The sequence below is a fragment of the Balaenoptera acutorostrata genome, chromosome 1 (genome assembly GCF_949987535.1).
Source record: "Balaenoptera acutorostrata chromosome 1, mBalAcu1.1, whole genome shotgun sequence".
NCBI lineage: Eukaryota > Metazoa > Chordata > Mammalia > Artiodactyla > Balaenopteridae > Balaenoptera > Balaenoptera acutorostrata.
The window spans coordinates 20648411-20766684 of NC_080064.1; the positions used below are offsets into that span (position 1 = coordinate 20648411).

Consider the following 118274-nt stretch of genomic DNA (forward strand, 5'->3'; position numbering starts at 1 on the left):
GCTACTCTTCGTTGCAGTGCGTGGGCTTCTCATTGCAGTGTCTTTTTGCGGAGCACGGGCTCTAGGCTCACAGGCTTCAGCAGTTGTGGTACGTGGGCTCAGTAGTTGTGGCTCGCAGTCTCTAGAGAGCAGGCTCAATAGTTGTGGCACACGGGCTTAGTTGCTCCGCGGCATTTGGGATCTTCCCGGACGAGGGCTCAAACCTGTGTCCCCTGCACTGGCAGGCGGATTCTTAACCACTGCGCCACCAGGGAAGCCCTCAAGTATCTTTTTAGTTAGTTTGTCAAATCAGATCCAAATAAGGTCTTACACGTAGCATTTTGTTGGTTTTTTTCTCATTAATCTCTTTTAATCTATAACAATCGCCTTCCCTACCATTCTTTGTGCCACTGACTTGTCCGAGAATGATCATGGCTATTATGATTCTCTTTTTAACATATCAGGAACTGAAGTTCAGAGAGGTTAAGTGATTTATGGAGGGTCACCCAGCTAAGAGACAGACTTCTCATTTGGGACTGCCCCCAAAGTCTGTTACTAGTAGGAGGAGATTTAGTGCCAGAGGGGGTCCCAGCTGAGTAGCCATCAGGCAAAGCAGCAGGGAGAATGGTTTGGGCCTGACAAGGAAAAGGTAAAGATGGAAGGTGATAGCAATACTAACACTATTTTTGACTGATTCAGTTCTCGCAAGGGGCTGGGCATCTACTCATAGCTCCATGACACTATTTCTTTTCTTTTTTTTTTTAACTTTTGGGTTTATTTATTTTATTTATTTATGGCTGTGTTGGGTCCTCGTTTCTGCGTGAGGGCCCTCCCCAGTTGTGGCAAATGGGTGCCACTCTTCATCGCGGTGCACGGGCCTCTCATTATCGTGGCCTCGCTTGTTGCGGAGCACAGGCTCCAGACGCGCAGGCTCAGTAATTGTGGCTCACGGGCCTAGTTGCTCCACGGCATGTGGGATCTTCCCAGACCAGGGCTCGAACCTATGTCCCCTGCATTGGCAGGCAGATTCCCAACCACTGCGCCACCAGGGAAGCCCCCACGGCACTATTTCATTTAGTCCTAGCCACAACCACGAGTAGGTCATACTTATCCCCATTTTACAGATGAGGAAACTGAGGCACAGCTTGGCATATGGAGTTGCCCCAAGTCCCACAGCTAGTGTAGGCAGATCTGGAATAGGCCAATTTAACCCCAAAGTCTGTGCTCTTTTTGATTGTCACTAGAGAGGGGACTTTTCAGAAACCTGAGATTTTGAGGCCTCTTGGTTGGGGGAGAAAACCCTGGCCTGGGGCCCAGACACCTGGGCTCCATGTCCAGCTTTGCCAGAGACAAGCAATGTGATGCCCAGTAAGCCACACCCACCTCCAGTGTCTTCATCTGCCAAATGGGGCGAGCACAACAGATGATACCTGCAGGTCTTTGCCCCTCCCCAGTGGCAGGGTTCTCAGAGGAACTCTTCCCAGGATGGATGATGCGGGCCTGGGGGCAGTGATGCTGGGGAGGAACCACCCTCCATCTCCCCTTTCATTTCCACATAGCTTGGGCTTGCTTAGATGTTTTCTTGGTACATCATAGAGCAGATCCTTTCCATGGGTGTGGTGTGTGCCGTTCTCCCTGCAGCCCCCATGACCTTCCCCGGAGGGCTGGGCCTGCCCCGCCTCTTCCTCTGGATTTCCCCTTGAGCTTCCTTCGTTCCTGGAGTACCCTCAGAAAGGGTGTGGGATGGGCACTGTTTTTCTTATGGTTTGAGATCCCTGTCACATGCTTTGATGTCATCCTCATTGAAGAATCATCCAAAATCACAGGATCAAACAGATAGGTCACTGGATCCAGAGGCTAAAGCCAGAGCAGTTGCCAGAGGCAGGCCCATGGGATCTAGGTCATGATGCAGTGCCCCAGGTGCCAGGGCAAAGCCCACTGGGCCTGGAAGGGCAGCAGAGCATCTCAGGATCTCACCACTCAGGGCTGGAAGCCCTATGGGCCTCTTCCCCCTATCCCCAGATCCAGATGACCATTGTGGGCAGCTACAAGGGCTCTGGGGAATGGATGGCGTTTAGAGAAAGGGACTGCCCCAGCGACAGGGAACATGGGTTGCGAATAAGGTCTGGAGGGGGCTCTACATAAATGATCCTGAACTAAAGTATCAAAAGTGCTTTATAAACAATGAGATGCAATAAACCCTTACTATAAGGCCCTGAGAGTGCAGAGCAACAAGGAAGAGGCTGCCAGGCACTAATGGATCTGGGTTCAAGTTTAGGCTCCTCTACATTTCAGTTCTGTTACTTTGAACAGATTATTTAACCTCTGTGCCTCAGTTTTCTCATCTGTAAAATGAGAGTTAGGTAGAGTAAAGGTATCTCTGGGTCTTTCCAGCCTGGGAAGTCTAGGGTTCTGGGTGACTGTTGCCAACACTCTACCCCTTGCTGAAAATTCATGGTGCAGAGGAGGGACTCAATTTGCCCAGGCACACGGCACATATCTGGCAAGTGACAGACACTCAGCAAACGTTGTTGCTAATATTCTCTGTCAGGGGACTGATACTGGCTGACATTTATTGAACAGTTACTACGGATGACCCCATGCATGGTCTGTGTGTTATCTGTTGCACAACTTATTTTCACAAAACTTAGCAACTTAAAACAATAATAAACATTTATTATCTCACACAGTTCCTGTGGGTCAGGAATTCAAGAGCAGCTCTTTATTAACTTATGAGGCCAATACTATTGTCATGTGGTTCCAGCTCAGTGTCTCTAGTGAGGTTGTAGTGAAGATGTTGGCTGGGAGTACAGTTCAGTTTATCTTAAGGCTTGACTGGAGCTGGAGGATCCACTTCCAAGATGGCTCATTCACATGGCTGGCAAGTTTGTGGGAGGTGTCAGTTCCCCAGCAATTGTATCTCTCCACAGGGCTGCTTGAGCATCCTCGTAGCATGGTGTCTGGCTTCCCCCGCAGAGAGATTGACCTAAAAGAGCAAGACAGAAGTTGCCACCAGCAAAGTCCATTAACAATTCCCAGGAAATACAAATAGAATCTGGGTAATAAAATAGTGTCTAACCTTTTTCTTCCCCCTTTGTGTTTAGTCTAGTTTCACTTGCTCATAGGGTACCGCATGCAGAGGCCTTGTACCTGCCACTTCACACCAAAGCTCCTAGTGTAAAACGGCTGCGCCCAACACTTCAGCTCGATGGGCCGTGTGCAGAAGCGCTGCACACGACACTGCAATTCAAGATGGTAGTGGTGGGCCCTGTGCAGGGATGCTGAGCCCAGCACTGCGATCTGGACCTGTGAGCAGCACAGCTGCACCTCTTCCACAAGAGCTCTGCCCCTACTCCCTGCGGGCAAGAACCCTGTAAAGCAGCCCAGCTGATGGCCTTTTGAGGAGAGCGTGTGCTCTAGAACATGAGCTCACACCTCTCCATTCCTCGATTAAAGAGTAAAGCTTTCATTTGCTTCTGAACCAAACTCAGTCTCAGAACTCGGTCTCGTTCTATTGGCTTGAACTACATTGGGGCTGAACGACCCTTGCTGGGGGCCAACTTGGGAGGGTCAGTAACAAAATTTTGGCATCCCGGATGGGACACACCATGCCCTTTTAACCTGCACCTATCCACAAGGCTCTGAACTTGCCCTGGCTCCAGCAAGAGGATGGCGGAGGCTTTGGGAGGTTCACCTGAGAATGATTGACTCTGATCTTTGAGTTCACTCTGACAGGGTAGAACTGCAGCAGGCTTCAGTCAAATTTGGTGTAACTCTGCCCAGCACACTGATACTGGGTGTGGTGCACACACAGCACGGCACTGAGTCATCTGGACTGTGCCCCCTTGAGGGGATCACACTGTGGCATCACTGGGGATTGGAGACTGAAACTCGTGCATGTCTGCCCACTGCCTCTGACTGTTTTTTTCTCTGTACCAGACACCCGGGGAATATTGGGGACCTGTGAACGAGGGGGAGCTACAGCAGTCTTCCCACTGTCTCGCCAGTAGTGCACCTCTTGGCCCCTGTACAAGGCAGGGCTTTTTGTTCTCCTCGTCGACCTCCAGGGGTCAACAATAGCATTCTCTATAGTCATTTCAGTTTGATAAAGGAAAGTGGCCAGCCCGGTGAGCCAAGAGGTGAGACTGGGAAAAGGCCCATGTAATGAGGATGCTTGACAAAACGGAACAAGGACACTCAATCCAAGTTCAGGAAAAGGCTCCAGGGACACCTGAGTGCAAAAGGATCCCAAAGTAGGTACGTGAGCAGTAACTTGACCTCTTCTGGTCAGTGCTAGTTTCTCTGAAGTGGGCTGGGGAGCCCTATGAACTACTCCCCAAAGATAACAGAGCTATAGAGGAAGGAAAGTCAGAGGATAAAAAGGCCCAGAGTCAAACCCACCTACTGGCTATTACCCTCCAATGTCAACTGGTCAGTACAGGAATCTGGACTAACTGCCCAGAGAGACTCTCAACTCCAGTAAGTGACCCCTGGCCCCTACCAAGGGGGCTATCTCAAGCCAAGGAAACTAGGACCCAATCAGTGCGCCATATGTAAAAAAGAGGGACCCTGGAAGAGAGAATCTCCTTGCCACCCCTGAAGAGGGGCAGAAATGGCAGATTCTGGCCACTATCCTCGAAGGCAGATGGTCCAAATAGATGAAGAAAGACAGGCCAGGGGGCTCCTAAGCTGGCATTCCAATTGACCCCCGAGGAGCCCCGCTGACACTGCACATAGAGGGGAAAGCCTATTGAAGTCTTAGTTGACACTTACTCGGTTCTGAACCCCAGATCAGGGAAAACTGGTCACAAGACTTGTAAAATGATGGGGGTAAAATGTAAAATGGTTCAGGGAAGGCCCAAGAATGGGCATTCATAAAGCCATTAGAATGTAAATTGGATGCACACATGCTCACCCACCATTCTTTCCTGTATGTCCCCAAATGCCCTATACCCTTGCTAGGAAGAGATATTTTACACAAATCGGGGGCTACTATCCACCTAATGGGAGACAAATTGGAGACTGGTATTCCCTTAGATAAAGGGCACAAGATGATAATGTTAATGGCTGAGGACAAACCTCCCTGGACAAAACAATAATGGTCCAGCATTTGTGTCTCAAGTGATAAAGGGGATAACGGGTGCCTTGGGCATAAAATGGACCTTGCACTCAGCCTGGAGGCCCTAATCACCAGGGAAAGTAGAGAGATCCAATCAAACCTTGAAATGGGCCTTAGTCAAGCTATGTCAGGAAACCTAAGAAAATTGGGTTAAGTTGCTATTGATTGCCCTGCTCTGCATTCAGTTAGCCCCAAGAGATAAGTTTAAAGTTAAGTGCATTTGAACTCATGTCTTGTAGACCCATTCCCAAGCCCAAGAGAAGGGACACCTTAGCCCCCATGAAATGGAACAACTCAAGTATGCCCTCCAGGTAGGAGAAACCATGAAAGCTGTCAACAAATAAGGTAACCAGGTGCTTCCCACACCCTCTGACCTGGCCCTACACTCCTTCCAGCCAGGAGACTGGGTGAACCTAAAAACCTGGAAAACTGGCAGCACACAAGATACCCTGGTAATTGCTGCCATCGTGCTGAGTCTTCTTTGCCCCCCCTCCACAGACACATTTACCCCAGTGCTTGCAAAATGAGGGCCCTATACTTCCAATTTATACTTCCCATTTGGGGAATTAAAACGTCCTCCCCACTGTCGCCCCATGGCAAAAAACTTTCTTCTATAACATGATCAGAGATATTCAGGAAGGATGGAACTTCACTGATTGTTGGATCTGTCACGCCCAACCTGAAACAGGAAAGGACCATCAGACATATTTAAGAGGAACCCCAATAACCAAGGAGGAAGCATTAAATAGCACCCTCTTCCCAGCAGGCGGTAAACTGTTAACAAGTTGAAGTCGCAGCTGGTCCCAGCTGTGACACTTAGGGGTCAATAGCACCAACAATTATGTGACTCAGGCAGTCCAACGAGGGAAAACAGTCGAGTTTGGTACCTGGGTACCCTAATAGGACCCTGGATATACTTACATGGATGAAAAACCAGAGCACTGCCCCTTCAAAGATTCAAACCAATGACACAGGGCTGGTGCACTTACGAAGAGGATACATGTTCTTGGGTAAGCCCCCCAACGCAACGTGGGGCTGGGCATCTCAGTGCTTAGAGGGGATATGTCACCATAAGAACTGTGGGACCAGATCCAGACTTTAATTAAGTTTACAGTCGGGGGACTTCCCTGGCGGTCCGGTGGTTAAGACTTCACATTCCAACGCAGTGGGGTGTGCGTTCAATCCCTGGTCGGGGAGCTAAGATCCCACATGCCTAGTGGCCAAAAAACCAAAACATAAAAAAAACAGAAGCAATATTGTAACAAATTCAATAGAGACTTTAAAAATGGTCCCCATCAAAAAAAAAAAAAAAAGAAAAGTTTACAATCAGACCATTACCCATAGGAAGAAGCCACGACATTCCAGAAGAGTCACAGGACTACTAATTGCAGGAGTCATTGCACTCATAAGGGTGCTAGTGATCCTGGCCAGGGGAACCACATATAACGCTGTCAATGTAAGAAACATAAGAGCCACAGTACAACAGTGGCCAACGAGACTGGACTCGACTTCAACTTATTAGAAAAAATTTGACATGTGAAGCAGGACAAACCCTTAAACCCTATACAAAAATCTGTTGGCTCACTGGCTGCTATGGTCCTAGATAACCAAATTGCCCTAGATTATCAGTTAGCTGACCAGGGAGGGGTCTGTGCGCTGGCCAGTAGGTCAAGTTGCTTTCATGTTAATGCAAGTGGCCTGATTGAAGAAAGTGCACACAGGCTACTAGGAAAAGCAACTTGGCAGACAGGCCAGGCAGCCTCATCTGGCCCAACAAATATGCAGCAGGTGAAACAGGCCCTCCCCAGTGTCACTTGGTTTCTACCTTTCCTGGGCCCCTTAATAATAACCTTTGTCCTCTTGCTGATATTTGAGCCATGTATCTTAAATTGTCTGGTGTTCTTTGTCTCCAAAAGGTTAGAATCTATAAAACTTCCAATGGTGGTCGCTCAGGGACATGAACAGTCAGGGCTAAGGCCTGGTGACAATCTAAAGGCAGCTGAGGAGAAATTCTGCTTCTCTCCTGAGGTTATGATGACGCCCAAACTCAGCAGGAAGCAGTTGCAGAAGATGGACCTCTTTGCCCCTCAGCGCCCCTCAAGAAAGAGGAGCAGGACAGAAGACAGAGGAGGGATTTGTCACCAGCAAAGCCCATGAACAATCCCTGGAGAATAAAAATAGAATCTGGGTAATAAAATAAAGTCTGTTTTTTTCCTTTGTGCTTAGTGTAGTTTCTCTTGCTCACAGGGTGCCACGTGCAGAGGCCTTGCACTCGACATTTCAGACCAGAGTTCCTAGTGGGAAATGGCTGTGCTGACACATCAGCTCTGCAGGGCCATGTGCAGAAGTGCTGCTCACGACGCTACAATTCAGGATGGTGGCAGCAGGCTGTGTGCAGAGACACTGCGCCCGGCACTGCGAGCTGGAGCCTGAGCAGCACAGCTGCCCCGACCCACAAGAACTCCACCCCCACCCCTGCTGACAAGAACCCTATAGAGCAGCCCACCCCACAGCCTTTGCGGGAGCTCGCACCTCTCCATTCTTTGATCAAAGAGTAAAGCTTGGGCTTCCCTGGTGGCGCAGTGGTTGAGAATCCGCCTGCCAATGCAGGGGACACGGGTTCGAGCCCTGGTCTGGGAAGATCCCCCATGCCGCGGAGCAACTAAGCCTGTGCATCACAACTACTGAGCCTGCACTCTAGAGCCCACGTGCCACAACTACTGAAGCCCGCACGCCTAGAGCCCCTGCTCGGCAACAAGAGAAGCCACCGCAATGACAAGCTTGCACACCACAACGAAGAGTAGCCCCCGCTCACTGCAACTAGAGAAAGCCCGCGTGCAGCAATGAAGACCCAATGCAGCCAAAAATAAATAAATAAAATGAATAAATTTATTAAAAAAAAAAAGAGTAAAGCTTTCCTTTGCTTCCAAACCTAACTCGGTCTCATTCTATTGGCTTGAACAACACCAGGTAGAAGGACCCATGTTGGGGACCGACTTGGGAGGGTCCGTAAAAAGTAGCAATGTTGGGGCTTCCCTGGTGGCGCAGCGGTTGAGAGTCTGCCTGCTAATGCAGGGGACACGGGTTCGCGCCCTGGTCTGGGAAGATCCCACATGCCGCGGAGCAACTAGGCCCGTGAGCCACAACTACTGAGCCTGCGCGTCTGGAGCCTGTGCTCCGCAACAAGAGAGGCCTCAATAGTGAGAGGCCCGCGCACCGCGATGAAGAGTAGCCCCCGCTTGCCGCAACTACAGGAAGCCCTAGCACAGAAACGAAGACCCAACATAGTAATGAATCAATCAATAAATAAATCTTTTAAAAAAAAAAAAAAAAGTAGCAATGTCTTTGATGACCTAGATTCAGACATCTCACACTATCATTTCCGCTGTATTCTATTGGTCACACAGGTCAACCCAGTACAGTGGTGGGGGGACCACACACGGATATGAGTACCAGGAGGCAAGAATTATTGAGGACCATCTTGGAGGCTGCTTATCACAGTCTTTTCTAAGTGTTTTATCGCTATTAATTAATCTATTAATTCATGAGGTCGATACTGTTATCATCCCCATTTTACAGATAAGGAAATTGAGTCACAGAGAGATTAGGTAAGTTGCCTAAGGTTACACGTCTAGGAAATAGTCTGGGGCAATTGCTATGAACTTAATGTTTGTGTCTCCCTGAAATTCATATGTTGAAGCTCTAACCTCCAATGTGATGGTATTTGGAGATGAAGCCTTTGGAAGGTAATTAGGGTCAGATAAGGTCATGAGTTGGGGTCCTAGTCCAATGGGACTAGTGCCCTTAGAGACAGGAGAGCCTGCTTCCCCTCTCTCTTCATGCACACACATGAGGAAAGGCCGAGTGAGCACACAGCAAGGTGGCAGCCATCTACAAGCCAAGAAAAGAGGCTTCGGAATGAAACCTACCTTGCCAGCACCTTGATCTTGGACTTCCCAGCCTCCAGAACTATGAGATATAAATTTCTGTTGTTTAAGCCACCCAGCCTGTGGTATTTTGTTATGGCACCTCGAGCAGACTAAGATAGGCCTTGAACTCACAGAGTTCAGGATTTGAACTCAGAGGGTTGGCGCTGCTTAGCCCTTGCTCTTAAAATTTCTCTCCCTCTACTGCCCCATTAACCCTGGCCCTGACTCACTCTGACCCTCGCCTGGCCCCTGGGCTATGCGAGAGACTCTCTTCACTGATAGAGAGGCCAGGGCGTCGCTGGGAAGACCCGGAAAGGGGCTGGAGGAAGCTCACGGCAAACTCAAGACCCAGGGCTCAGTGTTGACCCTGATGTTCCAGTGCTTGTACCCCAGAGGATCTTGGGGGCCAGCTCCCCACCCCACCCGGCCTGCTGCTCTCCACCCCCACCAGCTTGAACCTGGGGTTTGCCACACACACGCTCAGATGATCCAGGTCATAAACAGTAAGCAGGCGGAAAACAAACTATATTTAAACCTGCAGTTGCTCCATAAACAAAGATTAAGAGACAAGTGACCGTTGGGAGAAAACAGAAGAAACCCACGTGTCAATAGCCATAATATATTAACGTCCTAAAAACAAGCAAAGGCTATAAAAAAGCAACTTACAGAAGAATAAATGCCAATGCCCCTTCCCCAAAACCAAAACCAAACAAAACAAGGCACTGGTCCTCACTAATTTTAAAAATCTCATTAAAACCACAATAAAACCCGATTTTTCCTCTATCAGGTTGACAAAAATTAAAGATTAATAGTATCCAAGGTTGGTGAAGGTGTAGGGCAATGGACCCTGCCACTACTCTTGACCTTGGGGGAGGGGGTGCAATTTGACAAAATCAAAATGTAATATATTTATACATGTGACTCAGCAGTTGTATTCTGAGGAATCTACTTTATCAAAAAACTAGAAAGATGATGACAGAAAGATATACATAGTTAGCTAGATAAGTATAGATAGATATTCAGATCTATAAATCTATTTACATACAAGGATGTTTTCTGCAATATTGTTTGTAGTAGCAAAACCTTGGAAACAACCCCAATGTCCATCAACAGAACAAGTAAAGAAATTGTTGTGTGGTCGCATAGTGAATAGTATACAGCAGTGAGAACGAACAAATACTACCACATGTAAAGACATAGATGAATCTCACAAAGAATGGTGAACAAAAGAGTACATACTGTCTGATTCTATCTTCACAAGGTTCAAAACAGCCCAAACTAATCTAAGCTTTTAAAAGTCAGGATAGGGGCTTCCCTGGTGTCACAGTGGTTAAGAATCCTCCTGCCAATGCAGGGGACACGGGTTTGAGACCTGGTCTGGGAAGATCCCACATGCCGCAGAGCAACTAAGCCCTTGCTCTAGAGCCCATGAGCCACAAGACCTAGATTTTGAGTCTGGCCCTGCTACTTACTGGCTGTGTGGTCTTAGGCAAGTTACTTTACCTCTCTGAGCCTCAGTTCCCTCATCTATAAAGATGATACTAAATTAATATCCAACTTATTAAATTATTTGAGGATATAAAAGGTAACATTAAAACTCTTAGCTTAATATCTGGTACAGAGAAGGTCCTCAGTCAATGTTATTATGACAATGTTATGCATAATTCAATTATCTGACCAATGAGAAGTTTCACTCCCTAGGAGCAGTGGGGCTAGGGAAGGTTTTTAAACTTCCCAGATCAATCCAAGAGGTCTTCCTGAGAGAAGCAGCATTCCTGTCCCATTTTTAATTCGAGACCATGAGTTCACTGTGTGTGTGCGCATGCGCGTGCACGTGCATATGTGTGTGTGTGGTTGTGCTGGGGCGGGCGCAGGGGTTATTTGGGAGAAGGTGACACAGCTTGGGTAGGGAGCGTTGCCTCAGTCTGCTGTGAAGGGGTCAGGTCAAGTCTAAACATGGGCAGGACTCCAGGCCTTGTTCTTGAAGGATGTCTCAACAGCCTGCTATGGCACCTTGGATAACAAACAGGTTGTCACCCTTCGAACCCCAAGTGAACTTGATAAATCCTGGCAAAGCTGAGAGGAGGCCCATCTATAAATACTCCATGACTCAGGCCCAGTGTCCTGTTGAAAGGGCCACTTGTGTTTATGGTTCTGTTGCTCTGTGGAGGCATTCCAGTTCAAGGAGGAAGGTCTAGGCCACCCTGAGGTCTCAGAGCACCGAGTTCGCTCTGCTGGGGCAAGTTTGCGGTCTGGGGTCAGGCCCACCAATGCCTGGCTTAGTATCCAGTCCATTATGAGACTCTGGGAAAATCTCTCATCTCACCGGGTCTCCTGTTATCCAGGAAATGAACCATGTTGGCTCCCCCTGCTTTTGCAGATAGGCTATGAGGCAGGATGGCCTAATGGTTGGGCACACAGGATTGTTTTCTTTTGGGTTTTTTGGTGCTTGAAAAACATGGGCTCAAGGTCCAATTTCACGCCTTAACTAGCGATGTGATTTTAAACCAGTCACTTCACTTTTCTGAACCTCAGTTTCCTGAACTATAAAATGGGGATAATAATGGAAATTCTTTTGCAGGATTGTCATGAGGATGAGAAGAGAGTGTATAAGGCACTTAGCACAGTAACCAGCATGTAGTAAACCTCCAGTTAATGATAGGTATTAAGATTACAAATTAAGCAGTTTAAAATATTTTGATAAAGGAGTACTTCGGGATTTGGTTCTTCCAGAGAGAGACTTAGGGAGTCAATGGTTGCCCCAGATCTTTACCATCTCTCTGCTTTGCAGTTATGAAGAGCCAAGGTATGAAGAAAACAAGACTGTTGCCAAGATTGGTAGGGAAAGGGCAAGGTACTGTCATTCATCAAACACCTACTGTGTGTCAGCTGCTGCCACAAGCATCATCATTTCGTCTGACTCCCCAAACACCAGCAAGGTATAACTCCCGGAAAGCCAAGGCCTGGTGAAGTTCACTGAATGGCAGAGCTGGCAGTTGAACCCTGGTCTGTGTGCTGCCAAAGTGCTTGTTGTGTGTGACCCACTGCACCACAGTACCTCGTTGCCTCCCTGGTCTAGAAAGGAGGCCAAAGAAGGGATAGAAGTGAGAGAATGAGGAAGGAAGAATCAAGAGCTTGGCAACAGTCTGGGAGAGTATAGAGAACTGGAAGCACAGTTGGAGAGAGGGAGCTGGTTGGGGAAGACACATGACTTTGGAGTGACTGCTCTGTGAGGTCAACCAGTGGACAGAAGGAAAAATACAGCTGAACTCAGAAGAAAGATCAGCCTGGGATGGAGGGAAATGTCCTTTGCTCAAGACTGTCTGAAATGACTTCTGAACTTACAACCCCCACAAGACCTTCTTCTACCTGGCTTTGAATGCCCTCTCTGAAGCACCCACCTCAGGGCCTTTGCACATATGGTGTGCTCTGCCTAAAATAGTCTTTTCCCTTTCTCAACTGAGATGTTACCTGTCCAAAGAGGCCTTCATTAGCCACTCTATTTAAATAGGTCCCCATCCCATTACTCCTGGATTTAGCACCTGTTCTTTCCTTAAATTTATCACAATCTGTAATTGTTTTACTCAATTTCCTTGTCAATTTATGTCACCACCTCCATCCAATGAAGTATCTGTTCCATGAGTACAGGGATTGGATGGGCTTGTTCACTGATATATTCACAATCCCTGGCATATAGTAGGAGCCTAGCAAACATTTGTGGAATGAGTGAAAGATCCAGCCCTACCTATCTCTTAATATACCCCTTTTTCTGATTCTCCACTCCTTTGAGACTGCTTTCCCATATTTCACTGTCATATCTTCTTCATTCTCCCCTCCTATGTGCCTTCACTTGGAGTGCCCTCACTCCTCTGCCCATTCAAACCCTGCCCAAGGCTTGGCTCCTACTGGACCTCCTCTCGGAAGTCCACTCACCCCTGGATCCAGTGCCCCTGTGAGGTAAACAACACATACACCTGTGCCTGATGACCCTACTCCAAGCACCACTACTTGTGTGTGATCTTGAGCAAGTCACTTTCGGGTGACTCTGGGCCCCATTTGCCCCACTTAAGTCTATCCTTGGGATTGTATCTAAGGGAAATAATTTAAAAGCAGAGAAAAGCCATAAATGCCCAAAGGTATACTTTGAAGCATTATTTAAAATAGAAGAAAAATTTTAAACAACAATAATGTTAAATGTTATAGTAATAAAAGGCACTGTTTAATGAGTGTTTGAACAGGCCAGGCATTGAGAAGGGCATTAAAAGCTGCAGTTGAGAGCACAGATTCCAGAGCCTCAGCCTCACCACTTACTCTCTGTGATCTTGAACTAGTGACTTTACCTCTTGGAGCCTCAGTTTCCTCATCTGTAAAATGGAGGTGATAAAGATTCCTACTCCTAGGGCTTTCGTTGTTATTGTTGTTAAGCAAAATTTTATTGACTGTAATCCAAATACAGAAAAATATACAAATAAATGTGCAGCTCAGTGAATTTTCACAAAATAAGCAGGGGTGTGCAACCAGCTAATAGGGTGGCTTTGAGGATTACATGAGCCAACACCTGGAAAACACTTAGAGCACTGGTAATGGTTGGCTAACGTTACTTGCTCTGTATTTCATGGGCATAGTGCTAAGTACTTTATGTACATTATTTTATTCAGTCCTCACAGTAACTCTATGAGGTAGGCACTAATATTATCCTCATTTCAAATAAAGAAACCTAGATTCAGAGAAGTTAAGTAAACTGGCCAATGTCACGAAGTTAGTAAATGACAGAGGTAAGAGAGGAACCCAAGTCTTTTGCCAAAACCTTCCTCCCAAACTCCTTGATACACTGATTCCCCAAGACATCTATTACAGCATCAACTAATAAGTTAAAAAAAAAAAAGGGAAATCAATGACCGACTAGAAAAACTGTGGTTTTCTGAATTCTTGAGTCAATTAAATAAATATTTATTGAATAGCTACTATGTGCCAGGCACTGTTGTAGGCACTGGAGATACAGAGCAAGCAAGATAGAAAAGTTCCCTGTCCTCGTGGAATTTATATTCGGGTGAGAGAAGACAGACACAGAAATAAATAAAGAATTTCTGATAGTAATAAATGCTATCGAGCTTCCCTGGTGGTGCAGTGGTTAAGAATCCTCCTGCCAATTCAGAGGACATGGGTTTGAGCCCTGGTCCGGGAAGATCCCACATGCCGCGGAGCAACTAAGCCCGTGCGCCACAACTACTGAAGCCCATGCACCTAAAGCCAGTGCTCCGCAACAAGAGAAGCAGCACAGTGAGAGAAGCCTGCGCACCGCGACGAAGAGTAGCCCCCACTCGCCGCAACTAGAGAAAGCCGGTGCGCAGCAATGAAGACCCAACGCAGCCAAAAATTAATTAATTAATTAATTAAATTTATAAAAAGAAAACAATAAAAATAAATGCTATCAAGAAAATAAAACAAGATAATGGGATGGAGAGAGACTTGCAATCGGGGGGGACTGCTTTAGATAAGATGTTCAAGCAAGGCCCCCCAAGGAGGGGACCTGAACGGTATGGAGGAGCCAGCCTCACGGCAACCTGCGGGAAGCCCACTCCAGAGTAGCCATGAACTTGGCATGCTTGAGGAACAGATAGAATATGATGCAACCGTTCTAAAATATCATTTTGAAAACTAAAACCTGGAAACAAGTACAATAAAAAAGTACAAGGTACCCTAAGATGCTATCTTGTCCCAACATTTGCTAGATAGACAAAGTTCTCAGAAAAGTGAAATGGTGTGATGAATTGGATGGTTTTTAAATTTTTCCTTTTCAGAAAATATCTGCTGTTGTCATATTATGGTTTCTACAATTTTGTTAAAGTCAAGAAAAAAGGAGAATTCCAGGAATCTCATACAGACCAAATAAGATAGTTCTCTGGTTACCTGTGAAGGTTATGCAAGTGAGTTGGACGTATCATCTTCGAGAACAAGCTGTGCAATCTCCACCAGTCACACTCCCTCTCTGGGCCACAATACAGAACATGCAGGATGCCACATTGCCTGGTGCACCCGCCAAAAGTGAGGTCCCTCATAGATGAAGGCACTAGCAAAGTCAAGCCTTTCTGCTATTCATGTGACACATAATTAAAAGAATACATTTTTTAATAACAGGAAAAAAACACATTGAATCATTAATAAAAATCGGTCAGAAGAATGAGACAACAAGCCACAGACTGGGAGAAAATATCTGCAAAAGACATTTGACAAAGAACTGTTATGCAGGGGACTTGCCTGGTAGGCCAGCGGTTAAGAATCTACCTTCCAATGCAGGGCACACAGGTTCGATCCCTGGTCAGGAAACTAAGATCCCACATGCCGCGGAGCAACTAAACCTGTGCACCACAACTAGAGAGCCCGCGCACCACGACTACTGATTCCCCATGCCGCAACTAAGACCCGACACAGCCACATAAATAAATAAATACATACATAAATAAATATTAAAAGAAAAAAAGAAGTTAACATATACAAAGAATTCTTAAAACTCAACAATAAGAAAATTAACAACCCTATTAAAACATGGGCAAAAGATCCGAACAGCTCACTAAAGAAGATATATAGATGGCCAATAAGCATATGAAAAGACATACAACATAATATGTCATTAAGGAATTGCCAATTAAAACAACAAGATACCATTACACACCCATTAGAATGGCCAGATCCAAAACACTGACCACACCAAATGCTCGTCAGGATGTGAAGCAACAGGAGCTCTCATTCATTGCTATTTGGACTGCAAAATGGTACAGCCACTTTGGAAGACAGTTTGACAACTTCTTACAAAACTAAACATACTCTTACCATATGATCTAGTAATCATACTCTTTGACATTTACCTAAATGAGTTGAAAATTTATATCCACACAAAAACCTGCATGTGAATGTTTATAGCAGTTTTATTCACAATTGCCAAAACTTGGAAGCAACCGAGATGTCCTTCAGTAAGTGAATGGATAAATAAACTGTGAGACAAGCCATTACACAATAGAATATTATTCAGCACACACACCAAAAAAGAGTTATCGAGCCACAAAAAAACATGGAGGAAATTTAAAGGCATATTACTAAGTGACACAAGTCAACCTGAAAAGGCTACATATTGTATGATTCCAACAATATGACATTCTGAAAAAGGCAAAAGTATGGAGAGAGTTAAAAAGTTCAGTGGTTGGGCTTCCCTGGTGGCGCAGTGGTTGAGAATCTGCCTGCTAATGCAGGGGACACGGGTTCGAGCCCTGGTCTGGGAAGATCCCACATGCCGCGGAGCGGCTGGGCCCGTGAGCCACAACTACTGAGCCTGCGCGTCTGGAGCCTGTGCTCCGCAACGGGAGGGGCCGCGACAGTGAGAGGCCCGCGCACGGCGATGAAGAGTGGCCCCCACTTGCCGCAACTAGAGAAAGCCCTCGCACAGAAACGAAGACCCAACACAGCCAAAAATAAAAAAATAAATAAGTAAATAAATAAAAGGAATTATTCTCATGGCCTGTCCAAATTATTTAAAAAAAAAAAAAAAACTGAAAAAAAAAAAAGTTCAGTGGTTGCCAGGGGTTTGGGGAGAGGGAGTGATTAATAGGTGAAGCGCAGGGAATTTTCAGGGCAATAAAAATTTTCTGTATGGTACTATAATGGTAGATACACGTCATTAAATGTTTGTCAAAACCCATACACACAAAGAGTGATGTCAATTATGGACTTTGGGTGACAATAATATGTCGATGCCGGTTTATTGACTGTAACAAATGTACTGCTGCGGTGCACAACGGTGATGGTGGGGGAGGCAGGGTGTGGGAAGAACAGGGGTATATGGGGACTCTGTACGTTCTGCTCACTTTTACTGTGACCCTCAAAACACTCTAAAAAATTAAAGTTTTAATTTTTTTAAGTCATTTAAGAAAACAAAGAAGCACTGTCTGGTAAAATTTTTAGCTCAGGTGGGGGAATGGGAAATTCCTGGAAGAGCTTTGTTCCTTGAGGTCTGCCACTCACACAGGAAGGAGCAAGAAGGAAGTAACGTGTGAAAGAAGAGGTTATACTACCAACACCTACTCTTTACCAGACACACTGCACACTAAGCCCTGTGCTTATATGAGTTATTTCATTTGTTCCTTCAACAGCCAAATGAAAAGTTTATATTACATGAAAGACTTGAAAATATTGTTCCCAGTTAACAGTGGAGGAAACGAAGAGATATCGATTTTTCCTAGTCACCCCAGTCTGTCTTAGCCCAGAGGCTGAGTTCTAAGCCACTAGGGTGGGTTGGGGGCTCTCTGAGCCCCCTTCCACCTTCAACATTCCACCATTCCATGAGTTGATTTGTCTCTTCTGGGGGCACCACTGGGGGGCCTTGCTCACTTGGGCATTGGATCCCTGGAAGGACAGTGCTGTGTCCTTAGGGGACTGAGAATTTGACTGCCTGGAGCTTGACTTCGTGCAGGAATTTCGCACCTTCCCAGACCCTAGGCTGCAGGTGGAGGGTGTCTGGCGGGAGAAGGGGCTAGGTGCTGCCTGCGAGGCCTGGAAGGGCCGCTCCCACAGAGAGTGCGGGCTCCTTCTCCAGCGCTCGGCCACCTGTTCCCCAGCCCCGCCTTCCCACCCTCCACCTCGTCATTGGAATGCTAAATCCAAGAGCTGATGGGGCTGGCTGGGTATTAATAACTGGACGCTGACGTTTGTGCTGATTAGAAAGGCATTCCCTCTTGGCAGCCGAGACATTTGATTGCCTTTTCAGCGTATCTCTCCAGGCCTTCCGCGGCCCTGAAGAGAATGAGGGTGGCAGGATAATAATAGTAACAATAGCTACCCTGTCTGGGTGCTCTAGTTTGCCAGACGGCAGTGCCAAATGAGTCATCCACACAGTTGCCTTCAATCCCTTCAGGTGCTTTTAGTATCTCTGTTATGTACATGGGGAAACTGAGGCTCGTGAGAGGTCAAGGAACACGCCGCAGGCCACACAGCAGGTGAGCAGCTGGGCAAGAGCTCAAATCCTATCTGCCAGCAGCACCGAGCCCTCCCGTGGGTGGTGAGAGCCAAAGACAGGCATCTGCTCTGGCCACATAAACATGCAGCCCAGTTCCTTTAACTTCCAGGAACAGAGTGACTGGGAGGGTGTAGGGCGTGGGGGAGGGGCGGCTTCCAGGAAGTGGATGGCAGGACCTGGCCCGTGGCCCCAGGCCCGTGACAGTCCAGGGTGAGGAGAGGGGGGATTACGGTTCTGCTTAGGGCAGGCCTCGACCCTCCTGCTCCCCTGTTTTCTCCTGGTGCTGGTTCTCCACGCCTCACTCCCCTCTTCACTCCTTTGAGGTGCTCAGCTATTTGGGGCCTCCCAGAAGACAGGGTCAATCCCAGGGAGAGGAGAGCAAAGGGGCTCATTGTCCAGGGGCTCACAGTCACAAAGGCCTCAAAGTTAGGGTTTTGACATTAGTTTTTGAGGAGCAGTGCAGCATAATGGTTAAGCCTGTAGCCTCTGGAGCCAGACTACCGCTGGGCCTCCCTTCCAGATCTGCTACTTAGGGCTGTGTAGCTTTGGTCAGATTCCTTAACCTCTCTGTGCCTCAGTTTCCCCATCTGTAAAATGGGGAGAAATACCTACCTCATAAGGTTGTTGTGAAAATTAAATGAGCTAAAAAATGTAAAGTGTACATTTAATGTAAAGTGTAAAGCCTGGCACAGAATAAGCATTCACTCAGTGTTGGCTTCTATTTCCAAATGATATCACATAAAGAATCACAAACAGAACAGAAAGGGGAAGACGTTCATCAAGGAAAAAAATATCTCCTTATCTTCACCCCCATGTTCATAGCAGCCCTATTTACAATAGCCAAGATATGGAAACAACGCAAGCACCCATCAACAGAAGAATAGATAAAGAAGATGTGATGGGACATCCCTGGTGGCACAGTGGTTAAGAATCCGCCTGCCAATGCAGGGGACACAGGTTCAAGCCCTGGCCTGGGAAGATCCCACATGCCGCGGAGCAACTAAGCCCGTGCGCCACAACTGCTGAAAGCCCGAGTGCTCTAGAGCCTGCATACTGCAACTACTGAAGCCCGCGTGTCACAACTACTGAAGCCCGCATGCCTAGAGCCCGTGCTCTGCAACAAGAGAAGCCACTGCAATGAGAAGCCCACGCACCACGACGAAGAGAAGCCCCTGCTCGCCACTAGAGAAAGCCCATGTGCAGCAACGAAGACCCAACGCAGCCAAAAATGATAAATTTTAAAAATATATATATATACGTTTTTTAAAAAAAGATGTGATACACACACACACATACACACACAATGGAATACTAATCAACCATTTAAAAAAGATGAAATCTTGCCATTTGCAGCAACATGGATGGACCTCAAGGATACCATGCAAAGTGAAATAAGTCAGACAGAGAAAGGCAAATTCTGTATGGATTTCACTCATATGTGGAATATAAGAAACTAATAAACAAATGAACAAAAACAAAATGAATGAACAAACCAAACTAAACAAAAACAAACATGTAGATACAGAGAACAGAGTAGCCGTTACCAGAGGGAAAGGGGCAGAGGGGAGGTGAAATGTTTAAAAGGGGATCAACTGTATGGTGATGGATACAAACTAAATTTTTGGTAGTGAGCATGTTGTAGGGTATGCAGCAGTAGAAATATAATGTTGTACACTTGAAACTTACATAATGTTTTAAATCAGTCACCTCAATAAAAATAAAAAATAAATTATCTCCTATAATCCCACTATTCAACACAACCACGAACACCGTTTCACTCCATTTCCTTCTAATCTTTTCCTGTCCATTATTTTTACAACACTGCAATCACAGAGTACTTACAAAGTTGTGCAACTTTGGGACTTCTTTTCATTTAACATTTTATTCTAAGCCTTTCTAATCATTCATTAGGCTCTTATTGAGGGCCTATAATGTATCGAGCCTTATTCTAGGCTCTGGGCAAACAGCTGCCAGCAAAACAGACAAGCCCCTTCTCTCCAGGAGCTTATATTTTAGTGGGCATTGCTATGTTGCCTTCAGAATGCATTCTTTTACATTGCGGTCTCATCTACATAACAGCAGAGAACACAAATATGAAGTGTGGAGTTCAGGTAATTTTTACATATATATTCACCCATGTAACTGCCACCCAGATCAAGACACAGAACATTTCCATCACCCCAGAAGATTCCTTCACCTTCCCCATCAGTTACCACCCCTCTTCCACATAGATTAGTTTCACCTGTTTAAGAACAGGATCTGCGTCTTTGAGAATGCCTGTTTTTTTTTTTTTTTTTTTTTTTTTTTGAGAATGCCTGTTTTTTAGTGGCTGCAGAATATTCTGTCCTATGGATATGTTGTTGGACAAATCTTTTACTTTCAGTTTCTCATTGTTGTCAATAGTGCTACAGTGAATGCCACATTTTTAATTATCCCCTTAGGCTCAACTCTCAGAAGTTGTTTTCTTAAAAGGTTGTACATATATTTCAATTAAAAAAAAAAAAGTTTACAGCTCCACCAGCAGTGGAAGGGGCAAGCTGTGGGCACACGGCATAACTACAGTCCCTCTTGATCACCTGCCTTCTTAGCTAGACTCACCTAGAATTTAGCTAGAACCCTCAGCATATAATACAGTGGTACAGAAGGGTGTCTCCATGAGAAATCTGACTGGCAGGAGAAAGACTCACAAGGCAGGATCTCCCTTGGTCCTGAGTTTGGGACTCAGCTTTACAATGTCAAAACTGACTTCCTGCAGCCCTCCAGTAGGAGATTCATCTTTCATCGATGGATTGACAATAACCAAGCAACAGAGTCTGATTCAATCATTAAAGCAGGTAACAATCTAAGAATTTACAAAGATAAATTTAACAAGAATGTACATACCAGAAGACTGGTGTGTCCTCTCTCAGTTAGAAGGCCACAGGGAAAGCCAAATTATAATGAGAACGTTTCTTGGTGGTTCAATCTGGGTTCCCCAGAAAGCAGAGCTGGTGAGAGGAAGCTTGAGATGTCAAGAGAGGGCACCTTATCTTCAGCCCAATGGACCCCCTCAGCTCCGAGTCCTTAAGGAAAACTGAGTTCAATCTAGCATTCCTTGACAATTTGTCCTTCCCATGCTAAACCTGAAAAGCCCAGATCCTGTGCAGTCTCCCACTTGCCCTTAAATCTACTTCTCCCCATCTCCCTGATCACAGCCTGACCCACAGCAGCCGAGACCTTTGCAACTGACCTCCTTCACATCCCTCTCACTCACCCTTGATCAAATCTCCACCTGACAGCTAAGTGATCTTTTAAACTGGAAATCTGATCAAAGTGTACTTAAAACACTTTGGTGATGGAAGGATGAATAAACAAAAATCAATGGATGAGTGGATTAAAAAGTGTAATATATACATACAATGGAAGATTATTCAGCTTTAAAAATGAAGAAATTCTGACATGCTACATGAATTGAACACATTATGCTAAGTGAAATAAGCCAGACAAAAAAGGACAAATATTGTTATATATTATATATATAATGTTTATATGAGTTACCTATAGTAGTAAAATTCTTAGGGACAGTAAAATAGTGATTGCCAGGGGCTGAGGGGAAGAGGGAATGGAGAGTTATTGTTTAATGGGTACAGAGTTTCAGTTTGGGAAAATGAAAAAGTTCTGGAGATGGATAGTGGTGATGGTTGCACAACAGTGTGAATGTACTTAATGTCACTGAACTGTACCCTTAAAATGATTAATTTTATGTTATGCATATTTTACCACAATTTAAAAAAAACTTCAATGACCCATTACTTTTATCTCAAAATCGATCACATGGTCTACAAGACCCTACAGAATGTGGCCCCCGTCTTGTATTGGTGTTTGGGGGCTGATCATCACACCTCTTCCCCTTTCAACTGGGACCTGGACCTGTTAGGAAATGGGAAAGGAAGATGGAGAGATAAAGATATGGGCTTGGGGGCTTCCCTGGTGGTGCAGTGGTTGAGAATCTGCCTGCCAATGCAGGAGACACGGGTTCGAGCCCTGGTCTGGGAAGATCCCACATGCCGCACAGCAAATGGGCCCGTGAGCCACAACTACTGAGCCTGCGCGTCTGTAGCCTGTGCTCCGCAACAAGAGGCCGCGACAGTGAGAGGCCCACGCACCGCGATGAAGAGTGGCCCCCGCTTGCCGCAACTAGAGAAAGCCCTCGCACAGAAACGAAGACCCAACACACACCCAAAAATCAATCAATAAATAAATAAATTTAAAGTACGTGCCGAAAAAAACCAAGAATTAAAAAAAAAAAAGATATGGGCTTGGGACTCCCCAGGCGGTCCAGTGGTTAGAACTCTGCAGGGGGCACGGGTTCAATCCCTGGTCAGGGAACTTGGATCCTGCATACCACACAGCATGACCAAAAAAAAAAAAGCTATGGGCTATATTACTGATAAAGTTGGACCGGAGACAAGGCTTGTAACTATAGGCACAATGGAGCTTCCTCATACCTTCCTCCCTCCATTGCTTCCCCCAAATCATGATTTAATCTTCCACCTCAGTTCTTGGTAGAGCTGCCGGACACATATATTCCCTCCGCCCACGGTGCTCTTCCCTCCACTGCTCACTTAGCCAATTGCTACTCATCAGTCACTTCTTAGCATAAATGTCTCACGCGGAGAGGTCTTCCATGACTCAAACAACCCATCCTACCACCACTCCATGCCGTTAACTAATCTTGTGGCCTTTAGAGTTTCTCCTTCATAGCATTTTTCACAGCTGTGTATTTATGTGTCTCTTTCCACCATCCCTCATAAAAAGGTAGGTGAGGGACTTCCCTGGTGGCGCAGTGATTAAGACTCTGCGCTCCCAGTGCAGGGGGCCCAGGTTCCATCCCTGGTCAGGGAACTAGATCTCACATGCATGCCGCAACTAAGGATCCCGCCTGCCGCAACTAAGACCGGGCACAACCTAATTAACTAATTAATTAATTAAAGAAAAAAAAAGGTAGGTGTGCTCTGGGAGAGCAGGCCCTGTGTGCGTTTGTTACTGGCCACGTGCCCAGTGCCTGGCACAGGGCCTCGCTCTTAGGCTCCATACATGCTGGAGAACATCATATTTACTAGCACTCATCTCAGGGAGAGCTCTGTATACTGTTGCAAGGAGGATGTGGGTAAGGCTTCGGGGTTGGGAGGTAAGGGGAGAGCCTAAGCAACGTTCCGTGCTACACTGAGCAGCAGGCCTTCTTTGTTTTGCTATGTGGGGTCTACAGCTTTTGTCCAGGGCCCAATGGCTCAGGACCATCAAGAAGCTAAGTGCAGTTACCTGGGGCTTCCTTCTCTCCCTTTTCCCCAAACACTGCACAGCCCCTGCTCTAAATAACTGTTGACCAACTATTTAAAGAATGTCAGCTTGTAGGAGTGTCAAAGTGTCTCACTTGGACCCTCAAGTCTCAATTTCAATGCTACATCCTGTCAAAAGGCTTCCCTGATCCCCCAGGCCCCTTCATATCAGAACAGCTTAGGGTCCCCTCCTCTGGGCTCATGTAACCCCCTTCTGGAACTAATCACATTGTACTGTCTTTGCTCATTTAGGTGTTTCCGTCTCCCCTACTAGACTTTGAGGACCATGAAGACAGGGGCCTTGCCTTCTTGTTCACTGCTTTTTACCAGGACCTAGAATAATTTCTTGCACATAGTAGGTACTCACTAAATAGCTGTTGACTTAATGAATAAAGTGCCCACCATGTGCCAGGTACTAGCTGACTCCTCGGTAAGGGTATGTGTAGTGACATTTGCTGGCTGCCCCTCTAGCCTCTGGACTTAAGCCAGTAAGTTCCATCCTCCAAGGCACAGAGTGTGGTCAAAGAAGAGCCCACAACCCTAGATGAGCCCATCAGTTCTTGCACTGTGGTCTGAGGAACAGAGATTGGAATTGACTTTCTTGTTCCTGTGGGATGTGAACTCCTATGGCTGAATCCCTAGGAGCACTGCTGACCACCTGGGGCCATGAGAAGAGCCAGCATTAAGATGAAGTCAGCATCACTGAAGGATCTTTGGTGATATGTGAGCAGCTAAATCAAACCTTCCCTGAAGCTAGCCCTCCCACCTCCATTCTTCTTGGGTAAGCGTGCCAATCATTCCTTTTATAATTTTTTTTTTTTTTTTTTTTTTTATTTATGGCTGTGTTGGGTCTTCGTTTCTGTGCAAGGGCTTTCTCCAGCTGTGGCAAGCGGGGGCCAGTCTTCATCGCGGTGCGCGGGCCTCTCACCATCGCGGCCTCTCTTGTTGCGGAGCACAGGCTCCAGACGCGCAGGCTCAGCAATTGCGGCTCACGGGCCCAGCTGCTCCGCGGCACGTGGGATCCTCCCAGACCAGGGCACGAACCCGTGCCTCCTGCATTGGCAGGCAGACTCTCAACCACTGCGCCACCAGGGAAGCCCCAATCATTCCTTTTAAGTCAGTTTGAGTTGGGTTTCTGCCCTTATAACATGAAGCATCCAGAAGGGTCAGAAGCAGCCCAAGTTTCATCATCTCAGTACCTGCTGAGAAGCTGAATGAATCCACAGTTTGGGATGCTCTTGGGACCTTATCTTGCAGCCCTCAACTCCTCATCCACCGTGATTCTCAGATAGGGACAACCCCCAACAGCAGCTCTTGGCACCAAGGGCAGGGGATATGGAGTTTGGTCTTAATTACCAGATGCTCCAGCTGTTCTCAGTCCTCACCAAGGAGACAACTAGGACCCATCCAAAGACAAAACAGCTTGTATCTGGCACATGACCTTCTTGGGCCCCTAAATCACTTGTCCGGGGGCTGGATCAGAAGTGACCATTTCAGGGAATTCCCTGGCAGTCCTGGAATTCCCAGTTGTTAGGACTCTGAGATTTTACCGCCGAGGGCCCAGGTTCGATCCCTGGTCAAGGAACTAAGATCCCACAAGCCACGCAGCACGGCCAAAAAAAAAAAGAAATGACCATTTCAGTCTTCTTGGTACAAGCATAGTGGAGGTGTAGGATTGAAGAATCCGTGTCAGAGCTAGAGGGATCCTTAGCGATGAGCTGGTCAGACCCTTCATCTTGCAGATGGGGAAACTGAGGCCCAGAGGAGGGAGGAGACTTGTTCAAGGTTACACAGCATGTTGGTGCCGAAGGAGTTTCTGCATCAGCCTCCCCCTGCAGAGATGGGGCTGGGGCTCCCCCAGCTGGGGAAGGAGAGAGGAAGGAATACTGATGGGGATTCTCCCTGCTATGGCAAGATAGGAGCTTCTCCCCCAAACAGTCACTGGTAGGCCTGGTTAGTTAGCCATCCTTAATAATTTGATAGCAGGACTTCCCTGGTGGTCCAGCGGTTGAGACTCCACACTCCCAGGGCAGGGTGCCCAGGTTCAATTCCTGGTCAGGGAACTAGATCCCACATGCCGCAACTAAAAGCCTGCATGCCACAGCTAAGAGATCCCAAATGCTGTAACTAAAAGATTCCGAGTACCGCAACTAAGACCTGGCGCAGCCAAATAAATAAATAAATAAAATTTAAAAATTTTGGTAGCATTTTGATAACACCTTGTGGTTGGCCTAGGGTGAGATGACTTTAAAGGGTACTAAGTCTCTGGCAAATCATCAATGATGCCTCCAGCATTTCTACAGGGGACGAATTTAGGGCCAGCAATCTAATGGGAAAGGGGCCCAAGAGACTTGCCTTGGAGGTGCATGCATAGCAAGTCTACTGTTGTTACTTAGACCACGGTTTCTCAATTTCCACACTATTGACATTTTGAGCAGGATAATTCTTTGCTGCTGGGGACTGTTCTATGCATTGTAGCATGTTTAGCAGCATTCTTGGTCTCTCCTACTGGATGCCTGCAGCACCTACCCTCCCAGCTGCGACAACCAAAAATATCTCCAGACATCACCAAATGTCCCCCAAAGGGCAAATCACCCCATCTGAGAAGCACTGACATTACGTTTAAGTGGCTGAGAGGGAATGATGGAGATTCTTCTAAAAGAAGAGAGGAGATAAAAATATAATGAGCCACCCCTTTGTACAAGAAAAGAAAATCGTCAGAGGGATGGTCAGTTCTAGGCAGAACTGTGAACTTTGACCTTACTTGCCCCCCTTCCCCTTTTTGACCGTTTTCTTCTCTTTCTTGGCTCCCATTCCTACTTAGAAAAAATTAATAAAATATTCAGGAAAAAATTAATATTTGCATTCATGCTAAAGTGAGACAAGCAGTGTACAATAGTTACTAGAGGTTATAAACGCAAGCATTATACACTTAAATTGTGAGAATTTCAGTGTATGTAAACTGTATCTCAAAAAAATAATTTAAAAAACACATAGGAATTATAGTCAGACCTGGGTTCAAGTCCCAATTCAGACATTTCCTAGCTGTGTGACTTAGGACAAGTCCTCTCACCTCTTTCTTTCTTTCTTTTTGACCACTCTGTGTGGTTTGTGGGATCTTAGTTCCCTGAACAGGGATTGAACCCCAGTCCCGGCAGTGAGAGTGCCAAGTCCTAACCACTGGACCACCAGGGAATTCCCTCCTCTCACCTCTTAGAACCTCTGTTTCCTCAGTTGTAAAAGGGGAGTAGTAATTGTATGCCTCACAGGATAACTGTGCAGAGTAAAGGAGATAATGTATAAACAGCACTTTGTACAATGCCTGGCACTGGAGGTAATATGAATATTACCTATTATGTATTTACATTTATATTACTTATTTATATTTATCTGTAGTTTACAGGTGAAATTGCTCCCTTATGATCTGCTTCCTGTGGCCCTGTTCTAATTAAGGGCATCTCCGCTTGCCTCTTCCCATGTGATCCCTTGGTTAAGATAGGAAAAGCAAGGTCCGGAAACATAGAAATTTATGGGACTTTGGACCCTTGGCTCCACCAGTGACTTATTAGTCCCTCTGAGTCTCAGTTCCCTCAACTGTAAAATAGTACACTAATATTACCCACTTCGTAGGGCTCTAGGCAAGTCTGGGAATTCAGACCTGCCCTAAGGTGCAGGCAGCAGCTGCACCAATAGAATCTGCCACCAGGGGTCAGGATCGCTACAGCCAAGTTCCCACCTATCCAAGACATTTCAATTTTTTGAGCATGGTTGTCTAACTTTATATTATGGAAAAATTCAAACATACACAAAAAGTAGAATAGTATAATGAACCCCATGTACCCAGGGTTCAACAACTAACAATATTTTGCCAGTCTTCCTCCCTCTTTTTGTTTGCTATGCTGCTTGCAGAGTATTTTAAAACATATCCTTGGGCTTTCCTGGTGGCGAAGTGGTTGAGAATCTGCCTGCCAATTATGGGGACACGGGTTCGAGCCCTGGTCTGGGAAGATCCCACATGCCGCGGAGCAACTGGGCCCATGAGCCACAATTACTGAGCCTGCGCGTCTGGAGCCTGTGCTCCGCAGCGAGAGAGGCCGCGATAGTGAGAGGCCCGCGCACCGCGATGAAGAGTGGCCCCCGCTTGCCACAACTAGAGAAAGCCCTCGCACAGAAACGAAGACCCAACACAGCCATAAATAAATAAATAAATAAAAACATCTGATTGTCTTAAAAAAAAAAATCCTTAACCTCATTTCATTTTATCCAGAATACATCACTGTGCATTTCTAACTGAAAAAGGCTTTTATTACCACAGGCACTATGTCGTTATCACACCTAACAAAAAAGAACAAATAATTCCTTAATCAATTAGTTCACATTCAAATTTCCCTGATTGCACCAAAGATGTCTTTTGGCAGTTAGTTCACTTGAATGAGGATCCAAGTAATGTTTTTGCATTTGTTAAGTGTGTTGAGTTTTATGATTTAACATTCTACCCTCCTTTTTAATTTTCATGCCATGAATTTGTTGCAGAAACCAGGCCACTTGTCCTGTAGAATGTCCCACATTTTGAGTTTGGCTGACTGTGGTGTTTGCCTATGCCCCATACTTCTGGTAAACTGGTAATTAGATCTTGGCTTGATTAGGTTTTTTTTTTTTTTCCCAGGCAAAAATATTCCATGGAGAGCACTGTATCCCCCTCTTAATGATTTTAAGGTTGGGCAGTGGGTTCAGGCAGTGTCAGCCTAAGGTCTCCATTACAAATTTTCCCAACAATTTTTCATCCAGTTGTTTCAGCATCATTTCATGATTGTTGCCAAGACTCATTATTTCATTAGGTTTTGCAAAATCGTGCTTTTCTAAACCTATCATTTCTCCTGCATTTATTAATTGGATCCTTCTATAAAAAATAACTTTTTCTTATCTACTATTTGGTTACCTGCAATATAACTCATAAAGGAAAGAGCAAAAAATTTTTTATTTTCTTCTATTTATCAATGTTTATAGTAATTAGTTGATTTCCTGTAAAACTCCATTGATAAAAATGTGTTGTTTTCCTTACATATCATTATTTTTATGTATTTTGTGTTGCAATCTATTGAAGTCATTATTTTTCTTTTAATGCTCAAATTGTTCCAACTTTGGCCAGTAGGGCCCCTTTGTACTGGTTCCTCGGTCATTTTTACATGATCCTAATAGTCTTTGATAGCTTCCTGGCCTTCAGGCATAAGACAACCCAACCTCATCTTTCCTGCTCCAGATCTGGAACCAGCCATTTATCAAAGGAGCCTTGACTTTCTTTGTTTAATTTTTAATTGATTTTTAAACTGGAAAATGGTGTTTAGAGACCAAATCTGTGCACTAGGGGGGTGTTCATTACTACTGGGTTGGTCTTTGCTTCTAGGCCTTTTCAGCAGAGCTAGAAAATACATTTTTGAGAGGAAAAAAATACATATTTCATTCATTCTGCTATGTAACTCAGATCTAAGTTCATCCTAGGCTTCTTTAATACTTGCAACTCTTTTTCTCATATGTTGAAAATCTTGATTCCTACCGCCACTGACACAATTACTTTGCTTTATCCAAAAATATAACTATCATAGCTTCAGAATAGCAATATTATTACTAATAATAAGGCTAACAAATGCAATTTAATATTTCTATGCAATTCTAGTTCATCCTTAGATTATATCCTATTAGGGAGGTACAGTCAAAATACTTATAAAGCCACTTGAAATTATTTTCCTTGTGTAGTTATAACACTTCATTTGTTTCCATTTGTTTTTAAAATTTATTTATTTATCTATTTTTGGCTGCGTTTGGGTCTTCGTTGCTGCATGCAGGCCCTCTCAAGCCGCAGCGAGCAGGGGCCACTCTTCACCGCGGTGTGTGGGCCTCTCTCATTGTGGTGGCTTCTCCCTTCGTGGAGCACGGGCTCCAGACGCACGGGTCTCAGCGGTTGTGGCTCGTGGACTCTAGAGCACAGGCTCAGTAGCTGCACACACGGGGTTAGTTGCTCCGCAGCATGTGGGATCCTCCCAGACCAGGGATCAAACCCATGTCCCCTGCATTGGTTAGGTGGATTCTTAACCACTGCGCCACGAGGGAAGTCCCTCCATTTGTTTTTAATTTTTATGGAGTGCTTTATTCTTTTTATTGAACTGTTTTATAAATATGCAACATTTACAAAGTTCCAAAATAGTAACTATATAATAATGTATATTCACAGAAGTCTCATTTCCATCCCTACCCACTCCATCCCACATAGCAAACAATTTTTAGAAGATTGAGTTTAGCTTTCTATTGTTTAACTTTTAAATATAAGCAATTAATGTATATTTATATCTTCCCACTTACACAGAAGATAGCATACTATAAACGCTACTATGCATCTTATTTCCCTTAACGTATATGGGCATCACTACATATTAGTTTCTGTTTATCAGTATATATAAGAACTCTTCGGGGCTTCCCTGGTGGCGCAGTGGTTGGGAGTCCGCTTGCCAATGCAGGAGACACGGGGTTGAGCCCTGGTCCGGGAAGATCCCACATGCCGCGGAGCAGCTAAGCCCGTGCACCACAACTACTGAGCCTGCGCTCTAGAGCCTGCGAGCCACAGCTGCTGAGGACCGCATGCCTAGAGCCTGTGCTCCGTGCCAAGAAGCCACCGCAATGAGAAGCCTGAGCACCGCATCAAAGAGTAGCCCCTACTCGCCGCAACTAGAGAAGGCCCGCGCACAGCAACAAAGACCCAACGCGGCCATAAATAAATTAATTGATTAAAAAAAAAAAAAAGAACTCTTCCACATATCTTTTTACAGCTGCATAGCACTCCATCCTGTGTTTGTACTATAATTTATTCAGCTAGTTCTTAACTGACACAAGCAGTTTCCAATCTTTTGCTATAAAAATAATGCCATAATGAATAGCCTTGGGCACAGAGTTTTTGTATTTTGCCAATATATCACTAGGATAGATTCTTGCAAGTTTAGCCCTGACCTAGGTTTACTGGGTGAAAGAGTAAATACATATGTAATGTGGCTATATATTGCCAAATTACCTTAGTTAGAGTTACATCATTTTGCCTTCCCATCAGCAATGTATGACAATGCTATCCTCAGGAGTATTTTGGTATGATATCAGATAAAGGAGGATGCAGAAATGAATCAAAGACAAGGTTCCTGTCCCCAGGAACTCTCAGCCTAGTAAAAGGCTTATGGGCAAATATAATAATATAATGTAATCTTCAGGGCAGATTTATTCTGAAGCTTAAGCTTCAGAGTCCCTCACAGAGACCCTCTCCAAGGCCCCAGCAATGTATGCACAGGTCCATTTTGTAATCTTTTTCCTAAAGAGGACACCCCAAATTATTTAAACATCTACCTCACAGACTGTAGAGCCAGTTCCATAACTTTGGAGTTATGGGAGTGGATTTCAAGTTCTGCAACCATCTTGAGAGGAGGGATTCCTGTATTTAATGACTGAGACAAAGAGACAAACAAAAAGAAAAGGCTCCTTTGACCAAAGAAATACCCCTCCCCAGATTCTGATCAGTTACACACAGGTAGGTAGCTGTCTACACAGAGCCCTCTACTTTCCCTCTGTTCTCAAGGGCAGAAACCAAGCCTTAGAATACATCAGTATTCCCAGCTGACAGCTGAAGACTGGTACACTGCACTCAGGACAAGTCTGAACAGATTACCGAGCAGGGTTTTGTTTTTTTTGGGGGGGGGGGTAGGAGGGTTTACACCAGGGGAGTGGGTATTCAAGGCAGGTGCCCCCCACCCCAAAACAGACACCTTTCCGTCAAATAAGGCAGAGGTCTGCTTCCTTACCTGTAAAAACAGGGTTAGTAATAAACCCTGCCCTTGTAGGGTTTGGTTAGGATTAGGAGAGATCATTTAAAGACTTAACCCAGTCCCAGACTCTCGGGAGAAGGTCCATAAATGGAGAACAGAAAATAGAACGGGTAATTGGTTGATCCTTGAGAGCAGTAACAAGAGATTCTTTGCACATTGTGCCTTATACAGCACTGGAAAGAGGAACAATCCCTTTATTGACAAATAGTAGGTGCAGATTAAATCGGCGAAGAAGGAATGGACGTTTCTGGCGGTTGCTTACTGATCTGTGAAACTAACTGAATGACCGATTGGTCCGGGTCTCTGAGCAACTGACAGTCCCGGGCTGCTGTCAGGCGAACGCGGGCCTGGATCTGGCTGACGGCTGTGGGGTGCCCTAGCGCCTCAGGCTGACCGTCGGGCCCCGAAAACGGCTGTCCTCGCTGTCAATCCCGGCCCCAGCCGGCCCGGACCTCCGTCGCTAGCTGCACAAGCGGGGGGCATCCCAACTCTCCACGAGGAGCTCGAGGGTGTCGCTGCCAGGCAGGGCGTGCGCGCGCTGCAGGAGCCAAGCTCCGGCGCCGCGGCCCCTTCCTCCCCGCCGGGGGCAGGGCGCCTCCGACTCGCGGCTGCCGAGCCCCGGAACAACGAGGCGCCGGCTTCTTTAAGGGAGATACCACCGCGCCAGCGGGGCAGGGGACGGCGTCTTCCTAGATGATCGCACCCAGCCCCGCGCCGCCGCCGCCGCTGCCTCCTCGGCAACTGCACCGCCTGCAAACATGGCTCAGTGACTCTGACAAAAGGTGCAGCCTCCCTCCAGGCGGGGCGGGCGCCAGGCCTCCCAGCTCGGGCTGCGCCTCCACGCGGGTCCGCGAAAGAGGCCCGCTTACCGCAGGCATCCCAGGCCCGCGCGGAGGAAGATGCACCAGGCGTTCCACCCCAGCGACCCCGCACACCTGCTCGCAGCTCGGTAAGTCGGAAATGGGGGCGGAGCGGGGGAGGGGAGGCGCACCAGGCGCGCGCACCGCCCCCGGCCCGGACCTGCTGCGGGGGACCACTCCGGGGCCGCGGGCCGTGGACGCCCGCTGCGGCTGGAAGGCGACCAAGCCCTGGGCGTGGAGTGGGCTTCCCCGATCCCAGCCACCCCTGCGGGGAGGGGCACGAGTGGTGCGTCCCGGAGCGCGCACCCCTTCCGCGACTCCCGGCTCGGGAAAGCCACGGGAGCCGAGAGCAGGCCAGCGGAGCGCCGGGCACGCGCCCAGTAGGACCGGCGCTTGGTGTCCCGCTCACGCTACGGAGAGCCGGAGGGGGGCGGGGTCTCGCGGCGTAAGGGGGTGTGTCCGCGCGCACCACGGGGGCGCGCGCTGGCCTCTGACTGGAGGCCGCGGCGGCGGAGGCGCGAGTTGCCTGATAATGGCGGCCTGCACAGCCCGTGAGAGGGAGAAGCGGCGGCGGCTAACCTGAGGTAAATCTGGCCCCTCGGCGTGGCAGAGAGGCTTTGCTGCAGAGCCGAGGGCCCTGCACGTGCCTCCCGCCCCAGGAGGCCTGTCACAGAGCTGTCAGCGGAGGCATCCCGGGGAAGGCCCCGCGCGCCTCAGGCCTCCGGCCCCAGCAGCGGCCTCCTCTTCTGCCCGTGGCCGCCTCCCCAGGCCCCAGGCCTCAGTCGCTGGCCCCGAGGAGTCGGGCAGCTGCAGGACTGGCTCCTCGGGGTGAAGGGCCCCGGCAGGATCCCCTCCGGGTTTCATCTGGAAGTAGCCGGGGAGGGGGAGGGCCTGATTCTTGGCCAATGAGCGGGGCCCTGAGCCGCCGCGTCGGGCAACACCTCTGCCTAGGACTGGCCCTTCCCGGGCGCCAGCAGGTGTACGGCCTGGCCGGCCCGAGACCGAGCGCTGGGTGCGCCCGGCAGGCGCGGGGGCCCGGGGGATGACGTCCCAAGTCCCCGAGGTTCGCGCGGGATGCATCACCGTGCTGTGTTTTGACCCAGGATCTCAAGGATTGCATAAACACCCTCCCTCCCCCTTATTCAGGGGCTCTCTCGTATGGGGATATGGGACAGCTTCAAAGGCACGAGCCACTTTGAGATGGATAGGAGTTGGCGATCCACGGAGAACAGGAATGTCCACTGTGTAGCTGGTGCAGAGGATTCTGTGGCAGGAAATCAGACCCTAGGAAATACTGCAGGAATTTGAAGAGTGGGTGTCCAGTTAAGAGGAAGTGGGACTAAGAAGCAATCTCAGAAGCTTTCATTTTCTTTATTAAATCTATCCTATGGACTTAAAGTAGCCGGTCCCAATTTCACAGGCTCTAGGGTCGGTAGCTTTTTGTTCCCCTAAACTGTACAATATAAAAATTGTTCAATCTCAGGTTACTTTTCTTGCCCATGCTGGCGTTGTACAAATGAGAATTTGTTCCTGAAGCTCTTCAGAATCTTGACATTCTTCGGAATGGGGAGGCACACTAGACTTTCTTGATTCAACACGTGAGCGTTTCCGTGTAGGGCCTTTGCTCCTGCCTTTAAATGATTTATCACATTGAATTCCAAAGAACTCCCTCAGAGAACCCCTTAATATGCAGGACAGTTTTCATTGGCAAAAATGACCTAGATCTAAATAACTATTGCTAAAACAACAACAAAATTTAACCGTATTCTAAGTAACTTAATCTTTAAAGAAACATTTTTCTCCACAAACTGTATTTTCATTTATTTTGCAAGAAATAAGGAAATAACAAACAAAATTAAAATAAGAACATATACAATTTGACCATTTACTTTTAAATAATAAAAACAACTGCACATTTTCACTTCTATATGTGATCTTGTTCACTTTCAGTCCCTAAGCATAAGCCAGGTTTTTGTATTTCTAACTGTGAGGGTTGGTTTTTGGTTTTGCCATTTTTATGACCTTTTATGTGTGTGTGTCAGTTTTCAGGAGAAGCTGGAGTTCTGTTTGTTTTTTCACAATCAGTAAATAAATACTGAATTTTTTGGTTTATTTTTAGCAGTGATGTTTTGAAGCAGTACATGTAAGAGGCAGTATAGTGTAGTGGTTAAAACGAAGGCTGTCAGAGCCAGATGGCCTGGTTTCAAATCTCAGGTCCACCAGTTACTAGCTGTTTGACCTTGGGCATGTTGCTTAAACTCTGTGCTTTAGTTTCCTCATCTATAAAGTGATCATAATAGTATCTACCTCATAATGCTGTTGTGAGGATTAAATGAACTTAATATTATAAACTGCTTGGAACAGTTCCTGATACATGGTAAGTACTACATTAGTGTTACCTGGTTTAGTATTATTAAGATATTTAGATTTGCCTAATGTATAGCAAATATCGTTCAAGCACTGCAAACAGTGAGACAGATGACAACTAAATCGTGCATAAGAAGAAATGCAAGCCAGTAGGCAGACTTAATTTCAACAGAGCACTTTGTTGATTTTTCCAGAAACCTTGACCTTGAAGATGGTGAGTAGCCAGCCAAAGTACGATCTAATACGGGAGGTAGGCCGAGGTAGTTACGGTGTTGTATATGAAGCAGTCATCAGAAAGACCTCTGCACGGGTGGCAGTGAAGAAAATTCGATGCCATGCACCTGAAAATGTTGAACTAGCCCTGCGTGAGTTCTGGGCACTAAGCAGTATCAAGAGCCAACATCCAAATGTGATTCACTTGGAGGAATGTATCCTACAGAAGGATGGGATGGTGCAAAAGATGTCCCACGGCTCTAATTCTTCCCTTTATTTACAGGTATGTGTGGTTGAATGGGAAATAGAAATGATTTGAAAGTAGCATTGGTCAGCAATAAGAGGAATGAAAGAGTCAGACAAACTTCTACTTTTAAATGCAGGTGTTTATATAGTTAGGAGTAGATAAGGGTCTACCAAGAACTGAGTAGACGTTTGCTTTAAAACAAGGTTTTATTTAAACCTGTGATGCAAATACCTAAAAATAACATATGCCACCTGTTATGCCATGATACTTGCCAATCTGCATAGGAATGGGGCAACATAGGAACTAGAGAAGTGATCGAGACTAGATTCTAATTAGTTCACTTATTTGAAATCAGTTTTTTTTTGGAACTAAATACAGAAGAGAAGGAAAAACTGTACAACCAGTAGTAGTACCCATAGGTAATTGGGCATTTCTTTATATATCACTGGCTTGAACATAAGCCTCTGCTGTTTTAGAAGGTTATTTAATGTCTTAACCATGCAATTCCATTGAATTTTCATGGAGTATATGGCGTAGCGCCTGAATGTTATTAACAGTGCTGATAGCTAACATTTGGGTTCCTACTCATTCCATGCTCTGTGCTCAGAGCAATTCTATGAGGAAAGTACTATTATTACCATCATTACAAATGAAGAAACTGAGGCTTAGAATAGATAATGAATTTATCCAGAATCACATAGTAAGTGGCAGAATTGGGAGCTAAACGTAGGAGTATCCAGCAGCTAAAACTTGTGCTCTTTTAACCTCTAGATTACTGTTTTGCCTCCAAATTACTCTTCTGTAGACCTGGGGAAAGCATTAATATAGGAAAACAAAATCTTTTTTTTTTTTTTTTTTTAAGATTGCCTTCTGCCATAGGTCAAAATCTCTAGTAGCTCTACACTTGATGAAGAGAAAAGATACTTAAGACATAGCTAGTTAAAGGCCAGAGCAAAATTTCTTAAGTCCAGTTATTCCTGGAATAGGAAACAACTTGCCATGAGTGTGTCTAAATTCAGAATTTACCATCAGGGTACAAAAGTCTGTTTTAAAACAACAAAAGCTTTTGGACTAGGAGCAACAAAGAAAACAAACGCATTATTCTGTGTAATTAGAAACTTGCAAGTTTCATTGTATGGTAAACAAATATCAGTCTTAAGAACCTAATTTATACTGCAAGTTTAGCATGCTATGCCCTGAAGTTTTCTCTCTTAAGATAAGGGATATAAAACACAACTGTTTAGCCTCTGTTTGTTTTATTGTATTTTTTTCTAAAAGTGCTTATTATGTATGTTGCAATGATAGAAAATATCAGAAACATTCTTACCACATTCCCTCCTAAAAGTGGATAGAACCTTACTGGACTTAGCATTGAATTTTGGAGACTAAAGTGCGTAATCAGACTACAAGTGCAAAGACATTTAAACATATGATGTTTTTGCAAGTACTGATGGTATCCTTGAGTCTAGATCAAGCAACTGTTATAGTAACTAGGCATTAACCAGCTAATCTTTCAAGGCTTTAAGATGTAAAGTACTTCCAGACTTGATTCAGTGATTTTTTTTTTTAGTCTAAAGTACCTTCTTGTTTAGTAATTTATTTCATCTTTTTAAAGCCTAATAGACCTGTGTTTGACTTGTGGCACTTTTTGATAGCTGTATGACCTTGGATATGTAACCCACCTTTTCCCAGCAACTGTATCTTCATATGTAAGGAATAATAATGTCTACCTTCCATGGGAGTTGTCAAAATTAGAGGTGATGTAGATACAATACTTGGCACATAGGAGGTATTCAGTAATAAGCAGCTCTATTAAAATTGTCTTTTCTATGGATTTATTTCATTAACCAGACATTCATCAACGCATTAGCAAGTGCCTACTCTAAATTTACACTAGTAAAGACAACCAATATTTACATGTAGTAAAGACAAACAAATCTATAGTGGGACCACAGAGTCTCTATACATGGTCTTACCATTCTGTACATAAATTTTTTTTTCTCCATGTTTTTCTAGATATCTTCCTTGTTCTCATTTGGAATCATTCAGTCAGTTCCTGATAGCTGAAAACCTCACCTAGAAGAAATGTAAAACAAATAACAGAGGATACATCTTATGCATAGGAACTTAGTGGCCAATATGTATACTTGTGATGAGTGTCATGAATGAAAAGTACAAGATGATATAGGCACATAGAGTAGGGAACCTGACATAATCCTGGGGTTCAGGAATTAAGAACTGTTTCAACTGAAACTTGCAGGGTGAATAGGAGTTAGCCAGGTGAGTGACTGAGAAAACTTCCCAGGCAGAAATAACTGTACATACAAATGTCTAGAAGCAAAAAGCATGAAGCGTTCTAAAAATTGAAAGAAAATACTAAGACTGCAGTATACAGGGAGAGTTGTTTTAGATGAGGCTAGAAAGATCAGCCAGGGTCAGAGCACACAGGATCCCATAGCCCATGTTAAAGAGCTTAGACTATATCCTAAGAGAACAGGGAAGCTGTTAAAGGACTTCAGGCAAGAGAACCAATGGCTAACATCCTCTACACGTGACAGTAAGCAGACTGGGATCTGTATTTCTGTAGCTCTCAACCAGGGACCGTCAGACTATAGCCCTCAGCCTGTTTTTGTATGGCCTGGATACTAAAAATAGTTTTTACATTTTTTAAGAGTTGTTTTAAAAAAAAGAAGAAGAAAGAAAGAAAAGGAAGAAGAATATGGAACAGAGACCTTATGTGGTTTGTCAAGCCTAAAATATCTACTATCTGGCTTTACTCTAAACCATTATTTGAATTCTGGAAGTCTGCATTGCTCAAAGCTATTTAGGAAGTTTGCTTTTGAGAATGAAGACAGAAGAAGAGAAGAAATGAAGGAAGAGTGATGGTGCTCATCTTTAATCTCAGCATATTTAGTAACAGTGCACCTGGTAAATAATTGTATGATCTGGACCTTTCTGTTCTTTCATTTTCTGTCTCAGTGGCAAACACATGGAACAAGGAAAATGTATGCAAAGAAGACATCTGCAGACCATTGCAATTATGGCTGTTTGCCATTGGGGGAGATGGCATGGAGAGGCGTTCTTTGCCTCTGCCCACCAAAAAGACAAAAGGAAATACTAGTAGATTTAAACATAAAATTAGCGGTTCACTCAATCTTCAGCAACTCCTCACCTTCCCTACTGAGTTTCTATTCAACCCATGGGCCTGAAAAGGACACCATAGGACAAATGCTTTCAAAGCGCTGTATTTTAGAATGATAGTTCATGTTCAGTGAAGTAATTAATCTTGAATTTCAGGTAGTAGGAGAGTTATAATTAGATAATGATATAAGTAAAACAGTGGTTTATTCTAGATTTTCACCTTGTATCAAACAAATATACAAACTCAGATTTGAATTTTTATATCAAAATGCATGTATGATTTTTATAAATTGGTTTTTAGAAGCCATCTATTGTTAGAGATAGCCAACATATTTGCATTCTGCTTGTAGAAGTTTATGAAGTAATGATGTCTTTAGTTTTATCAGTGACTACAGGAGCACTTTATTTCTGTAACAACTGGTTGTTCCTTCATAATTTTCTCTCAGTTTCACAGATTATGTTGATAGTGTAAGTGCAATACGCAATAAGTAGATTTCAGGCAGTTTCATGGAATAGAATTTCCTAATTTGATGTTTATTCCCCAGCTGGCAAATCTACCTGCTGAAACTTTGATCTTTTCAGGAAGCTATTAACTAGACGGTTAGAGTTCATCTCCATTGACACATGTAGAAAATGTATAGCCAGTTGGATACTTTTCAGAATAAAGCTATTTTTAAATAAGTTTTTACCTCTTGACTTGGAGATTTGGTGTGTATTTGTTAGGGACAAAGTGACAGTTTGAAGTACTAAAGTTTAAAATAAAATGCACATATGAAAGCACTGACCAAATAAAATATTCATGGAATTTCCACTTAACATTGGAGACTAACTTAATCAGTAACTCTTTCTCTATAGCTGAATTGTATAAACTGTGCAGATGATTGTAATCTTTTTTTATTTCTTATAGCTTGTAGAGACTTCACTAAAGGGAGAAATTGCCTTTGATCCCAGAAGCGCCTATTACTTGTGGTTTGTGATGGACTTTTGTGACGGAGGAGATATGAATGAGTATCTGTTGTCCAGGAAACCCAATCGTAAGACTAACACCAGCTTCATGCTTCAGCTGAGCAGTGCCCTGGCTTTCTTGCATAAAAACCAGATCATCCATCGAGATCTAAAGCCTGATAACATCCTGATTTCTCAAAGCCGGTTGGATACCAGTGACTTGGAACCCACACTGAAAGTGGCTGATTTTGGTCTAAGTAAAGTTTGTTCCGCATTTGGGCAGAATCCAGAAGAACCTGTCAGTGTAAACAAGTGTTTCCTTTCCACAGCGTGTGGAACAGATTTCTACATGGCTCCTGAAGTGTGGGAGGGACATTACACAGCAAAAGCTGACATCTTTGCTCTGGGGATTATCATCTGGGCAATGCTGGAAAGGATCACATTCATAGACACAGAGACAAAGAAGGAACTCTTGGGGAGTTATGTAAAACAAGGAACTGAGATTGTGCCTGTTGGGGAGGCACTTCTGGAAAATCCCAAAATGGAACTTCTCATTCCTGTGAAGAAAAAGTCTATGAATGGGCGAATGAAACAACTGATTAAGGAAATGCTGGCTGCAAACCCTCAGGATCGTCCAGATGCTTTTGAACTAGAACTCAGATTAGTACAAATTGCATTTAAAGATAGCAGCTGGGAAACGTGACACATATATTATTTGCAAATATCTTGGATAATATGCTGCTTCTGTTTTAACAGTGATGCAACATAATGTGGCTGAAAAAGAATATAAAAAGCTAAACTCCACCTTTTAAGGGTTTAGATTTTATTGTGGGATTTTTTTTCCTCATTTTTCTTAAGTCCAAGCTGGCCATTTTGTTAATATGTTTTAAGTATGTATTACCAATGTGAGTGTAAATTTTTTTAAATGATCATTGGTAGAAGTTTGGCAGGAAAATTTTCTAAGAGCCAAGAAAAGAAGAAAGTCCAGTTTTCTGGAAATATGTCTCTAAGTATTTTAGACATTCCTTGTCAGTATTAGGAATTTCCATGGAAGAAGAGGTTTGCATGCTGGTAATGCAACCTTTGAAGCTTTGTAAAGGAAACATAAATGTATATATTTATGTATATGTAAGTATGTGAATGTGTGCATTTTGCATTCCATATGAAAAAAATGCCACTTCTGTTTAAATTATTTGATGTAGGTTTGGGTTTTTGAGATTTGCTGGTGAAATCAGTGATGAAAAATAAAAGAACCTTCCCTCATCTCCTACCCTGTCCCTCCCTCTAATGAAACCATTCTAAGTTTTTTATTTTTATAATATTATACAGCTTTTTTTTTTTAAGGCATCATTTTAGAGAGTCTAAAATTATCTGATTAAACGTAAGTGAAATTAAGTGATCCAAAGCTGCTGAAGTATGTTTGAGCTCTCCAGCGCCCTAAAGCTGCAGGAGTTGAATTAGCCATGCGATCATGTGGTACAGGTTGGCAAGGACATTGATGATTCAGTCATACCTTCTTTAGATAACCACGCATTCAATTAACTAATTAAACCACTGCATTGGGACATGTCTGCACTTGAGCATCTGCAATCTGATACAGATCTGAACACAGGATTCTTCTGTATCTGAAAACTTTGCTGTATATGAACTATAGTAATTGATATATTAATTTTTTATTTCAAGACTTTGTCTAAGCCTCAGCATCAAGTCGAAGAAACCAAATGAGCTGTACCCTCACGTTGCCTGCCCTAATATGGTCTCTCGTTTAATCACTGGAATTTCTTTCATTTTGGCACTAATGCTGTTTTCTCTTGTCTAATTTGACACAGTAATGGTAGTGATATGGTTGTATTCAATGTTGATCACCTTTTTCTAAAGTGGGAAATGATACACAGTTCGGCAAATGGGTAAAATACTGTGGCATAAGTTATATCTTTCAAATAGAGAGGTTATCAGTTTTATACAATCACTTGGTATGGTCTGTGTCAAGAACCAACCATTATTCTTCTTGAAGTCAGTTTGATTTTAACCCCATATGGTTGTCTCCAATTTTTTTTCCTGTAAATGCAGATAGTTCAAATGTAAGGGAAGAAAGTTTTCCTAAAACAGAACATTAACAACCTTTAAGGTTGTTAATACTTTAAGACCATTGTATATAGATTAATCTTTATAAAGCACTAGAATCTTTGGTCAAAAGTTTAAAAAAAAATTTAAAAAGGTATTAGAATATTGAAATCATTGATAATTCAGTCTCCTCAGTTTTTTGAACTTCCACAACTTTTGGAATATTCCTATCGTAATTTTTTCCTTATTTAAAATGTGTTCGGGGGACTATAAAAGGTGAAAAAGCACAAAAAATTGGAGTACATAAAATTTCTGAACTATGCATTACTTGGTATGAAGTTTGAATTTTAAACTGAAAGGTTTTATTAAAAATAAAACCTTTTAAGTGATAAAAGTCATATACTTTTAACATTACTCTCAAGCTAATAAATATAAGAATTCTTTTGGAAATTAGAGGTGGAAATACACTGGAACTTCATGATAATTAACCCTCTGGATAGCCAAATTAGTATAACACAGATCTGGCCAAGGGGATTGAGTTACTGGAAGTAAAAATACATTATAATGTCTAATCAATAACATGGCACTTCAGCAAGAGATTCATGATGACTTAGGTGATGGTATGCCAATGCTTCATTTGCTCTTCAGATATCTACATGTCATGGTTTTGGACCCGTCTCATTTAAAATAGTTAACAATTATAATTTATTTTGAAAAATATTCTATGTTACCTATGAAGTGGAATTATTTCTTTCAGTAAGGATGTAAGGTGATCAGGAAGTTTCTTCTGAAATTTTCTCAAGTCCTTGTATTCTAAAATAACCCATGATACCAAGAAAAATTATAGTAAATTCTTTGTCTTTACTTGTTCTTTCAGTCAGGAGGTATTTATTAAGTACCTACTGTGTGCTCAGCACTAAAGATCAGTTGATAACGTAACAATTAAAAAAAATGGTATATAGCCATGAGCCTTTTCCAGCCAGGAGTAAGAAATAAAAGATGATTAGTGAAGCTGGGAAATTCCTGGATATTGCTAGGGGAAAAATGAAAGCAAGAATTTGTGCACAGTGCCTTGCGCATAATAGGTACTCAATAAACAATTATTCCTCATAGAGTCTCTTGCCATGGTTTATAGTGTTTTATGAAATTTGTCTTAATCGAAAAAAGACCAAATATTTCAAATAAGCTTATAGGCAGCTGTGGCCAGTTAAAAGAATGGGGTTGTACAGTTAGTTCCTAGAATGTTATTTTGCACTAGTTGTCACTTAGAAAGATGGGGTTCCTGTAGATTTTTGGTGCTAAGGGATACTTTGTCATTATGATGAAGTAAATGTTAAGTGTCAGATAAATAGCACACTGAATAGTTCTTTCTGCTGGTCTGTTTTTTCCTCTTTGATGTTGTTGTTTTTAACTGTAAAATGTTTATCAATCAAACTATTGTAGCAGCTACAGATAATTCACCAGCATGACAAAATGGTCAAAAAATAAGTCATCAGCACTTCAAAAATGAAAGTAACTTTTGAAATTTTCTTTTAAAATTGTCAAATATATTTTATGAAGAATTTATAAAAGGGGGAAATAATTGTAATTTATTGTTCATGACTTTTTTTTTTTAATAAAGTGAATTTCAACAAAAAAAAACCTGGAAATGCTACATTGCTGCTTTGGTGGCTCTGTGAGTAGTTCTGTAATGCTTTACTTCATAGACATAAAATAGAGCATATAAAATTTGAAACAATGTCTTTTTCAGCCTTATCTATTAAATGAAAACTATAATAGAAGCTATTGCTGAGGAAAAGATGATTGAATTATAGGAGTTTCAGCATTTCAAGTTCTCTAAAATTTTAATGCTTGCTGTATTAGAAGAACTTGTATTGCCTGAAATAAATGATTTTCTTTCATTTTTCTTTCTATCTCATTAAGCTGAGGATGCATCCCAGACTCGGAATGAAGTGTAGTAAAAGTACTAAGAGGATGCAATTTTTCAGTCTTTAACTTGAGACCATGGTTTCTTTTCTATAAAAAAGTCATCTGAGCCAATTTTTTCTCTTCTTTTATAGGTTTTATTATGTATGTCTTCTCCAGAATAAACAAAGTACTGAGGATGCAGTGTACTTAGTGGTCCAATGGAATAGCAGAGGGAAAATGAGAGACAGAAAACTTTAACTCTACATGTGATCTAATGATGAGTAGGAAAGTAGGTGTCAGAATTGTGGCTGCTTCTGACTCTGCCACCTCCTGGTACAGCCTTTGCAGACAGGTAAATTTTGCTTTATATTTAGAGGGTTTTGTTTTGTTTTGTTTTTGAATCTTGAAGCTATAAATACTTGTATTTACTAGCCTTTTCCTTTGCAGTTTACAAAGCGTTTTCACATAGTTTTTACATATCTTTTCAGTGAGTTTTACTTAAAATAGGGGCTGATTTCTTGATGAAGAAATTAATAGCAACTTAACACCAGTTAATGAGGTAAAGGTTTTACCTTAACACAGGGTTTTAGTGCCTAATCTCTGACTCCAGTTGGAGTTTACTCTGACAAAGCTTTATCTTTCTCACTGAAGTAATGACCCTAGGTTGTTCTGGTCTTTTCTTTAAATTCAAATGTTGCTCTCTTGGTCGACCAATCATAGATGTCCTCTCAAAGTGCAGTGTAATGATAGACAGTTGGTTCTGATTAGATAATAACTCCCACTTGAGAAACCTACCAGCCACACCTCTTGGAAGCCACACCTCTTGAGGGCAAGTGCCTCTTTTTTTTTTTTTTTTTATGGATCAAGTGCCTCTTTTAAAGGCAGCACTTTCCCTTTTGAAGTTGTTATTGGTTAGAAGGGAATTGTTTTTTAAAAAAAAAAAAATTGCCTGAGCTTGGGACTTCACTCTTTCATTTCCAGTTCAGCCCTGGTATTTCAAGCTTGGCTTGTTCTGAGCAGAGGTTAGGCAACATAATGTTACCGAAGGCATTGTGGTCTCGCTGCAGAAGCACAGGCAGGTAGCAGGTCTCATATTGAATACTAGCTTTCACAAATACCTACATAATTAATGTGTGGCCCTGGGCAAGTCACTTCATTCTGAGCCTCAGTTCCCATATGTGTAAAATGGAGGTGATAATATTTACATTTCAGGGTTTTTGTCAGAGTCAGAGATAATACACATAAAGTGCCTGGCACATTAAATTCTCAACTGGTAGCCATTGCTGTTACTGTGTTCTGATTTTGATGATACGTTGAATGAATGAGTAGATTCCCCATGAACCAGTCTTCAGTTGTAGCTTTTATTCTTGTCCCTTTGGGGAGAATCTGATGAAGGCTCTACATCCTCTCCTCGGGAAAATGTTTGCCTATAATTTCAGGAGATTTATAGATGCCCACATTGACCCCAAGTTAAGGGACCCTGAGCTATAGGCTCGACTGAGTACCTCTGTGCTATAGCTCCTGGGCTGAAAGTGGGCCATATGTGAGGAGACTTCTAGGGTACTTGTACCACTTTGTTTCTTGACCTGAGTGCTGGTTAGATGGGGTGTGTTTACTTTGTGAAAATTCATCAAGCTGGACTTATAAGTTTTACACTTTTCTCTAGTGATTTATACTAAAGTAAAAATGTTATTTAAACAAATATGCATTGGGGCTGGAAACTATTGTGCCAGCTGTTGTCAGAGACAGAGAGGGAAAGGACACAGACTTGGAAATCAGACACTACCTTTCTGTTACTAGCTATGTGACTTGCATGAATTCCCTAACCTCTCAAATCTATAGCTTCCCACATGTATAAAATAGAGATAATACCTGACTCAGAGAATTGCAAAGATGAAATGAGATGCTGCATGTAGAAAGGCACGGCACAATCAACAAATGATTGCTTCCCATTCTCTTTGGAGGACTCGGAATGACTCTGAGCTGCTTTTACTGCTAATTTACACCCCTGATAGAGAGCAAGTTTTGTTTGTTTGTTTTTTATTTAATTTAGCTTATATTTTTACAATATTTGAAAAATATCTTATATTCCATGACTATAATGTCCTGTCCTGCCTGACTCTTTGCCTTATACCCTTCACAGGTATAGTTCTTAACAATCTCCTTAGCCCAGTTTTCTTTCCTCTCTTTGATGATAACATGATTTCTGTCTCTCAGACATAGAGAACCATGCCTAGAAATTTGGAGGGTACTCATAGTACGAAATCCTAGAATGTCATGCCATTTCTCCTAGCTTTGCATATAAGGCAAGTAGAATGTGAGTTAACCTGCATGATTTGAGAGGTGACAGTAGAAGCACGGCTGCAAGGGGGCCAGAGAAAAGCATGGCAATTGTGGCTAAAACTCCAATAACAAGAATAGAATTAGACTACAGTGGTTCCCAACTCCGGCCATACATTAGAATTTTAACCTAGGGAGATTGAAAAAAAACCAGACTAGTAACTTCTGCTTCTTGCCATTAGGGAGTGACAGGGCCTAGATTTCTCTGCCTGCCTTATACAGCTAAAACGTCAGCCATTGGACAACTGGCAGTGCAGGACAGTGATCCCTGGGAGAAGGAAATCAAGTGAGGAGCACTGTGATTGCCCCAGCTTGCTTCCTGTAGAGAATCCTCAGGCTGCCATACAGGGGAGGAGCATCTAAACCAAGTCCAGCAATCTCGCTGAGTTGAGGAGACAGCATTCAGAGTTCAGGGAGGCCAGGTCAACTAGAATTCACAGGAGAGAGAGAGCTGAACAAAGAGAGAACTCCAGACATTTGCGGAGAGCTTTTTCAAGACATTGGCTGAGCACTGATGAGTATATGCTTGTGAGGAAACTACCTGAGAGCAGGAAAGACTGTCTGAAAGGATCAGGCAGAACAACCCTCCCAGCTCACACAGGATCAAGGATAATTGCTGTTCCCACCAGCCAGAATGGAGAGATCTCCTAATACATCACAGAAGTACATCCATCAGGAGTGAGGCCAAATTAGTCCTAGGCTAAAGGGTATTCTGGATCTGTCTAACAAAGCTTAAAAGTAAGTCTTGAAAGAATACATTTTTTTCCCTAAGAAACTTCATGTGCCAGGACAAAGCTCAAAATTACTTAAAGGAGTACAAAAACTTCCAGTCCTCAATAATGTAAAATTCACAATGTCTGCCGTACAATTTAAAAGTATTAGGCATGCAAAGAAAGCAGGAAGATAACAACCCACGTTGAAGAGAACAACCAGTGGAAACAGACCTCAGAAATAACACAGATAAAGTAGTATACAAAGATGTTAAATATACTTCATATGTATATTTGAAGGCAGAGGGAAGCATGAGCATGGTAAGGAGAGAAGGTATGGAATATATATATTCCAAAATGAAATTTGAGAAATGAAAAATATAATTACTGAGGTGAAAAATACACAGAAATTAGACACTACAGAAGATTAGCAACCTTGAAGGCAATTCAATATAAGCTATACAAAATGAAACAGAGAGAAAAGAAGACTGAAAGAAAAAAAAAATGAGCACAGGGCTTCCCTGGTGGCACAGTGGTTGAGAATCTGCCTGCCAATGCAGGGGACACGGGTTCGAGCCCCGGTCTGGGAAGATCCCACATGCCGTGGAGCAACTAGGCCCGTGAGCCACAATTACTGAGCCTGCCCGTCTGGAGCCTGTGCTCCGCAACAAGAGAGACCGCGATAATGAGAGGCCCGCGCACCGCGATGAAGAGTGGTCCCCACTTGCCGCAACTAGAGAAAGCCCTCGCACAGAAACGAAGACCCAACACAGCCATAAATAAATAAATTAATTAATTTTTAAAAAAAAAGAGCACAGCATTAGTGAGCTGTGAGACATCAAGTGGCCCATGTATAACTAGGGTCCCAGAAGAAGAGACAAGAGTTGGAGAAAATATTTGAAGTAATAATGGTCAAAATTTTTTCCTAAATTTGATGAAAATTAGAAACTCAGAGATCCAGGAATCTCAATAAGCCCAAGAACAAGAAAACTATACCAAGATATATCAATTACTTAAAATCAATGGTAAAAGAAAATCTTAAATGGAGCCAGAGGAAAAACATACCTTACATACAGAAGAAAAAAACAATTTGATGACAAATTTGTTGGAAATAATGCAGACCAGAAGACAGTGGGATGACATCTTCTAAATACTTAGAGAAAAAAAAATCTAGGATTTTACACCCAGAAAAAAAATACCTTTCAAAAAATGAAGGTTAAAAAAAAGACTTTTTTCCAAAGTACGGAAGCTGGAAGAACTCATCACCAGTAGACCAACACTATAAGAAATATTAAAAGAAGGCTTTCAGGGACTTCCCTGGTGGCACAGTGGTTAAGACTCCGTGCTCCCAATGCAGGGGACCCGGGTTCAATCCCTGGTCAGGGAACTAAATCCCACATGCCACAGCTAAGGAGCCCGCATGCTGCAACTAAGAAGCCTGTGAGCTGCAACTAAGGAGCCTGCCTGCTGCAACTAAGACTTGGTGCAACCAAATAAAAATGAATAAATATTAAAAAATAAAAAAATAAAATAAATAAAAGAAGGCTTTCAGGGAGAAGGAAATGATAGCAGATGGATCTGGGCCTATACAAAGGAATGAAGAGCAACAGAAATGGTAAATATGTGTGAAAATATAAAATACTTTTCATTAAAAATCTCTTTAAAAGAGGAAAAATAACAACAATGTATTGTGGGATTTATAATATATGTAGAATTAAATGTAGGACAACAATGACACAAAGGCCAGGAGAGGGGTAAAGGAAGTACACTGTCATTATGTTCTTAAACTATATGTGAAGTGGTATAATATTATTTGAAATAGACTGTAATAAGTTAAAGGTATATACTATAAACCTTAAAACAATTACCAAAAGCAAAACAAAACAAAAAACCAAAGAGATATAGCTAATAAGCCAATAAAGGAGGTAAAATGGAATCATCAAAACTACTCACTGCAAAAGAAGGCAGAAAAAGAGGTAAAGGGAACAAAGAACAGATGAGACAAATAGCAACATGGTAGATTTAACTATGTGATTTACACTGAAGGCTTTGGAACACATCACGTCAGTTCCAACCTCCAGAGGAACTGGAGACTGAAGGAATTGAACTGAACCTCTGGGAGGGGCTGGAGACTAAAGGTCAGCCATTCAGGCACTGTGTGACAGAGCCCCATTCAAACTCTGGGGCCCAAAGGCTCAGATGAGCTTCTCTGGTTGGCAGTACTCTATGAGTATTGTCACATTTTAACACCGGGAGAGTAACATGTTGAGGATGATAGAAGCTTCGCTTTTGGAACCTTCCCAGACTATGCCCTTGTGTATCTCTGCCTTTGCTTGCAGTTCTAGTGGGTCTGGTTCTCATGTGTATCCTTTTGCTATAATAAAACTGCAGTCGAAGTATAACACTTTTCTGAGTTCTGTGTGTCCTTCCAGCAAATTATTGAACCTAGGGGTGGTTCTGGGAACTCCTGAATTTGTAGTTAGCACCTGGGAAGTGAGGGTGACCCTGGGAATCTCAGAAGTTGCTTTTGGTGAGGTCAGTCCTATGGGGAGTATGCCCTCAGTCTGTGCAGTATGCCCAAACTCCCTTATAACTATTCAGCAATAAAAAGGAACAAATGCATCTTTAATGATATTGTAAAAGCAGCCAGCCCCCCTCCCCCAAAAGTACATACTGTATGGCTACATTTCACGTTAATAAAATCTAGAACAAATATAATAGAAAGCAGCTCAGTGGTTGCCTGGGGATGAAGTGGGGTAGGTGGTAGGAGCATGGACCACAGAGGTGCATAAGGAGGAAACTTTGGGGGATAATGGGTATGTTTGTGGGTTTCATTTATATATCAGAATTTGCCAAACTATATACTTAAATGTATATACTTAAATGTATTTTATTTTGCATCAATAAAGTCGTTTAAATTTTTAAAAAACTGATGCCTAGGGTCCATCTCATATTAATTAAGTGAGAATTTCAGTAGGTAGAGCCCTCACACTAATATTTTTAAAATATTAGTGAGCCTAATGTGAAAATAGGATTAAATGTTGCAACTGAAAGAGCATTGGTCAGACTTTGGGATAGGTAGATAAGGTCAAAGCATAGTCTTTCAGATTCACTTACCTTCTACCAACCAGCAGCACAGGCCCCATTTCAGCACCCCACCCCTGTCTTCACCCTCAGGTTCCTTCTACCTCATGTTAGAACTTAACTATGTTTCTGAGAAACAGAAGAGATAAATGATTATCAGGTATTTTGCTCTAGGGGAGGGCTTCTTAAGCAGGAATCCAACAGAGGACTCCAGGATTGTCAGCAGACTCCCTAGAATTGTAAGCAAAATCTTATGTATACATGCATTTTTCCATGGAGATGTTCCATAAATTTTAGCAGATTCTTAAAGAGGTCCAAAAGACTAAGAACCACTATTCTAGTCACATAAGGAGAACTCTGGGTGCAGGGTAAATGGGGTGGATATTAAAAGGAAAAGAATGAACACCAAAGGGTTTGGAAAACTGAGTCAGAGACTAGCCAAATGCAGCCTGGAGTCGCCTGGTTGTCTCCTAAGAGGCAGCCATTCTTATGTAGGTCTGTGTGTCAGAATACAACTACTTGTATCTGCAGGGGCTCTGGTCCTTTTCCAGCTGGCTCACAAACTAACCAGCCTGCTCCAGAGGCTTGACTTAGGCCCTGCCTTTTCCATTTTAGCAGACAGGATTCCTGAAGCTGATGAGAGATCTGGTGGGCCCTCAGGCCCTCCGCTCTAATCATATCAATACCAGTGGCTGGAGGAGGACACTTGGTACTTCCAGTCCTGCCCAAAGGAATGTCAGTACGTGTGGGCTACAGTGGGCTGTGGAGAAGAATTATTCTTTAAGGTTGCTCACCTCCCTGTCTTTCAACACTTTGAGCCATTTCATTGCCCTTGAGACTTGAAAAGCAAAGCACCTGGGGACTTCCCTGGTGGCGCAGTGGGTAAGACTCTGAGCTCCCAATGCAGGGGGGCCGGGTTCAATCCCTGGCCAGGGAACTAGATCCCACATGCATGCCGCAACTAAGAGTTCGCATGCCACAACTAAGGAGCCCATCTACCACAACTAAGACCTGGCTCAACCAAATAAATAAATATTCCAAAAAAAAAAAAAAAAAAAGCAAAGCACTTGTCTCCCTACTGGGACAAGTGAAGCTATAGGCCTCCAGGCTCCAGGACAGAAAGCTCTATTGCCCCCTTGAAATGGCAAAAGGAAAATTGCCTCTTGAGGAAATTAGCCCTACTGTGTGCTGGGCACTTTGTTAGATACTTTAAAAAACTATTTTATTTACAGAAATCCTCTCTCAGTTTACAGATGAGATGTAGGAAACTAATAGTGACACACTATATAAGAAAGAATAGTAATAACCCCTAAAAATGTATCAAGCAGTTATAATGTGCCAGGCACTGCTTTAAGTGCTTCACATGCATTGACTCATATGATCCCCGCAACCCTGCAACATAAGTACTATTCTTTACCATTTTACAGGTAAAGAAACAGAGACACAAAGAGGGTAGATCACCTGCCCAAGGTCCACAGTTCAGGACCTGATGCCGATCAACTAACTGATGAATACAGTTAGTTCAGACCCAGTCTATCTTGACCTGAGAGCCCATGATCTAAATCACTACTCTGCACCTGTACAAACAGAGGAAGCCCAGAATTGAGTAGAAATCATGGAGATGCTGAGATGGACCACTGCTGGGAATGTATGTCAGGAAAAAAATGTTGGATGAATATAATGAGATCAAATTATGAAGGGTCTTTGAAGACGGGCAGAAGAATATGAACTTGTGATCAGAGCTAAAAAACTAATGCCTTTCTGTTCCACCTCACTGCACTGTAACATGCAGGGGTTCTTAATGTAGAATCCATGGATGGATCTTGGAGAATCTTGACCCCCCTGAAATTTTAGTGTATTTGTATCAACGTACACATTTCTGGGGAGAGAGTCTAGAGCTTTCATTGGATTCTTAAAGAGGTCCATGTCTTCCAAAGGTTCTTAGCAAAAGTTCTTAACCTTTAGAGGGTGAATACCAATGGTTATACCAAGTCCCTGTTCAGCCCTAGAGTTGGTGTAACCTTGGGTAAAACTCAGTGCCTATGTTTCTTCATCTGTAAAATAGGGATAATAATATCTACCTCTCTAGGTTAGCTGTGCAAATTAAATGATTTATTATCATTATAAATCATAATATATACAAGTCATACTATATGAAACTCATAACATTAAATGTATAAAAAACTCTAAAATGTCATAAAACAAATAAATGTGAGTTATAATGAAACATTTCATTTTAACATTTTTTCCCGACAATACAGTGAATTGGGTACCGGAGTAACCCTCCTGATAAAAAAAATTAAAATATTGCAGAGAGAGGCTTTTTAAAAATTATTTTTTACGATGTTGCTGATATGCAAAGCCCCCAAATGAAGTGAAACCAGGAACTGTGGAGAGGGGAAAGTAAATGCCCAAATTGTCCTTAACCCTCACAGGATGCCTGTCAAGGCCTGGAGACCGTAATGTCCTCCTTTCGTGTCTGCAAATGATATATGGGAGACAGGAGATAAATCCCAGGGCCCCTCCCAGATAGAACTCTAATAGGATATCCCAAAGGATTATAAGTACAATGCAAGAGCCAATGTCAAATAAACCCTCACACTCAGAAAAGAGGAGATATGAAAATTTCCTATATCAACTCTGGCCCGGGGAAGAGGGGAAAATAAAATTCTCCTTTAAGAATTCGTAATTGGACTTCCCTGGTGGCACAGTACTTAAGAATCTGCCTGCCAATGCAGGGACACGGGTTCGAGCCCTGGTCTGGGAAGATCCCACATACCACGGAGCAACTAAGCCCGTGTGCCCCAACTACTGAAGCTGGCGTGCCTAGAGCCCATGCTCCGCAACAAGAGAAACCACCGCCAATGAGAAGCCTGCACACCAAAACGAAGACCCAGTGCAGCCAAAGATAAATAAATTAATTTAAAAAAAAAGAATTCATAATTTAGGGCTTCCCTGGTGGTGCAGTGGTTAAGAATCTGCCTGCCAATGCAGAGGACATGGGTTCGAGCCCTGGTCTGGGAAGATCCCACATGCCGCGGAGCAACTAAGCCTGTGAGACACAACTACTGAGCCTGCGTGCCACAACTACTGAGCCTGCGCGTGTAGAGCCTGTGCTCCACAACAAGAGAGGCCACGACAATGAGAAGCCTGAGCACTGCGATGAAGAGCAGCCCCCGCTCGCCGCAACTAGAGAAAGCCTGCGCACAGAAACAAAGACCCAACACAGCCAAAAATAAATAAATTAATTAATTAATTTAAAAAAAAATTCATAATTTACAAGTCAGTTTCCTCATAAAATCTGAAGTCAAATCACATTACTTATATAATCCTAAAATCCTCAAACAGAGAATTTAAAGTGGTGTGGGCTGATGGTACCAGCACATTATTGACAGCAATAAATGCACATTGTCTCTGAAGGAACTCAATTTCAACACAGTCCTCAATTCTCACAAATTTCTAGGCAATATGAGCAGCTCACGGTAAAAAAAAAAAAAAAGTCACCAAACACACAAGGTAACAAGGCACCATAAGGGAGAACAAGTAGAACTGAGAGATGGTGAAACAGACCTTCAAAGATATTGGAATTACCAGACACACAATATAAAATAAATTTGTTTAATGTATTTAAAGAAATAAAAGAGAAACTTGATACTATGTGGGAACTATTACATTTGGAAAAAGAACCAAATACAATTTCTGAAAATGCAAAAATATGTTAATTGAAATAGAAAACTCAGTAGATATTAGGTTAGAATTCCTGAGGTAACCATTACAAGAGCCTACAACCTCCAAACAAACAGAAGTGAGGAATGGGGAGATCAATCCAAAAAAAAATGTTTTTAAAAAAAAGAGAGAGGGAAAGTACAACAAATATAATACACATTACAAGATGAGATAAATAAATAAAAATATATCAATCTCAGTGGATGAGCTAAATTCTCCAATTCAAAAATAAAGGATGTCAGACCAAATAAAACAGAATCCAGCAATGTTCAGTTTACAAAAGACAGATCTAAAACATAAGAACACAGAATGACAAAGTTTGGACAAAGAAATACTAGGCAAAAAATAAACAAATAAAAATAAAGAGGACAAAATAACTATAGTAAGGCAAAAAGCATCACTAGAGATAAAGAGGGTCACTACACGATGATAAAGTTCAATTCACCACAGAGAGAAGGTACATTTCTATGGTGGTATGCACTAATACCTTAGCCTCGAAATATTACAGAGAGAAATGGACAAATCCACCAACCCACAGTGGAATATTTTAACACAAATTGTTAAATTTGTAACGGTAATTGATAGGTCAAGTAAACAAAAATTCAGTAAGGACATGGGAGATTTAAACTGTACAGTTAATAAGCTCTATATGTTCCAGTCATCTGTTTGTCTATCCCTACTTCACTGTCTTAATTACTTTAGAATTAAATAAATCAACCCTTAACCTCATCCTTGTCACACAGCGAGTGCTCACTAGATGTTAGCACAGCAGCAGCAGTAACTTACTATGTGACTTTGGTCGAGCCACTCAACCTGTGAGCCTCAGTTACCGCTTCTAAAAGTGGCCATAATAAATTATTTTTCCAAGTTGCTTTGCAAACCAGAAGAGTATGTTTGTGAAGATATTTCATAAACTATGGGGAAAAACATAAATGAAGGATCATTGCTTTTACCAGTTAACTGGTATTACAAAGCACCAAGTGTCAAGGTAAATAACCATCAGAGTGGTCACCTGGTGGAGCGCAGCACTAAGGGTGTCCAGGGAGGGCACATTATGCCAGCCATGGTGTGGAGACCCTTGGGCTACTGGAGCTGGGAAGAGAGCCCGCAGGTGAAGGCAGATCAGGAAAGCTAGAGGGGTGAAGGCTGCCCTCTGGTGGATGAGCCTGGAAGACCTTGCTCAAACACAGACTTGCACTTTCTGGGTGTCCTTAGGTAAAGCACTCCCTAGTCGGCACCTCTACATCCCCTCAGTTCCACAGACTTGCTTCCTATATACGATGTATGGTAGGGTGGGGTAATTTGGAAGCAAAATTTTCATTGTGGCCTGTGCCTTACAGTGCCAAGAGCTCACCTCATCTCAGAGCCTTGCTAGGGGCAGTCTCTAAAGGGTAAGTGATTGACCGTAGATCCCACAGTACATCAGTAAAGAAGACAGCCTGGGCTCCCACCTCCTGATGACCAATCTCTTTTAGACCAGAGGATGGCAAGGGCAGCCTCTCTGACTATGGTTGGAACCTCAGGAAGCCAAAGGGGAGCAGATGACTCAGGATCTAGGGTCTTTATGGCACAAAGATTTATTCTCAGTTCTCACCTGAAGGCACTGAAACATTATCAAGGCTCTGGAACTAGTGGGTGCTTAATATTTGTTTGTAGAACAAACGTTGAAGGGAGGAAGTGGGAAAGGGTGTCCAAATTTCTAATAAAGTAGAAAGAGATGTTTGGGAGGAGCTGCTCAGAAGCCCCCTTCAGATGGCCTGGGGATCTCTGAAGGGAAGCTGGAGAGAGGCTGAACTGTTCCTGGGGGCTGGAACAAGAGTATGTCCCAAGGGTAATACACTGCTGGTGTCATGGCTGGGTTCTCTGCAAACAGGCACTGAGACAGAATTTGGGGTGCAAGGTGTTTATTGCGGAAAAACACCTATGAAGAAAAGGAGCAGGAATGAGGCTTAGGCAGAGAAAGAAGTTAAATTACAATGCAGGTTTGCAGATGACATGATATTAGACATTGAGAATCCTAAAGACTCTACCAGAAAACTACTAGAGCTAAACAATGAATTTGGTAAAGTAGTACAAAATTAATGCACAGAAATCTCTTGCATTCCTATACACTAATGAAAAATCTGAAAGAGAAATTAAGGAAACACTCCCATTTACCATTGCAACAAAAAGAATAAAATACCTAGGAATAAACCTACCTAAGGAGACAAAAGACCTGTATGCAGAAAACTATAAGACATTGATGAAAGAAATCAAAGATGATACAAACAGATGGAGAGATATACCATGTTCTTGGATTGGAAGAATCAACATTGTGAAAATGACTATACTACCCAAAGCAATCTACAGATTCAATGCAATCCCTATCAAACTACCACTGGCATTTTTCACAGAAGTAGAACAAAAAATTTTACCATTTGTATGGAAACACAAAAGACCCCGAATAGCCAAAGCAATCTTGAGAAAGAAAAATGGAGCTGGAGGAACCAGGCTCCCTGACTTCAGACAATACTACAAAGCTACAGTAATCAAGACAGTATGGTACTGGCACAAAAACAGAAATATAGATCAATGGAACAGGATAGAAAGCCCAGAGATAAATCCATGCACATACGGTCACCTTATTTTTGATAAAGGAGGCAAGAATATACAATGGAGAAAAGACAGCCTCTTCAATAAGTGGTGCTGGGAAAACTGGACAGCTACATGTAAAAGAATGAAATTAGAACACTCCCTAACACCATACACAAAAATAAACTCAAAATGGATTAAAGACCTAAATGTAAGGCCAGACACTATAAAACTCTTAGAGGAAAACATAGGCAGAACACTCTATGACATAAATCACAGCAAGATCCTTTTTGACCCACCTCCTAGAGAAATGGATATAAAAACAAAAATAAACAAATGGGACCTAATGAAACTTAAAAGCTTTTGCACAGCAAAGGAAACCATAAACAAGACGAAAAGACAACCCTCAGAATGGGAGAAAGTATTTGCAAATGAAGCAACTGACAAAGGATTAATCTCCAAAATTTACAAGCAGCTCATGCAGCTCAATATCAAAAGAACAAACAACCCAATCCAAAAATGGGCAGCAGACCTAAATAGACATTTCTCTGAAGAAGATATACAGATTGCCAACAAACACATGAAAGAATGCTCAGCATCGCTAATCATTAGAGAAATGCAAATCAAAATTACAATGAGGTATCACCTCACACGAGTCAGAATGGCCATCATCAAAAAATCTACAAACAATAAATGCTGGAGAGGGTGTGGAGAAGAGGGAACCCTCTTGCACTGCTGGTGGGAATGTAAATTGATACAGCCACTATGGAGAACAGTATGGAGGTTCCTTAACAAACTAAAAATAGAACTACCATATGACCCAGCAATCCCACTACTGGGCATATACCCTGAGAAAACCATAATTCAAAAAGAGTCATGTACCACAATGTTCATTGCAGCTCTATTTACGATAGCCAGGTCATGGAAGCAACCTAAGTGTCCATCCACAGATGAATGGATAAAGAAGATGTGGCACATACATACAATGGAATATTACTCAGCCATAAAAAGAAACGAAATTGAGTTATTTGTAGTGAGGTGGATGGACCTAGAGTCTGTCATACAGAGTGAAGTAAGTCAGAAAGAGAAAAACAAATACCGTATGCTAACACATATATATGGAATCTAAAAAAAAAAAAATGGTTATGGAGAACCTAGGGGCAGGACAGGAATAAACAGATGTAGAGAATGGACTTGCGGACACAGGGAGGGGGAAGGGTAAGCTGGGATGAAGTGAGAGAGTGGCATGGACATATATACACTACCAAATAGAAAATAGATAGCTAGTGGGAAGCAGCCGCGTAGCACAGGCAGATCAGCTCAGTGCTTTGTGACCACCTAGAGAGGTGGGATAGGGAGGGTGGGAGGGAGACGCAAGAGGGAGGGGATATGGGGATATATGTATACCTATAGCTGATTCACTTCGTTATAAAGCAGAAACTAACACATCATTGTAAAGCAATTATACTCCAATAAAGATGTTAAAAAAAAAAAAGAAATTTACAATGCAGGCCTGGCAAAACCTTGCTCCATCAACTTGGCACGGAGCCCCTGCATCAGGCTGAAAGGGCCAGACCTCTATACCCCACCTCCTCCCATCGCTAGATACATGCTGCCCTGGGAAGGATGCAACCTAGGGTGAGGGGCTCAGCTGCAAGTCGTGGGCTGACTGCACTCACCACAGGTGGGCACCAAGTCCTTCCTTGAAAGTTGGTGTCTACCACAAACCACCTGGAACACTCAAATCCACTTCCCCATACACATTCAAGGAGCAGCTCCTTCAGGAGTCCACTGGCCCGTTTCCCGAGGGAACTTGGGAAGGAATGTTACTGGGACGAACAACAGCCGCCACCACTGCAGCTGGTCTGGTCATCTCCCTCCTCCTCTACCCATTCCACGTTCAGCTATCACCCTCAGCCATCACTCAGTGGCTCACTTGGTGGCATGATCCAGACCCTCATCCTCAGTGTGCCTGAGCCCCTGGTCATCATGCCTTTCTCAAGTCAGGGTTACCTTACCTGGCCATTTACAGTTACACCTGGGCTGGGGAGTACCAAGAAGCAGCCAAGTAGAACACCTGGGATCCACACGTGTTCCTCGGTGTCCCCATGGTGTAACAGCAGCCTGTTTATAATCAGGTTAAACACTCCTGCCATGACAGTGACGCCACTTCTTGACTGCTGGTCCCTGGATACAAGGAGCTCAAAGCACCCAGGAGGCAGACTTGGCTTATAATTCAATGTAAATTTCTGGGCAAAAGTGTGCCCTCTTTGCCGCAGAGTGGCCGGGCAAGGAAGTACGAGGTCTCTAAGGGCTTATTAGAGTAAAGGTAAGTGGGGTCACTCCTGCTTCGCCCCTTGGTTACTGTATTCCTACGTTCTTCCTTATGGGGACATAGCACCATAAAGTTCTTTGATTCAACCAATAGCAAGTACTGCCCATCAGTGTCCCATTTGGGCCAGAACTTTATACTCTCACCTCCTTCAATCACTAGATGTGGGCCGCCTCAAGGAGGATGTGACCTTGGGGAAAGGGACTCTTAGCAGCTGAGGCAGAGGTGACAGCCACAGGCAGTCAGCTAACTGCACTGCCCACAGAGGGGGGCAGCGAGCCCTTCCCTGAGGGTGCCTTATGAGTGAAGGACCCAGATTAACCTCGCGCCCCTCCTTCCCCCTCCCCCACCAACCCACACACCTTTTTCCTTAAACTTGCTGTCCTCATGGTCCCAAGATGATAACATGGTTCTAAGAAGCACATCTAGAGAAGGGAAGGGGCTATTTCCTCCAGTGTCCCCTTGAGAGCAAGGAACCCTTTCCTAGGACACTGCAGCAGACTTCCCCTCTTGTTTCACTGGCCAGAAAGGGAAACTGCATGGTTTTGGAAGGCCTTCTGGGGCCCCACATTTTTATCACTCTGGTCCCAAGACCCACCCTCTCAAGAGACTCCCTCTGGGCCCATCCACAGTCCCTCCAGGGTCTCTTCAAAATTCATTCATGAATACAATGGAATATTACTCAGCCGTAAAAAGGAACGAAACTGGGTCATTTGTAGAGACGTGGATGGATCTAGAGACTGTCATACAGAGTGAAGTAAGTCAGAAAGAGAAAAACAAATATCATATATTAACGCATATATGTGGAAACTAGAAAAATGGTACAGATGAACCGGTTTTCAGGGCAGAAATTGAGACACAGATGCAGAAACAAACGTATGGACACCAAGGGGGGAAAGTGGTGGGGGTGGTGGTGTGCTGAATTGGGCGATTGAGATTGACATGTATACACTGATGTGTATAAAATTGATGACTAATAAGGACCTGCTGTATAAAAAAATAAATTAAATAAAATTCAAAAAAAAATTCATTCATGAAACAAATGTATTGAGCACCCACTGGGCACCAGGCACTGTTCCAGGCACTTGGGATACATCAGTGAACCAAACAGAGATCCTTGCCTTCATTGAACTTACATTCTAGTTGGGAGCGGGGAGATATTTATGAGCACAAACAAGTAAATTAGTATGTTACAGTGTGATAAGTTGAAACAAATAAGGAAGAAGCAAAGAAAAAGTAGAACAGAGTAAAAAGGATTGGGAATGCTGCAGAAAGGGGCTGGCTGACTTAATAAACAAGGTCAGGGTAGGTTTCACTGGGTGAGATATTAACAAAGTCCTAAGGAAGTAAAAGAGGTATCAAAGCCGAGAACTAGAGGAAGGGCATTCCAGGTGGAGGGTCAAAGGCCTTAAGGTGGACATAGTCGGCATGTTCAAGGAACAGGCCAGGAGGCGAAAAGTACCTGGGGTAAAGAGGGTGAGAGGGAGGATTGTAGGAGATCGGGTCAGAGAGCTAGCAGGGCTGGGTCATGTAAAGCCTTGCAAGCCAGTGAAGACTTTAGCTTTCCCTCAAGCAAAACGGGGAGCCTTTTCTGGGATTTGAGCAGAGAAGTGACATGATTGACTTATATATATATATATTTTTTTAAAATAATTGAGTGGCCAACCTTGATTTTTTTTTAATATTTATTTTATTTTATTTATTTTTGGCTGTGTTGGGTCTTCGTTTCTGTGTGAGGGCTTTCTCTAGTTGCAGCAAGTGGGGGCTACTCTTCATCACGGTGCGCGGGCCTCTCACTATCGCGGCCTCTCTTATTGTGGAGCACAGGCTCCAGACGCGCAGGCTCAATAGTTGTGGCTCACAGGCCTAGTTGCTCCGCGGCATGTGAGATCTTCCCAGACCAGGGCTCGAACCCGTGTCCCCTGCATTGGCAGGCAGATTCTCAACCACTGCGCCACCAGGGAAGCCCTGACTTATATTTTTAAAGGATTGATCGAGCTGTTATGCTGAGAGTAGACTATTAGGGATGAGGTTAGAAGAAGGGAGACTTAGAGACTATTGCAGTAATCCAGGCAAGAGTTGGTGATGGCTTGGACCAGGGTGGTAGGAGTGGAGGAGGATAGAAGTGATTAAATCTGGATGTCTTCTGAAGATGGAGCCAACAGATGCTGCTGATGGATGAAACGTGGAATGTGAGAGAGAGAGATGTGTCCAAGATTACTCCAATTGGAAGGATGCTGAGATAAAGAGGGATCAGCTGAGATGAGGAAGGCAGGCGTGGGAGAGATTTGGGGGGACAGGAGATAGATCAGTAGTTGAGCTTTGGACATGTTGATACTTGGGTTCCCAGCGATTAGCATCACTTCAAAGCTAATGTCTAGTATTTCCTAAAAGGTCTGAATTTCCCCTTCCCCCTTCCTTGGAGGAAGATTTACAGCATATGCTTGTGGCATTGCTACAAGGTCCTCCCTGAAGGGACCTAGCCTCCTATTCAATCAGGACTTCAGGTCTGTGAACTGGCTTAGATGTGGAAAGGTTGAGATGAAAGGTTGAGATGCTCCCTTGTGACAACAGTTTAAGTTAGGCTTCTGCCCATAAGACATGGAGGTTTTTCTGTTACATAACTCAATCATATTTAATAAGTTGCTCATCTATTTCATTCCTAGAGACACTCTGATCAAAGATCCCTGCAAGCCAAGGCAATTTCCTGGCGGTCCAGTGGTTAGGACTCCACGCTTCCACTGCTGGGGGCCTGGGTTCGATCCCTGGTCGGAGAACAAAGATCCTGCAAGCTATGCGGTGCTGCCAAAAAAAAAAAAAAATCCCCTGCAAGCCGACACATTCTGATTATTATTTCATCTTGCCGCACGTTACAGTCAAGGCCCCCGCCTTGCCTCGGGCAGTTCAGCCGCTTGGCCTCTTCTCCTCTAGGACCCCATCATCCCCGGTGAAGTCAGGGAGCCCATCTCAATAGTGCTTCCTTCAATATCCAAACTACAGAGGACACCCACCATAAAATTTTTCAAGGATACTGATGCTGCTGTCACTAATGCTTATCTCCACACCTAGGTGAAGAATTATGCTCTGAGCCCTCTTGGGAATGTACTTGTTGGGAATAGGGAGTATATGCAATTCCATGTGCTAAACCTTCTCCAACATTCCTATCTTTTTAGACGTCAGATACATTCACCAGGAGAATGCTGGTATCTCCAACTCACAGAATACAGGTCACATTGAGTACTAGGTTCAGTCAATCGAACAAGCCAACTATGAGAGCTACTTTCAGCTGCAAAAGATAACATATTAAATCTAGAATCTCTAGTAAGGGCACTCATAACAATAAAATCCGTATGATCCAGTGTTGTAGTCTTTCCTCCTTGACTCCACCCCAGCTCTACTCAATTAGATTCTCCAAGGGTGGAGGCCTGGCATCTGTCTTGTTAACAAGCATCCCAGGGAATTCCCTAATGGTCCAATGGTTAGGACTCAGAGCTTTCACTGCCAGGGAACTAAGGTTCTGCAAGTCTCCCAGCGCGGCCAAAAAAAAAACATCCCAGGTAAACTTCATGTAGCCAACTGGAATCCACCCAAGGAATAGCTTTGGGGAACCACTGGTCTAATCCACTTTCCTCCTTTTAACAGATCAGAATCTGAGGGTGGAGAGAGAAAGTGACTTGCTCCAGACCAAAAGTGAGTTCATGTCCAAGTCAGGACCATAACTTTGGTCTCCTGACTCCTTATGGGAACTTCTGCTGCTCTTCCAGGCCAGCTTTACCACAAACCTGGAAATATCTGGTCAGCATACCTGAGAAATCAGCGTGGAGATGGGTTGGAATGGTGGGCAAACCAAGGCTGCACATGTTCAATGCTACAGGCACTGTGATGAAGGTGACCTAGTTTGGGAGAGAATGATGTGTTTCCTTCTGGTTGATCTTGGTTGTAAGTGACTAAAAAATCAACCCAACAGGGTTAAGCCAAAAATAAATGTACTGGCTTACCCAATGTCAAGACCACGTGTAGGTTTGCTTCACACGTGATGAGATATGGAGGCTCCACTCATCCAGGTTGGTTTTCACTGTCTGTTCTCTGCTGACTCTGTCCTCGGGCAGGCTGTCCTCTCAGGGCTCTGTCTTCCCAGGTTCTTGCACAGCAGAGAACAGAGGGAAGCTTTGTCTCAGTCGTCGCAGCAAAAGTCTCATTGGCTGTAATCAAGTTACAAGTCCAGCTTTAAATGACGTACTGTAGCCAGAGAAATGTGATAGGCTTTTTGACCCACACTTAGGTCAAGTGCCCCACTGAGTCATGTTACCCCACTCTGGGAGCACAGGGACTGAGAGTGGGAGAAAAGTGGCCAAGATCAGGGCAAGAGTGCCAGGAGAAAGATGAGTAATTGCTGAAAGGTCAAAACTGCAGACGTTCCCAGTCCTAGGAACGATGGGGAACCTGACAACGGCCCTGGAGAAGGTGGCGGTTATAATCCAGTGGTGATATTAAGGTGTTGGTTATAATGCTATGGTGGTGTGAGAGATGGTGGTTATAATGCCCACCTCTTGGGGTGTCCACCCAGTCCTCAACCTCCACTTTCTCTGGGAATTGCCCTCTTCACATATAAAAGGGTAGGTCCTCACCGTCGGGGATGTTTAGTGTGACACAACACCTCCGTGGCCATAGCTCAGTGCTACATTTACAAGTGACCAGAGAGGCTCCCACCCATAAAGGGCCCTTGATATAAAAAGTACCCCAAAAGTCATTTATTAAGGACCACATGGGCATCTGCCACTCAGGACACAGTGCTCAGCGCTGCACAGTGTAAACTCAAACCCTCAACATCTGCTCAGCCCTGACACCATTCCGCCCCAGGGAAACAGACGCTTCTCCACACCTCTTGCCTCACCCTCCAAACAAAGGACGATTGCATCGCTCTGCCGGAAGGTTTGCACTGCTGCTGAAATTGCAGACAGCCACTGTTTGGAGTGTGGGGGAGACTGGGGAAAGCCCTTAGGTAAGAGAAAATGCAGATTAATTAACTGGTCAAATCTTTCCTCTCAGAGAGCATTAATGTGTAGATGCGTTCGTAAGGGAGTATTGTTTCCCAGAAAGTGCTGGCATCCATTTTCTTGCTTCACTTCGTGTTCCAGTGGGTAGCATGGTATTTGCAATAGTAGCGTATGATGGCTGAGGAACATTCTGCAGCATTAAACAATGCATTTGGGCTTCCCTGGTGGCGCAGTGGTTGAGAATCTGCCTGCTAATGCAGGGGACACGGGTTCGAGCCCTGGTCTGGGAAGATCCCACATGCCACGGAGCAGCTGGGCCCGTGAGCCACAACTACTGAGCCTGCGCGTCTGGAGCCTGTGCCCCGCAACGGGAGGGGCCGCGATAGTGAAAGGCCCGCGCACCGCGATGAAGAGCGGTCCCCGCACCGCGATGAAGAGTGGCCCCCACTTGCCGCAACTAGAGAAAGCCCTCGCACGAACCGAAGACCCAACACAGCCAAAAATAAATAAATAAATAAATAAAGTAGCTATACAATTAAAAAAAAAAAAAAAAAACAATGCATTTTACACTTAAATTTGTAAATGAAGGCAAAGCATAATATGGAAGAAGTATTCTTGCCAATTCTTTACTGTTATGAATCTAGACATTGCTTAATGAGATGGTAAAAGTCATGATATAAGATATAGGGATTTATATGATGCCATTAAAATACATTGTAATATGTTCTGTGCTGATGATAATTTATCATATACACACCATTTAAATATTTGAAAATGTTATGTAACACTCATAATTCATCTCTAAATTTAAGTATTAAGTATTGAAAATTTATTTTCAATTCTAACTGCTGCTACCTCAGCAGAACAAAGTTTCCTCAAATTGAAATTTTAAAAAACTGAAAAAAAAAAAAAACAGACTAAGGAAAGGTGGTCTAATTAGACATTACTATCAGCAGAATACAAATTATGTGAAAATTTAATTATAGCAACACAATTGGTAATTTTGCTGAAATCAAAGCAAGAAAAATAGGTTTTATGGAATGAAGATATAATAATTTATTAATTATTCACATCTTCGTGTTTTCACTCATCTAACATTGCTGACCCTCATCTAACAAAACACCCATGTATGCTCAATGATAATTAAATTCAATCATCCTTGGTACTTTGATGACTTTCTCTGTATAAAAAAATCAAAACATATTTTTCAGTGTGTCATTATGAAGGTGTATTTGTCAAGGTAGGAGGATAGATTTCTTGCCATTGCTTTCTATGAGAAGCCCCTGATTCCCTCCCACGTGTTCCTCTGCTTTCCTTAGTGTAGACTGGATGCTTTTTGTTCCTTGTGCTCTATCTAAAGGCCACTTGGTGAAGACAGTGGTGGAAGGTGGAATGCTGGAGATGTTGTTGATAAAGACGGGATGATGCACGTGTAGGTGATAAGGCCTGGAGCACAATGCACTTGGGGCTGACCTCCTTCCAATCCTTGCTTGGGTCCAGAAGACTTGAACTCCTGCCCAGCCAACAGAAAAGGAAGGCAGGAGGGCCAGCGGGCAGGGAGAGCAGACTTGCTTGAGCCTCGCCCGAGGGGTAGAATCGAGGCAGGCAGTGCTGTTCAGTGGGTAAGAGCCGGCTCTGGAGTCCCAGCTCTACCATCTGCAAGCTGTGTGACCCTAGGTGAGTTACTTTGCCTCTCTCTGCCTCTGTTTACTCACCACTTCACATGGGGTTTTGTGAGGAGTAAGAAAGGAACTGAGAGTCAAGCACTTAGCAGAGCGCCTAGCACAGAGTAAAAGCTCAGTAAATGCAGTTGGTTTTGTTCTAACTCCAGGTTGTAAGCTCCTGAGAGCAGAAATCCTATCTGTTTTATTCCCGTTGTTCGTTAGCATCTTGTAGGTGTTCCGGGGGGGAAAATGTTGAACGACACCCTCCTCCTCTCTTCGGCCGCCCCCGCGGCGAGTACCGGGCAGCAGGCGGCGCCGGCTCTGCCCAGAAGCCACACCCCTCGGAGGGAGAGGGCGCGGGAGCCAGGCTATTGTTGTGGCCGAGATTCCTTCCGAAACGGAAAGCCCAGAATTAGGGGATAGCGGCTCTAATCTCTCCGGGGCTCACCCACGGCTGGCGGAGGGGGGCTCCTCCTGTGGTGCCGGGGCGTTACAGACCCCAGCCTGAGCCCCTCCCTCTCTCTGAACTCTCCTCCTCTCACTGAACCCCCGTCCCCTGCCCTGAGGCCCCACCTCTCCTCTAAGCCCCCTTCTCTCACCGAGCCTGCCTTTGCTCGGTGTCCCCATCGCCTCCCTGCACCCATCGCCTCACAGAAACCCCTCTCTTCCCTGCACCTCATCTCTCTAAGCCCTCTTGAGCACCAGCCCCCCTTCTCTCTCAGCAGCCGCCTTCCCTAGCCTCTTGCCCTCACTGAGACCCTGGCTTCTGCCGTCCCCTTAGCCTGTTGCTCTCACCGTCCCTCCCTCAATGCCCCCCTGACCCTGCCCTCTACAGCCTCCCCTCCCTCCCATCCCACCCCCATCAGAAATCCCCTCCAGACCCAGATCTGATACCCCCTCCTCTTTGAAAGCTTCCCACCCCAGCCCGGGCAGAACAGATGCCCCCCATGTGCCCTGCTTTGTTCAGCTTTGTAACAGCAGCGCTGCTCACACTTGAGCTGTGATCAGTCCTTCACACTTCTGTTCCCCCCACCCCTGCAGCAGGGTGAGCTCCCTGAGAGCAAAAGCCAGGTCTGACCCATCTGCTGCACAGGGCAGTGTTCAAAACGGCTTGTTGACGTGGCTGAGAGTGAGACTGTGGGATTAGAAAAAAAGACTACGGCCATCGGTGTCGGGAAGGTGCTGGAGGGAGAGACCTGAGAAGCCAAGACTCCTGAAATTTACAAGCACCTGAGGCACCAGGTGCTTTCTCAGGCACCACTTCTTTGCGCCACACAAAAGCTGGTCTTACTCCCATTTTACACAGAAGGAAACTCAGAGAGGTTAAGTTCTTGCCTGAGGCCACAGATCCAGTGACTGACGGACCAGGATTAGAATCAGAGGCACCGAGGTGTGGTTGGCTGTGGTGAGGGGGCAGTAGCTGGCTGGTGAGGGAAGTGACACATTTCTCCTCTGTGACAATGTGGATCTGGGGCCTGAGGCTGGAGCTGAAAGGTCTCCTGACCTGTCCTCATCATTCCCGACACTGACCAGAGATGTGTCCCCATCCTCCCACCACCCTCTCCTGGAAGGAGCCAGTTCTGACTCAGACATTCCCATCTACCCTCATCCTCAAGGAGATCCGGGAATGAGCTTGGAAATAGGAAGGAAACATCCCTCGGATTTGCACACCCCCCCCCCCCCGCCCTCAACAAAGGTCCTGGCTCTAGGGCCAGAAGGAGTCACTTTAAGGCTCTCCCTGGGAACCCATGACCAGAAAGACAGATGATCCGGTTCAAGTCAAGTGTGACCAAGAGACAGGCAGGGCAGGCAGCTGGATCTCCCATGATCTCCCCCACCTCCCACCTCCTTCAGGGCAGTTAGGGCTCTCTCAGCCGAAAGCCAATCCAGTCAAACCTCGCCCCCATGACTCTGCTCTCCAAGATGGTAGTATGTGTCTATTGACATCCTGGGATAGGGTACCGTCACCCCTCAGACTGGGAGATCCTGATAGCGGGGCTCTTTGACCAATCCCCACCCCAGACTCCTGAGGGCAGGGCTGTGTCTGGCCCTTCTGACTGGGGACTCCCAGGGCTGGGGCTGTGTCTCCCTACTCTGAGCCCTCCTGAGGGGAGGTGGGCTCACCTTCAGTCACCCTCATCAGACTGGGGGCTACCGCAGGGCAGCACCCGCATTGTACTCTGAATCCCCCTCTTTCTGTAGCCCAGTATCTGTCCGGAGCTGAGAAGGAGGCCCCTGCCTGCCCTGCCACCCAACCCGGATGCTCCTTTAAGACCAAAGGGATGGGGGTTGTATAAGAGTCAGACACAACAGCCCCATCCTCCCCCTCCTTCACAGGCCAGGTTTCCTGCCATTGACAGCATCCCAGCTGGGCCCTGCCCGGCCTCATGCTTAACCCCTTCGTGACCAGATCTCAGGGCTACTGGCCTGCACCCGCAACCTCCATCTATAAAATTAGGAAAATAATTGGGTTGTTTTGAAGATTAAATGTGTTAATCATTGTGTGATGTACTCAGAACAGTGCCCTAGGATATATTAGTCTCTCAATAAAAATTAGCTGTTCTTCCTAATTGTGTGAGCTTGGGTGAGTCATTTCACGTATCTGAGCCTCAGTCTCTTTAGCAGTCAAATGGAGAAAACAACAAACCTACTTCCGAAACATAGTCCTGGGGATGAATTGTGATAATGTATATGAGAGCATTTTGTAGAGTGCTGTAACAACACAATATGGAACTATCTATCATGAACAAAAAAAAATACTCCCTCTAACTAGGTAATAAAAATGTCTTACCAGGAGATGGGCCTTCTGGTTTTCAGACTTATTACCTTACTTGACAGGCAGAGGGTGCAGTGGAAAGAGTGGATTTGGGGTTGGAATTAAGTACCCCCCTTTAATCCTGTTTCCTTACCCATAAAGTGGGGTGGTCACTCCTGCTGGGTCCTCTGTTTAGGGTCCTTGGGAGGGACAAAGGAGATCAGAGAGCACAGGTGTGAATGTGCTTTGCAAACATTAAAAAGTGCTAGAAGGAAGGGAAAGGGATTTGTGAAAAGTGGCCATGGGGTGGTGGTGCAGGAACCCCTTGGCAAGGACATTGGTCTTTGAGCTCTGGGTACTGCAGAGTTTACCCACTGGGGAGAGAAGAGGGGCTCTCTTGGAACCAGCATTGTGGAGCCAGGGATCCCCCTTGAGACATGAGGTGTCAAATAAGAAACTGTGCTAGCTCTAGAATTTCCCAATGGGGGCAGAGAAGGAAGGAGGTCCTTTACCCAGGCTTGGCCCCAGAATCATCCCTTCATCACCCTCTTCCCAGACAATCCCATTTGCCATCAGAGGACCTTGAGCAGAGGCAGCTCCAGTGGGCTCCCTTGTGACCTTCATGCCAAGACTTGCTGGGAGGGGCTCACCCGGCACATCTGCAGTACCACTGCCCCCGCCTTTAGGTTGCAGATTCCTGGCCTCACCCCTCGGGAGAGCAAGCTTGACACCATCCACACACCTGGACCAGGACAGGTCTAAACCTGCTACAGAGGGAAAAAGCTGGTTAACTAGAACCCTGCGCCTTCTCATCTGAATGAGGAGGATCTGCCAAGGCCCAGCAGAGGGGGCTGACCCCATGTGAATCGCATGTCCCCACCCCAGGCCTCTGGAGGAAGCTTGGGAATCAGGAGACCTTGTTTGGGGTGCTGGCTGTGCCTCAAGCTCACTGTGCCTCTGTGCAAATCACTTAACCTGTCAGGGACCGTATGACCATCTGTAAAGTAAAGGAGCTGGATGTGGTCCAAAGGTCCTCTCCAGCACTGAGACTGTGACCAGGAAGGGGTTAACAGAGGCCAGGCTCCAGGTCAGGAAGGCAAGGGTTAACCTGGGGGGGTGGAGGCTCTCTTGGCTTTTCCTGTGGAGAGTGAGGTTTGGCTGCCACCAAAGTTACTTCCAGTCCCTGCTGTCCCTCCTGCCTTCAGTCTGGACCTGCCTGGGGACCCTGGCATTCAGCCTCACCATGCAGAGGTGAGTGCATCCTGAGCCCAGGGCTGGGGTGGGAGGGCACCCAGGGACCCAAGGGCAAGGAGGCTGGCACCAAGCCAGTGAGCACAGTCCCCCAGCCTGCATCTGCATCCAAAGCCAAATGCTTGGGCAAAGTTCGGACCACTAACCCCAGTACTGGGAGAGGGTGGGCAAAGGGATGGCGGGCACAAGGATGTCTGCCAGGCTTCTAGGGTGGAATGTCTGTGGTTGGGCACCAAGGCAGCCCAGAAGGCAGGGAAGAGGCAGTGGACAGCAAACTATTTTGGTCCCTGTGTTTAGGAACTTTTTATAGCCGCCTGCTCAGGGCTCGGAAGAGAAGGAGGGGACGGGAGGGTACCCTTGAGGTCAGACAAGCACAGTGCCCTCCTGGGACCTTGGAATCTGACCTATTGCCAAGTTTAGTCCTTGGGAGGCAGGAAGGAGGGCACTGCCAGGCTTTCCTTGCTGTCTGGTTTCCCAGTCACCAACTACCTATGGACTGACTTGCTAGACCCTAGATGGGTGTATGTAAGTGTGTGTGTGTGTGTGTGTGTGTGTGTGTGTGTGTGTATACACACAGGCTGCCCTGGGGTGGGTAGGGTTGGCAGAGTCTCTGCCCCAAGGCCCCTTACCAGGGCTCCCCTCCCCCATCCCTGGCAAGTTCTGTTCCTTTGTTGCCTGCAGACCCGAGGTCTCCTCAGCCCCCAGAACTGATGTGTCCCTCTCAGCTGAATGGAGGATGGGGGGAGCAGGGAAACAGGGATGGGGTAGAGTGTACTGAGCCGTGTGGGTGGCCCATTCTGTTACTGCCAGGGGAACTGTCAGCTCTTGATTTACAACCCCTCCAGGCCCCCCTTCCCCAGCAGAAGGGAGCTAGATGAGAAGGGTCACGGGGTTTTAGGATGAGGGACCCTGAGGGCAGATTTCTGGGAGTGCAGGTTATTGGGAAGAATTAGTGGAAGGAAATTTTTAGTGAGATAAGGGGCCAATCTCTAGCAGAAAGTGCTTGGTTTTATAGCAGCAGGAATAGAAGCAAAACATAGAGGAAAGTTTTGATAGGCAAGTGAGATACTCATTTTGAACTAGTTCTGGACTGCAAAGCAAGAGATCTGGGTTCCAGTCCTGTGTCCAAATTCTCAGTAAGACCTGAACAAGCCTCCTCCTCTCTGGGCCAGTTTTCTCTTCTATGAAATGGAAATGCAGAGGTAAACAAGGTGATGCATACAGTTGGGCATTGTGGAATTCCCTTCACAGGGGCACAGAGCAGGTGGCAGGTAGCTGGCTGAAGTGACCTGGTGACCATCTCCCTCTCTTTCCCTGATGACCCTGCCAGGCCTGGGCAGGGCAGTTGACTGCAATTACTGGAGGCTCCTACCCTGTGGTTATATCCCTGACCTCTGTGTTTGGGGGCGGGATGGGTGGGTCCTGCTGGAGCCAGCATGTGGCTGGGAAGCCTCCTTGTCTTGGACTCAAAGTTGCTAGGTTGGGAAGAGGTATTTTTTCCGGTTGAGGCTACTTTCGGGAATTGGGCAGGGACCAGCCCCATTTCCTTTTCCAAGTGTCCTGCTTGCTGATGCCTGCTTGGCATGGCCCTGTGGCCAGAATGGGGCACCCTCAAAGGGGCATAGGTTTCTGGGTGGCCAGGGAGCCCCTGCCCATTGTCTTTGAGGGATGGGGGCGGGAGGGATACCTGAGCCTCTGCCCCCTGGGCATGGCACCTGGCTGACTTGGATGGGGGAGGGGGTGGCTGGCTGAGCCTATTCCCAGGAATGCCTGCAGGAGAGGGGCAGGGACATTTCCTACTCTCCCCGTGACCATTCCTCTTTCTCCACAGATCCCAGGAGGCCCCAGCCAATTGCTCTCAGCTCCTCAACTATCTGCCTACCTCCAGTGGCTTATGGGGCACTGTCCTGCCCAGTTCTGCTAAGATGCTCCTGGCCTCTCCCTCCACCCCATCCAGGGGACGGACCCCCAGCGCTGTGGAGAGGCTGGAGGCCGACAAAGCCAAGTATGTCAAGACGCACCAGGTGATAGCGCGACGCCAGGAGCCAGCTCTGCGTGGGGGTCCCGGGCCGCTCACCCCCCACCCCTGCAACGAGCTGGGGCCCCCTCCATCGCCCAGGACGCCCGGACCCGCCCGCCGGGGCAGTGGCAGGCGGCTGCCAAGGCCTGATTCCCTCATCTTCTACCGCCAGAAGCGGGACTGCAAGGCTTCAGTGAACAAAGAGAACGCCAAGGGCCAGGGGCTGGTGCGTCGCCTCTTCCTGGGCGCCCCCCGAGACGTCGCTTCAAGCAGCCCAGGCTCAACGGAGCGACCCGCGGCTCCTGGGGGTTGGGCCGCGCCCCAAGATGCCCCAGAAGCAGCGGGAAAGCGGGCATTGTGCCCCACGTGCTCGCTGCCCCTGTCGGAGAAGGAGCGCTTCTTCAACTACTGCGGTCTGGAGCGCGCGCTGGTAGAGGTGCTGGGCGCCGAGCGCTTCTCTCCGCAGAGCTGGGGTGCCGACGCCAGCCCCCAGCCCGGAACGTCGCCGCCGCCCGGCTCTGGGGACGCCAGCGACTGGACGTCCAGCGACGGCGGCACAGAACGCCGGGACCGTGCGGAGGGCGGTGGCTCGGAAGCGGGGGGCTCGGCGCGGGACGGGCGCCCCCAGGTGTCGGTGGTGGAGCGCAACGCGCGCGTCATCCAGTGGCTGTACGGCTGCCAGCGCGCCCGCGGCCCGCCGCGCGAGTCCGAGGTGTGACCGCTGCCGCTCGTGAGCAGGCTCTGGTGGAGTCCCGGGTCCGGGGAAGGGCAAGGGGTGAGCGCGGGGCTGGACCCAGGCACGGGCAGGGACACCCTGCCTCTAACGCGCCGGGTGCTTTTGGGCAAACCCTTCCCTTTGGATCTCGGTTTCCCCTCGTGAACCTTGGGAGGATGGGACAAAAAGATCCCGAAGGCCCTTCCCAGCGCAGGCAGCGGACGGGGAGGGGGCGACCTCGTGGCCCCTGTGGAGGCCGGGAGGCTAGTGAAGACTGGGCGAGTGAAGACTGGGGTGGGAGATCAGAGAACCTGCTGAATAAAGTCCAAAAGTTATTTAAAGGAGTCGAGAGGCTGGATTACAGAGCAGACGCGCGAGGGTTTTGGAGTGTGGGTTTCAGTCTGACTGTGCCTCTCGGGACCGCAGACACACCCCTCGGTGATCGAAGTATATTTGAAATGGTCACAAAGCGCTTGGCAAAGTTCCCGGCATGTAGGAGGTGCTCAATAAACGAAGCCGCTATGACCACTACCGAATTAGCACTAACACTATTATGATCGTCACCGCCACCGACCCCCCAGGAGGGTCCAAATTAGAGCTGGGAGCCGGGAATCGAGCGTTTGGGGAGTTTTAGGGAGGGGTCTGCTCCAGAAATCTGGGGTTCACCAGCCCCTGAAGGCTCCCATTCCTGGAGCTTTGCTACCCGTTTTGGTTACTAGATATGAAGGGCTGAGATGTGGAGGATCCAGAATCGAGGACAATAAAGGACTCTTCAAACCAGGACTTTGCCAACCCGCAGCCTCACATCTTGTCACTGTCTTCCTTTCCCTCAAAGACAAACAAGGTCACCTGTTTTCCTCACACGTTCACACCTGTAAGTCTTTGTTCACGGCCTCCTTCCTTTGCCTGGGTTACCTTCCCCTTTCTCTCCACTCATCCTTCTAAGATTACATATATGCATTCTCTCTCAGGAACTCCTGAATTTCCCAGCCGGGCTCATCTCCTCTGAGCTCCCAACTACAGCCTTATTTTTGTGCTTCAACTTATCACCTTGTGTGGGACCCGCTGGTAGTCTGGGTTCTCTTGTTAGTCACTGACCTTCCCCTAGTACAGGGACAGCCCACGTAGCAAGGCCACAAGGAACGTTTGTCGAACTAAAAGGGGCTGGACAGGGCGGCGGGACTTGTCCTTTAGGGTTCCCCAGATTCCTGGAAAGTTGTACCCTAAATCGAACACAATCTATCCTGATACCTGGGAGGTCTCTGGTCATTTTCTCCTTGTACGTTTGTGGGGGGAGAAGGCGAGGACCACTCCAGCTGGACCCCGCCCTGAGGTCGCCCACCCAAAAGCAGCCTTCCCCGCCGTACAGACAAAAGCACGCGGTCACACGGGGTGTCGGGCCAGGGTTTTTTTTATCGCGGGAGGGGAGGAGCGGTCGCCCAGTTAGGCCGGCAGACTAGTCGCCCTTGGGCGCAGCTTTCACCCTCATCTCGGCCAGTTTGTGGGTGAGGAAGCCCCACTTGAAACCGGCTGCGGGATCGGCTTCCCGCGGCTCGGGGCGCTCGGCGGCCTCGTCCCCGGCTTCAGGGTCCTGATCCGGGGTGGGTTCCGCGCCGCGCAGCATGGACGCTGCCGCCGCCTGCTGCTGCTGCTGCCACCTGCTGGCGAACGCATCCCAGAACCCGGGCCCGCGCGTCTCGGCCGCCGCTGCCGCCGCCGCCTGAGAGGAGGGCTGCGCCGCCAGCGGGCTGCAGGAGAGAGGCGGGGTCAGGGGCTGGCCGAGAGGCCCCGGAGAGGACAAAGGACAGGAGGCGGGGTCAAGGGACCAGTAGTGGGGCCAGTGGGGCCCGGGTGAGGTCAGGGGCTAGAGGGGCCCGGGAGACTGGGGGCAGGGCCTGGAGCCAAGGGGAGGGCTCAGAGGCACTGGGAAAGGGGCCTGGGGTGGGACAGGGTCAGGGGATTAGGTGAGGGGTCTGGGAAGAGGGGACCGGGATCAGGATCCCTGGGGAGAGACCTGGGGTCAGGGGTTTAGGGTAGAGGAGAGGGGCGAGGCCAGAGGAGGGGAGCCAGAGGCGCGGGGTCTGGGAAGGTGGAGGAGGAGGAGCCCTGAGAGAGGGACGGGCGGAAGGATGCGAAGAGACTGTGGGACCCGAATGGGAACGTTAGATCCGGGGAGGGGGCGGGGTCAGATTCTGGGGGCCGTCGTTCAGGAACACGAGGGCAGAGCCCTGGGGAAAGAGACGGGGCGGGGACAGGGGTCTGGCTCTGGGATGGAGGAAAAGAGGGTCCAGAAAAATGAGCGACGCTGGGGAGAAGGATGGGTGGAGCGACCCCGAGGGAAGGAGAAAGGCCTAGATCAAAGGCTTAGGGGAGAGGGGGGACTAGGGAGGTAGCAAGTAGATGTTGGGGGGAAGGGCAATCAAGGAGCAGTGATGAGGCTTGAGGTAGGGAGAGGGGATGAGCGAGAGGGAGAAAAGGAACCCTGGGGCAGGAGAGATGGGTGGGTCAGGGGGACCCTGGGGAAGAAAGGAATAGGGGAATGCCAAAAGGGAAATGTGACTGGGCTGGAGGAAAGGGCAGAGATGGAGTGTGTGCCAGAATAGAGCTAGGAGGAAGACAAGGCCCCGGGTCTGACCCTCTACGCCCCCAGCATCAAAGACCTGCTAAGACAGTGGTTCCTAGACTATTGTCCTCAAGTCTTCAGGGAGCTCGCTGAAAATATAGATACCAGGCCTCAGCCAACACCGGCTGAATCAAAATCTTTGAGGGAGGGTCTGGGAATTTGTGTTTGTCTCAAGTTCCCTGGGAGGATGAGGGTTTAGACCAATACTTGGGAACCACTGATCTGAACCACTCTCTGTTTCAAACACCTAAAACTTCTCTCCTGGGTTCCCTTATTCTATGGAGATGACCCCTCCCACATGGATGGGGAGAGAGAGCCCATAATACCTTTTAGCATCTCAATCCCAACAGCTGGTAAATTCCTCCTGAGATCTAACCTAATCTCCCAGATATGCTGATTGGGCCTCTTTCCTGCTGAGAGAAACAGAAGCAGCCAGGGGCTGGCCCTCCCCAGTCCTCTGTAGTCAGAAAGACAAACAAACCAGAAGGAAAGGACATAGGAGAAGGGGATCCCCAGGCCCATCCCAGACCCCCTCAACACACACACGTACTGGTCAGCACAGGGCTCTGGTGGCAGCAGCTTGTCCTCGTCTTCTTTGTTAAACAGAGACGACATTGTCAGCCAGCCTTTCGCCCCAACCCCCTGAACCTGGGAGAGAGGGGCTGGGAGTCAAGGAGGGCCCCCAGCACCACCTCCTAGGACTCCACAGCAGCTTCTGCCAGGCTCCCCAGGGTTGGGGTGGAAGACGGGAGAACTCACCCGGCGGGCCAGCTGTGACATGGGATTGAAGGCCTCTTCAGCTGGTTCTGCCGCCTCAGATTCCGCTAACGCTGGGTTCTCCTTCTGGGACACAAGACCCCTACCCAGCATAAGAGAGGTCCCAGAGGAATACGACCTCCCTCCCCCACTGCTAGCCTGGTACACATAGACTTGGCACTCCAAACCCCAAGGAACAAGATGCACACCTAGGCCCCTGACACCCTCCAAAAATACACGCAGCTGTACCTCTACGCAAAGCTCCCTGTCACACACATTTGCTGTACAGTCAATCCCTGCAGACACCTTTGAGCTCACATACCTGCCCACCCACAGACACATGCATACACACTGCAAAACATGTGGGCAAGGGCTTGCACGCCAATGTAGACACACACCTGTACAGGAGCGTGTCTCCACATGGCTACAACTCTTCACCTGTACGTACACAGATATATGTGCTGTGAGGCACCTACACAAGGACACTTACACAATTATACCATTCACACCTGTGCACTTCCACAACTGAAGACAGCTGTATGGAGGCCCACTCACAGCACACAAAACCCCTCCACCCATCCACAGACACCAAGACACAGATGTTCACACACACCCAAACACACACGCCATACAAACATAGTACCTGCGAATGCCTGCATGCCTCTGTAGACTTCTGCCCCAAAAAAACACACCTGAAAATACCTGTAACCAGTTCACACCTGCACACACACCTTAACTGGGGATTCCACATGGACGCCAATCCCAATACTGACCCACAGATACTTCTACACAGGGCCAGCCCTACACACCAACCTGTGTAGACATACACGTGTTCACACTGACATACACACACCCCAGCACTAGTTCCTGCCTCTGCCATATCTATTTGTGCAATTGCCATTTATCACAGCCTCCAGAGATAAGACTGTTTTGGAGCCTTTTCAATTTTTATTTTTAAACGTCAGAACAAACATGGTCCAAGTATGGCTCTGTTCTGATGCTGCTACAGTAACCCTCAGTGTACAAGTGCCACTTCCCCTACTTCCCGGGGGCTTGCTTCCTCTCAAGGCGAGTCATCCTGCTTTTGCTCAGCTCTGCCCATTAGAAAGTTGTGTCAAGCTGAATGTATCTGTGTAGGTACTGCACATGGGTCCTAAAAGGATCCCTTCCGTGTGGCAGCCCTTGAGATCTTTGGAGACCGTGACCACTCCTCCAGTGCCCCCCAAGTCTTCTTTTCTTCCTTCGTTTTCTGGAACGTCCTGACTTTCTGACACTGCACCGTGCCATTGGTCATCCATGAATTGCCAGTTGCTTCTGCACAAATCTCTTTCTCTCTCTCTCATAGCCAGTCCCTTGCCCTTCTTAGTATCTTTCACTCCTGCTGCCCCTCTGCCCATGCCCCATCCAGCAAGCAGGATATTACCCACCTCCTCTGCCAGGTCCTCCTCAGATTCCCCACTCAGGGTCTGTAGCACTTTGGACTTGTAGGTTTTCCAGAAGGCTTGGTTCATGGCTGCAGGGGAAATGGGCCTGGTACCCAGGCACGGGAAGCACCCAGTGTGTCTGGCTCCAGGAACTTGGTGAGGCTGAGAGCCTGTCCCAGGGATCAGGTGACCTCATTAAAGATGCACCAGCCTCCCCAGATGGCACAGTGCCCAGCAGGTGAACCCAATCCAAAGGAGTCTGTGGTGAGAGCCAGCTTCTGCCACTTCAGCCCCTCGTCTTGACCCATATTCGCCAAGAATAATGAAGACATAATGAAGACTCCCTCCACAGAAGCCTCCTTCCTGGGCCTAAGAGTTCTTGAATTTGATCATTTGAAATGGCTCCAGAAATATCCTCTTTCATTCACGAATTCCATTTACAAAGTCCTTGGGCTCAGGACCCACAGTGGCTCCCCTGTGACTGTAGCCATACCAGCTGTGCTCTCAACAGGGCTCTGCCCTATGTCTGCACTCAGCCTCTGTGAACTGGAGTGGGAAGGTCCCAAGGCTCCCAGTCGGTGCCCTGGGCTTACATTTCACTGCTTTGTCTGGGCTGGAAACTGATTCCTCTCCCCAGGGATGCACGTGCTGGTCTCTCTGTTTCCTGGCAACAGGTTCCAAAGAACCGGAGCCCCTGAATTATTGCTGAGTTCCTCTGGTCAGCCTGGAAGGCACCAGGCTCTGGTGCATGGGGAAAGGCTCTCTGGCCCTCTCCCCACTCTGAGCACACAACACCTGGGCTGTATCTCTCCCTTTGATGCCAGCCCACGCCTGGGAGTCCAGGGCTCAGAGAAGGGGCTCAAAGATGGGAGGTCCTTCTGTGAGCATCTCCTTTTCTTGTGAGAGGAGCTGACCCCTCTTGAGTCTGACAGTACGCCTAAGCACTGTGATCTCTGGGGAGGAATAACTGGGGAGGAGTGAGAAGTGGCGAGGGCTTTCTCAGGGACTAGAGGTATTTCTGTGGGGGCCGGGATCCCAAACTTATTCACTCTCATTCATTTATTAATTTATTAACATCACAGACATTTTTCAGTTCCTCCCAAAGATGCAGCATCCCCCCCCCCCAACCCGCAACGCGGAGTCTAAGATCTGGGAACCAGGAAGGGGTGGTAAGGCCAGAGGACGGTGCTGTGGGCCAGGCGGGGCAGGCAGGGCAGCGGACGGGCCAGCATCCCCCCAGGGCACACATCACCCTGCCTCTCCAGCGACGGAAGAGGACGCTTCGTGGGGCCCAGCCCCGAGCTCCGTCACTGACGTCGACGGCCGCCTGGGGGCGCTCGAGGCGCGGCCCGCGCAAGTGACGTCATCAGAGGCGGTCTGGAAGAGCCTGATCATTCCCAGGGCGTCACAAGGCGTCACTGAGCAGTCCGGAAGCGCCCACACGTGTTCTCCCAACTCGGCTCTGGGACCCCTAGTCCTGCTGTCAACCGCCATGGGTCGCTCCCGCCGGACGGGCGCGCACCGAGCGCACTCCCTGGCCCGCCAGATGAAGGCGAAGCGGCGGCAGCCGGACCTGGATGAGATTCACCGCGATTTGCGGCCCCAGGTTGCCTCACGGCCCCGGCCAGACCCAGGCGCGGAACCCGATCCCGACCTGCCAGGGGGCGGCCTGCATCGCTGTCTGGCCTGCGCGTGAGTTCCGGCCGGGCCCAGCCTGAGGAGGAGAAGGGTCCGCGGTACGGGCCGGGGGTGTGAGATCCGGGTCCCGGGACGCGCAGGGTCTCTTCTCCTGGGACCAGTGGGTCTGCCGGCCTCCCATCCCTTCAAGCCCGGCGCCTAGCATCAGGGAATGAACTAGGGTCAGGGGAATAGGCGTACCTGAGAGGCATCACCTTCTAACTATCCTCCTTACCCCCCATCCCTACAGGAGGTACTTCATCGATTCTGCCAACCTGAAGACGCACTTCCGATCCAAAGACCACAAGAAAAGGTATGAAGGAGTAAGCAGAGGATTGATGGATGTGTGCCGGGCAGATAGGGCTTGCATCTGGTCAGCTCTCAACTCCTATTCTTTTTCCCAGGCTGAAGCAGCTGAGTGTGGAGCCCTACAGTCAGGAAGAAGCAGAGAGGGCAGCGGGTATGGGTTCCTATGTTCCTCCCCAAAGGCTGGCAGTGCCCACAGAAGTATCCACCGCGATCCCTGAGATGGACACGTCTACCTGACATGGCCTGAGGATGCAAGGCAGAGGAGCTGCCCATGGACAGTGGTGCAAGGGCCAGGCTGGGAGAGACTATGCCAGTCTCTTTTGGTTTGGGAAGTAGATGGCCTCTTCCGGGTGCCCTCCCTCCCAATAAAAGAACTGGATAAAGAGGGCTTGCCTCTGACTCGCTAACCTCCAGACCACTCCTCCAAATTCAAGCCCTGTAAGGGTTTCTCTCTACTCCTGTGTACGGGGTCCAGGGTGTTTACTCCCTACTTGATTCAGCTTTAGAACCTGCATCCTTTCCTTCCCTCAGGGGTCCTGGCATCTGAGCTGAAGCCCCCCTTTGCAGCCCAGGTGTGTGGGGGGGGATGGGTAGGATCAGGTTTATTCTATCTTGCTTCCAATGAGGGCAGGGAGTGGCCCCCACCACCAGAAAAGAAGTAGGCTCCTGAGATTGTAGCCCCCGCGAGTCACCTACCCCCCAGGGCCCAGGTGAGAGGCTGCCCACTTCATCATGGAGCCTGTGGTGGCCGCCGCTGCCCCACCATCTTCCAGACAGCATAGCAGGAGCCGCCCAGCCCGAGGATAGCCAGCAGTGCAGCCACGATCCCCACCAGCGGACTCCGGGGCTCTGCCTTCAGCTCCCCGGCTATCTGCATCTGGAGGTGCACAGAGGGTCCACCTGAGGGGTCAGCTGAGACTTCTGGGAAGGTGGGGGGTAGAAAGGGGCTGAGAAGCTACAGCTGAGGGAAGGAGATATGGATACCATTGCTGCCCCAGGGAGATTCCACCCCAATCCCTCTCGCTTCACTGCCTATGTGGGCCCTGGCTGCTCAGGCGGCAGGGAACGTGACAGCCTGGCTGCTGGGTATCATCCCAGCCGTGGTAGGGGGAGGAAGGGGTCAGTCCCAGAAGCCACCATTTGGGGTGCTTACCTGTAGCACTCGGAAGTAGCCAGGTGTCAGGCGTCGAAATCGCATGGTGGGTGCCGCTAGCCTTCCTGATGTCCTGTGGGATGGAAGCGGGAATGAGGACCAGTGGCGTTCATGGTACCAAGAAGCGGAAATCAGGACAGAGAGGATGCTCACCAGCGTCTGCCTTCCCAGGTCTGGCAGGGGGCGGGGCAGCCAGACCTTTAAATCTGTCCCTTCCCCCGCCTGCCTGCCCTGCCAGCCTTAGGAGCAGCTGTCAGGAGAGATCAGCATCAGGCCTGAGCAGCACCTCCCCCACCCACCAGGGAGTCCAGGCCGGGTAGGCAGGAGAGGCCTGGCAGTGTTGAGAAGTCTCAGGCCTGGACCAGGCATGGGAGGGCCTCCCAGCCCTGGTCGTGGCCCTAACCCTACCTCAGATGATTGGATGTCACCAGTCAGCTCTCAGCAAAGGAGGGGTTGGGTGCCTTATTAGCACCCCCTCCAAACAGGAATAGGCCTTTTTCACTTGGTTTCTGTTGGATCAACCACACCTACCTTGGGGGAAGGCACATTCCACCCCTTTCCCCAAGATGGAGTTCCTGTAGGGACTTCCCTACCTCAGCTTGGGGACAATAATAAAAGATCTGCATCTTAAGAAAGCTGTCTGAGGTGTGCTAAAAAATAGTAACTGACTGGGAGTTCCCTGGTGGCCTAGTGGTTAGGATTCCAGGCTTTCACTGCCATGGCTTGGGTTCAATACCTGGATCCTGCAAGCCACGTGGCGTGGCCAAAAAGAAAAAATAGTAGCTGACTGTGCTGGGCATTATTCGTATGATTTCATTTGGTATTGATTAACTCATAAAAATGTGGGGGGACAAGCATATTTCCAGAATAGCATGTAGAGTATCTGCATATAGAGAGAATGGAAGAACAGCCAGAAAACTTAACAGTGGCCCAACCTGGGCAACAGGATGGGGACATGCTGGGGAAAGGGCACGTCCTCCTTCCACTTAATGACCTACTGTTATCGCTGAAATTTTTACAGCAAATAGATCCAGAGACCTTTCATAAACTCATAAAACTACCTTCAAAATAGACGCTGCCATTTACTGTGCCCCTAACTGCCTAGCCCTGCCACGTGTTGGGGGCCCAGAGTAAAGGCACTGGTGTGGTTGTTAGGACCCCAGTCCTTTACAGGGAGTATCTGAGTACATGTGGTGAGTTCTTGTTGGTTTCTCCCCTACAGAATTGTGAGTTCAGGGAGGGCAGAGGCTGGCTGGCTTCTCCCCTCTATCTTGTGCCAGCTCAGGGTAGGCGTTTGATGAAATCAGGATGGTGGAGATAGGTCTGTGTTTATTGGGTTTCCCCAGAGTGCCACAGGGAGGCCAGTGTAAGAAGAGGCAAAAACATTAAAGGGGAAAGCACCGAGGAGTGTTAAAGGGATACACACAGTGCAGCGTATGAGGACATGAGGCCAAGGCCAAAGCCAGAGAGGTGAGGGCCAAGTTGCAAATTGGGAGCCTACTGGTTCACAAATGAGGGAGCAAGTCCTGTGGGGACCTGGTGAGCTGGAGTCCCCTTGAAAGGAAGCAGCCAACGATCTGCACTCACGTTTGATGCCACGTGTGAAGGTGGGATGGGGTGAACAGAGCTGGCCAAGTTTCAGAGAACACAATTTGTATGTGAAATTGTTAAATGATGACAAAACACACACACCACATGGACATCTGTGGGCCAAATTCAGACTTCAGGTCTCTGGGTGACAATCAAGATCATGACAGGCTTTGGAGGCCAGGTATAGGGGCACTGGTAGAGATTCCAAGTTAGGTGACGCAGAGGCGGCAGGCCTCCCAGGCCCCTCCCCACGGAATTAAAGCAATAATAACTCATATCTACCTCATGTTACAGATTTCAAAATATTTTAAAGACATCCTCACAGAGCTAAGGTCTAGTCACATCCCCCCCCAGCCCCCGGCTTTTAGAGAGGAAGAAACAGGTTCAGGGAGGTGTAAGGGGTGGGCTTAGTCACATAGCAAGTGGAACTGACTTTTTTTTTTTTTTTTTGGCTGCCCTGGGTCTTAGTTGAGGCACGTGGGATCTTGTTTAGTTGCAGCATGCAGACTCTTAGTTGCGGCATGTGGAATCTAGTTCCCCGACCAGGGATCTAACCCAGGCCCCCTGAATTGGGAGCACGGAGTCTTACCCACTGGACCACCAGGGAATTCCCAGAACTGATTTTTTTTTTTTAATTGAGATGTAGTTAATTTACAATGTGTTAGTTTCAGGTGTACAGCAAAGTGATTCAGTGATATATATATATATATATATATATATATATAATATTAGAATACATATTATATATATATATTTTTTTCTTTTTTTGGCTGCACCACACAGCATGCGGAACTTCCCCGACCAGGGATCAAACCCGTGCCCCCTGCAGTGTAAGCACAGCGTCTTAACCACTGGACCACCAGGGAGGTCCAAGAATATATATATATATTCTCGCATATATATTCAAATTCTTTTCCCTTATAGATTAGTACAAAATATTGAGTATAGGGCTTCCCTGGTGGCGCAGTGGTTGAGAATCTGCCTGCCAATGCAGGGGACATGGGTTTGAGCCCTGGTCTGGGAGGATCCCACATGCCACAGAGCAACTGGGCCCGTGAGCCACAATTACTGAGCCTGCGCGTCTGGAGCCTGTGCTCCGCAACAAGAGAGGCCGCGATAGTGAGAGGCCCACACACCACGATGAAGAGTGGCCCCCGCTTGCCACAACTAGAGAAAGCCCTCGCACAGAAACGAAGACCCAACACAGCCATAAATAAATAAAAATAAATAAATTTAAAAAAAATATTGAGTATAGTTCCCTGTGCTATATAGTAGGTCCTCGCTGGTTATCTATTTTATACATAACAGTGTGTATGTTAATCTCAAACAAGTGGAACTGATTCTGCCTGATTCCAAAGTCCTGGGAGTCCCCTGGCCTGGGATGATGATAATGATGATGATAACTGCAGACACTTAGTCTGTGTGAGACATTGTTCTAGAGGAAAGCTCTTAACCTGGGCTTCCCAACTCAGGGGGCCTATAAACTTGCATGGCAAAAAAATTATATATTTATTTTCACTAACCTCTAACTAAAATTTACCATTTCCTTCTTTATGGATTGAAGTATTAGCAGTATCTGTGTCTTTGTCACCAGTAGAAATCACAGGTATTTTCATATCAAATTGTAGTTATCACAAGTATCCCAAAATATCACTTACGCTCATAACGATCTCAAAATGGTGACAGTTATTAACCCACTGCTAAATCACACTGTTTCAGACACTCCTGCAGCATAGCTGCCATTGATGGTGCCCAGTAGAGGGTCAGTGACCAAATGGTGAATCCACCTGCTCTCACATTGGTCACCCAGCTTATCTGTTACTCTCTTGCATCCCCTACCTGTAGGTGTTCGCTGATCAGTAAGTGCAAGGAGGTGAGTCAGAGACCACCTCCACAGTTCAGTGTTATTCATGCTGAGTAACAACATGCTGATCATTAGAAAAGGAATTTAATTTGCCAGTCTTGTTATTTAATGCTGGTAAGTGCATATTACTATATCATAAATTTGTGGGGTTTAATATATTTTGATAATAACTGTCCTCCTTGTAATCTTCAGCATTTTGCTTTATGCTTTTAAAAGCATCATTCTAAGAAACTGTCCAGGATTTCCACCAGATTGCCAAAAGGGTCCACGGTGCAAAAAAAGAGGGGGCTAAAAACCAGTTCTAAAGGTTGTAGAGCTATTAACACAGGTACTCTGCATAGCAGCCCTCTGAAGTAGGAACTATTATATCCATTTTACAGACAGGGAAAGTGATGCCTGGTGGGTAAGCTTAGCCCTTGGTCACACAGCTAACAAGCTGCCAAGCCAAGATTTGCACCCAGGCTCTGGCTTCCTAACCTCTGCGCTTTGCTGCTGTGCTCACTGCTCACTTTTTGGCCCCTTTTTGAGGAGCCTTGAAGGTCAGGGTCGCACCCTGCCATTTGAGGCCAGTTTTGGGCGGGGATGCCAGGCCAGCTCTGAGATCCCCTGGGTCACACATCAGTGGCACCACCCCCAGGTCTGGCAGCCCAGCTGCCCTAGGATGCCTGAAGGGCGGGGCAGGAGGTGGACAGGCAGTAGGCCAATGGCTGTCGTCACAGCACCTCACCTAGCCAGCTTTGTGGGCCCAGGTATGCTAGTGGCTCCGCCCCCAGCCCAGCCCAGCCCCTCCCCGGGTCAGAGCTCTGGGAGCGGAAATTCCTGCGCTGGAGAGAAGGAGCGGGTGCGGATCCGAGAAGCCGAACTTGGCCATGGAGCCAGTAGCGACCTGGACCCCCGGGAAGGTGGCGGCTTGGCTGAGAGGTGGGTGGGGCTGGGGCAGTCGGGCTTGAGGGGTAGTGGGACGGGGAGAGGAAAAGGACAAAGGACCTGCCGAGTTTGTCAGTTGGTTAGTCAGTCAACAAGTATTTACAGAGTGTCTGCCGTGAACCTGGCAGAAGGATAATGGAGATGACCCCGGGGGGCGCCCCCCCGGAGGACCCAGAGGGGGACTCCCATCCCCCCAGAAGCCCAAGAAGCCTCCAGGGTGGCAATGGGAGGCAGTGGTTGTGTAATGAACACAGACGGTGTCTCCCCAGCTGCCCGCCCCCACTGTATCTCCTTCGTCTTCCCTCTGCCCCAGGGCGCAGTGGGCTGTTATTAAACCCATTTTTCAGAAGCCAAAAAATACACAGTGAACCAGGAAGTGATTTGCTGAGGCTTTGGAATAGGGCCGGTGGGGTGACTTTTCCCTACCCCCACCCCGAAACTCCCAGTGAGAGCAGAAGCCCCCGCCTGACTGGAGGGTCGGCACTGCCCCTCCCTAGGCCTCCACGGGGGATGAGCCCAGTTAGGTGGGAAAGGTTTCAGAAGTGAAGACCTTCTGACATGCAGCTGGGAGCCAGGAGGTGAGTCAGGACACTCCTGCTACAGGGAGGAGCCAGAGTGGAGGGGCGGCCGGAGTCCACTGAGGGCAGGCTCAGGGTGACCAGCCCCGGTAAAAGCAGGGATTCAGGGCTGGCGTCAGACTCCCAGACTGAGTTCCAGGCCCAGCCCCTCCACTCACCAGTTCTGTGACCACAAGTCTCAGTTTCCCTATCCATAAAATGGGAAAGGCAAATCTGATCTCATGAAGTGAACCAAATAAGACAATCATGTCGAGGGCCTGGCACGTGCAGTTCAACGCCAGGGTCTGTTGGGAGGGAGGCAGCACAGCACATTTGCTGTGTGCACGGCAAGGGAGGTGCTCGAGGGCCCAGAGCCACGGAGTAACAGGTTCATGAACTCCTGGTCAAGTGCTCTTAATGTCACACAGGGAATGAGGGAGAGCTATTGATCACAAAAGACCCTGGCTTGGAATGGCAGGGGTTCCTTCAAAGATTGAGAAAGCTGACTGTTAACCTCTATTTGTATGTTTTTCCACCTGTAAAATGAGGATAACAGTATCTCTGCTTTCTAGATTCAGTGAGGATTAAATGTGTTAATATGTATAAAGCCCTTAAATTTTTCCTAACACATAGTAAGCATTCACTAGATTTTTTTCTTACTTGTGAGTGTCTACCTTGTAAGAGGCCTGGGCTGGAATTAGAGATGAACACTTGTTTAAGGCCCAGTCCTTGAAGAGCTCGTGATCAAGTAGGAGAGGTTAGTGCTTTGATGCAGGGGTTTATGGAGGTGCAAGGGGCAGTGAGAGCAGCAGAGGCTCCCATCCCAGCCTGGGGAGTTGTGGAAGGCTTCCTGGAAGGAGTAAGATGAAAAAGGACGTGAAGGAGCTGGAAGAGCAGTCCAGGCAGAAGAAAGAGCACATGTGAGGACCCTGAGGCAAGAGAGCATTCCAAGAGCTGCAGGGAGTTAGCCCTCTGGATCTGAAGTGTTGAGTTTGAGGGCCTGTGCGCCAAGAGATGACTGGAGAGGCAGGTGGTGGCCGGATCATACAGGGCCTTGGGGATCACGGTAAAGAGTCTGGCAATAATAATACGGGGGCTGTTACTGACTGTCTACCATGAACCAAGGCAACTGGCCAAGTGCTTGACATGTGTCGTGTCATTTAATACACATGATTAGAAGGTAGGTGTCTTTATTTTCCCCATTTTATAGGTGAGGAAACTGAGGTACGGAGTAATTAAGTTACTTGCTCAATCGCTGTCACTCAGGTCTCCCTGACTCCAAAGCCCCATCAAGCATGACTTGAGCAGCATCAGAACACTTGGAGGATTTGTTAGAATGCAAATTGCTGGGCCCTGCCCCTGAGTTCTGATTCAGCAGATGTGAGAATTCGTTTGTTTGTTTTTGTTTTTTTGGCCATGCCGTGTGGCTTGCGGGATCTTCGTTCCCTGACCAGGGATTGAGCCCGGGCCATGGCAGTGAAAGCCCAGAATCCTAACCATAGTCACCATGCTGTACCTTACATCCCCAAAACTGACTTATAAATAGAAGCTTGTACCTTTGGACCACCTTCACCCATTTCCCCTACCCCCTCATCCCCTGCCTCTGGCAATCATCAATCTGTTCTCTGTTTCTATGAGTTTGGGTGTTTGGGATTCCACATGTAAGTGAGATAATACAGTATTTGTCTTTCTCTGTCTGATTTATTTCACTTAGCATAATGCCCTCAAGGTCCATCCATGTTGCTGCAAATGGCAAGATTTCCTTCTTTATGGCTGAATAATATTCCCGTGTGTGTGTGTGTGTGTGTGTGTGTGTGTGTGTGTGTGTGTGTGTGTGACAGTTTCTTTATCCATTCATCTGTCAATGGACACTTAGGTTGTTTCCATGTTTTGGCTATTTTTCTTTTTTTTTTTTTTTTGGCCATGCCACGTGGCTTGTGGGATCTTCGTTCCCCGACCAGGAATTGAACCCGGGCCACAGCTGTGAAAGCACTGAGTCCTAACCACTGGACCACCAGGGAATTCCCAGAATTTGTATTTCTAACAAGTTTTCCAGTGAGGCTGCGGCTGTTGGTCTGGGGACCATCCTTTGAGAACCACTGCCCTATATGACCCTACTTCTCAACTCAGTAGGCTTATCTGTGAAATGGGCAGGGCAGAACACTGCCTAGGTCTCAGGGTCATTAGGAGAAGGACTTTTGCACTGACCAGAAAGGCCTTGACACCCCCTGGCTCCCCCATGCTGACCCTCGTTCTTCCACCAGGCCTCGATGATTCCCTGCAGGACTATCACTTTGAGGACTGGGAGCTGCCTGGCAAGTACCTGCTCCAGCTCTGCCCCCGAAGCCTGGAAGCTCTAACTGTGTGGCCTCTGGGCCACCAGGAGCTCATCCTGGAAGGGGTGGAACAGCTCCGGGCCCTGGTGAGTGAATGGCGGCCACACTGGCTGCAGCTTCCACCCACCGTGGGGGTGCTGATGGGGGGCTGGCCGCTGCCAGGAATTAACCTGCCACTCTGTGGTACAGAGCTCCGGGCTACAGTCAGAGAACCTGCGGAGCCTGACAGAGGGGCTGCTGGAGGGAATCCGGGCATTCCAGAGCTTAGTCCAAGGTCGCTTGGGGGGCTGTGCTGAGCCTCCTGCAGATGTCCTCACCGCGGCCATGGAGCTGGTGCATGCGGCCCATTCCCTCCTCTTCTGGCTCAACAGGTACTTCGGTCTCCTCCTAGGGTCTGAGTAACTGGTGAGGGGACCCTTCTCATCCTTGGCTTCCTCTGGGACCTGGGAGAGTAAAATAGAGCTTTGCTCTTGTTCAGATATAGTGGAACCGGGCAAAGAGGTTAACTGGTCTTTGTAGGGGCACTGGGTTGCCTGGGTTCCCACCCCACCTCCAGCTTGTAATCATGACAGTCTCATCAACAGCATTATATAAAGAGCTCTCTACCCCCTTCACTGGCCGCTGCTTGTCCCATAGGTCCCAGCTCTAATGTCACCTCCTCAGAGAAGCCTTTCCTGTTACACACTCTCAGAGCTCCCTACACTTCACAGCAGTAGAAGTTAAATCATTATTGATGTAATTAGATGTTTAATATCTGTCTCCCCAGTGCCTAGAACAGGGCCTGGCATTTATTAGGCACTTGACTAAGGTCTTTAGATGTATCAGTCATCTCCTTTACCCCAAATCAAAACCCATCAGAGTCTCAGATGCATAGCCGGCACAGGGTGGTTCAGTGACTTGACTGTTAAGCTCAGTTCCCTAACCACTGCTCCATCCTTCCCTCTGCCAGGTACCTCTTCTCCCACTTAAATGACTTCTCATCCTGCCAGGAGATTGGGGAATTGTGCGGGGAGCTGGGCCAGGCCTTGCAGGAGGTAGGAGAACCAGAGGCCAGGCTTGGCCCAGGCTGTAGAGACCAAGTCAGGCTAGAGCTTTTTATAACTTGTGAATCAGCACAGGATCAGGTGTGAGAGCAGGAAGAGGCGAGGGCAGAAAGAGAGGAGGCCCGGCCACTGGGTAGGGGGTGATGGGGGCATGGGAGCTCCTAACTGGCGAGGGCAGCACAGGACGTTTGAGTCTCAGGAGGGGGTGGAGCGGGGGAGGGCATGTGTGGTGACTTCTGGGGGCCTGGCGTCAGGGGGATGAGATCTTGGGGCGAAAGCTCTAAGGCCATGTAGTTCTGGGAAGGGGGCCAGGGTACGGGACGCCGGGAGGGACTGCAGGGAATCCCCCTGCCCTCAGGCGAAGGCAGTGTGCCCTGCTCAGGGCAGGCCCCTGCTCTCTCACTCTGCTTCCAGGACTGCCCAGCGGCTGAGAAGGAGAGCAAAGTCCTGAGGATTGTGAGTCTGGGGGGTGAGTGGGGTGTGGGGATGGGGTGGGACGGGGCTCAGGCTAGACATCCTGCTCTCCATCCGCCAGAGCAGCCACGTGGCCGGGATCTGCCACAACATCCTGAGCTGCAGCCCAGAGGAGCTGCTGGAGCAGAAGGCCGTGCTACAGTACGTGCCGCTGGACCATCCTTCGGTGAGCCCTGACCTCTCAACTCTCACCCCTGACCCCTCGGCAGCCTTGTCTGGGCCCTGAAATCTGGTTCTAGGATCCCACAGAATCCTATACTGTCACAGCTGAAAGGCCCTGTTTTTTTTTTCTTTTTTGGCCGAACCACGTGGCATGTGGGATCTTAGTTCCCCCACCAGGGATCAAACTTGCACCCCCTGCAGTGCAAGCGTAGAATCTTAACCACTGGACTTCCAGGGAACTTTTGTACAGATGTTAAAGGCCCAGAGGACTTCCCTGGGGTCTCACCGTCATTCAGCCCCTTCTCTGGTCCTGAGGGGCTGCAGCTGGTGTGGTCTCAGGTGACACATCCCAGCCCTGGGACACGGACCTAGGGGAGAGGGGAGACGACGTGAACTTTTTTGCTTTAATCTTTGACCAGTTGGGAAAACCAGAGGCCCCAGCCCTGCCCTGTCCCGCTCCTGTCCCTGAGGTATGAGATTCTTCAGGAAAGTTGCTGAGAATCTTATACCTCAGAAGTCTGCAACCTGCTCCCCTCAGCCCTTAGGGGAGGAGGCAGAGCCCAGAGAGGTGCAGCGGTGAGCCCAAAGTCACATAGCAAGTCGAGCAGTGCCAAGCTGAGGCCAGCTCTCTCCCCCATTCCACTCACCTGTCCTGGTGCCTAGCAGGGGTCCTGGCCCGGCGGTCCCCACACCCTTAGTGACTGCAGCCTCTGCCCTGCAGGGCCTGGAGATCCACACCACCAGCAACTGCCTGCACTTTGTGTCTCGAGTGGGCACCCAGGTGAGACCCCTACACCCTTCTTGGCCGCCCACCCCCGTGGCCCTCCAACCTGCCAGCCAAGCCAGCTTCCAGCCCCATGAGGGTGCACCCTCTGAATCCCATCCCCCACCAGGTCCCCATTGATTCCCGGCTGCAGATCCTGCCTGGAGACGAGATTGTCCAGATCAATGAGCAGGTGGTGGTGAGTGAGGGGAGGGGCGTGGTGGGAGGAAGGGGGTCCTGAGTAGAACCCAGGTCGGTGGGTGGGGAGGTTCCCTTGGGGAGACCAGGGCTGTGGGAGCTGCCTTCCATGAGGCCAGCCAGCTCACACAGGTCAGAGGGGCTCGTGGAGGCTTCCTGGAGGAGGATGAGCTGAGGCTGAGCGGGAGGCTGAGAGAGTGCTGTGAGGCCAAGGCTGTCGGGTTGCTTCAGAGCCTCCTGCCCAGTTCAGTCCTGCCCAGCATCCCTGCCCTGCCCTCTGCCCTGTCCCCCAGGTGGGCTGGCCCCATAAAAACGTGGTGAGGGAGCTGCTCCGGGAGCCAGACGGGGTCAGCTTAGTGCTGAAGAAGGTCCTGGCGCCGGAGATACCCTCACAGGTACCTGCCGCCCTCCCCTGCCCCCAGTCTGCTTTCAGACCCCTGTCTGTCGCCAGCTCCATCACCTGTTTCTGATTATTCCTCAGACCCCTCCTCAGGCCTTGGGCCCCCCACGCCCAGTGAGCCCATTGCTGGCTCCGGCCCTGCCGTCTCCCAGGTAACAGGCTCGGGCCCCAGGTAGGTCTTGGCCCCGGGTAGGTCTTGGCGGGTGGGCCATGGCTCACCTCATCTCTCCCTGATCTCTCCAGGGCCCCATCGGAAGACGTCTTCGCCTTCGACCTGACTTCAAACCCAAGTCCCGGACCCAGCCCTGCTGCCTGGACAGGTAATTTCAAAGCCCCACCAGTCGGCAGATGCCCCAGACAAGGCATGTGGGCTGCCTGACCCTGGACTCTTACACCCCCACCCTACCACTGGGCCCGGATCTGAGCTCAGGGACCCTCCCTCTCTCTCCTGCCTCCCTGACAGCCTCAACCTCCCTTGACCCGGAGCCCCTGCCCGGCCCCCATGCACCCTCAGCCACACTCCTAGCTGGGGTAGCAGATGCTCCAGAGCCCCCAGAACACCCTGACAAGGTAAGCTCTGGGGCTCAGCAAGGAGGGGTGTGTGGCTTTGGACCCATACGCTTCTCTAACCTCCTGTGGTTCTTTCAGAGTCCTGTCCCTGGTCGCAAGAAATCAAAAGGTATGAAATGCACCTGACGGGGTGGGGGGTGATGCCCTGATATGAGGAGCTCTTACGAGGTCTTTACAGTGCTGGGCAAGACCACCACCCCCAACACACACTTCACGCACAGCCTCTCCTGGAAACAGCTGTTTCTGGGGTCACACAGACCTATGCTCCCAGCCTGGGCCTCTCGCCAGCTCTGTGACTTTGGGCAAACAGCTCGTCCTCTGATCTTCAGCTTCCCTGTCTCTAAAATGGGAAGAGTCATCCCCACCTCGGAAGTGACACGTGTAACATTCTGAGCCCAGAGCATGGGTTCAGAAATACCAGCTGGGGGTGCTTGTGGGGGGCAAGGGAGCAGGTTGGGGGTCCGGGACACCCCGCCAGCCCCTCACTGACCGGCCGCGCTGTGCTGCTGCAGGCGTGGCGACGCAGCTGAGCCGCCGGCAGGTGTCCTGCCGGGAGCTGGGCCGGCCTGACTGTGATGGCTGGCTCCTGCTCCGCAAGGTGCCCGGGGGCTTCATGGGCCCACGCTGGCGCCGCTGCTGGTTTGTGCTCAAGGGACACACGCTCTACTGGTACCGCCAGCCCCAGGTGAGACCCCATACACACACACAGGTAAGCAAGTGAGTCACCTCAGGGCCTCGGCTCTTGTCCCTCCTTCACGGTCCACTCGCATCTGTGGTCACAGGTGGGCCCCAGTGTTCCTATGTGTAAAATGGGGACACTCTTCAGAGAGAACTGAACAGACGTGTGTATAAAAGCGGTCTGGAAAAGGTATCAAAGGCCGGGTAGAATCTCTTTGATTCCACCCGCCTTTCCTTCCTCTTCTGTTAATCTGTTCATCCTAGTTATGGGCCGTTCAATCAATTGTTTATTCATTCAACTAACATTCAAGGTGCCTACTACATACCCAGCTCTGGGCTGGGCCCTGGGACACAGGGAAGAATTGGACCGTTTCCGTTACTCAGGCTGGTGGGGAGAGGGATGAATACGCACTCAGGGACAATATGGGAACACATACTATGATGGCAGAAGAGCCAGGTGTGGGTGGGAACCCAGCAAAGGTGGCCAGTCCACCTGAAGAGTGGTGAAGGCTTCCTGAAAAATCAGTGCCTGAGGGTTAGTCAGATGGAAGGGAGACAGAAAACCAGGCAGGGAGAGGAGCATTTGCAAAGCAGCTTTGTCTGTGTCTGTGATGGAGCAAATGCATGAGGGGGCTCCTCTTCCTTGGCTGTTTCTCTGGATATCTTTGGCTCCCCTTGCCAGGCTCAGAGGCACCCCTTGGTCACACCTCCTGACCCCACCCCAGCTTCCTGCCCTGAGTTCTGGGCACTGAGAGATGAGCAGTTAGAGAGCCCAGGAAATGCCCTCTCCCCTCCCCCGCCCTCAGGAGCCTGACTGGGCCTTGAGGGTATTGGGGCTTCAAGCTGACCCTCACACTATGATCTCCCCAGGATGAGAAGGCTGAGGGCCTCATCAATGTCTCCAGGTACAGTCTGGAAAGTGGACAAGATCAGAAGAAAAAATAGTTAAGTCCTGAGGTGTGACAGGCTGGGGGTGGGGAGAGAAAGGGAGAGGTAGGTGACAGGAGGGGCGGGGGGAGGCAGCAGGTAGCTGGGATGCCCAGTCCAGCCTCTCTGCGTCCTGGATGGGCACCCCCCGCTGAGCGAGGCCCCTCTGCTCCCTGGCAGTGTGTTCCAGCTCACCCATAACATGTACAAACCCTTCATCTTCGCTGCTGATACCCTGACGGACCTGAGCATGTGAGTGCCACCCCCTTGACCTCCACAGCTTGCACGGGAGTGCTCGGGCGCCTGGGCTCAGGAGCCTGGATTCAGAGCCCAGCTCTCTGATAGGGCTCATCAAGACACTCACTCCTCTAAGCCTCAGTTTCATCTTCTCTAAAATGGACTAGTAAGAATTCCTATCTCTCAGAGTTGCTCTGAGGATTAAATTAGAAGATGATTTAGGTGAAAGCCCCTGGCATACAGTAAGTGGAAACTCCCTGAGACCCATTTGCCCCTCCACAGGTGGGTGCGCCATCTCATTACCTGCATTTCCAAGTACCGGTCTCCAGGCCGCGCCCCCTTGCCCCGAGAGGAAGGTGGGTGCCTCACAGGGCTGGGTCTCCCCTGAGCCTCTGCCTTCCCTGGGATGGGGGCTGGGAGCTCAGTTCCCCCGAGCCCACCCCCTGGCCTGCCCAAACCCTGTGAAGCTGAATGGGTTCCCCAGCCACTCTTGCCCACCCCAGACTGCTACAGTGAGACGGAAGCAGAAGACCCCGACGATGAGGCTGGATCCTGCTCAGCCTCGGTGAGTGGGAGCTGACGGGGGGTGAAGAGCAGGGCGTGGAACTCAGACTGATACCCTCCTCTCCTTCCACCCTGCCCCCAGCCCAGCCCGGCCCAAGCTGGGAGTTCGCTCCACGGAGACACATCACCTGCGGCCGCCCTCACGCAGGGCAGCCCACGGACCTCCTTCAGCCCTCCGACAGGTGCTGAGCCAAGCGGCAGGTGGGGTGGGGGGATGGGAGCCGAGACGGAGGGCTGGGGGCGGGGGCGGGCACACGCTCACCCTGCTCCCCCTCCCACAGACAGCAGCGAAGGGGCCCTGGAAGGAATGGTACGGGGGCTGAGGCTGGGTGGCGTGTCCCTCCTGGGCAGGCTGCAGCCCCTCACTCACGAGCAGTGGCGGAGCTCTTTCATGCGGCGCAACCGAGACCCCCAGCTCAATGAGCGAGTGCACCGCGTGCGGGCGCTGCAGAGCACGCTCAAGGTCAGCGGGCGCAGGGCACCCTTCGGGGCTGGGCTCGGGGCTTTCGGCTCGGTTCCTGGTCCTCAGCCCTGGGCTCTGCTGTGGACCGGGCCGAGTTCTAGGTTCCTGGAGCCAGGCTCTCGATTTGAGGATGGGGGCTGGACCGGGCCAGGTGCTGGGTTCTAGGCCACTGGACTCCAGAGCTAGCTCTGGACTCAGGCTCTGCCCGCTCCCCGGGTGATCATGGCCCTAACCCCTACACCTCTTCCAGGCAAAGATGCAGGAGCTGCAGGCCCTGGAGGAGGTGCTAGGCGACCCCGAGCTCACTGGGGAGAAATTCCGCAGGTGGAAGGAGCAGAACCAGGAGCTCTACTCAGAGGGCCTGGGGGCCTGCGGAGTGGAGCGGGCAGAGGACAGCTCCCAAGCCCCGAACTCTGACTCCAGGGAACCGTCTTCCCACCCCCCACCCTCTCAGCCTGAGGAGCACTCCTGTCTCCGCCCCCTGACCCCAGAGAGTGACCTCTGACCTCCTGACTTCTAACTCTGGCCAGTACCCTAGTTCCTGATCTCTGGCCTTGAGGACCACCTCTGACACATCTAGGATAGAGCATCCCTGCATTCTGTTCCAGTTTGGAAGTAGTGCTTTGTCCATGTTCTGTCCCAAGCTGACTGCCTCTGCCTGAGCTGCTGCCATTTCTGCTCCTCCCTCCCCTGGAGTGGGGTGAAGTGAAGTGAGCTTTGTGCCAAGGAAGGAGCAAGAGACGGGGCCGAAAGAACTCTCTCCTACCCTGTGCTCTGTGGGGTCACAGACCTGCCCCCTCCGCCCCACGGCACTTCGTTCCCCAAGCCAGTCTGTATGGGTGTTCTTCACTTTACCCAGGAGACACTTTTCAACTAAATAAAGTCAGTTTCTTTAACAGAAATCTACATGTGCCTTTGACTTCTGTATTAGAATCTGGAATCTGCTTCCCAGAGGGGACTGGGATGAAAAGATGTCGGGGGAGGGGGGGGTGAGCGCTTTTGGTAACTAGCCCACACTGTGGCCCACCAGGCTGGGCTCTGTACCTGAAGCCCCATGCCTACCAGGGTGGTGGGTACTTCTACCCATGCCCATCTCTCCCCAGCCCTTCAGAGACCGGAGTGCTCTCCTGCCCCATCTCCAGGGGCGAAAGGTGAAAAACAGAGACCAGCCTTTCACTCTACAGCTGGGGAAACGTACCTCGCCTAGAAAGGCGGCCGGGTGGGCAGCCCTGGAGACTGGAGTGGTGGGATGGGGTAGCTGGTGGGCAGGGTTGCAGGCTGAGGTCTGCTAGGAGGAGGACCACAGAACAAAACACCTTTCTCCTCTTCTCTCCTTAGCCCAGTCTCACCTTCAGCTCCTGGACGCAGAGCAGGGACCCGCCCCTGTGTCTCCGTCCAGGCTGCACAGGAGACCTGACCTGCTCTCATCAGCCTCTGACCTCTGACCCCACCCAGCCCCTTGGTGTCCGTGGCCTCCTCTGTGGCATATCAAGGGGAGTCAGTGGGAAGAGCTTCTCTTGGTATGAGAATTCCTTGGTGGAATGCGGACAGGTGGAAGTCACAGAGGCCTCTATGATATCACCACGAAGGGGGGCAGGACAGCTTGGAATGAAGTTTCTTTGAGGAGTGGGAGGGACACTGAGCAACTATGGCGGATAACCAGAGGACCTGGTGGCAGCACTGGCCCGACACCACCTATATCAAGCCTTTGAACCACATGGTAGGTGGTACCTGCCTGGCTGCATTGCCCAAGCTGGGCATCCTGGGGCGGGACGAGGCACTGGAGGACCATACTGGGTCCGGAGGGGCAGTGGCTGCACTGATGGGCCCTCTCCTCACCCTTGCAGAGGGCCGCTCACGAGCCCTACCTCCGGCCAGAGGAGCAAGTGCTCATCAACCGCCGAGATATCACTAGCAGTAAGGTAAGGCCGAGGCCGGGCCTGCAGCCTGTCGGGGGGCCTGCAGCAATCCTCACCCCCACAGTGACCCTTGTGCAGCTGTGTCTACGGGGCAACCGGCCCCCAGAATACCTCTGCCCCTTCTGCCTTCTAAATGTCCCAGCTGTGATCCCTGCAGTGACCCCCCCCCCCCAGGGTATGTTAGTAACCACCCGGCTGTGCACCTACAGGAGCCCCTATATAATGACAACCACTCGCCAGCAGAGACCCCAAAAGAGTCTCCCTTACAATGACCCCAACAAAGACCACCCAGCAGTGACCCGCTTTTGTGGCCATTTAGGTAGTGACCTCTACATTGAGGCCCCCATTCCATGATCCCCTCTCAGGCAACTTCTTTCCCAAGAGTGGCCCCCAAGGGTCCCTATTCACTGAGAGCAAACTTCCAGGCAGAGGCCTCCTACGGTGACACCTGCCTGAAGGAAGGTCCCCTGCCCTCTCCCAGGATGCCTGGGACATGCAGGAGTTCATCATTCGCATGTATGTCAAGGAGCTGCTCCGACACCCGGCCTTCCAGCTGCTGCTGGCCGTGCTGCTGGTGGTCAACGCCATCACCATCGCTCTCCGCACCAACTCCGTTCTTGGCCAGGTGGGACTCCAGCCTGACCTCTGACCCCACTGATCTAACAGGGGCCTGGGCAAGTCACTTCCCTCTCTGGGCCTCAGGCTCCTCATCTGTTCATGATGGTTGGATTGGATGCTCTTCAAGGGCCTGTCAGTGCTGACTTTCCTAAAGATCAAGGAAGACTTTGTGGTGGGGGGGACCCAGCTTTGAGAAATGCATTGGATTTGCAGAGGAAGGACAAGAGAAAAATGGTGTGAGCAGAGGCAGGCAAATGGGTGCCTTGTGGGGAAGGGTATCCCATTTTAATCAGTAGCCGCTAAGTGAGAAACACTCTGTACCAGATACTGCACTCAGTGCCAGGTATGGACACAACAGACCCAGTTCTGTCTCAGATAGACACAGACATATCATTCCAAATGCCTGGGTGTCACAGAGTATGTGGAAGCTCAAAGGAGGCATTGACCCTAATCTGGGGGTCAGGGAAGGCTTCCTGGAGAAAGGGACATTTAAGCAGAGAGCAAAGAATGAATAGGAGTTGGCCAGGCAGAGAGAGGTGGAGAAGAGTGTTTTGGGCAGAACAAACAGCATGGAAGTGAGTTCTGTGTGTCCAACTTGAAGTTTGCTATGGCTTGGGTCTTACCCTTGATGTTTTAATTTCTTACGAGGAGTCTACCACATACATGAATTGTGCTATTGAAAATCAATACTTTTAAAATGTCCAGTGTGGTGACTGATGAGTTCAGAGAGGTGGTCAGCAGCCAGATCACACAGGGTCTTTAAGTTTTGTTAAAGAGGATGGGTTTTATCCTATGTCATTGGAAAGCCAATGTTTATTTTATTTTATTTTACTTTACTTTTATTTTTTTAATTGAAGTATAGTTGATTTACAATGTTGAGTTAATTTCTGCTGTATAGCAAAGTGATTCAATTATACATATGTATATACATTCTTTTTTAATATTCTTTTCCATTGTGGTTTATCATAGGATATTGACTGTGGTTTATCATAGGATATTGTATAGTTCCTTGTGCTATACAGTAGGACTTGTTGTTTATCCAGGAAAGCCAGGGTTTAAAGTATGGCAACATGAGAGTGACTGGCATCTAGGTGGATGGCTGCTGAAGCTCAAGGAATGGATGAGGTTGCCTGGGAGAGAGTGTTGAGTGAGAAGAGGACCAAGACAGAGCTCTGAGGAGAGCCTCCAAGTAGAGGGCAGAAAATAGAGGAGGAGATGCCAAAGGATGCTGAGGAGGAGTGGCCAGAGGAGTGGGAGGAACCCCAGGAGAGCGCATTACCAAGGGAGCAGGCAGAGGGTCAGATGTGGCCAGGAGACAGGGCAAGGAAAGGACTCTGAAGCATCCCTTGTTTAGCTCTTGTGACCTTGACAAGAGCTGCCTCTGATGTAGTGGAGGCAGAAACCCAATTGCCAAGGTTTGCAGAATGCGTGGACTACAGGGCAGATCAAAACCCGTCAATGGCTCATGAAATGAGTTCAGAGTGTAGATGGCAGCATTTTGAAGTAGAATGAAAAAGAATGAAGTAGAAATTGTAGTGGGGGAGAGGGAGGGAGGGGAGAGGGAGAGAAGGCATTATGGTGTAAAACGTAAAATATATTTCTTTGAGTCCCAGTCAAAAATGCTAAAAACCCTGATATAGGATATGTGCCCATGAAGGTCAAATCCTAGAGACTTGTGAATGCCAGACTGGTTTTGAATCTCACCCTGCAGGCCATAGGGGGCCATGGAAGCTTTGTGGGTGGAGAAGGCAACTCTGATTTAGCCACAGATGTTCATGACTTGGAGAAGGCAGGGGGACTGTTTAGGAAGCTCTTTCAATAAATAGTAAGGAGAGCCTATTGCCACCAGTGGCCAGTGGGGTAGAGCTGAAGGGAAAGATGAAGGGAAAGAAAGCCCTTCCTTGTTGTAGGCAGACGTCCCTGGCCCATGATGCCCTTTGGGAATTTGGAACAGGCTGGAAGCCCATAAACTTTAGCTCCCATCTGAGTTTCAGAAGCTCTGCCCAGAGAATTCCCTGGTGGTCCAGTGGTTAGGACTCCACGCTTCCACTGCAGGGGGCCTGGGTTCGATCCCTGGTCGGGGAACTAAGATCCCGCATGCTGCGTGGTGTGGCCAAAAAAAAAAAAAAAAAAGAAGAAACTCTGCCCAGACTCGCATTGGCTGGTGCATGGGGTTGGTGGCAAGGTGTGGGGAGCAAGAGGCTCGAAGCACTGAGTCTGTGGGCCATGGAGGTGAGGAAAGGGAGGAGTCCAGGTGACTTTGGTAGCTGCCAGGGTGGAGTCGGGGGCTGGGAGCTGTTCACGTCCCAAACTATAGCAGAGTCACAGCTTAACAGGAGATTGCGTGAACATGAGTTGGGTTTTAAACAGAATTCAAAGTCATGGATCCATCCATCAATCCATCCACCCAGGGAACATGTCTTGGACCCGTGAGTAGGGGGATACCCAGGAGTTTGGTCAGGCCTGGCTGGGGGGATTTGGGAGCTGGAGCAGCAGGAGTGGTTGGGACACTCAGAGAAGCAAGGATGGGGCTCAGTGTCCTCCATCTCAAGGGCCAGGTCTTTTCCTCCCAATCCTGGAGTCTGTTCTGCCTTTCTCCACCTCCCTTTTCCTACTCTAGAGGTTAAGAACAAGGGTTTGTAGTCAGACAACAGTCTTTATCATTAACTGTCTGACCTTGGGCACCTCTCTGAGGTTCCCATCAAGTGCAAGATGGAAATAAAACCTACTTCATAGGACGATGGTGATGGTAACATGAAATAATACATTTGTGGCCTTAGCATGGTGCCTGGCACATACATGGAAGGGGTGCTCTAAACGGAGCTACAAAGATGCTGAGGATGAAGAGCCATAAGAATCTGGGCTTCCCCTCCCCTGCAGACATGCTCTCTCCCTGGTCTTGCCACCCCCCTACTCACCTCTCTGCCCTTCCTTTTCTCTATCTTCCATGTAGAAACACTATGAGTTGTTCTCTACCATAGATGACATTGTGCTGACTATCCTTATCTGTGAACTTCTCCTCGGCTGGTTAAATGGCTTCTGGATTTTCTGGAAGGTGAGATCCTGGGCCCTCCCTGCCATCACATCTATTCCTCCTTAGGGACAGCACCCCACCCCATCCCCATCCCCATCCCTGTGCACCTGGCCCTGCAAGGTGCACAGGGGGAGGGGGGTGTGTGCATGTGTGTGCATGCGTGCTCATGCAGAAGGAGAAACTACTTCTGAGATGTCTGTGATGTGGCAGAAGGTAATTTGTACTAGAAGTGCAGCCTTCCGGGGTTCCAATTCCTGACCCAGCCTTCCCTAGTTCTGCGATCTTGGGAAAACCTTGATTTCCTTATCGGAGAAATACAGTTGAGAGTATCCACCTTAATTTACAGGGTTCAAGAGCAGGGGTCTGCAAAGATTTTCTGTAAAGGGTGTTGACCTGAAGAATAAAACAGTCAGTTATTTTACCAGCAAAAAAGGGTTTGTTTGGGAATAGCAGAGGAATCGCAAATCAGGACTAGCAAACTACAGCAAAAGCCATAGGCTAGTCCAACAAACAATTGCGAGGAACATTATTTTATAGAGAAAAAGGAGGAAGTTGGGAAGGGTTGTTTTGAACCAAAATCTACTGGAGAAAAGTGAGAGTTCAGGGTGATGATGGTCTCTCATTGGCTGAGTTGCTGGAATAGTCGATTTCTTGCAGGAGATGCAATGTTCATCTTTTCCTGTTGGGGCCAGTAATTGATAATTCTTTCCCCTTCGGGATTTTTCTGTTTAAGTCTGTAATTGACAATTCATCCTGTAATTGACATCTAGTGATACTGTGTGAGAGCTCCCCCTTTTGGCCTCCCAATTCCATTGTAGTGAGGTTTCCCTTTATTAATTTTCACAAGGGTCAGATAAATATTTTAAGCTTTGTGGGCCATACAGTCTCTGTTGCAAACACTCACTTCTGCTGTGAGAGCACAAAAGCAGCCATAGACAGTACATAGACAAATGAGCATGGCTATGTTCCAAATCAATTTTATTTGTGAATACTAAAATTTGAACTTTATGTAATTTTCACATGTCACAAAACATTATTCTTCTTTTGATTTCCCCCCTAACCATTTAAAAATATAAAAACCATTCTAAACCTGAGGGTCTTTAAAAAGAGGGGCTGCTGGTCAATTTGGCCCTTGGGCTATAGTTTGCCTACCCCTATTCTGGAGGGTATCAAAAAGCTGTCTGGGTGGGAACAGATCTTAACATTACATAAAATGAGACAAAGACTCAAATTCTTTGTTTAAATAGGACTTCTAGAGTCAAGGGATTTCTGGAGTCAAGGGATTTATCTTGCCTTTGGGCATGTGCAAGAAGAGGCTTTAAAAAAGAACACATCAGATTTTTATACCTTTCATAAAAAGGAATCATCATTTAAATACCATTACCAGGAAAACCAATTAGAATTACAAGCTTTCCAGGGGTTAGAGATGTCACTTCATAGAACACAGAATGTAGAACCTAGAACAATATTTCTGAAGTCCAGATGTCTTTTTGTTTTTCTTTTTTTATAAATTTATTTATTTATTTATTTATTTTTGGCTGTGTTGGGTCTTCATTGCTGCACATGGGCTTTCTCTAGTTGTGGCGAGCAGGGGCTACTCTTCTTTGCGGTGCACAGGCTTCTCATTGCGGTGGCTCCTCTTGCTGTGGGCTCTAGAGCACAAGCTCAGTAGTTGTGGTGCACAGGCTTCGTTGCTCCGTGGCATGTGGGATCTTCCCGGACCAGGGCTCGAACCCGTGTCCCCTGCATTGGCAGGCGGATTCTTAACCACTGTGCCACCAAGTAAGCCCCAGATGTCTTAAAGACTGCTTTGTGAAAACAACACTTGGGAAGATGTTTATTAACAGAAAATAGAATAGGGTGGTGCATATTTACATGTCTCCATGCTGGAGAGGAGAATAGGTACCATGCTTTTTGTGAACATTTCAATGCACCACTTTTTCAGAACTAGCTCTAGGTTACAGGCAGACATCTGTTGCATAAGACAGAACATTTCTTCCTTCCTGTAGACCTGAGATTTCTTTTGTTACCGGCCAGGGTTCTTGGCCTCCTTAATTAACAGAAATTGATCAGAGGCCAGACAAGAAATTCAGGCAAGGCTTTATTGGGGCCCCTGCTGCAGCAGGGGGGAGAGAGAACAAGTAACAAGTTCCCTTGCTCACTCGCTCCCGAGGGGGGATGAGCTTGTCCCTTGTGTGGGGTGAGGGTAGAGGATTGTCCTGGGGTCGGACTGGAGGGGTGGCTTGGGTGGTCTGCCCACCCCTTTGGTGATGTTGTGTGCAGGGGGCATGCACAGTACCCTGCTTTTGCTCCCAACCCCCTGCCTTTGCTCCCTGCTCTTCAGAAGTGGCATTTGGGCCTTTTGTATCTTTTTGTCCATAATTTGCCCCAGCTGCTCATGCGGGCAGTTATTTTTAGTCCCTTATAGTTTCTTTGTATTTTGTTGCTCGAGGAGATGTGTATCAGGTGCAAGCACTGCAGCCAAGGGTCCCAGGTCCCAGCCTGTCTCACTTTTAGCAGCAGTTAGGAAGGCCTGCACTTTCAAGGGGCCTGCACTTTCAAAGCTAAGCTCCAGTGTTTCATTAGCACAAGAGAACTGGAGCAAGCCTGAGAATCTTCTGTTCTTCCAAGCCACTCTGCTTGTCCTCTCAAGGACAAGATTTCTCAACCTCGGCACTGTTAACATGTTGCCTGGATAATTCTTTGTTGTCGGGGGACTGTCCTGTGCATTGTAGAATGTTTAGCAGCATTCCTGGCCTCTACGCATTAGATGCTATTAGCACCTTCCTACCTGTGACAATCAAGGATGTCCCCAGACATTGCCAGATGTCCTCTGGAAGGCAAAACCACCCTCCAGAACTAATCGCTGAGAACTAATGTCCCAAACCCTAACCTTCATCTGGGGCCAGCCTCCCAGGGCCAAAAGCCAGGGCTTGTTAGAGGCCCTCTGCTGTCTCCTTCCCTACCCCCAACCCCTCCCCTGGTCCCAGCATACAAGGACTGCTCCCTGTTGAATGGGTAGATGGAAAGGGAGAATGCAGGGGAGGGAGGAAAGTCTGCAAGTTAATATCTCAAATATTACCCAGGCACGTGGGGATCCCCAAAGTTTTGCCCCCAGTGCCCCCTTTTCTATGGCCCTCGTGTGGCTTCTCCCTCTCCTTCTTACCTCCAAAGCCTATTAATTACTATTTCACCACCTAAATATTTCTCAGATTTCTTGCTGCCTCTGCATCTCTGCTATCCCTGTTCTAGCTCTTACTTTGTCTTCTCTCACCAGGATGTTGCTATGGCTTCCTGTGTACCCCACCTGCCATCAAAGTAATTTTCCGAAGGCCCAAGACAAAGTACCCTTAAACTCCTCCAGTGGCTCCCTATTGTTTATAGGATCAGGTCTAAATGCCTCACTGTGATTAAGGCCTTCCGTGATGTGGCTCTTGCTTGCTTTTGCAGCCTCATCACTCCTGGCCTTACCCTTGGGTATTCCAGCTACATCAGGCTGCTTGTAGTGGCATTCCCCAACACACACTTTCAAGTGCATGCATGCACACACACATACACACACACACACACACACACACACACTGCTGTTTCTCACCTCATGCCCATGCTGACCCCTAGTCTATAAAATCTCTTTGCCACTTACTTGCTTTCCTCCTACTTACAGCTTAAGACTCATGCAGATGTCTTCTCTTCCAGGAAGTCTTCCTGTCTCTCCCAGGCTAGGTTAGTTGTTGCTCTGTCTCCCTAATGCTTTGTACTCACCTCTCACCTGGAGTTAAAATTTACTGTCTATCCACCTCCCTCAAAATAGTCTGTGAGCCGAGCAGGGCAGAAATTCTATATCTTCAGGATCTGACTTGAGGTGTGGCATATAGTAGGAGCTTAATACTGAATGGATAGAGGGATGGATCTGTAGACAGGCAGACTTGTGTCTCCCTGTGTATGTTTAGGCACTGACACTTCGAATGTGAAACACCAGGAGGGCTTGTGTTTATTGGACTGCCTAATAAATTTAAGAACTTTTTCTCCATTAAAAATCATTTTCTTTTTGAGTACTTAATGCAGCTACATATTGGTCAAAACTGTATTGAGAGACTGTCATATAGAATGAAGTAAGTCAGAAAGAGAAAAACAAATATCATATATTAACACATATATGTGGAATCTAGAAAAATGGTGTAAATGAACTTATTTGCAAAGCAGAAATAGAGACACGGACGTAGAGAGCAAATGAATGGATACCAAGGGGGGAAGGGGGGGTGGGATGGATTGGGAGATTGGGATTGACATGTATACACTACTGTGTATAAAACAGATAACTAATGAGAACAGACTGTATAGCACAGGGAACTCTACTCGGTGCTCTGTGGTGACCTAAATGGGAAGGAAATCCAAGGAAGAGGGGATATATGTGTACCTGTGGCTGATTCACTTTGCTGTACAGCAGAAACCAACACAATACTGTAAAGCAACTATACTACAATTAAAAAAAAAAAAAAGACTATTGAAAGGCACACACAGAATTCTTGTTGCCACTCCTGACCCTTCATCCCTTCCCCTCATCCCCACCCTCTTCAGATAATCTTCGTTATTTATAATCTCTTGTTTATCCTCCTAGTGTTTATTTTGCAATCATAAGCAAATATGTACATATTTTTAGTCTTCCCTTTCCTAACAGTAGCATACTGTAAACACTGTTCTGCACTTTCCTTTTTGTCACTTAATGGATCTTTCTATATCAGTACATGGAGACCTTTCTCATTATCCTGTACTCCACTGAATGAATGTGCAATAGTTTATTCAACCAGTGTCCCAATTGCTGAACACTGGTTATTTTCAGCCTTCTACGAATGTCATTTTGTACTTGTACTAGAGTTTGTGTGGGTCGGATTTCGAGAAGTGGGATCACTGGTCAAAGGTAAATGAGGATTGTTTATTAGAGCAAATTCTCCTCTGTAGTGGTTGTGCTCGAATTTGTCATACACATGAGCTTCCTTCCTCCATCCCCATTCTAAAAGAGTTTGCGCCATATTGGACAAAGGGCTTGCAAAATGTGCCTTTCTTCTACAGTGAGAGTTAGTTCACCTCTGACCTGGCTATTGAAGCACTGTTCCTTAATGTTTTCATCAGTATTTATTTTCATTTTATTATTGATTGTAGTGTGTGTCACACAAAGCTGGAGCATCCAAACACTCTCAGGTCACCTAACTGCAGGGCAAGGCCATTGTCAGCAGCGCACTAGCCAAGGTGGGCGCTCAGCTTAGGAACTGGCTGTGTATGTGTGAGAGACTCCACTGTGTGCTTCAGACACTGCGCTTGGCTATTGACATGTGTATGAGACAGCGAGCGCATGCACGTTTTGTGGCATGTTTGGGGCGACAGCAGGATGAGTAACAGCAGTGGATGGCAGATGACTGGCCCTGCTTCGAGAGGACCACTGAGTCCCCCATCCTTGGGGTGTAGGGAGGGCAGACCCAGGATGAACCCATGGGCTGGGCCTGACAGACCCTGCTGGGGCTGGCCCACCCCCCAGGACGGCTGGAACATCCTCAACTTCCTTATCATCTTTATCTTGCTCCTGGGGTTCTTCGTCAATGAACTCAGTGCCATCTCTATCACCTACACCCTCAGGTAAGCTGGGAACTCTGAGAAAAGAAGGGACCTGTCTGGACCCTGGGAAAGAGAGGAAGGGGTTGTTACCAGGTGGGGATCAGCTCTGCCTTTCTGGGCAGGTGGGGGGACAGTGAGGAGGAGGGGTCTGGGAAGGGCCGAGGGGCACCCCTGAGAGGCTCTGCCACAGGGCACTTCGTCTGGTGCACGTGTGCATGTCAGTGGAGCCCCTGGCCCGGATCATCCGTGTCATCCTGCAGTCAGTGCCCGACATGGCCAACATCGTGGCCCTCATCCTCTTCTTCATGCTGGTCAGTGCCCTCCCCTGCCCCCGGCTACTCCCCTTCCCTGAACAGGGCCCTAGGTCCCTGGGGATACAGGGTGTCTGGAGAAGAGGAGAGGCTATGGGCCTGAAGCCCTGTGACTCCCCTGACAGCTCATTTGCATGTCCTGTCCCCAAGGCCCTCGGGTGAAGTCCGGGCGGGTCTCTGGTCTCTTTGGCAGGTGTTCTCAGTATTTGGGGTCACTCTCTTTGGTGCGTTCGTGCCCATGCATTTCCAGAACATGCAGGTTGCCCTGTATACCCTCTTCATCTGCATCACCCAGGATGGCTGGGTGGACATCTATGGTGACTTTCAGTGAGTGCCCATGGGGCTTCCAGGGGAGGGGGGGGGCCCAGTCCAGGTGAGCTAGGCAGGGAGGGGCTGGGCTCCCAGGGGCAACAAACTGACTGGGGAGGGAGATGGGCTCTTGGGTGGGAGTGCGGCTCCAGGGCTTGGGATGAGGATGGCACAGGAGGAGGGGGATGCCTGGGGCTTTAAACTGGAGAAAAGCAGACTCCCTGGAGCTGAGGCCTCTGGGTTTGCAGTCTACTTGAAGCGTCATCCCAATGAAACTCCACCCATTCAAGGTCCCACTGCAAGCTATTCATGGAGATTTCTCCCATTATGCTCAGCAGCTGGGCAACTAGGCCTTGGGCAAGGGAGCAGGTCTGTGGTTGCACCTAGGGTTCCAAGGCAGCCTCCCAGCCCACACTGGAGCCCACCAAACTGCCTGGACTCCTGAGAGCTTAGGGTCTCATTTATTCATTCTGAAACCCACTGCCCAAGGTCATTATTGGCCACAGATGGTTCCCTGGGTTCTGTTCTTTACCTCTTTCCCATTAAGCCTAAACCCTATTTGTTTCCAGTCCACTCCAGCGAGTGGGTCCCCCTGACTGATTTTCTTTTTATCTCCTTCGTGTGAGAGTAGAAGCCCAGTTGGTAAAGGGGCTTCTGCACTCATTACCCATTATGATGCAGGCAGTGGAAAAATCATGGAGTGTGCAATAAAGGTGGCCTGGGGTTTTGAGTCTGCTCCACTGCACTAGCCGTGCAGCCGTCTGAGCCTCAGTTTCCTCATCTGTCAACTGGGGATTATAATACATTATTAACCGTGTCATGGATTGCTGTGAGAATTAGTAGAGACTGGCACTGTGTACACACACATGCACACACATGCATAGCAAGAGAGAGAAAACTATTATTTGGGAAAATATTTTATGGGAGATTTACAATAGGTATTAACAGTGGGTGGGATTTTTTTCCTGTATATTTTCCTTCTGATCTTTCTATAATGAGCTTGAATTACTTTTTATAATAAGAACGACTTGACTAAAGAATATAGCCAATAGATTAAACTTGATAATGCTGACGTACAAATCCCCACCTTGCAGGGCTGGCTTGAGGACCGCCCACTGTCTGGCAGTACAGCTGGTGCTCAGTAAAAAGCAGCTGCGGGGACAATTAGGAGTAAGGCATTAGATCTCCACAACAGCAGTGAGGCAGCAGAAGTCCCAGTGGGCCTTGAGATAATTTCCCCATCTCATAGACGAGGAAACTGAGGCCCAAAGGGCCAGGGAGGTGATAGGGCCCCTGACTGCCATCTCCAGGATGGAGACAAGGGAGTACGCAGTGGAGATTGGGGGCGCCATCTACTTTGCCATCTTCATCACCGTCGGTGCCTTCATTGGCATCAACCTGTTGGTCGTCGTGGTGACCACCAATCTGGAGCAAATGATGAAGGCAGGCGAACAGGGGCAACAGCGTCAAATAGCCTTCAGTGAGGTGAGTGAGATGGGGAGGGCAGGGGGGGAGGGGCAGAGTGTATATGAGTGCTGAATTGAGCATGTGTGTTTGTGTGCGCGCGCACACTCGGGGGCCTGAAGAAAGCCAAGCCTGAGACATGGAGGCAGCATTGCCCACCGCCAGCTCACCAACGGGGGCTTCTGAGGGGTGTGGGGTTCCTAGGTGTCTTGTTCTATGGCAACTAAAACCTAAGCAGCTGAGTGACCTTAGGGCGTTTAACCAATCTAAGCCTCAATTTCTTCTCCTGTAAAATGGAAATAATAATAGTACTTCATAGGGCTATTATGATAATTTCATGGGTAAACGAACAGTACTTGGCACATACTAAGAACTCAATAAAGATTAGCTATAGTGTTATTCGTTCAGGGGTAGAGCTTCCGAAAGGCTGGGGAGTGTAGGGTGGAGTATTGCCTAAAGTGTTGAGGACTGTGGGCTGTGACTTGAGAGTAGATAGGGTTTCAGAAGTTTGCTGGGTAGGATTTATCAGGAGTGAAATGGTGGGGGAAGCACTAAGTTTTGAAAAGGGGTGAGAATTTCCAAAAAGGTGAGGGATGGGCTCGTGCGTTTCAAGTTGAGCTCCCACAGCAAAGGAGAGAGTCTAAGATTGGTGAGAGCTGAAACGAGGGGCATTAGAACCCCGGTGTCCTGAGACTCATCTTCCCTGAAGCCAAGCAGGAAGGGGCAAGGGGAGGGGGTGCCGGCTGAGCCGCCCTTCCCTCTCCATTTCCCCCTCCCCAGACAGGCAACGAGGAGGGAAATGGGAATAACGAGCTGCCGCTGGTGCACTGCGTGGTCGCCCGTTTGGAGACATCTGGCGTCCCCCAGGAGCCGTTTATGGGGGGCCTCCCGACGAACCTCTCAGAAGACACATTCGACAACTTTTGCTTGGTGCTCGAGGCAATACAGGAGAACCTGACGCAGTACAAGGAGATCCGAGATGAGCTCAACACGTAGGGCGGGTACTGGGGGTACCCTCGAGTCTCGTGAGTCAGGGCTGAGTGGAGCCTCAGATTCTTCTGGCCTCACGCCCTCACCGTTTTATAATGCGGACCCTGGGGCCCAGAGAGGTTAAGTGAATTGCCCAGGTTTCCCCAGCCTGTCGGTGAGGGAACTGGAATCCAGACCTCCCGGTTCCTCGCATCTCACAAGAGCCTCGAGCCTCGGCCTCTCTCAGAGTAAAGGGGGAGGGCGAAGGGGGCTGGACACCAGGGAAGAGATGGGAGGGCAGCCTTCCAACCCTCACCCTCGGAACGCACCACCCCTCCGCCCTCAGGATAGTGGACGAAGTACGCTCCATCCGCTTCAACCAGGAGCAGGAGGAGGAGCTGATGCAGAGGCACTTGTCGTGGAGCCTGTCGAGGGCGAGCGGGTCCTCCACAGCCATCCGTGAGATGACTTGTCAGCAAGACTTGATCACTGCGCTCGTCAACAGGGAAAAGGTGAAGCTTCCCTCTCCTACCCAATCGGTACTCACCTCGCCACCCCACCCAGCTCAGCCTCAACCCCATTAGTCAAGGTCTCTGTCTGTTCCAAGATCTAGTCCGCCCCCTAGACTCCCAAGCACCCCAGCAGTCACCGCCAATCTGGTCAGGCTCCAACTTTTCCTTCTCCGGGAGGCCCCGCCCCTCCCATAGGGCTCCACCCACTGAGCCATCTCGGTCTTCAGCGCTGTCAAACCTACCCTTTCTTAGTGAGACTTGAGCGGTTCAGTTCCTGCTTAGTGGCAGATACTCAGGCCCACTGGGGGCATAGGACCCCCAGGTCCTGTCTAGGGTGCATAAGAGGAGCAGCCTCCTGAGGGAGGAAGATTCTATGGAGAAAAAGTCACACTCCCACATTATTTAGTTTCTTTCTGCTTCCCACACCATCAGACTGGGAGCCTTGTGAATGTCCACGCCCTGAGCTCCCACGGTCGGAGAGCAGACTCGGCAGGCTAGAGTTAGACGTGAAGGACTTCCTGCCAGGCCTGGATGAACAGCTGTTGAGCTGAAGGAGGGGAGTAAGGGGGTGTCTGCCATGTCAGGGTGGGGGCATTGACAAGAAGACCTCTTGGTTTGCAGGTTCAGGAATCCAACACAAATGTACTCCTTAACAAACACAAGTCCAGCCGCTGAGAGGGCAGGACGGGAGCCAACGGGCATGAGCACACACACCCAGCCACTGCATCTTCTGCATCACTAGCATGACTTGGCACACCCTGGCCTGAACCCATCCTCTCCCTTACACCCGGGCAGATGCCTGGGGATGGAAGGGGGCGGCATCTCTAGGGCTTGTGCCTGTGAGCCCCAGGTCCAGAGGAGCCGGGATGGAGAAGGATGCTGGATGAGAGTGGGAGCCCTGCCACAAGGATGAGCACAGAAGGGGGTGCTGGCCAAGGCAGCCAGGATTTGCCCTAAGGACGGGCATCCCTGGTATCCTGCTAGACCAGAACTAGATGGAGTCTAAGTGGGCCCAAGCACCAAGAGAAGAAAGGTGAGGCCAGTGGGGCCAGGTATCTGTATCAACAATAAACTTTTGTGTTGGGATCAATGTGTCTGACTGGTGGATCTCCAAACCCTTGGGGCAGCCTTGCCCCTCAAAAGCCTGTTTGTCCAATGGGAGAGTCACTGACTGTCCTCCAGAGCTTCCAGTCTAAAGGGAGAGAAAATCCACACCCTGAAAATTTTTGACTTAATGGTAGAGATATAATCCCTGCCCTTAGGGTCCTAAATTCTGGGGGTGAAAATCTGGTCCTCACAGCTCCTCACAGTTGGGAGTGCCTCTCTTATGAAGGAGACACCCTACCCTCTCCCTGTGTCTGAAGGTGTAGGAGACTGGTGCTCATTCTGGGGAGTTCTAGTCTGATGGGGTCACCATCGACCAAGTCATGCAGGTACAGGAAGCTCTGTCCTGGATCAATGGAGAACGGCTGGGCGAAGTGTGGGTCCTGGCAGGCTCTCTGGGGGAGAAGAGCACTGAAGCTTCCTGGAAGGCATCAGGAGGAATTTGAGGGTCAGGTGGAGAACTTGGGACCTGTGAGACCTCTTTGGGAGCTCCATACCAAAGACCATCGAGAGCCACAGCAGGTTCCTGAGCTAGGCAATGCAGAGTCTGAGAAAGCTGTGGCAGTCGCGGGCACTATGAAGAGCTGCCTTGGTGGATTCTCATCCTTGGGCAAATCATTGGGCCTCATTTTCCCCATCTGTGCAATCGGGAGAGGATAAGATTGAGCACCAGCTCTAAAATCAAATGGCCAGCACTCAGCCCCAGAGTTGGGAGACTGATGAGATCAGCTGTATGGCTGAGACTCAGGTTCCCTGATGTTGTGTGAGAGGAAGGCTGGAAGAGATGCTGTGTGAGAGTTCTGCCCAGCTGTTCAGCAAAGACTGACAACTAGGGGCCTTGGGGATATTCACCAGTTGGAATGGGAATCCCCAGAGGCCCACTGATTGCAGGTGATGGGAAACTCCACCCTTCATCCCCTCCCACTGACATTGCTTCCAGCCCTGAAAAGCCCCCTGGGGCCTGCTGGGAAGGAGTCTGGACAACTGGGGCAGGGGTGGTGCACTCAGCAGGCAGGTGAGAGGTGGCACCCCAGCAGTGCTTCACTGTCTTGGAGTGCTATCTGTTCCCCTGTTTGGGCCAAGACTCCAGGAGCATCAACCAGCAGAACGATGGGCAGCCAGTGGCTTTTGCTGCTGCTTCTGCTATTTATTGGGAATGGAGCCCTCAATCTGCCTGGTGAGTAGCCACATACACCCTTTCCATCCATCCTTCTCTGGGGGGGCTCACAGCCTTTTTCTGGCTCACCAGGGAGGGGAAGAAGGTGGTGGAAGATCAGGTAGTGTCCCCAGGAAGATCTCATGTGAGCACAGCCATCCCCCAACCCACCCCTAAATTGTCTGAAAGGCTTGGGGCACCAATGAGCTTGGGGGCAGGAACATGATGGGATGACCTCCAAAGAGCTTCTGGCTTTGCCCATCCATCCTCATCCAGGATGCTATATTTGTCTGTCTATTCCCTCCATTCTGTCTGTCAACTCAGCTGTCTCCCCTTTTCTGTCTGTCCTTTCCATCTGGGCTGGGCCAATAGCTTGGGGTTTCAGTAGGCTAGTTCCCTCTCAATCTGGCCCAGAACTGAGGGCCCAGGGGCTTGGACCCCTGCCCTACTCCAGCAAAGATCAGCCGCCACCCCCAATGCCTCACTGAGCCCGATGGAGGAGTGCAGCCCTGGATCCTGAGCTCCTAGGGCAATATAGGGGAAGATATTGGGAGGTGGCAGGAAATTGCATGTTTGAGCAATCCCATGAGTCATGACTTTTTCCAAGGCCAGGAGTATCCTTGGCAGAACACCCAGGAAGCAGATACCAGTTTTGGTGAGAGGCACAGAAGGGGATAATTATTATCAATAGCAGTTTCTACTTATTGAGCACCTACTGTATGCTAAGCACTGTGCTAAGTGCTTCACATGCATTATCTCATTTAATCCTCATGACCGTCAGTGAGGTAGGTATTGTTATTACTGCTGTTTTACATTTGAGGAAACCAAGACTCAGAGACATAAAGTGATTTGTCCTCTCATCAGAGCTGGGAGTATGTCCCAGGTCTGACTTTAGAGTTCAGGCCACATTCCATTGCTTCTCAAAGGAGCTGCTGTCGTCAGGAAACTTCAATATCATTTAAATGTCAATTCTTACCAAATCTTTAATTGCGACATACTTCCAATCAAAATCCTAACAGGGTTTTTTGTAGAAGTTGATATGCGATTCTAATACACATAAGGGAGAACAAAAGGCCAGCAATAGCCAAGATAACTTTGAAGAGCAAGATGGGAGACTCAGTCTACCAGATACTAAGACTTACATTAAAGTAAGATAATGTGGTGTTGTTGCAACAATAGACAAGCAAACCAATGGAATGAAAGAGCAGGGAAATCAGTCTGGATGTGTAATAACAGGTAGCATGACAAATCGATTAGTGGGAAAAGGATGGACTTTTCCATAAGGGGGCAGGGACAACCGGTTAACCACATGGAAAAAACATAAAATCAGATCCAGTGGAAACATCTCTTCCTGCAAATAAAAACTCGAGACTCCCGTAGCAAGACATCTGTTCATTTCAGCCTGGAATTTTGTTGCAAACGTACCCACGGATCACTAGAGTTTAGAGGACTCTTGCGATATTAAGCCTAAGTCCCTCACTGTGCTGAGGGGGATGTAGAAGCACTGAGAGTGGTGGGGGTCTTCCCCAAGACTACACAGCAAGTCAGTAATAGAGCCAGGTCTAGAGCCTAGATCCCCCACTCTTTCCGTGCATCCTGGCCAGCACTCCTGCCCTATTGTGACCCCTTAGCTCTATTCAGGGCTAGAAGAAAGTGGGAGGTGGAAGGAGCAGATGCCAGATGGGGGCGGGGGCAGGGAGAAGGGTCAGTGCCTCTTTGGAGCTAGGTTGTGGGAAGGACAAGCCTATCACCTCCAGTTTTCTGAATTAGTCCTTTGACAAAGACCAAGGTTGCAATGACAGGGCATCAGGTGATGCTCCTATTTCTGCCCATTGCCCAGGGGAAAGAGGAAGGTTTCCAAGGGATCCAGCTCAGTGTAGCTGATTTGGGCCTTTTTCTCTAGAGAGAGTGGCTGGCCCGGACATGAGAATGAAGCAATGTCTTTGTGAGGCAGTGCAGTGTGGTAGGGAAGACATTGGGCTCTGGGATCTGATGGATCTGATTTCAAATCCAGTACCACCACTTCCTGGCTGTGTGACCTTGAACAGATGCCTTCACCTGTCTGAGCCTCAGTTTCTTCATCTGATAAATAGAAATAATTGTCCGTACTTCAGGGTGGATGTGAGGATTCAGTGCACCAACGCTTGCACATTGGAACAGCACCTTACTCAGACAAGGTGAAAAACCAAAGGTTGTCAAAATTATCTTTGACTGCTATTGCACTAAATGAAGCACTTGGCTTTTGATTAGGGGTCACGCTGTAAAAAAAAAAATTGTGTATCTTTAAATATTATAATCATATTCAATGCAGTAGGAAACTCACATCAAAAAAGGCATCGAGAAATCAAAGATCAAGTGTGATAATAGATTTCCATCTTTTTCTGACTCTGTCTCTGTAATAGTTCTTGAGTGGAATGAGACATAGTTGCCAGAATTAGTTAAATTCGCTCTCCCTGGCATGCATCAGCTGAGATCTATTAGCACAGAGCTGGCACATAAATGAATGTGCGCCAGTAATAATGTAGTTGGTGTTTTGTTTTTTGTTTTTGTTTTTGGCTGCGTTGGGTCTTCGTTGCTGTGCGCAGGCTCTCTCTAGTTGCAGCAAATGGGGGCTACTCTTCGTTGCGGTGCATGGGCTTCTCATTGCAGTGGCTTCTCTTGTGGAGCACGGGCTCTAGGTGCGCAGGCTTCAGCAGTTGTGGCACGCGGGTTCAGTAGTTGTGGCTCGCAGGCTCTAGAGCGCAGGCTCAGTAGTTGTGGCTCACGGGCTTAGTTGCTACGCGTCATGTGGGATCTTTCCGGACCAGGGCTCAGACCCGTGTCCCCTAGCATTGGCAGGTGGATTCTTAACCACTGCGCCACCAGGGAAGTCCCATGTAGTTGGTGTTGATATCATTTTTATTGAATCTTCCAATAAGGATATTTGATAAAGTGAGAACATCTGAGAAGAACTCTGGATTGGTGGAGGGAACAGGTATATAGGTTTCTTTTTGTTTGTTTGTTCGTTTTACAGGCATTATGACAACCTGGGGGTCAGCTACAACATCTTCCACAAAAGACTCTGGAACTGTGGGAACTATAGAGTGTTCCTCCACAATTTCATCTCCATCCAACAATGGGAGAGACAATGGCCCTGCAGTTCCACCTAACGCCTCACCAACAACCGGCAGGACAGAACCATCTGAGTCCCAGCAGCATACCACATCAGCTGCTCCTCCAGTTTCACTACCAGCCAGCAGCTCTGCTGGGTCCACTGAGCAGACAACCCCAGCACATGAGACTCAAGAGGAGAGATTAAATACAGTTATCACCACAACCTCTGAGGGCACAATGCTGCCAAATTCCATGGTGACTTCTACATTGAAGGACCAGGGAGGGACAACCAGAAGCACAGTCTCATCCAGCATGGCCACGTCAGCAAACCCCTCAAAACAGAACCAGTGTGCTCCAGCTGCAACCCCATTCGCATCAAGCTCCGGAGCCAATGGATTGAAGTCATCAGTGGCCGCTGACTCTCCAAAAGTCAGCCACGATCACAGCTCCAACGGCCTTAAACACACCAGGCAATGACGTCACATCATTGGGGTCCATGAGAACCACTGTCTCTGAGAAGTCGGCTACAACGCTATCCCCCACAACATTGGACGAAATCACTGATGTGAAAGAATCTTTACCTGTGACAAGCAGTGCAGTTACACCACTTCGCTAACCGTGACCACCTGGGGACAGACATGCCTGGGACTCAGGAAGGGGTAACTACCGCTGCACCCTCAACCCCAATAACAGCCCCACGATGAGCACGCTGTCCAGAAGACATCACAACACCATCACACAAGCACCTTCCCATCCAGTGGAATCAGCCCCCAGTGCTGGCACTGCAATGGCCCAGTCACCTGAGACAACAGCTGCTCATTCAACAACCCTTATCCCCAGCTCCTCGGGGATGACAAAATCTGCTGCCAGCACTGAAGCCAGTCAAGCCTCCCCTAAACACACCAAGAACAGTAGTCCTGGAGCAGGAGTCTGTGCTTCAGATGAATACCCGGCAGACAGGAGAGTTTGTATGTGCAATAACAGCTACTATGCCCACTCAGGTAAGTCTGAGGAACTCATGTCATATGGCGAAGAACTCTTCACAACTCTGTGAAGGCCCGGATGAACACATGTCCAAAGGGTGTAGGAGGGCCAGTGAGGTTTGGTCAGACATTGACATCTAAAGAGTCCATCTGGGCAGAGGTTATTTCTAGTGAGAGGAAAGGTAGCTGAGCATATGAATTTGTCTTAGTCAATTCAGGCTGCTATAACAAAATACCATGCACTGGGTGGCTTATGAACAACAGAAACATTTCTCACATTTCTGGAGGCTGGAAGTCCAAGATCAAGGCACCAGTAGGTTTGCTGTTAGGTGAGGGCCCCCGTCCTGGTTCATAGACAGCTGTCCTCTTGCTGTGTCCTCACATGATGGAAGGGGCAAGGGAGCTCTCTGGGGTCTCTCTTATAAGGGCACTAATCCCATTCATAAGGGCTCCACCCTCATGACCTAATCACCTCCCAAAGGCCCCACCTCCTAATACTGTCACATTGGACATTAGGATTTAACATATGGATTTGGGGTGGGGGTGTGTGCAAATATTCAGTATATAGCAGAGGTAGAATGGACAATTCATCAACCCCCAGCCCCCAGGATTCTAATTACTGACCAGAGATTAAGCCTTCCTGGGGGCAGTAGATGATGATCCACTAAAGAAAAAGGCTGTAGCCCCAACACAGGCCTGGAGGGCTAGACAGGGAAACTGAGGCAAAAATCTTGTTGAGGCAAGACCAGTGTGGCTGGGTTCACAGGCTCTCCCTGTGTTAGTAGCAGTACAACTGACTCCCAGGCTCACCCTCTGGCAGGGCAGAAGCTGGGTCCTGGGAACCAAAAAAGATGATGGTGTCCCCCAAACATATGCCTCCTACAGTTGAAATAAATCTAAACCCCCAAAACTTTTCAAGTTAGCAAAACTCTGATTTTCTTTTTTTTTTTTTTAAATGGTATCCATTTTTATTTTTTTTTAATTTTATTTATTTATTTATGGCTGTGTTAGGTCTTCGTTTCTGTGTGAGGGCTTTCTCTAGTTGCGGCAAGTGGGGGCCACTCTTCATCACGGTGCGCGGGCCTCTCACTATCGCGGCCTCTTGTTGCAGAGCACAGGCTCCAGATGCGCAGGCTCAGTAATTGTGGCTCACGGGCCCAGTTGCTCCATGTGGGATCTTCCCAGACCAGGGCTCGAACCCGTGTCCCCTGCATTGGCAGGCAGATTCTCAACCACTGCGCCACCTGGGAAGCCCTCTGATTTTCTTAAAATGACTAGCGTGCTTTTTTTTTTTTGGCTGTGTTGGGTCTTCGTTGCTGCCTGGGCTTTCTCTAGTTGCAGCGAGCGGGGGCTACTCTTCGTTGCTGTGTGCAGGCTTCTCATTGCGGTGCTTCTCTTGTTGCGGAGCACAGGCCCTAGAATGCACAGGCTTCACTGCTTGTGGCTCGTGGGCTCTAGAGCACAGGCTCGGTAGTTTTGGCGCATGGGCTTAGTCGCTCTGTGGCATGTGGGATCTTCCTGGACCAGGGATCGAACCTGTCTCCCCTGCATTGGCAGGCGGATTCTTAACCACTGCACCACTAGGGAAGTCCTACCCTGCTTTTTTTTTTTTTTTTTTTTTAATTTTTTAACTTATTATTTATTTATTATTTTTATTTTTGGCTGTGTTGGGTCTTCGTTTCTGTGCGAGGGCTTTCTCCAGTTGCGGCGAGTGGGGGCCACTCTTCATCGTGGTGCGCGGGCCTCTCACTATCGCGGCCTCTCTTGTTGCGGAGCAGAGGCTCCAGACGCTCAGGCTCAGTAGTTGTGGCTCACGGGCCCAGTCGCTCCACGGCATGTGGGATCTTCCCAGACCAGGGCTCGAACCCGTGTCCCCTGCATTGGCAGGCAGATTCTCAACCACTGCGCCACCAGGGAAGCCCAACCCTGCTTTTTAAAATATCAAATTTCTTCAAAAAATATTTCCTTGGCATTCCTGCTTTGGTCTATTGGATAATCCAGCCTTAGGATGAAGCTCCTATTACATGTAAAACTAGGCAGTGCTTAACTTATGGGCCAGTATTTTCCAAAATGTATTTTGTGGGACACCAATGCTATGGGATTTCAATAGACATTACACTAAAACAAAAGGGTTGTATTGTCAAATATATTTTGGAAATACTGGATTAAACAAAACTGTTTTTTGACTGCAGGACTTTTCAGAGAGCCTTTAATATTTAGTATTCCACTGTTCACTGTGACTCCTTTCAAAGTCAGATTTTTAAAACAGATGATGGCATGCATTTTCCAAGAGTGTCCCCAGAAACCTCATTCTTAGGAACACTTAAGCAGTACCTTGGAATATACCCTGTTGCCAACAAGGGAATTCAGATGAGAGCTGAGCAGGCTGGGCAAGGTAGAAGTGACCAGGATGACAGGTCTGACCCAGGGGGTATTTAGTCAAACTCTGGCTCATTAGAGGTTTGTCCCCATCTCAACAAACTCTCCTGGGGAGACCAGAGTTATGTGCCCACTTGTACAATGCAACATGTGTCCCTCCACAGAATATAGGAAGTATATCATTGTGTTTTCACGCATTGAGAATGAGACACCTTTTCTTTTCGTGTTAACTTTCTTCCCTGTGAGTAAGAACATGGATTCTGTAAGATAGACTGTCTGGGTTTGAATCATGACTCATTTTCTTCTGCTGGAGATAATATGATCACATTTACTTCAGGGCATCAGTTTTTGAGTGTTAGCTATTACTGATATTATTATCTGGCATTCCATATCACAATATACTATTGATCGCAATAGCAGAAAGTTATGTGACTGACTTACACTGCTCCCCTTCCACCAACTCAGGTTGGTGCAAAACATCTGCTCTTTTTTTTTGGGTGGGGGAACTTCCCCCACCAGGGATTGAACCTGGACCACAGCAGTGAAAGCCTGGAATCCTAACCACTAGGCCACCAGGGAACTCCCAAAGCACCTGCTCTTATATTGCGGCCCATCCCTCTGACCAAACATGCCTTCCAAGATAGAATCAGTGAACTTTTAAAAAAAGGAAAGGAAAACAAAATCTTTAAATTCAAAGTAATAAAACAAGTCCAGAAATATTTAGTATTTCCATAACATTTTACTATTTAATGACTAACTATAAGCAGTTCATCCCAAATTCAACAGCAAGTGTGGAAAGAGCAGACACAGAAAGAGGGAAGGGTTAAATATTGATATTAGCTTCTCCTTCATCACCCGAAATCACTGGTGCCCGACATGTATCAGGGCACCATGTGGTGCCAAGGGCAGAAAATCAACACTAACTGGCTTGAGCAAAATTAATTAATTAATTAATTTTAAAAATTGAAAACATGAAACAAAATAAAACAAAATTTGTTGCCTCATGAAACTAAGAAATCCTAAAAAGAACTTGAAGACTCGCCCCTCTCCCTCAGGGCTCTCAAAGGCACTCCCTCCCTCCCCTCCCTCAGTGCTGTCTCTTTGGGAGTTTAGGCTTTTATAAGACAGAAAGAGCCATTGATTTCAGACAGTTTAGGTCCCTCAAAAACCCCCAAGGCCCAGGTTACCTGCTGGAATGAGAAGGAAATCAAAGAACAAAACAAATTAATATCTCCAAAAATAATCTGCCAGGCAAGTAACAGAAACCAACGGGGCTGGAGAGGGGAAACAGGAGAATTTATTACAAGGGCATCTCGTGGCGCCCAAGGGTAGCCTCCAACCAGGGTCTCCAGGGACTTGGAACCATGCATGTGGTGGAACCCAGGGAGTTGCCTCTCTCTTCTCTCAGTCTTGCTTCTCCCCCTCTGCACCTGTACCTCCTTTGTTCCCCTCTCCACACACTGGCTTGTCCTCCCTCTCAGCCCACGTAGCAGAAAAGGGCTGCCTCACAACTCTCAAGCTTTATACCGCCTCCTTTCAGGCTCAGTTCCTGGGAAAGTGGTTCTGAGTGGATCAGCTAAGTCCAGGAATCAGGGTCTCCCAGTGCAATCCTGGCAGAGGGGTCTCACCTCCCTTTGGGGAGAGTCTTCGTTTAAGCGAGTTGTTATGGGTTGGGCTAATATCCCCACAGTGTTTCCTCCACCCAGATTAGAATGCGTACCCTTGCCCATGGCATCATCCCAGGAGCCTCAGGAGGCCTCTGCCTTGGCTCTTGTCCTCCTGCAGAACTATCCAGGGTGTTGGTGGCCCTGCGCTGTCAGCCACAGGAAATTGAGGTGGTCCTGAGCAGCTGCTTCCTGAAGACTCGCCACTGGATCCTGGAAGAAGGTGCCTTTTCAGGATGCTCCAGGGTCAGTAAGACAGAGGAGGGTCTTAGTGTCCAGGTCTTCACGATGGAGAAGAAGGAGGGTACCTGTGGACTCCGCCTCTCTGTGAGC

The 118274-nt window shown here is 47.9% G+C and overlaps 7 protein-coding genes and 2 long non-coding RNA genes across 11 annotated transcripts; 5 read left to right on the forward strand and 4 right to left on the reverse strand.

Moving 5' to 3' along the window:
- Positions 1-2634: 2634 nt before the first annotated feature.
- On the reverse strand, positions 2635-32932 carry LOC103003115 (uncharacterized). Its single transcript, XR_450667.2, has 2 exons — positions 32651-32932; positions 2635-2965 (listed from the first exon to the last, which is right to left on the reverse strand). It is a non-coding gene; the product is annotated as an uncharacterized LOC103003115 (long non-coding RNA).
- On the forward strand, positions 31748-42695 carry PDIK1L (PDLIM1 interacting kinase 1 like). 2 transcript variants are annotated; one of them, XM_007178672.2, is made up of 3 exons: positions 31748-32160; positions 34633-34934; positions 38947-42695. In XM_007178672.2, the coding sequence occupies exons 1-3, from the start codon at positions 31905-31907 to the stop codon at positions 39685-39687; spliced, it is 1299 nt and encodes a 432-aa protein (XP_007178734.1). In that variant the 5' UTR covers positions 31748-31904; the 3' UTR covers positions 39688-42695. The 2 variants fall into 2 exon arrangements, with proteins under 2 accessions (XP_007178734.1, XP_007178735.1); XM_007178673.2 differs by lacking the exon at positions 31748-32160 and adding an exon at positions 32565-32655 and having other exon boundaries at positions 38947-42694.
- Positions 36899-61840, reverse strand: LOC103003769 (uncharacterized). Of its 2 annotated transcripts, none has more exons than XR_450668.2 (3): positions 61718-61840; positions 61525-61612; positions 36899-36974 (listed from the first exon to the last, which is right to left on the reverse strand). It is a non-coding gene; the product is annotated as an uncharacterized LOC103003769 (long non-coding RNA). The 2 variants fall into 2 exon arrangements; XR_009005246.1 differs by lacking the exon at positions 36899-36974 and adding an exon at positions 59483-59641.
- A 6464-nt stretch (positions 61841-68304) lies between these two features.
- On the forward strand, positions 68305-71216 carry FAM110D (family with sequence similarity 110 member D). The gene is made up of 2 exons (XM_007178671.2): positions 68305-68386; positions 70218-71216. The coding sequence occupies exons 1-2, from the start codon at positions 68379-68381 to the stop codon at positions 71122-71124; spliced, it is 915 nt and encodes a 304-aa protein (XP_007178733.1). The 5' UTR covers positions 68305-68378; the 3' UTR covers positions 71125-71216.
- Positions 71217-72577: 1361 nt separating this feature from the next.
- On the reverse strand, positions 72578-76011 carry C1H1orf232 (chromosome 1 C1orf232 homolog). Its single transcript, XM_057542705.1, has 4 exons — positions 75928-76011; positions 74504-74587; positions 74295-74392; positions 72578-72869 (listed from the first exon to the last, which is right to left on the reverse strand). The coding sequence occupies exons 1-4, from the start codon at positions 76009-76011 to the stop codon at positions 72578-72580; spliced, it is 558 nt and encodes a 185-aa protein (XP_057398688.1).
- A 1285-nt stretch (positions 76012-77296) lies between these two features.
- Positions 77297-78296, forward strand: ZNF593 (zinc finger protein 593). Its single transcript, XM_007178670.2, has 3 exons — positions 77297-77616; positions 77852-77914; positions 78006-78296. Exons 1-3 carry the CDS (start codon positions 77417-77419, stop codon positions 78145-78147), a joined length of 405 nt encoding a protein of 134 aa, XP_007178732.1. The 5' UTR covers positions 77297-77416; the 3' UTR covers positions 78148-78296.
- Positions 78297-78640: 344 nt separating this feature from the next.
- ZNF593OS (ZNF593 opposite strand) lies at positions 78641-79184 on the reverse strand. Its single transcript, XM_057541879.1, has 2 exons — positions 79064-79184; positions 78641-78787 (listed from the first exon to the last, which is right to left on the reverse strand). The coding sequence occupies exons 1-2, from the start codon at positions 79106-79108 to the stop codon at positions 78641-78643; spliced, it is 192 nt and encodes a 63-aa protein (XP_057397862.1). The 5' UTR covers positions 79109-79184.
- Positions 79185-83352: 4168 nt separating this feature from the next.
- CNKSR1 (connector enhancer of kinase suppressor of Ras 1) lies at positions 83353-93697 on the forward strand. The gene is made up of 21 exons (XM_057541872.1): positions 83353-83438; positions 86266-86423; positions 86527-86708; positions 87287-87371; positions 87795-87836; positions 87916-88020; positions 88738-88797; positions 88910-88978; positions 89271-89372; positions 89459-89529; positions 89621-89697; positions 89841-89947; positions 90026-90056; positions 90460-90632; positions 91496-91569; positions 91733-91804; positions 92072-92145; positions 92293-92354; positions 92436-92535; positions 92635-92816; positions 93067-93697. Exons 1-21 carry the CDS (start codon positions 83387-83389, stop codon positions 93319-93321), a joined length of 2133 nt encoding a protein of 710 aa, XP_057397855.1. The 5' UTR covers positions 83353-83386; the 3' UTR covers positions 93322-93697.
- Positions 93698-94464: 767 nt separating this feature from the next.
- CATSPER4 (cation channel sperm associated 4) lies at positions 94465-108237 on the forward strand. The gene is made up of 11 exons (XM_007178667.2): positions 94465-94536; positions 94664-94738; positions 95217-95360; positions 98307-98408; positions 103921-104018; positions 104188-104308; positions 104502-104635; positions 105928-106102; positions 106862-107073; positions 107397-107562; positions 108184-108237. The coding sequence occupies exons 1-11, from the start codon at positions 94465-94467 to the stop codon at positions 108235-108237; spliced, it is 1353 nt and encodes a 450-aa protein (XP_007178729.2).
- The last annotated feature ends 10037 nt before the right edge of the window (positions 108238-118274 follow it).

Excerpts from the sequence above, each read along its gene's own strand:
- PDIK1L (XM_007178672.2), top strand. The coding sequence starts at position 31,905 with ATGATCGCACCCAGCCCCGCGCCGCCGCCGCCGCTGCCTCCTCGGCAA. Across the intron at positions 32,161-34,632 it reads GCACACCTGCTCGCAGCTCG|AAACCTTGACCTTGAAGATG; the intron begins GTAAGTCGGAAA and ends TGATTTTTCCAG. Across the intron at positions 34,935-38,946 it reads ATTCTTCCCTTTATTTACAG|CTTGTAGAGACTTCACTAAA; the intron begins GTATGTGTGGTT and ends TATTTCTTATAG.
- C1H1orf232 (XM_057542705.1), bottom strand. The coding sequence starts at position 76,011 with ATGAACCAAGCCTTCTGGAAAACCTACAAGTCCAAAGTGCTACAGACC. Across the intron at positions 74,393-74,503 it reads TGTCACAGCTGGCCCGCCGG|GTTCAGGGGGTTGGGGCGAA; the intron begins GTGAGTTCTCCC and ends CCTCTCTCCCAG. Across the intron at positions 72,870-74,294 it reads CCAGAGCCCTGTGCTGACCA|CCCGCTGGCGGCGCAGCCCT; the intron begins GTACGTGTGTGT and ends TCTCTCCTGCAG.
- ZNF593 (XM_007178670.2), top strand. The coding sequence starts at position 77,417 with ATGGGTCGCTCCCGCCGGACGGGCGCGCACCGAGCGCACTCCCTGGCC. Across the intron at positions 77,617-77,851 it reads CATCGCTGTCTGGCCTGCGC|GAGGTACTTCATCGATTCTG; the intron begins GTGAGTTCCGGC and ends CCATCCCTACAG. Across the intron at positions 77,915-78,005 it reads TCCAAAGACCACAAGAAAAG|GCTGAAGCAGCTGAGTGTGG; the intron begins GTATGAAGGAGT and ends TCTTTTTCCCAG.
- ZNF593OS (XM_057541879.1), bottom strand. The coding sequence starts at position 79,108 with ATGCGATTTCGACGCCTGACACCTGGCTACTTCCGAGTGCTACAG. Across the intron at positions 78,788-79,063 it reads GCTACTTCCGAGTGCTACAG|ATGCAGATAGCCGGGGAGCT; the intron begins GTAAGCACCCCA and ends GTGCACCTCCAG.
- CNKSR1 (XM_057541872.1), top strand. The coding sequence starts at position 83,387 with ATGGAGCCAGTAGCGACCTGGACCCCCGGGAAGGTGGCGGCTTGGCTG. Across the intron at positions 89,698-89,840 it reads CAGCCCTGCTGCCTGGACAG|CCTCAACCTCCCTTGACCCG; the intron begins GTAATTTCAAAG and ends CCTCCCTGACAG. Across the intron at positions 92,536-92,634 it reads CTCCTTCAGCCCTCCGACAG|ACAGCAGCGAAGGGGCCCTG; the intron begins GTGCTGAGCCAA and ends CCCCTCCCACAG.
- CATSPER4 (XM_007178667.2), top strand. The coding sequence starts at position 94,465 with ATGGCGGATAACCAGAGGACCTGGTGGCAGCACTGGCCCGACACCACC. Across the intron at positions 95,361-98,306 it reads CCAACTCCGTTCTTGGCCAG|AAACACTATGAGTTGTTCTC; the intron begins GTGGGACTCCAG and ends TCTTCCATGTAG. Across the intron at positions 106,103-106,861 it reads GTCAAATAGCCTTCAGTGAG|ACAGGCAACGAGGAGGGAAA; the intron begins GTGAGTGAGATG and ends CCCCCTCCCCAG.